Raw genomic sequence first — 130,000 nt, 5'->3', positions numbered from 1 at the left:
TGAATGTCTGACTTGTGACTTACCACATTGAAACATAGATTTTTGTTGTAGCATACATTGCCAGATCATTCCAAGACCATGTGAGAGCATTGTTCTGGCGGCAGAATGTATGAATAGATCGCCGAACACAACGTGCTTCTGAACAAAGTAAACAATTGTTTCACTGAACAACATTTAAGGGAGAAGATAAAGTAACTATCTAGGACATTTTATTATCCTCAAAATGATGCAGAATCCATTCTGTAGTAGCCTACAGTAGCTGTAGCCTCTCTTCGCAACTCCTGCTTTGTCTGCCTACCTACATGGTCGCTGGTGGCGCACGACACGTTACAAAAAATGTGGGGTGCACGACGTCGCGCCACGGCAGCTCGCGCCACGGCGTGTGACGTCATTTTGGGTCACGTGACGGCGCGAGTGAGGTCGCGAGTGAGGTCGCGAGTGAAGTATGAAGGAGGCTAGCGCCAGTCACGCCAAGTATGAATCCGCCTTAACGGCGCCCAGTGTCCAGCGATATCGTGCAATGACTCCCATTGAGGAAGTGGCGAGTCCTTGGCCTCGGGTTACATATACGTATATTACCAATAGAGTAAGTCAGTGCAGATCCAACACTGGCCACCCAAACATGGTGGTCTCTCTACTGGCAAAGACCCTCTTTCAGTCATCACTTCTACAGCAAGAGCGCAAGAAGACTGTCTCCCATCCCCTCCATACTCACAGGGCCGCTGACAGCTTTGGCCGGGGGCGGGACAAAGTCATCTGAAAGGGCCCCCCTGCCCAATAGATGTAATGTAATGAGGAACCAATTCTGGGCCCCATCTCTCCACACACACACACACACACTCACAAACACGTGTGCACAAACACGCACGCTCACACGCTCACACTCACCTAATACACGCACGCACGCACGCACGCACACACACACACACACACACACACACACACACACACACACACACACACACACACACATACACACACACACACACACACACACACACACACACACACACACACACACACACACACACACACACACACACACACACATCTAAACAGACACACACATACAGTACATGCACACGTGCAAAATTTGATGATTTTGTCCTGGGCCCAGTCAAAGCTGTCAGAGCCCCTGGTTGTTGCTCAATTTGCAGTGTACAGTGTTTCAATGGCTAATGAAGGCAATGGCGCTAGTGAAAGAAAGAAAGCCCACTTGAGAAACTCCAACTCCCATTGTCATTGTGACACAGCACTCCACAGCACACAAGTGTTTACTGCACACTGCGAAATTGCATGTATGCCTCACTTGTGCAAGGGGGCAGCCCCCCAATGTCCCCAAGGGAGCTGTGCGGCAGGATGGTACCATTCTCAGGGTACCTCAGTCATGGAGGAGAGCACTGGTTAATTACTCCCCCCACCAACCTGCCGGGTCGGGAGTCGAACCACCAACCTTTGGGCTACAAGTCTGACGCCCTAACCGCTTACCCATGACTGCCCATAAATAGAATAGCACTATCACATGCAGCATGTGTATGGAACTCGGTGTGACCTATACCGGATCTCAGAAATTACAAGTATTACATTAATACGTAGCCTACATAAGTGGTTTCCATGAGAGGGTGGCGTTATTGATTTGATTTATTTAATAATTTATTTACTACATAGTGTATAATGTATAGGCCCTTTTGCAGTGACGTCAGGATTCTTCGAACACTTCATATTTCAATGCATTCAAAGCAGGTTACAGTAATATGCATCTGGTAGCAGAGACATATTACATAGAGATGTCTATTTTTTTGTCCCTAAAACTAGAAGTTGTTTGTTCCGCTTTACTTCTAACCCAATAACTTTAAAGTGCACACATCCAGTACACAGACACATACAGACATACATACAGACAGACAGACGCGCACACACACACACACACACACACACACACACACACACACACACACACACACACACACACACACACACACACACACACACACACACGTATACAGTATGACCTCAAGTACATTTGGTGCACTGCCTGTACTTGCCCTCAGACATCTGTGGCATACATACATTCACACTTGCGTGCACACACGCACAGACACACACACGCGCACACACACACACACACACACACACACACACACACACACACACACACACACACACACACACACACACACACACACACACACACACACACACACACACACACATATATGTGGACTTTGCCCAAGACAGCTGCGTTGGATCTGACCTTTGTAACAGTACAGATGAGCTCAATGCATAGCCCAGAATGGTGCGTGCGTGCGTGCATGTGTGCGTGCGTGTGTGCGTGCATGCGTGCGTGTGTGATGTGTTTCAAGGAATACACAAGTAGGTAGCACCTCTCTGGCTTGTTTGGTACAGAATATAGATATCAGATAAGATAATATGATTGGCCATTACTTGACACATTTGTCACAGCTGATAGGGAGGGGGTTCTTCTCTCTCTCTCTCTCTCTCTCTCTCTCTCTCTCTCTCTCTCTCTCTCTCTCTTTCTGTTTCTTCATCCAGGAATGTATCCACTCGGTGTATTGATTGTTTGTGTCGAGTATTGACGAGAGCGTTTGCTAAGAATCCATAAGTCCATTTCGTCTTCCTTTTACAGCCACTCCGGTGTTTTTCCGTTTGCCGTTTGGATTTCTCCAACAGTTGCTATGCAACCTCCACCCCTCTCTCTTCCCCACTTCCCTATACCCAGCAGCACAGCAGCAGCAGCTAAGGCGGCAGGGCGGGTAACGGCAGCCTGGGCTGGACTGGCCATCTGGCATAGCGGGCATTTCCCGGTGGGCCCCACACCCTCGTGGGCCCCTATTTTCAGAGTTGTAAAAAAATGTTTTTTTGACCCACTGGTGAATCATTTCTGCGTCCATAATTATAAACCTTTGAGCCTAAAGTGCCCGGGCCCTATTTCTCCCCCCGTCCTGCCCTGACGGCAGCAGATATATTTGTCTGTGTCACAGGAGGGTGACGGGGGTCTGAAGATTGGGGTGGGACGGGCAATCACACTTCTCAGTGAGTGATCAATACAACTTGGCACAGCACATCACAGCTAATTAAGACTTCCGTCTCTCCTGTACAGTGTGACTCATCCTCTGAAACATCTCGGGAGGTTTAACCCCTTAGCGCAGCCCATGTTCAGTGGCGGAACATTTGCACATCCCCAGGGCAAGACACAGATGAGGCCCCACATATGGCCTGCCATGGTCACAATAGGGCCCCCAAGATCAATACAGGAGGGCCCTGGGCCTAGGGGCAAATGCCCTGCTTGCCCCCCTATAGCTTCACCCCTGCCTCTGTTATAGCCTTACTGTCACCAAAATTGTAATGGCTATGTCTTGATCTGTTACCCTTTATAGGGCAAGTGACTATATTTGATCACTTCCGATTACTTGCACAACTATAACAAAAGCCCCATGTCATGCCTTTCTACAAGGGTGTACACCCAAGTGGGTTATATGAAATTAATCAGGAGAAATCAGGCTGTCAGACAGATAGTGACATCTTGACATTTGACCAATCAGCAGTGGCCTGGAGCCAGTCAAACGTTTTTTTTTTCACTCGGGAGCTGAAATGTGTGTGCCCTTTAAAGGGTTAAGGCTCTTGGTAATGTCATAGCAATGTTGTTATGATGTAGTTGAGTATTTTCACCAAATGGTGAATAGGCCCGCCAGCGACCGCATCTGCACTAAGAGGCTACAGATCCCCTTTAAAAACTTGTGTTGTGAATTTTTAAGAACATTTGACCACATTTAAATCACATTTCAGTAAAAGTCTATTACGTTTTGGAAATTTATATATTTTTCCTCTGTCTAGCACCTAATAGACACAACTGTTAAGACGTGGCTCCTGTTATAAATTTGCTGTTATCAATAACAGTTGTAATCTGTTACTAAAGGCTCTGTGTCTTAGTAGCAGCGCACTATACATACAGTATGAACAGTTTACATGATGAAGCTACATGTGACACATCTTTGTTCCTTTTACACAACCTTCAAGGTACACAACCTTTGTTCAAAGGTTCATTTTAGTTTACACTGTGATGTGATGTGAATATGCCCAACAGATTATAAATCCACACTGTAGCGACACATTGATTGTCATTGGATTAATGTTAATGTATACATTTTGTTTGGACCAGAAGAAGATGGGACATGATAGCTGCTTCAGGAAACTGCTGCGTGAGATCCTGGGGGGGATGTAATGGAAGAGAGAGGGGAAGATTTGAAAATGTCAGACCAAAATACCACTGCTGACTCGTATTCTGACTCATACCACCTCACATAAAGACATGCTTTTATTGCATGTCATTTGAGATATGCCAATGGGCAGCTCCGAATCTTAAGCAAAGAAAGAAATTTAAATTGTTTTAGGTCACTGTGACCCGTCTCTAAACATTTTGGGACTGTGGGCCACTCAAAGGATGAGAATTTGTGTTGAATTTGTCGTGAGAATTTGTGAATCAAATGGACCAACATCTCTTTCAAACGATAATTGTCTCAACATCACTATGAAATGTTGATTAAGACACTGCCATAGTCATAGTTTTTCTTGTACTTGTGTGCTTTTTGTTCACCAAAATTCGAATATGTTGATATCACATGTTGCAAGATATAAATTTTAATTTGACATTTCAATGTGAAATATATGAATAAATATGTGATCATAATCCGCATTCAATAAATTCACATTCAAGAGTTATGTGCTGTATTACATAGTAGGTCTACATGCTATGTAATACATCACGTCATTTAGGCATCTCAAGCTGAATCCTCAGCAATACAATGCCAGACAGTAAACAGAAAGGGGGATTATGATTGGTTGATTGGCTGTTGGAGCAAGATAATGAGCAAAATGTCTCGATTGCATTGTTAGACAGGCCCGCTAGATAGCGCACTAGCTGGTTTAAAGGGACAGTTTGGTCAATTTCAACATGCAGTTGTAATGCTCACACTACCCTGGACTTGTCAGTACCTGAGATTTTTTTTCTTCTTCTTCAGCCGTTTCCGAGATCCTGGTCATTGTAATGGGGGCAGCTCTTTGTTTACATTTCAAAAAAACATTTTTATTTATTCCCAAAAACATCCAAAAGGTTATAAAACATCAGCAGACAACTAACAAACAGCAGTACCTTTTGGGAAAATATTTGGAGTTGGCCTATGTTTCATTTTTTAAAAATGTAAACAAACGCTGCCCCCATTAGAATTGCTCATATCTCGGAAAGGGCTGAGCCGAAAAATGTGGCATCACCAGGTACTGACAAGTCAAGGGTAGCGTGAGCAATACAACTGCATGTTGAAATTGACCAAACTGTCCCTTTAAGCATCCAAACCACCTAGCTCTGCTGTGCTCACCAAAGGTTGTTTAACACCTCACATTGGGTGAGAAGAGTGCATCTGACTCTGGATGATGTTGCTGGTGACATAAGCAGAGGTAATTCTGGGATCAGTTCAGAGTGGACCCCCAGGGCAAAAAGTCAAAGGACTGAACGTTGAAAATAAATCACCACTACTGTAGTCAAGGGCGGATCTACCCATTTTGGGGCCCTAGGCAAAATATAAACATGGGGCCCACATGTCACCAATTGGCATGGTAGGAGCAAGGGTGGTATTTTAGTGTTTTGTCCTTTGTTTTATATGTCATTGATTACTTTACATTAGTGACAAATTAAGATCAGGCCTCTTGTTTTGTGTGTTTATCGGGGGCCCCTATGGAGGGCAGATTTGGTCGGGGCCCTATGAAATTGCCTAGGTTTGCCTAATGTAAAGTCCGCCTCTGACTGTAGTTTAAAGTGTTAGCTGTTGTTCACCATCTAGTGGATTAGGGGCCCGTCTGGTGACAAGATGTGCCTCTGGCTATAAACCTCACTTGGACCTGTGGCTGACACTTTTTTGTTTGGCTCAAGCCCCAATGTCCACCATTATGCAATTGCATACTATACGTCTCAGCAAGAGGTAGACTTATCAATTTCTTTTACAACTGTTGGTTCTGTAATGACTGCTTTGACCTGGCCAGGGCTGTCAACCATTATACAGTGTGGACAATAAAAGTAGCATACTGAGTTTTTGGGTGGGGTCCAAATATCGCACCTTCCTATGCGCTATGGCTTTTGACTGAACCTGAATCAACCACCCGTGGAGGTTTTTCTTTGTCTGACAGTTGGGGTTGAAAACCTAAATAAATTGCAACATAATGCCATTTGTGTTGGAAGTGTTTGGCATTCTTTGACCCTGGCTTCTGTTTCTGAGTACAGTTCATCTCGCAGAAGCTCTTATCAGTTTCTGTTGGCCAAGAACCCACAATGCAACCATTGTACTGAGAGTACGACTGCCCTTTAAACAACAGTGCAATCTTGATGAGTGAGGTCTCAATGACATGGACAGCTATCTTACAGCATTGCACCAAGTGGTACAACTGGGATTCTCAGGGTTTGTTTTTTATTGTCCTAACCTAAGCATGATGGCGTACATGTGTGCAGGTCCGCTGACTGCTGACCGTGTCATTGATAACAAGTCATTTGAAAGCCCCCACACTTCATACAATGAAATGGGGACCCAATTTTGGGGCCCCTTCCCCATGGGCCTAGAACAACTAGCCCCTTTTCCCTTCACCTTGTGGGCTTCCCTGTACAAGTGTGATGTAAGTGGAGGATATTGGTTGGTCCATAGCATTAAGACTGTTTAATTTTAGCTGTCACTAGTGACTAACCTTGATCTGTTCTCCAGAAGCTTCATGTTTGTTTTTTTAAGGGTTTAAATGCTGACTTTTACTCACAAATAGGAGAATGGACGGTCTTGTAGACTTTCTTGTGTAAGACTTTATCATGATCATGTGACTAGTATGAAAGGTCAACTGACCACAACATGACTTGATTTTATGTGTGCACTGGACAAATATCTCCATTAGAACTCCATGCTGGCTTTTGGCTTCTAGTTCCACAAGCACGTACCTACGCAGATGTATGCACACACAGACACAGACACATACACACATTCCGACACAGATACCAAATTAACCGACCTTGGGTGTTTTGAAAGGCACCATATAAAACGAAAGTATTATTATTATTATGAAACAATTTCATTTTATAAATACAAATTTATATGATAAATAATTTGATAGTATAGGTTTTCTTCAGGTAGGCCTATATGTTGAATATTACTCATGGATAAATCATTGTTTTTTTGTTTTGTTTTTTTTAAACAAGTGCTACATGACTTGGCAAGCCATTCATGTGAGTGAAATCTCAAGGTAAGCATCAAGGAATACTGTATCTGAGGACAAGGATGACCATCCATTGTAGACTTCCAATTTAATTCACTCACTCACAAGTCCTACCATTCAGTGTACACATGGTCCTTAATCTACACACTGTACCTGCACAGTGCCCTGATAACCTCATTGCGAACTGGCTTGGGTGCAGATCCAGGTCAGGATTGTGTCGTCTTATCTCCCCACAGTCTAATGACTTTAAAGGCTAGGATATGCTACACTGTAACAAATAGCTGTTTATTTACGGCAATTCTGCAACAGCATTCTACTGTTTTTCGAAAAAACAGACAACTACTGTGAAAATATTACTTTGAGTCACATATTGAGCATAAACAGTAAGTACTGCACAATAGCAGTATTCGCCGTTGTGGAAAAAACTAGAGATGCACCGGATCCTGATTTTTAGGATCCTGCCGGATACCAGATCCACTGAATAAGATCCTGCCGGATCCGGAACCGGATACCGGATCCTACAAAAGGGTCGAAACATATAGTCTACTCGCACACGTGGGCCCTTTTTATTACGTTGGCGCAAACTATTTTTTAGACTCATTGGCTTATTGCCACACTGCCTGCAATAGCCGCTTCCAAAGGGATTTCACTCCATGCAGTGATTGGGGTTGTGAAAGACTGAAAAGCCTAGGCTAGACATGCACCAGACCCTGATTTTTAGGTAACATGCCGGATACCGGATCCACTGCTTAAGATCCTGCCAGACCCGGACCCTGTGAAAAACTCTATTATCCTGACGGATCCGGAACCGGAACCGGATCCGGTGCATCTCTAGAAAATAACAAGTTATTTTAGGCAGCACCATTGAAACCCATTCATCCTCCACTTGTCCGTGATCACCATCAAACTTCAATACCACCTGAAGAAATGAAGTCATTCTGACTAGTTAAAGATTATCTGATACTATCAAGCATGATGAAACAATTACTAAGGAAACTACAATACTTAAAAAGTGCTTGATGCAGCAAAGTGTGAGTAGCACATGCATTTTGATAGTGATGAAAGTGTGAATGGCTGAAACATTTTAAGAACTTGTAACACTCTTGCAACAAGCAGCCCCATCTAAACCAATCTGCTAATCAGTGCCTGGCCTCACCTGAGTAGGGCTGTTATGCCATTATTCAATTACGGGCGTCACCTGCCAAGGGCCTGATGACTCTGGTCACATGGTACTCTTGCACCTGTATATAAATCTGGACTATCAACACTTCAGTTGCTTGCCTGCCTGCTGGCTGGCCTGCATGGCACAGCATAGCACTTGTTTGCCTACAAGCTTGCCTACAAGCTTGCTTACATGCTTGCACACTTTCCTCTTTGTGAAAGCTTGCTGTATGTGGCATCATTTGTGGCATTGTTGCATATAATGTGCCTGCTGCAAATTAGGCATTGCTTTGAGAGCTAGCTTGTAGTGCTGCTTGTTTGCTGTGCTACTTGGTGTAAAATATATTTTTTAAAGACTGACCAATGCTATATTCATCATTGGCTCATCAAGAGATACAGTAAAAAGCCCACCTTGCACACTATCATTGTAACATAGCACTGCGTACTCTGAAATTTTATTCATGCCCACACTTTCAAAGGACCACCGCAAACCATTTTCTCAATACAGCATAGCTCCATAGTATCATGCTCAAGGCACTCCAGTCATGGTGAACGATGGGAGGGTGGGGTGGTAACGTGGCCAGGGTACCACAGTTATGGAGAATGATGGGTGGGGTGGGAAGTTGCCATGGCCATATTCATGACACACCATGGCCTGTCATCACACAGTACAATTCAACTCTTTAACTGAAATGTACCGTTATTTTTCCGTAGAGTACTGTTATTTAACAGTTCAATTGCTGCTGAAAAAATGTTATATACTGTGATACATTAAACAGCAATGAGCTGTATTTGATTTTTGGTGTGAAATAACAGTAGAATTACAGGTAAATATAATTGCCAGTAACTGCCGTTATTTTGCAGGGAAATTTTTTTAGAGTGTAGGGTCTGATTAGGTAATGTCTCCAGTTGACACTGTCATCACCACCTTGGATGACAATGCAGAGTTGAACTCTGCTACTCTGCTCACAGAGATTGTACCGACGCACCCTCTGAACTCCTGTTGCTGCTATATCGCCCTAAGGTAGTGTTCCTCAACGGCGACTGTACAGCCCCCCCAGGGCGTTAGGGAGCGTTAGGTGGGGGGTGGGGGGTTGGGGTTGATAAGGATACAGCTGAGAGGGGGTGGTGCTTAGTTACCATTGGGGGTCAATAGTACATTTAACTTTTTAATACTGAGGAGGGTGTTGTCAGGCTTGTGATGAGGTCAAGGGGGCATTTGCTCAAAAAAGGTTGAGAGCCTGCCCTGAGGTGTGTCTTAGCTGCACGTACAGTCGGGGAGGATCTGTCTGTGTAGACCTGCCAACAGGGTGGTGTGTGTGTGTGTGTGTGTGTGTGTGTGTGTGTGTGTGTGTGTGTGTGTGTGTGTGTGTGTGTGTGCGTGCGTGCGTGCGCGTGCGTGTGTGTGTGTGGGGGGGGGGGGTTGTATAGGTTTTCCTGAGACAAACGGATAGATTGTCCTGGGCCCAGGGAGGGTGTGGGCCAGGCTTGGCACCCCATTACATTGCATGTATTATTGAGATGGGAGCCCTTTTGGATGATGTGTCCTGGGCCTGGTCAAAGCTGTCAGCAGCCCTGTCTGTGCCCTGTCCTGTGCCCTGTCTGTCTTCTGTCCTGTGCCCTGTCCTGTGCCCTGTCCTGTGCCCTGCCCTGTGCCCTGTCCTGTCTGTGTCTTCTGTCCTGTGCCCTGCCCTGTCCTGTGCCCTGTCTGTGTCTTCTGTCCTGTGCCCTGCCCTGTGCCCTGTCTGTGTCTCCTGCCCTGTCCTGTGCCCTGTCTGTGCCCTATCTGTGTCTTCTGCCCTGTGCCCTGTCTGTCTTCACAGTCATACACCTACATTATGGGAGGAGACTATCACTTTATGTGATTCCGAACCCACATACACGTATATATATATGGCTGATTCAGTTATATATATATGAATATATATATTTAATTTCCCAACATTCTATGACATGGATATATCACATTTTGGAAAAGAGCTCTTCATATATATAACTGAATCAGTCATCTTTTGCACATCGTCACTGGAATCTAGAAGAGCAACACGATTTGTTAAGCTGTTGTTTTCCATGGGAGATGTGAACATGCGAGATACACTGTAGACTTACGCTTATCACTTAAACTGATATTAAGCTAATCACCTCATTTCAGAGTTCCCACACCTCTCGCTCCATATCCCTGTCCCTTCATTTACCAGAGATCATTATTTAGTGGAAGACTGTAAACCTGCATGCGATTTGTTGTTAGAATTTGGGCCTATTCTTTTTTCCCCTCATGGACAAGGGTAGGGGAGAGCGAAACTCCAATAAAGGGATGGTGTTATCAACCATGTACAGTGGTCCCCAGGGGGTCATGCTGTGTGCAGAACATGGTGATAGGCTACGTACTGTATGCGTCAGGTCCAAGTTGAAGTGGTAGTCCAATGTAGCTGGATGTTGTTACCCAATGTTTGCAGAGGTGATAGAAGTGCCAGAAAACGCAAAAAAATACTTTCCTGCTGAGCACAAAGACTGGAGAGGTGGAGGAGAAATAGGAGGAGGAGGAGGAGGAGGAGGAGGGGTAGTCCAATGTAGCTGGATGTTGTTACCCAATGTTTGCAGAGGTGATAGAAGTGCCAGAAGTGCCAGAAAACGCAAAAAAATACTTTCCTGCTGAGCACAAAGACTGGAGAGGTGGAGGAGAAATAGGAGGAGGAGGAGGAGGAGGAGGAGGGGTAGTCCAATGTAGCTGGATGTTGTTACCCAATGTTTGCAGAGGTGATAGAAGTGCCAGAAAACGCAAAAAAATACTTTCCTGCTGAGCACAAAGACTGGAGAGGTGGAGGAGAAATAGGAGGAGGAGGAGGAGCCGAAGGAGGACTGCAGTTACATGCATAGAGTATTTGCTTTAAAACAAGTTCTGGAATATTCTGTTTGTATTTGTGAAACAGCGTTCTGCAAGTGGAATATTCCTCGCATGTAACTGTGCTCATTTACAGACATGTAGTTACATTGCAGGAATTCAGTACACTATCTATACACACATAATGCGACATACGTATATAGAATATATTGTATATACGTAATGTCTGCTCCAAACGGAGAACCTATCAAACTCAATGAACGCACTTACTTGTGAGGAATTTGAAACAAAATGGTGGCAGTATCTGGTTTGCTCACAGTCATGTTAACTCTTTTTTTCATTCTTAATATGGTGTGTGTTTGTTTTGCGAATATAGTTGCATAACTCTGTAAACTGAATATTTCTCAACTTGTCTGAAAATAGATGCTGACAACATACAGCAACAGCAGTGTTCACACTGGCCAAGCTTTGCAACATTCAAACCCACCACAACAGCACTAGCAGTCCCAGCCAAAGACTATTCCATCGACCTTGTCCCTTGGCTGAATGGGTGGACAGCAGTATTGCCAGATGTGTCTGATGAAATCCCACTCACAAAAGGTTCTCAAAAACAGCCAAACTGCCCTAAATTCCGCCCAATTTCAACAAATTGCATTGATTTATAGGGGCACAAAACGGCAGGAAAAAAACGCCAAATGGACCATTTTTCCCGTTTTTACCCGCAGACCCATCCCAAGTAGCCCAATTGGACGGGTAACCACCCAATCTGGCAACACTGGTGGACAGTTTTGCTTTGTTGTGTGTAAACCATGACTCACGTGGGGCACGTGAGGCACCAAGTTCAGCGAGAATAATAATAAAAAAAAACACTTTTTTCTTTCACCTGATTCATGGAATTCAGTTTTAAAATGCCACTGGTACTTGTCTCATGTATAAATGCTTGAAAGAAGAATGCTTGATAATGGTCGCAAAGGGATTTAAATCTGTGATTATATTGCAGTTTCTTTTATGTTCTAAACTCTTTACACAAATAGTGTGAGATGAAAAATTATCAAGTTGAAAAATCATTTAGATAAAAAAATATAGTGTTGTCCAAAAGGTTCTCAAAAATCGCCCAAAATGCGTTAAAATCCGCCCAATTTCAGCAAATTGCATTGACTTCTGTGGACACAAAACGGCCAATTTTTCCCGCTTTTACCCACAGATGGCCATCCTAAGTAGCCCATCTGGCAACACTGATTAAGAGGCATGTCATTAAATAAAGTCTAGTCCGTCTCTTATCAGCACACGAGAGCACTTTGATCATATCACTTGATTGCATAACACTAATCACAATTGTAAACCTGATTTTACATGAATGCTATCAGGACTACCAAGAAAGTAGGCCATCAGCCAACTTACAGTCTAAACACATTCAAGGCTCTAAATTAACACCAGCCAACCGGCCAAATGCTGTTGAAAAGTCAGTTTGGATGGTAGAAAAGACCAACTGGCTAGCCATTTTAAGGTTACAGGGTGCATTACATTACATTGCATTGCACTTTAAAAAAAAATCCCAAGCGACTTACAGTTATTTGCAGGGGATTGGTTTCAGTCCCTGGAGGAATGTGGGGAAAGGTACCTTGCTCACGGACACTTCAGTCATGGAGGAAGGTGTAGGGAGAGAAAAGGGTTAGAACCTGAAACCCTTTGATCTTAGGATCACTTCCCTAGCCTATAGGCCACGGTTGCCTAAGAATGTGTGCAAACAGGTACAAAATAAGGGCCAAAACATACCAAGGCGGAACGGAACGGTCCCGGGACGAATGCGGTCTTTCTGCTTAGTTTTGGCTGGCATGTTTTTCTCTGCTTTTCACACTGACAGCGTCGGCGTGCGCGGCCAGTCCTGTTCAAAACCCTCCCCACAGCCAAAGCTAGCATGCTACTTTGCCATTCATTTGAATGAGACACCGCCGGTCGCCGGCGTGAAAATTACGCTCGAGTTCTGTTTTCTAAACGCGGCTCCCGCGCTGCTGACGCTCGACTGCCGCCGGTTGGTGTGTAAGGACAGATATGTTCCAATGTATTTAGACCGACGCCGGTAAAAAACGCGGCCATTCCGCAACGCTTTACCGCCCTGGTGTGTAAGACCCATAATGTGTACAAGTACTTCACTATGGGCAATGCAGACAGGCCAGATTGACAACCTGGTGCATGTCACACGATACTGTACAGCTCCAGTCCTGCATGTATTCTTGTTCCATATCAGGGATCAATGAATTATTACTGCAGGAAATGGAACTTGATGAATGCAAAGACATTCTTTTTTGAACACGATGTAGGTCTACTTAAAACGGCTTCTACCTTGCTGCAATGAAATGCGGGTTTCATCTGAAATGTAGGTAACATGCACGGCAATTTCGGTAACACTTTACTTGAGGTCAGCCTCATACGTATGACGTGACAGCGCCATAACAGTGTCGAAACACAATCACACACGTCATAAATATTACGTCACTGTCATAAACATTTTCTGAATGCTGTCATTAAGAGACATTTGGCAATGGTAAAGACAGCCCAAACAATGTCAACCTTTCATGACCATAAAGCGTTTATGACAGTGGCTACATCTACATGAGACATTTAATTCAGAATTAACTCACTTTAATTCCAAATGAAGCTTAATTCAGCTTTGAAAACATCATGTAAGCTTAAGCGCTTCATTATTCAGAATTAAATGAAATATCAAAGTGAACTCGATGGAATTATTTAATTCAGAATTATTAATTCGGAATTCAAAAAGGCATGTAAACGTAGTCATTGACATGCTGTTTATGACTCGTCCATGACTGTGTCATGACACTGTTTTGTCACTATTATGACACTGTTATGTCAAGCGTAAGGGTGAAGTTAAGTGTCACCGCAATTTCATTTCAAAATTCAGTTCACATGTGTACATGTCACTAATATGATATTAGATTTCCATGACCTTAAAGTAATTGTTTTTTCTGTATCCCTGTTCTGAAATATGGGGGGGCAGAGGGGGTTGGGGTGGGGTGGGTGATGATGTTCTAACAATAAGGGGTCTTACACACTAGGGCGGTAAAGCGTCGCGGAATGGTCGCGTCGGTGAAAACACATTGAAACATATCTGTCCTTACACACCAACCAGCGGTAGTCGGGCGTCAGCGGCGCGGGCGTCAGCGCCACGCTGCATTTGGAAAATAGAACTCGAGCATATTTTTCACGCCGGCGACCGGCGGTGTCTCATTCAAATGAATGGCAAAGTAGCACGCTTACTTTGGCTGTGGGGGGGTTTTGAACAGGACTGGCCGCACACGCCGACGCTGTCAGTGTGAAAGGCAGAGAAAAACACACCGGCCGAAATTAAGCAGAAAGAACGTGTTCGTCCCGCGGCCGTTCCGTTTGGCTTTGGTATGTTTGACCCTTAATGGCTCTCCGTGGGGGCAGGGATGGGCTATCTTCTAGCTCGTCAGCGCTAACGAGCGCCGACTGACACTAGGCTTCAGATGTGACATGTTGACCATTACATTTCAGCTTGCCTCTGAGGACAGTGATGACACTGACACTGATTATCCTTCCTATCAGAATGGCTGATAAAACCGAACCTGAAAAGGGAGAGAGAGAAAGGGAGAGAGGGAGAGAGAGATTGGAGGAATGAAACCGAAAAGAGGCTGCCAAGTAAATAGGGGAGACTGGATTAGAGCATAGGCAAGAGCGACAAGGAGATTTGTAACCACACCCAGACCTCACCCAAATTGGTCAGTTAACGTCACGCAGTAAAACAAATCACCATTAACCCTAGCCTAGCGAGCCAGACCCGTACAGCAAAAAGCTGTACCAGGGTCTAGGAGGGCTGGGCAGCAGTGTGGGCGGGATAAACGGTTGCTTCAGCACTCAACGCCACGCAATTGGATGGCAAACAACCAATCCCCACACACTTCTGTGTAACGTCACAGCTGTCTTGTGAAGCGGCAACTCTTCCTGCCGTCGTAGAAGTGAATGCGTGTGATCACCACAGCCACAAACAAGTTTCCTAATAAATCGTGTTTTCAAAAATGCCTCGTTTTCAACCACACGGCCCTTCTTGATCATCCAGCGAAATGTTGAGCAATTTGGGGCTTGTTAAATGGTTATATTTATGATTGTTGTCAACATGGCATGTTCGGTGTTAGCTAGCTAGCTGTATACCCATAACTAATACACGGCTGGATATTAGCTCTGTGTAATTGACGACAGATTGGCTAGCCGCTAGCTCGGTAGACTCTAGGTGTCATTCCCATCTATTTAGTAAGCGACTTACAGACTTTCAAAGCTCCCAAATGTCTCGTTTTTAATGACATGGATCTTATTACAATTTGGGGCAGGCATATAATACAAGGCTGGATACCTAGCTCTGTGTTATTGGCGACAGGTTAGCTAGCCAGCGAGGGCCCCTTTGTAGGTGGAGCGGCAAATTCGAGCCGTCGTAGCAGTGAATGCATGTGATGACCACAGCCACAAACAAGTGTCCTAATAAATCGTGTTTTCACTTATACAGTTCAAAAATGCCTCGTTTTCAACCACATGGCCCTCCTTGATCAACCAGCGAAATGTTGAGCCATTTGGGGCTTGTTAAATGGTTATATTAAGACTGGATACCTAGCTCTGTGTTATTGACAACAGGTTAGCTAGCCACTAGCTTGGTAGACTATGCCATTCCCATCTATTTAGTAAGCTACTCAAAGACTTTCAAAGCTCCCAAATGTCTCGTTTTTAATGGCATGTGTCTTATTAGAAATTGGGGCAGCAATTTCATTCTACACCTACAGTAGTGGTCTGATAATAGCGTGTGACTATCTGGTCCTGTAAAATGCTCAAGTTAGCTTACCGAGCTAGTTTAAAATATCGAATGATCAAATGGTATTGTGTTGTGATCTATTTGTGTCCGATAAGTTCATGGTGTATTATTACATCAATCCATGTCAGACACGAAATGTATTATCATCCAGGCTTTTTAAATTAAGTGCACTTTCGTGCTGTACGTAGCACGGACGGACACCATGCTTCTTCTTAGAAAGTTTCCTGTTTACTAAGTAGCCCGGCCCCCCTCGCGATTTGATTGGCCCTGTCATCGGATAACTTTCAGCCTCGCAAAACGACCGGGGTCCGCTAGACTGCCCCCGGGAGCAAATTCAATTTGCGGTCGCTAGGGGCGTCTAGATTTCTAGGCTACATTAACCCTACAACCATTCCCAATCCACTCCAACAGACACTAACCCCAACACAACCCACCCCCACACACACACACACCCACTAAAAGAGGCCAGGCTGGTGCACAAACATGTCTGCTCTCTGAAAGCGACTCAGAAGAGATGACCTTCTACTGTATGGCTTGCAATGTCTTGCACCGTCTTGCTGCTTTCCGCCATAACACATGATATGAATGATGAGTGAATGATATGAATGACACAAATGATGAATTCATGAATATAAGGCATTGCATAGCCTATGTGTATATCCTACTGATTTTACGGAAATGCTTTAGAAATGGCTTTAGAACCTGTAATGGTATCTACTTAAAACACTCACCTGAATCTAACACTGCAGAACATTTAATTGCTAAGTTGCACTTGAACAAGGCATGTAACTGCACATTGCAGCACATGATTGACCATTCGTCTGAAGGCTATGTATTTCCCACCTGGCTCCTCTACCAACAGGGTTGCCAGATGAGGCTGATGATTTCCAGCCCAAAAAATGCTCAAAACCCGCCTAGAAGCACAAAATTCTGCCCAATTTTACTGATGTCAATGGCAAAAGTTGGGCGGGTTTTTCTGCTAAATGTCATTTCTACCCGCACACGGTCATCCTAAGCAGCCCAATTGGGCGGGAAACAGCCCAATCTGGCAACACTGTCTACCAAGCTGCCTGCAATGATGCAGGCTGCAGCTGCAGGCAGGGGTCATTGAGGTGGCGCGTGCTGCTTGCCAGAGACCTTTAGCATCTGGCTCATTGCTCGCTGGGCTCTCTTGGCCATGGCACATGGGGTTGGGGGTGAGCGGCCGCACATGCTGTGTATATATACACACACAACTCGTTTACACCCAATGACCAGTGTTGCCAGAATGGGCAGGTGCCCGCCCAATTGGGCTACTTGGGATGAGCGTTTGCGGGTGAAAACGGGAAAAATTGGCCATTTGGCGGTTCTTTCAGACGTTTTGGGCCCATAGAAGTCAATGTAATTTGTTGAATTTGGGCAGAATTTAGCGCATTTTGGCGGTTTTTGAGAACCTATTGGGCGGGATTTGATCAGACACATCTGGCAACACTGCCAGTGACTTTTGTGTCATCACTCTGTCTGTCAGTGTACCATTAAAACACATAACCGCTTCACCATTAAGGAGGTGAGACGAGAGTGGGGGAAAGGGAGAGGTGCAAAGATGTAGAGTAGCTTAAAGTGATACTGTCCCATTTTTGGAAATAAGATGATTTTACACCTCTCCTTGAATTAAATGATTGAGTTTTACTTTTCTCCTGTACTTTCAACTGCTCTCTGAGTATTGCAGTGCAATTTTTTACCCCTAAGCTAGCAGTTAACATTGAGTCCTATGAGACCAGTTAGCTGCAAGCTGGTCTCATATGACTCAATGTTGATTGCTAGCTTGGAGGTAAAAATTGCACTGCCATACTCAGAGAACGGCAGGAAGTACAGAAGAAAGGTAGAACTCAATCATTTAACTGAAGGGGAGGTGTAAAATCATCATATTTCCAAAAATGGGACAGTGTCATTTTAACTCTTTATAGGGCACACAAATCTTTTTTTTCTTTTTTTTTTTGAATAATGTTTATTGAAGGAAATAGACATTTTACAAGATTTCAATATACCACATATTCCTTCGTATTTTGTTTAAGTTTTATACATAAGGAACAACAAAACAATCCCAGCCAACCCCCCACCCCACACAACATGCAACTGGAAGAACACAAAGGAGAGAGAGAGTGAGAGAGAGAGAGAGAGAGAGAGAGAGAGAGAGAGAGAGAGAGAGAGAGAGAGAGAGAGAGAAAAGAGCTAACTAAAATAAGGTATAGAGGTAGGACAGTGAAAAGACTGTGACAATGAGAAAAAGAGGATAAGGAGAGCTCAGGAGCTAGGAGTCAGTGGCCTGCGTTTCTGACCATTTATCAAGTAGTGGCTGCCAGGTTTTAGAGAATGCTCATTCCCTGCCTGTGTTGCTGTAGTGCAACCGTTCTAAATGCAACGCAGGCCACTGACTTAGGCTGGATCTCAAATGGCGCACTTGTGCACTTCAGGCACTATGTTTCGTGCGTAACTAATACGGGATACACACTGAAACATGAACACTAAAGTGCACAAGTGCACCATTTGAGATTAAGCCTTAGCTTCCAAGTTTGACAGGCTCCATGCCACTGCTGATTGGTCAAATTTCATGATGTCACTATCTGTGTGAGAGTCTCATTTCTCCTGATTATTTTGATTTAACCCACTTGGTTGTACACCCTTGTAGAAAGGCCTGCAAGTAATCACCAGCCCTCTAAGGGGTTTTAAGTGACAGACAGGTGCCAGGCAGAGGAAGCAAAGAACGCCCTCTTTAAAACCTGTATGCTGCAACCTATACAGTGTATGTTTCAGAGTAGAATCTGCACATTTTTTCCAAAGGCTATTGACATGTTCGGTTGGAAATAATGGAAAAAGGGGATAAGAGCGCTCCACTTCAGAGATACAACGTCATTTTGGTTGCGAATAAAATATAATGCTATAAGCATTGAGAGAGCAGTTTTTCCTACCAGTTGCAAATAGGAAGCGTGCATACATAACTCTGATCTTGCATACTATTTCTGCAACTTGTACCTTTGCATCTAGTATCTTGTAACTTGCATCTGTATACATGTGTTTACAGTGTGCACTTATTTATCTGTGTGAGCACAATAAACAATTTAGTCTTAATTCAACACTTTGAGGGTATTCTGGGACAAAATACACTCTAGAAAATGCTAGACAAACTCTCAAAGTACAACTAACACTGTTTTTTTCAGTATCTTTATACCTATTGGCCATATGTCTTTGTGTTTCTTAGTGTCTTCACGCAGGCCTCCTCTGTCAGGTAATCTAGCTATCTCTGTGCTGTGCTCAGTGGTCCTTGGCTACAGTGCAACTTTGATTCAGAGATCAGTGACCGGGACTTGCAATCACGCATTGATCCACCAGCTGTACCTTGGTCTGCACACACAGTGCGAATCCACACACACACACACACACACACACACACACACACACACACACACACACACACACACACACACACACACACACACACACACACACACACACACACAAATAGAGAGAGAGAGAGAGAGCTTTAATTACATCAGAGTTCAGTCCTGATTGCCAGAGATATCACCTTGCTTAACATCTTAGAATAAACTAGACTAGTATACTGCTGGGAAATCTGCAGGAATAATGACAGCAAGAAGTTTAGCTCATTTCCAACACTATATTACCCAGAGATAACTACACATGTGAATGTCCTGATGTGTACACGGCCTCATTGTTTTGCCTGTCTTTTTGCATGGTTGAGCCACTGTATTGGTTATGTCATGCAAGTCTAAGGTGCTGTAGAAGCACGCGCCCGTACAGGCAGGTCCGCCGACGATGGGGTCAAAGGGATCAGGGGCCCCATTACATTGTATGTATTGAGAAGGGCGGCTTTTCAGATGATTCTGTCCAGGGCCCGGTCAAAGCAGTGGTGTAGTCTACGTAGAACGCAGGTATATGCAGTATACCCACTTAAAATTGATTGATCCATTATTTAGAATATCACAAATAAATACAGTATACCCACCTTAAAAATGCTTGAATATACAGTATACCCACTACAAGAAAGAAGACTACACCACTGGGTCAAAACTCTCAGCTGCCACGCCACGGGTACAGAACAACTACGTATATGACCCATTTCTGGATTGGTAAATTGGCACAGATGTTTTGGCAATGCCACATAAACTTTGTCCTGGCATTGGCACATATTACTTGGTCTTGGCTTTGATGCAAACCAATTAGCCAAGTTGTTGCCAAACAATGACTAGAAGAAACATTAATGTCACCAATTTTTAGTGGTATTTGTTCTCACATGCAATTCACACATGTACAAATACATATACACACTGCACATGCAGGCATACTATAGATACAATAATAAAAAGCCATACAAGCTGTTGTGATAGCTGCATGCCTACGCAATATTTCTCTCACGGAACAGCAGCAAACATTTATGAAAGCTGGTCTGCACCACTGGTCTTCATATTTTTCTAAATGTCATAAATAATGCGAGCCTAATGTCACCAACCATTGTTTGGGGATCCTCCATTGTTGTGTTATAAATTTACTACAGTCTGTAAGCATCACAATCATTTTAAAAATTCAATTGAAAAACTACTTAAAATTTGCATTATCCATAAGCATCGAAATCATTGAAAAATGACTTTAAAAATGTGCATTATGTTATAGAGTTTTATTCAATACAAATGGGTCCCCTTTGTCCTGCCATCAAGGCAGGCGGTGTGGACTTTGGAGTCAAGGCGGCCTCTACTCTTCCCCAACCCGCAGCAGGGGCCTCCCCTCCCCTCTGTCTTGGTGTTACCACAGTGGGGTGGTATAAAAGTGCCTCTGTGGTGGAGGCCAAGCAGTCTCGGCTGAGTACTCACCCACAGGAAGAGAGAGAGCTTCATCCAACCCATCATGGGGGACGCAAAGCTCTGCCTCGTGCTGCTCCTCAGCGCTGCTGCATTGGCACGTAAGTAGGCCTACCTCATCTTCCACAGCTAAAGCACTCAAGTCCTCTCTACTTTTTATTTAACACAAAACTGCATTGTTAAATATCCTTCAGTGGTGTGCATTGTGATCCACTGACACTACAAATTCAAAAAAATAATCCTCTGCTCTTTTTTTTGCTTTGGAGTTTCCCCTCAAATTTCGAGAATGTATTCAGACTTGGGAGAATATTTATGACAGACAATTAAACTTAGGGCCAATGTAACATTCATAGTATTGTCTTCATCAACTTCAGACAAGTAGGATTGTAAAGTGGAAAAGTAAAACAGTGCTGCCTTTTTTATGTTCATGTTTTAAGTTCTTGGAAACCCTTTTTAGTTTAGTGACTCTGCCATCTATTGTAGTAATCGTTGTTTGGATGTTAGTCTGGTGTGGTGGGCTGATACCTTTGTAGCCTTAGGTGCTGTTTACACGTAGCTGGATATTTTTATATGTGGATATTTTTTTCTCCTGCTTGTATTGGTTTTGCATTGGTTTTGGCCTTCCGTTTCCACGTAGCAGATATTTAAAATCCAGGTATAAAAGCAGGAGAAAAAAATATCCTGTTTAGGGGGCTGAAACGCATTTGTTACAATGGAGGATTTCTTTTTATCCACATGTTGCGTTTACACCTGAACAGGAGAAACAAATACCCTGCTAAAAAAATATCCTGCTATGTGGAAACAGCACCTTAAAGCGCAGATGGGGCCTATTCACTATTTGCTGAAAACACTCAACTACATCATATTAACATTGCATGACATTGCAGAGGGCCTTAAGTAACAGATTGAGACATAGCCATTACAGTTTTGGTGACAATAAGGTTATACCATAGGCTCTGCGCTAAGGGGTTAATTGTATTTCTGTTTCTTTTCCTCATTCTTCAGATGCTGATGATGAAGAAGGAGCATCATGCCTGAGTAAGTCTGCTCAAATAATTAGTAAAGCATGTTGATAGTGCACTCACGGCCACCGACAGGGGGGGACAAACGGGTATGTTGTCCCGGGCCCAGAGAGATAGGGGGCCCAGAATTGGGTCCCCATTATGTTGTCTGTATTGGGTTGGGGGCCCTGTCAGATGACTTTGTCCTGGGTCCAGCTCCAAAAGCTGGAGTGCACTACCAAATACTGTCATTCACCCATGGTTCACATCCTATTGCATGCATCCATTTACATTACGTTGGGACCTTTGTTTCATAGTTGTAATTCCATCCTCGGTCTTACTGACACTTAATTCTGGATATCTGATCTCGTTATCTGTATACTTTTAGTACGATACGATAAGGCCCGTTGTTTGCAGGCTGTGACATAGAAGCACTCAAGATCTGATTGAACCATGATGATTTCTGTAAATAGATAGTTTCAGAGATGTTTACACCCCCCCCCACACACACACACCCATACACAGACCTTTACTTCAATAACAACAGGCATTTTGCTGAGATTAAAAGAGTGGATTCTGAACCCTTGTATTGTGGAGCACATCTGACTGCTCTCCTCTCCCTCTAGTGGCCCAGAGGTACAAGCCCTTCCACAAGTATGAATACCTGTATGAAGCCGAGTCCCTGAACTTCCTCAATGGAGCCGTCAATGGACCCAAGGGCAGCTGCAAGGTATGCAATGTCAATTGCAGTGCAGATGTAGCATCAGTATTACTGGATTATTGTTGTGCTTTTTGCCACTGCTGTTTCCCCATGTCTCCATTATGGATATGGATGGGCTAAAGAATGTGTAATTGTAATGATACTGTGGTAAAAAGTTTAAAAAGTTAAAAGCAGCTCGAGCTTATGTGCCAGTGACCGACTTGACACACCTAACCCCCATTACATTCTGAATTTTACATTTATATGTGCAATATTATAGCTCACCGGTAACATTTGGGTAGTAAAATGTGTCTTATGTTAGCCAACATAATGTTTCAAGCAAAGTTAATAAAAAAAAATCTGAGCATGAGGGCAAGGTCAACTTTTGATCCTAATGCACTGCTTTTCCACGCAGGTGGAGATTGAGGTCCCAGGCCCCTGCCACTACATCGTCCGTACCACTGAGTGCACGCTCAGTGAAGTCGCGGACTTTGATGATGCAGGCAACCCAACCTTTGTCCCAGCAGCTACTGCTGATGCATTCAAGGCTGCTATGGAGAAGTAAGCATTCATCTGCAATAATAATCTACGATGACTGATGAATGATGCGTGATGAATGTACAAATAATTTACAAATGAACTGAGTTAACACTTTGAGAGAGGAGGGATTGACTATGTGTGTGTGTGTGTGCATGCGTGTGTATGTGCGCATGTGGGGGGTGGTGGGGGTTTAATTTGGACTGGCCCTTTGGCTTTGTGAACTTTGGCCTCCTGGGCCCTGTTCTGTTATGCCTGTTCATCAATCGACTCTTGGATTGCATGCATGTGTGTATGTGTCTTATCAGACAGTTGTTAAAAATCCATTGCAATGCTTCCTAAACAGAAACCCCCTGAAAGTTGTTGTTGAAGGAGACAACATCATCAAGCTGTTCCCCGAGGATGATGAGCCCGTCAACATCCTGAACATCAAGAGGGGAATGATCTCCGGCTTTGCTGTGCCTGTCCTGGAGGAGGAGAGGAACAAGAGAATGGTACAGAAGTCACGTTGGTTTATCACATGACAAGCAGCCATTTAGGTGGAATTGGAGGCAGTCACCATTTCCCAATGTCAAGTGTTTGAGCCTTGGTATGGTGTCAGCCTTATTAGTCACGCCCAGTGATTGGATACTCCGCAGAGTTCACCAAAGAGTATCCAATCACTGAGCGTGATTACGAAGGCTGACACACTTCGAAGGACACACACTAGACTTTGGAAAATGGGGGTACACCTGAGGGTTTACCAGATTGAATGTAATTACAAGTAACTAGAGCCTGCCTTACTAAACATGACAACACTGGTCTTGCTACAATATGTGATACATATGACTTTATAGAAATGAAATAAAGTAATAGAATAATAGTTTGATGGATGAGAGGGCCCAGAAGGCAGATATGCCTATCATGCATGGCATTTCAAACATTGACTCTTTTTTTGTCCTCCAGCCCACCATCTTTGGGTTGTGTAAGACCGACTACACTGTGAATGCCAGGGAGGACATCGCCACAGATGTCACCCTCACACGTGACCTGACCAGGTGCGATCACTTCAGGCCAGTGAGTGACTACACAAGCCCTCTGGCCCTCATCACTGGATTGGTGAGTTTATAAAACTACAAACACAAAAAAGTCATATTTCAACAAAAAAAGAAAAATCTCACAAAATTTGAAATCAATTGAACTGAATATCAGACTTAATTCCTTTTTTTCCTCTCCTTCATGCAGCACTACCCTCTTGCCCAGCTGATCAGAAGCACCCAGACTTGCAACTACCAGTTTGACAATGCTGAGCATCACCCAACTGGAGGTGAATGTATTGAGAACCACATCCTGCTGCCTTTCTCCCACAAGTAAGTCAGAGAGACTTTATACCAGGCTTGTATGAAATTCCAAATGGAAAGAATTTCAATTAAAAATAATGCCATAATACGAACACTAGGTGGTGCCATTACCTTGAATTTCTTTGAATTTAATCTACACCACCCATTGAAAAGACATAGAATACCACCACCTAGTGTTTGTATTATGACATTACTTTGAATTGAAATTCTTTCCATTCGGAATTTCGTACAAGCCTGCTTTATACAGACGTTTAAATCTTGAAGGAGAGTTCAGGGGATTCAGACTGTAACCTAACCTGACTGCATTCCTTCACACAGGGGGAAATCTGGAGTCACCAACGTGAGCAAGCAGAAGGCCACTCTTTTGGCAGTGACTGAGTACAACGATAGAGTCTTTGACCCTAGTAAGATATTTACTTTCATGTTGCCTTTCAACTCATGTTACTTGTCATGGATGATACATCTTTTGAATGTTGAATTTCTGAGTAATTTCATGTCTGACTAAAATTGGTTTTACAAGACAGAACTATTTGATATAAAATGCCACTATTATACACAACAGGACTGTTGAGATTGGACCAGGAATTATTGAGACTGTTCCAGGACTATGTACAATACAAGAAAAGGTAATCATGCAACTTTATTCATGTGTGTATTTTCAGAACTTGAGAATGAACAGACCCTGCACCCACATGCCAGCATTGACAAGAGCCCCATTCAGGACAAAGACGCTGCTCTTGCCCTTCTGAGGGAACTGGCTGGTCTGTCCAAGACTGATGATGGTCACAAGAGAGCCCACCTGGCCAACAGAATCGTCAGCATGATCCGCACATTTTCTGCAGAGACCCTCCACGCTGGCGTGCCCGAGGCTCTGGAAATCTCCCGCTCTTTGACCTACCAGGCTCTGTTCCAGTGCGGCACCCCAGAATGCCACAGTGCCATCATGCAGATCATCAGGACCTTCGACAGCGGTGCTATTGAGATCGATGCCACCGTCTACGCCATGGGTCTGATGCCAAACCCTACTCGCCAGCTCGTCAGTGACATGCTGGAGATGGCCAAGTTCAAGCAGAGCAAGCCCATCTTCTATGGTGCCAGCAATGCTGTCAAGAAGTAAGTTGCTGTCAATTTCCTTTTTGGCCATTTCTGGCTTCAAGATTGAGATATGAGATTAATATGTTTTGTACTCATCTACAGACTATACCAGGCTGAAGGCAAAGTTACTCCCGAGATTGAAGCTGTTGCTAACTTTGCATTGGAGCAGATTGGAGACTGTACTGGTGACCAGGACCACATTTTCATGTCCCTCAAGGTGTGTTGAAGTGTTACAACATTACTATATGAAATCGGCCACCATTTGTACAGCAAATACAGTACATGCGTGAGTGTGAGTGTGACTCACTTTGCATCTAAGATAAGATAAGATAAACTTTTTAATTGTCTGTTTGCACAGAAATTGGTCTTGCATGACACTTCTCCACAATCCACATGTAAATGCACATTAAAGAAACACAAAACACAACATGGCGTATAGAGTCAAGTCATCTAGGTCCATAAGCTATTAGGGCAGCAGAGTACAATACAATTTTGTTAAGTTACTAAGTTTAGTTAATATAAATAGGTTTCTTAAATTCACTAAAAAGATTTAATTTGTTACTAATTAAGTTACTAAAATTAACTTACTAAAAATTGTCTACTGTTCTCCCCTTTACAGGTGATTGGCAACATGGCTGCTGCTATGGGAGCTGCCAGCCCTGCCCTGAAATCTGCTGTGATCCAGTGTGTGAACCAGCCTGCCGCTACTCCAGAGGTTCAGCTCGCTGCCATCCAGGCCTACAGACAGACCACTCTGCCTGAGGAGGTAAGTAAGCATCCCGTTGAACCTCCCAACTCAGGGAAAGTAGCGTCATAATGATAATATCAAATGCTAATTGTTAACCCGTTCATTTGTAATGTTCATTACAGGGAAGAGAAGTGCTCATGCAGGTCCTTTTGGACGGTGCTGCCCCACTGCAGAAGAGAGTTGCTGCCTACCTGATCCTCATGAAGGACCCTCAGCCCTCTGAACTGGCTCAGCTGGCTGCTGCTCTGCCAATTGAAGAGAACCAGCAGGCCAAGAGCTTTGTCATCTCTCATGTGTCCAACATCCTGAGCTCCACTGCACCCGAGACCCAGGAGTAAGTTGAATTTAATTTTATGAAATTATAATCTAGAAATGGTGAATAATCTTTTTTTTTTTAAAAAATCCTGGGTCCCCCAAAATGTATTCACTTGTTCCTTTTGTCATTTCTAAGAAATCCACAGAATTTCAGCCAAATTCGTTCATAACTTTTTTTGTTTTCCTGCTGACAGACAAGCTTACAGACAGACAGACACACAGACACACAAACCAAAGCTACTGGAAACATAACCTCTTTGGCGGAGGTAAAAAAGAGATGCCCCATTTGCTGAGCAAATATTTTTCCCTTCTCTGCACAGGCTGCGACAGAAGATCCTTGATGCCCTAGAGGGCAATGAGATTGGAACCGTCATGGACCCTGTGAAGTTCTCCCGAAACTACAAGGTGGGATCCCTGGAAGGAAACATGATCTTTGAGGGCTCCAGCTATCTTCCTAAGGAGGTCATGCTTGAAATGACACTGAACGCCTTTGGCTACAACGTGGACATGTTTGAGGTATGAAAATGATATGTTATGAAAAAGAACTTATTACTCAAATACTAATAACTTATAACTTAAATTACAAATATTTCACTTATTTCACAAAATAACAAATTGACAAAGTCCACATATCTGTCTCATGTGTGTTTCAGGTTGGTTTGGATGGCAAGGGTTTTGAGCCAAGTGTGGATGCCCTGTTTGGTCCCAGTGGATTCTTCCCTGACACTGTGCTGAAGACCATGTATTATGCTGCTGACAGGATGCCAGAGGAGGTTAGAAAAGTGATGATGAACCTGCTCCCTGCACTGAGAAATGACAGGAAGAAGAGACAGGTACAGACCCACTTCACCCATACTGTATTTTAATAGTAGCCGGAAATTGAAGGGTTTCCATGGGATTCACATTTTTATTTTAACATTTCTAGGTTTCCCAGAGCATCATTCAAGAACTGAGCCGCAATATCCAAAAACTGTTCAGAACCCTGAAGGGTCTTGATGCCCCTGATGCCATGGTTTACCTGAGACTGCTGGGAATGGAACTTGGCTACCTGAAGACCAAGGATATTGAAAACATGGCCTACTCTGCTCTTCTGATGGCTGACAACCTCGTGGGAATGTTCCCTGCCGAAGTGAGTTTTGTGACAAAACAACAGCACAAACAAAGCAGAGAGATTGTACAGAAACTGGCAAACAATTCTCATTTGCTGATATGTTGACATAACTGTTTTTCAGTTCATCAACGGACTGCTGTCCAGCACTGACAATGAGCTGTTTGCCCACTACATCTTCATGGACAATGAGTTCTACCTGCCAACTGGCCCTGGCGTCCCCCTGAGGGTGGCCCTGTCTGGTACCTTCACCCCTGGAATCAAGGGAGGAGTTCAGCTTTCTGCGGACATGGTAAAGACACTTCATACTTAAGTATAGGTCAACAAAATTCTTCTTCCACATTACACTCACAAATCCATTATGTCCTTTTTCATCCACAGAGTGAGGTGGCTTTCATGCCCTCTGCTGGCATTGAGTTTGTGACTGAGGTTGGAGCCCACTTCCCCGACTTTGTTCAGTCTGGTCTGGAAATGCACACCAGCATCTACCATGAGAGTGGCCTCAAGGCCAAGGTTTCTATTGCTCCTAACAACATCAAGCTTACCATTCCTGCCCCACAGGGCCCAGCCAAGCTCATTAGCCTCACGTAAGTTTGTATCTTTGTTTCACCAGCTTCAGAAGTTGCAGTAGTTGCAGAAATTGCAGACATTAATGCACACAGATAAGGGAAATTAAGTAATTCTCAAACTTTCCTCCCTTGCACAATAGCAATTCTCTGGTGTCTGTGCATGGTGCTGAGACGAAGGTCATCCCAGCTGTAGGAGACCTGGTTGATGTGTCAGAATGCACTCCTTTCTTTGCTGGCATGAAGTACTGCACGGCTCTTCACTATTCCAACGCTATGCAAATGGAGGATGCTCCCTACTTCCCTTTCACTGGTGACAGCAAGTAAGCAGGATCATGGACAAAATTCAGTTTATATATTGTGGATTTTTAAAATTAGTAAGTAGGTATTTTAGATATCATTTCTTTTTGAATGTCTAATATACTCTTTTTATTCCTTCAGGCTTGCAATTGAGCTTCATCCCACTGGTGAAGTCTCTGAGTACGTTGCCAACCTTGACCATTCCTATGAGGATAAGACTGACAAAGTGACTTTGACTCTCAAGGCTGAAGGTAATTATGATGGCCTTACCAACTAATACAAACTGACACCTCTTTGTAGTGAATGGAGGTACAGTACCACACTAAATGTATGCTGCAGCTTTCAAGGTAAATATTGTATTTTTTGTATTGTTTCAGGAACTGCAGCTTCTGAGGCCATTGCAACTGTACAGTTCAACAGGCAGAAGTACACCATTGATGCTGATCTCCAGATCCCCGACTATGACCTGGAGGTTGGCCTGAGGCTTGGCTCTGTTGACCCCGAAACCAAGGGCAAGGCCACACACTCTGTCCAGATTGACTTCATTCACAATGGCCTTCCAGAGGCCTCAGTTATTGCTTTGGGAAAGTAAGAATAATATATCATTATAGTTAACCATGTTTAATAATATTAAGTATTCATTGATTTAGTTTGAATGTCCACAAACAACATGTTGTCTTCTTTTAGAATTGAGGCAATGAAGGACGCAAACCTGGAACTTCAGTTTGTTATGCCAGAAGTTACCCTCAAGACTGCAGCTCATCTTCACAGAGACGAGGAGCTGATGTTGGAGCTAAAGACTGATCTCAAACTGCCTCATGCAAGCTCTGAACAAGCAATTGTATTTAAATATGGTGAGAGTAATTTCCTTCCTATCCTGTTGTCTGATGAGAAAAGGCAGATGAACATTTGTGACACATTGTGACATTTTTTTAAACTTCAACAGATAATGAGAAACTGGAGGCTGAAGTGAAATCTGATGTCAGCGCTGAAACCACTAGTATGCTTTTCATCCCAGATGTTGCTACACTAAACCAAGTACTTACTAAGTTTACTGAGGTAAGTTGAAATTATATTGTCTACTCATTCAGTAATGTACATTCATCATAGTTCATAATTGACTTTGTACAACATTCACACATCTTTCTCTAATATATGAATTATCCTGTCAATCTATGTATAGGGAGCAAACCCCTTGATTGAGAAGTACTTTGCTGGCATTTCACTGCCTGCATTCCCTGAGCTGTCTGTTCCTGAGAAAATCTATTACAAGACGTAAGTACAATAGCAGCAAAATAGCATAAATCCTAATCTTTCACGAATACACTCTCAAAATCCACCCAAACTACTGTAAAATGCTACTGTTAATTCTGGAGTACTGTTTCTTTATTTCTCTAGTGAGGCTGATGCCAAGTACTACTTTGGCCAGCACCACTACACCTTGAGCCTTCCTCTGCCCCTTGGTGGAAAATCCTCTGGAGACTTGAACTTCCCTGCTGCCCTTACTACCCCTTACCTGAACGTGCCCCAGCTTGGCCTGGAGGTGGAATCCATCGACATCCCCCTCCCTGAGATGTTTGTTCCAGAGCATGTGTCTGTGTCTCTGCCCGTCTTTGGAAAGACAGAGGTGTCTGCTAAAGTGGAGACGAACTTTTACAACCTGGGGGCTGATGTTTCTGTTGGAAGAGATGCAGTCGACCACCCCAGCTATTCTGCTAAAGTTGAAATAACTGGAACTAGTCCTGTTGAAATTCTCTCGTTGAAGATTGATGGTAAGTGTACTTTCATGCATTTTTAATTTAATCTATGTAGAAATGCAGAAAATACACAGTACTTACATTAACGGCTTGATGTTGAATGATGATTGTTTAATGTTAGCTTATGATATTGTGATTTCTCTCTGTGGTGTTAGTAACACAACATGTCTGTTATGTGTTAGCGAGGCATATCCTCTACAGACAATGACAAACATGTTAGCATCATCATTTGTTACCATTCTTGGGATTTGTGTTGGTGGCTACTGATAAAAATTAATCGTGCTGTCAACTTCATATTTTAAACAGGATCTGCATTACTTGCTGCAACTCCTGGTGACTCCTTTAAGGCTGAACTGAAGACACATGTGAACAACAAGTTTGTTGATGCTAGCATCTCTGTTGAGGAGGTAGCAACCATTGGTGACAATTTCAATCTGAAGTCCAACAGCAAGATTGAGGCAAGCAGTCCACTTGGCGTGCAGATGTCTCTGGAGTACAATGGTGATGCCGGTGTTAGCACAGAGGGAATTTCTGGAAATGGAAACCTGCAGGCTTCCCTCAAGGCTGGTCCTGCTGATGGCACTGCCACCATTTCCCAGACAGTTGAAGTTTTCCCATTCAAGCCTGAGGCCAAGATCGACTCCTCTCTTAAATTGGATTGCAGCCTTCTGAAAGCCCAGAACACGTTTTCTGCTGCCTTTGCCAATGGTGAGCTCACTGCTACGTCCAATACTGCAGCACTTGGTGACACCTTGGTGCATCTGGCTGAAGTCACCTTCAAGGATTCCAAGCTGAGTATGAAGTCTGATGCCAAGGCAGAAACGAGCAACCTGAAGATTCAGAATGTGGCCGAAGCTTCCGCTGGAGAGGGAGCAGTTGTCCTCAAGATGGAGACCAGTGCTGATCATGCAGAAGACAAAATCCATTCTCTTGTGTCTGCTACCTTAGATGTCAATGGACTGGCTGTGAACAGCGATGCTGACGTCAAGCTAGCCCAGAGCACTGCAACTCACAAAGCATCCTTGATGCTGAACAAGGACGGTCTGGCCACCAATGGAGCCACATCCCTGCAGAGCCCCCTGAAGCTGGAAAACACATTCAGTGCCACCCTGGATGCAACTAAGGCTGCTATTACCATTGACCTCAAGGGAGACATGGCTGACATGAAGACTGCTCATTCTTTGTCTGTGAGTGGAACACCCTCTTCCATTGCTGGCAGCATCAATGGTGAATTGTTCATTGTGGAGGGAACTGCCTACACTCATTCTGTTGTGCTGGATGTGCATGACTTCACTGCATCTTTGAACATCAAGAATGATCTTAAAGTTCTGCATGCCAATCTAGTGAACCAAGCTGAGCTGAAGGTGGTGCCATACAATGCTGATCTGACGGGAAGTTTACAGGCAGTCTATGGTGAAGAGGAGCTGAAACACACTTATGAAATCAAGTATGCTGACCTTGTTGCCAATGCCAAGTGCAGCACAAGTGGTAAACTACTGGGCTCTATTCTTAGCCAGAACACTGAAGTCGAGGTTGCTGGACTCACAGTGAAAATCAACAATGACGCCCGCTTCAACTCACAACCTCTTCGCTTTGACACCACCACCCGTGCAACTGCTGTTCCTTTCACATTCAGCATCGACTCCATTGCCAATGCAGATGGTGACCTGATGCTGTATGGTAAGCATAGTGCTCAACTCTACAGCAAGTTTCTAATGAAGGCTGAGCCACTAGCCTTCGCACACTCTCATGAGTGCAGGCTCTCAACCACCCAAGCCCTTGACAATGGCCTGACGGTTGAAACTGGTCTTGACAGCAAGATTGACACTCTTCTGACACCCTCTGACCAAAAGGCGACTGTTATTGTGAAATCCAAGTTGAATGATCATGCTGTCAATGAGGACATCAGCATCTACAACACAGCAGAGAAGCTTGGACTGGAGATGTCAGGAAGCATCATGACAAATATTCTCAACACAGTTGACAGTGAGATCCAAGAGTTTGGAGTGTCCGGCTATGTGAAATATGACAAAAACAATGACATTCAAATCATTTATTTGCCTTTCTCTGAGAACCTATTGCTTCTTGCCAATGAATTGGAATCTATTGTGATTGGAGCACTTGAAGCACTGCAGGAATTTATTAGAGAAGGAGATCTCATCAGCAAATTGGAAAGCCTTCCTCAGCACATCAGTGACCTCGTGAAGGACCTCAACATTGAAGAGAGAGTAACTGAATTTAAGCAGCAATTACTTTCTGTCACGCTGAGCTCTGAAGAACTGGAGGCTTACTTTGTGAACCTGAGGGCGGTCACTGACAGACTTCTGAATGATGTGCTTGCACTTGTCAACATTAATGAGTATATTGATACAGTCAAATCTCTTGCCACAGAAGTGGACCTTCTTGAAAAGATCCATGCCCTGATGGCCAATGTGAAGGCTGTACTTGTTAAATATGAATTTGACAAGAAAGTAGAAGCAATTCTGGATAAGGTTATTGAGCTCATTCAGAAATTTAAAATCGATGAGACTGTCCAGGTCATTGCCGACAATCTGAAGGCAATCCATGTCCCTGTATCAGAGATGCTTGAAAACATTGCAGGCTACCTGAAGCAAACAGAGATCGAACTGTCAATTGAACATTTGAATGAACACCTTGATGCTTTTGTGCAGAGCCTGAAGACATTTGACTACAATGCCTTTGTAGATGAGGCCAATGATAAGATTGCTACTTACACTGGTGAATTGAATACACTTATTACCGCTCTTGAGATTCCACAGAAGGTTGAGGCAGCCAGAGAATTCATCAACTATGCCCTGTCAACACTGAGTGGTCTGTTGGAAGAGCTTAGGGGCATCAAGGTAGCTGATGCACTGAAAAATCTAAAGGACATCATCGACACTGTGGCCCTTAATGACGTTAAAGCACTGCTGGCTAAACTCCCAGAAGTTGACCTCCAAGGAGGTCTCCAGCATTACCTGGAAGTACTTAGCAATGCATACAACAAAATCATTGACAATATCATCCAAACCTTTGCTGGAATAGTTGATGTAGTCCAGAATATTTTTGCTGATCAAGCAATTGTGGATGAGCTCAAGCAGATCGTTGAAGGAGTTGCCACTGGACTGAAAACAGCCGAGTTGGAATTCCCATCAATCCATGTCCCACTTACAGACCTGAACCTGCCTGCCTTCAAAGTCAGCCTTGCCAGCCTCCAGGACAGTCTCCCAACCCAGATTGATCTACCTGAGTTCACCATTCTGGGCTTCCATACTGTTCCCGCTATGACTATTACCTACGATGACATCAAGCAGAAGGTTTCACAGCTCATTGACTTTATTGTAAACTTTGACTTTACTTCTCTGGATGTGGATGCCTTCTTTGGTGAACTCACAATGAATTACCTTCCCGATCTGTCAGCTATTTCACTGCCCGAGATCACACTTCCAGAAATCTCAGTACCTGCCATCCCCAAGTTCGGTGCAGAAAACCTCATTGACATGCCTCTTCAGCTGCCCGAGTTCAAACTGCCACATATTCATCCCTATGTGATCTTGCCATCATTTGGAAAGCTTTATGGTGAAGTCAAAGTCAACACTCCCATGTACAACATGAGAACCACTGCAGAATTCCAGAACTCCACTGATAGTGAGACCACCCCTCAGTTTACTGCATTCCTGAATTCCAAGGGATCATCCCCTGCCACTGACAGTCTGGATTACAACCTCGATTGCACTGCCCGTGTGGCGTTGCCCAAAAGAAGTCGTGTCATCATTGCAGAGACCTTGAAGTTCACGCAACAAAACAATTTGGTTGTTGAACACCAAGCCTCAGTGACCCTTTATGGGCTTTCTGCACAGGCCTCTGCCAAGACCCTTATGAAAGCTGACACATCCCCATACTCTGCCAACCTTGTCAACAATGCTTTCTTTGCCATGGAGGGTGGCATGACCACTTCTATCGACACATCATACGACCACAAAATCAACTTCCCCATTACCACCTTCAGCAATGACTTGAAATTAACACAGAAGACTGTTGCCCGCCAAGATGGTGCCTCTTTCACAATCTCCCTTAAAAATGAAGGATCAACCAAGGCTGCTATTGCTGACCTTTCTGATGAAGCAACCCACAAAAGTGACATTGATTTCACAATGAACCTTCGCACCGCAAGACTGACCATCAATTCTGATGTGGACAGTTCATCTCTTAAAGTAAAAGAAAGCTTGACTGCTGATGCAGTTGTTTTCAGTCATCTTAACTTTGATTACCGTGGAGAGGCTGAGGGTCCATTCATCAAGAGCTGTCTGGTAACTTTGTCCGGAAAAGCTCACCTGGGAGACTTGAAAGTTGAAATCAAGGGCAACCATGACACCGAGCTTGCTGGTGCTCTCAGTGGGACCCTGTCCAACTCCATCCACGCCATGGTTAAACCAATTGAGATCGTGCTGGACTTCCAGAACAAGGGCAATGCCAAGGTCAGCTTGGAGGATGGAATTGCAGCCAAACTTAACCTCCAGAATGACTACTTGGTCACTGTGAATTCTGATGCACAGCACATCAACACCATGGCTCTTGTCAAGTTAAATCAGTACAAGCTTGGCTACAATGTCACAGTTGACAACAATCAGGCGGAAACAGGCATCTATGCTGCTGCAGATGGTGAAGTCAACCTTGACTTCCTGATGACACCCATTAGCATTCCTGAGTTTGAGGTGCCAATCATCGATTTCAAGACCCCAGCTATCAACGACATCAATTTGTATGAGCACACTGGCCTGCAGCAACTGTTGACCTCAACTGACCAGACACTTGATGTAGACACCAAACTTGTGTACAAGAAGAGCAGATTTGCTCCCCTTCTGGATCTGGGCCTGATTCACATTCCAGCCATTGGCAATCTGGTCTCTGAGGTCTCTATCAAGTCCTCCATTGTCAACCTGAATGCCAATGCTGAAATCTCTGCTGAGGATGATGTGGCAATTCACATTGGTGCCGTTTCTGATTCTGTTTTCGAAAGTCTGAAGGCCAAGATTGAGGGTAACAGCAGGCTTTCCACCAAAAGAGGCCTAAAGCTGGCCACAGTTCTTACTCTGGAGAATGCCCATTTCGAGGGCAATCATGAAAACACTTTAACCTCAGACTCTACTACCTTCGCCTCTGCAACATCGGCAAAGGTGAATCTGCCTATCCTCACGGCTGATGCCACCTATCAAGTAAACGTAGAGCCATTGGCTGTCTTGTTTGTGGACAATAATTTCAAAATGGCATACACCCTGAATCTCCCAGTCATCAATGTGGCTGGTTCCGGAGATGTTGAGATTATTTCCAAATTTAAATCTGAGAATGGTGTGTCTGTAGAGTCATCAGTTAAGGAAAACTTTGATGGCACCATCCTGGGCACTGGCATTGCAAAGTCTTCCCTGAGTGATGAGGCCACCCTTCAACTCTACCCTCTTCTGTCAACTCGAAAGGCCGTTGGCAGTGCACTGGTCAGCTATGGAGATCTTAAGATTGAAATGGACTGTGATGTTAATGGAGACCTAAACATTCAGCCACTTGAAAATGTGCATGTCAGCATGAGCATTGCTGTCAACAATGACGTAAATGTGGCCACTTTGAATTCCAAGGGAAAACACATTGCCAAACTCCTCTGTGATGTTACACCAAAGTCTTTGAATAGTGAAGTAGAAGTTGACCTTGCACAACCAAGTACCCTGGGTGATCTCAGCTACTTTGAAAAATACTCTATTGATATGAATGATGAGAAACAGAAGGGATTATATAATCTGAAGATGGTCACACCTGTGTACAGCACAACAGTTGACACCGAGATGGAGGTTTCTTTCCCAGCATTCCAAGGATCTTTTAAAGCCTCTGCCGAGTCTCCAGCTGTCATCCTGGCCTACGATCTGACTGGTGAGAATCGTTTACTTACATCACAAGTGTTTCATACATTATACAGTATAGCATTTGTCTAATATTACTTGCTATCTGTTTTGTTTTTGTCTTTCGTAGGCTCCTTTTCACTGTCCACTGAAGATGACGCCATTAGTCACACTGTCAAGGCTGTTCTGACCCATGCCGACCTTACCATGGATGCTACACATTCTGTTCAACTCCTGACTGAAGGGTAAATATCCCATTTTTTCACAATAAGCACATCAGTTTACAGCTGTAATACCAAATTCAATTTTACTTGCCAATGGTAAAAAAAAGTCTCAAAGTGCAACACCTTTTTTCTGTTTAAGTCCTTCCCATACTCTTACTGTGGACATCACAAGCCCCACCTTCACTGATGCGAACATCCGTTACGCTGCTAAACTGGGCAGTGCCTCTGCATCCATTTCCAACCCATCCACTGGCTTCCTGGGACTTCAGCTTGAGGGGAAAGACTCAATGAGTGCAAGGCTGTTCTGCCGCTTTGCTGTGAGTATATTCTCCTACCCTGAAAATCAGTTATCTTAGAATAAACCTTAGATGCAAACCTTAGGGGTCTTCCTCTAGTCTTACACATTTGGCTTTCTTAACTCCTGTGCTTTCTCTTTCTAAACAGTCAGAACCTGAGACTGATGTGGACATCCTGGTCTTCAAAGCAGCCCTGACCGACAATGAGATGTTGCATTTGCAAGCTTCTGCCAATGTGGACGCACCTGCTGTAATCCTTTCTGGCCTGGAGGAAAGAGTTCCCGCTATCAGCTCCTCACTGCAAAGCTTTGCTGAGAAGTACACTGGCATCAGCACTTTGAAGGACACACTGGTGAACATGGTCAATGAGGCTTACACCGCTGCCATGAGCCATGCCCCCGACATGAGCCAGCTGTCCATCCTCTTTAGGAACGTTGTTGTTCAATACCAGAAGACTGTGCAGGCTGTCCTTGAAGCAGCGGTCAAGTTACTGAGGGAAACACAGATTGAGCTTCCAGGAATGGAGAAGGCTACTGTGCCCGAAATCATGCAAAAGATCACAACCAACATTGGTTCAGTCCTGGAGCAGCTTCTGCAGGCTATTACTGAAAACCTGTCTGCCTACCTCACACCAGTACTTGACACAGTGAGCTCCATTCAGGTGACAATGCCCTCCGGTGAGGTCCTGACTGGAAGCCAGATCATTGACCAGCTGAAGGGTCTCCTGACCAGTGTGGTGGACATGGTGAAGAACATGGAGAGCATTGATGTAATTTTCGAAAAGCTTGCGGAGGCTCTGCAAGAGGCAGTGAACACAGCTCAAGGATTCGTTGACAGTCTGAGCTCTGAAATTCTGGATAGTTTACTAGTGTTCGTTAATGGTCTCTATAATAACCTTGTTACATTGGCCAAGAATGTGGCAGAGCAAATTGACAATGTGCTGAATGCACAGGACATTGACAATACAATCAAGTTTGCTCTGGAGTCTGTAAAATCTTATGTGACTGAAATTATCAATTTTGTTGCTCAATTTTTGCCAGAGACTGGACTTGTAAAATTAAGTAATGGAAGACTGGATGTGGAACTAGACATTCCCACCCACCAGTAATATATTTGCAAGATATGCATGTTTTGCCTGTTAAACACTACCTTATGTTTTAGAGAAACATTTTGAAAAAGCAATGGATGTGTAAGTCATCTGGCATTTATTTAAATAGTCCAAACAAATTTGTAAAAATGCATTGTTTTTTTGTGAAAGACGACTAATATACCAACTCAGCAATTTAGCTTTGGAAATGCATTGTTGAATTTATCTGCCTTAATACATTACATGTATTCAGTGCATTGAGTGAGAGTAAATAAAGATCCTTTGTACTGCAATGACTGCAATACTATTGATTTTCAGAATGCCTCCTATATCCAGTTGTCTAGGTATACTATAGTCATATAATCTCAAGGAATTACTAATATTGATCAAGCTATCCTTTTATATATAAATATATATATATATATATATATATATATATATATATATATATATATATTTGTGGTCTTTTAGACTTTATTATTGATAGGACAGTGTGAGGGAAGGACAGGAAATGTCTGGGAGATAGAGGCGGGGAAGGGTCAGCAAAGGACCCAGGCTGGAATCGAACATGGGTCGGCTGCATAGTAGACAAGTGAAGAGTTCAGATGCAAAACTCCCTAAATGCCTTTTCAGAAAATAATCTTAATTCATTTTTATTCACTACAAAGCTATCAAAATTGCATATTTTTATATTTTATTCATGGAATATACCTATTTATATGTATTATCAAGTACATGAATGTAAACCAAACCAACAACTGAGTTCTCTAAAAATATAGAAGTGCAGGTCTTCAGAAATGGATTTAGGGGGTTTTGCATCTGAACTCTTCAAGTGCTCTACCATTAAGCCACAGTAGGGCCGATTAAGCTATTCTAATGAGTGTTACTTTAAAACATGTCAGTGCTCAGACAGGACATTGTTTATTGGGGCCAGTACATACAGGATGTAGCAATCTCTGTAATCATTAAACCACAGACAGAATTCCTAATGTGGTTTCTTTTCAGGATTCTTAAGATATACCGTACATTGACTTGTGTCTTGTGTTCAAACCATTTTCACTGAATGCATTTCATTTAACCTAGCCTAATGAATCACTGTGGTAGATATTGCTATTTGTAATTTTCTCTGTATTGCGTATTCAAAATGGAGGTAAATATTATTATAAATGACTTGTTCAGTGAAATGGTATTAATGTACAATTCATACATTATGCCTTTAAAATAATTATTAATATTAATATTAATTAATAATTAATTATATTATAATACCATTTCAAAAAGGATCCACAAGTCTATTAGGACAGCTTCTGTCAACACATGAAAAGAAATGATAAGATCTAGACTGATAAATCCTCTCAGCATTAACAATTCGGACTCTTAGTACTTCATCACAGTGCAATATAGCAGTGGTTCTTAACCTTTTTTTCTGGAAGCACCCCCTTACCTGTGTCCAAGACAAGCCGCGCACCCCCATCCCAATCTTCTACATGTGTATACGCACTAAAAATGTTTGAAGTGATTAATTACAATGATTCTTCCTTTAGACATTAATCAATACTTTAATGACTTTACATGGGGACCAAAACATGTTTTAATTTTGTCTTGATTTGGCCTAATTAGAATTTTTGGAAGCAGAATTTTGGTCGCAACCTCAACACAAACGAAATTCCACGCACCCCCTGAAATCTCTAGCGCACCCCAGGTTAAGAACCAGTGCAATATAGAACAGGTGTAAGGGTGGGCTAAACAGAGACAGTAGATAAGGTGGAGAAGAGCCCATGCAAGATCCATGTGACCTCAGGTGAACGCCCCTTTAGGACAGTGTTTCCCAACCAGGGGTACGTGTACCACTAGGGGTACGCAAGCACACTGCAGGGGGTACTTGGAAATGTTTAGTTTTAACAAATGTATGGGGCTTAGTCACATTGGGACAGAGAAAGCGATATAGAACTTGACCTGAGGGGTACTCATGGCACAACGAAAATGCTTAGGGGGTACACAAGACAAAAAAGGTTGGGAAACACTGCTTTAGGAGACCAGTGGAGAATGAGAATAAATGGAGTTCCTTTAACCCTATGGAGGTAGCGCACATCTTATATGTGGGGGATACAGAGCTGGCACCAGGGGGCACATTCACAACCAAACAGCAATCTTTACATCAGCACGAAGTCGTAAAAAATCCTTTCATCAAATGGGCATGGGGACATTTATATTACATGGCATTGCATAGAATTTTCAGTATAACCGCTGTTCTTGAGAATTTACTACGGGTAAAGACTGTGTCAATTAATTTAAAATATAGTGTCAGCCCAGTGTTGAGTCCATAAACTGTAAACCAGGTGCTACCCCCTGTATGCAGCTCCAATCCTGCATTAATCAGTGATACTGTATTATCAAGTACACTGTAACAAAAATCAGATAGGCCTAGTGTTAATTCAAGTGCTGTGTTCTGGGATCAAATACACCCTAGAAGATGTTAACTCCCGAACTGCATTTTAAGGAACTTGAATTCATTTTTTGTGCTAATGTGTTAGCCAACTTTTAGTTTAGTTCAACCAACATGAAAACGTATAAAAAAATGTGATGTGAGAGACACGTTAGTTCAGTCAACTTCTCAGGTCTCTACACAGAAGAGATTTTCAAGTTGACTCAAATTGATTATGATTAGCTTTACAAAATGGAATTATTGATACTACATGTTACAAATTAGTAAACAGTCAGAGATCAAAAGATCTCTTTAATGTACATTACAACGTTAAGCTAAACTCTCAAAATGCAAATCATAAAGCAGTTGAAGAGTCTGACTCACAGAAACGAGTTAGGTATGTGACCTAATAGGCAGCAGGGAGTTAAAGTTGTGGGTTCAAATTCCATTTGTTTTGTAAATACAGTCAGGTCCTCTGACTGCTTTTCCTGAGCCCAGGAAAAGTCATCTGAAAGCTCCCCTCTCATTACATACAACGTAATGAGGACATAACATTCCCCTCCCCCCTCATCTCCCTGGGCCCAGGGACAACGGGCTCCTTTCACCATTGCCTACAAAGCTTCCTCGAGGTTTGTTTTATTTGTCGTATCTGAAGGTTATACCGAGACCTTATTGTAGGCGCCAGATGCCTATTTCATGCTTAATTTTGAATTTGCCCCATATTTTGTGTATTTGGTTTTTGATATTTCATATTATAATTTTATATTGTTAAGATATTTGATATTTTATTGAAATTCATGATTGATAGTAATAATTTAGATTAAAAACATATTTACATGGTTAAAATGTTGATTTAAATATTTACTGGAGGTTACGTGCGCGCGCCTTTAATGACTTGGGAATTGTGCGCGAGGTGCCCAGCACAGTAGCCATTCTTGGATCGACACGGCTGGAGGAAGGTTGGTGCCTCACGGTTTTCTGACCGTGTCATGTCGTGGCATGCCCGTGCCGTCGTGCTTGTGCCGTGTGGAGCCTCATAAGTTTGTAATTTAAGACTTGGGAAAGTTTAGGAAGTCTATTTTCATTTGTACTCGTTTATGTCGTCTTTTTTGTTTTAAAATAAATATAGGCCTACTAAACGTGATTCAAGGTGGAAGACTTCATTTTTCTTTGGATCCTGGAACACGCGTCAGCCACAAATCTCCAACCTTTGAAGATTTTAGTTTAGAATTACGAAAATACCCTACACTTATGTTCCTTCAAAGATGTAAAAACTTGGATTTTTTTCACACACCTCTGCTGGCAGGTGCATCGGAGATGGCCCATGGGTCACTCAGCAGGCAATTTGAAAAAAAAAAAACCTCCTGCACACTGACCATATTGCTGCTGAATTGTCGTGTATTAAAGAAAAACAGCGAAATGGTCAGTGTGCCGGAGTTTTTTCAAATTGCCTTTTATTCAAGGATTTTGCATTCTTCCAGCATCAAATGTCTCTGCTCAAGACGATCACAGTCCAAACACTTCCTTATCATTGGCCACCAAAGACAGCAGAAGTTCTCAGATGCAACAAGAGTAGGATCATCCCTCTCTAAACTTTCAAGAAGCTTGTGAGAGCTTCCCTGCATGACGAAATTAACCCTATTCATAATCCTGTACAGTAGCCTATATATCCTGTGGACTAACTTGCTGTTTTTCATGACTTGCTGTACTTTTTAAAAATGCATAAAATATCTGCTATATGCACTATAATGTGCTGAAGTAGTGTAATATACTTGGATGTCATTGGTACTTGTGTGTCATTGGTATACAATTTGTCATGTCAATAAGGCTAAAAACAGGCTAAAATCATGACAAATGCAGGGTTGGGATTATTGTCCAATTATTCATTTGTGTAGCCCTGCAATGCACGCCGTTCCGCCAGTGGAACGCTGTAATAGTCAATGAGAAGTTAACTACCATAGTGCTACACTACGACATAATACAGCTTTTAGTAAAGCCCTACGGCTTGTTCATTGGCATTCTGGTAACACCAACTTTATAACAGTGTCTTCACGGTTAAAAAAGTGGGTTTAAAATCATTCAGTAGGAGCCAGTCCTAATGGGAACACAAACAGAAACAGAGTCCAATGGGCCATACAATTATTGGCAAGACAGATCTAAGGTCAATTACAAAGCAAACATGCACTGCTTTACAGGGAATCCTTCCCACTCCCCTATTCATCCCAGTATACAGAATTTGTCTGCAGTTCAGCAAAGTTCCTGTAGGGGTGCTCTGGGGGAGTGCAGAGTGAATTGGGCCATATAGGAGCTAGGTGGCTAAACTTTATCATTCTCTGTGATTATTGTGTACAAAATCCAAATATTACCATGGTTTCCAAAAGATCGATAGGGATTGTACATCAAAAGTGCAATAATCCAGGAGTTTTATCCTTTTGTTATTAAAGGTTGGGCAGTTGTGAGCAGTCTGTGCTTGTTCACCCAGGTGCACCATACTGGAAAAGTTTGTAGGTGGATATTCAACACTCTCATCACAAATGATCTGCTTTCCCCATGAATTCAGTTTGCAATTGAATTCAATTATCCCATTGACGCCCAAGGCACCTGCAAAAAAGGGTGCTCAATGCCTGAGCCCTTTTTAGGAAAAGCAGCCCTCAGCCTATAAAAACCTAAATATCTCAGCTTCTGAAGCACATAAAATATGCACTAAGTTGCATTTAAACGGTAAGACCCTCATCTTTCATTAGAATGTGTTCATTCATCTGAAACAAACAGAGATTTTTTAATAAAGTTGTGTCAAATCTCATGAACCTGAATGTTGCGTAATGCAGCTCCAGGCGCCAGGGGCAATGTTGCGGAACGTAACATCAGGCATCAATGGGTTAAGATGTACTTACACGTTACATTACATTACACTTAGCCGACGGACAATATATCATATACGATATATCACATTGTGCATCCCTCCTTTTATAGGCTATATTATTATACTGTTAATATAGGCTTATCTTTAATTTTGTGGACATCTGTGGGTTGCTTCAAAACATAATCTCACAGTATTTTTATAGTGATAATAAAAGCACTCTACTCTACTACTACTCTATATAGTTATATATATACCTTATTATAGTCATTAGGGTTAGGGTATGGGTTACAGTCCATCGAGCAATGTGGAGTTAGGTGCCTTCCTCACGGGCATATAGGCATATAGCCACAAGGATCAGGGCACTCAGATGTGGCTCTGGACACGGATCAGGACACAGTGTGTGAAGGGTATATAGTATGTTTGGGAAGGTGGTCGTCGTGGGGCCTGAGCAGCTAAGAATAGGCAAGGGTAAAGAGGTGGGTTCTCAACTGCTTTTTGAAAGAGTTGATGGAGGTAGCATATCTGATGTGAAGAGGGAGGGCGTTCATCTCTTGGATGCATACATTTCGAAGGCCGGTTCACCAATGTTCTTTGGGGGGGGGGAATCCTTTGTAGCTTAGCATCAGTGGATCTGAGCGCTCGGGCAGGGGCATAAAAAGAGAGCATGTCAGAGATGTAACAGGGAGCAAGACCATTTTATGCTTTGAGCACTGTCAGCAGAATTGTCAAGTCAATTCTATAGGNGACAGTGATTCTTAACCTTTTTGTCTTAACGCACCCCCTTCCCTATGCCGAAGACAAGCCGCGCACCCCCAATCCAAACTTCTACACATGTATACACACTAAAGAATTATTTAAGTTATTATTTACAATGATTCTTGTTTGAGACATTAATCAACACTATAATGACTTTAAATGGGGACCAATATGTGTTTTAATTTGCTCTTAATTTGGACGATTATGATGTTTGCCAGCAGAATTTTGGTCACAACCTCAACAGAAACAAATTTCCGCACACCCCCTGAAATTTCTGGCGCACCCCCAGGGGGTGCCCGCACTCCAGGTTAAGAACCACTGCTATAGGAGACAGGCAGCCAATACAATGTAGGCCTGCCAGAACAGGAGTGCTGCTGGTCTTTGTTAACATTCTTACCGCGGAATTCTAAATGAGTTGTAGTTTGTCAATAGACTTTTTAGCAGCCCAGAGAAGAGAACATTACAGTCGTCTAGTGTACTCTAGTGTAACAAAAGCCTGAAAAAGATTTCTGTGTCTTGTTGCGATACAAAGGTGCATACTTTAGTAATGTTTCTAACATGGAAGTAAGCAGATTTTGTTATTTTATTGATGAGGGGCCCAAAGGTCAAATCGGACTCTGGGACCACTCCTTGGATGGTAACTTCATCTTTTGTGTGCTTGTTTAGGTCTCCCTGGCTTGAGTGCAGAGCTTTTTTTATTTTTTATTTTACCTTTATTTAACCAGGGAATAAAATCAGATTGAGGATAAAATTCTCTTTTTCAAGTGAGCCCTGGCCAAGGCGGCAGCACACATTACAATTTTACAGACAGGACACAGACAAAACAGAAAAAATTAAAATGGATGTAGAGATGAAATTACACAATAAAACCATAAAAAATATAAACATAAAACAAGATTAGAAGGATATTACAAGATTAAAAGCAAGACAGATTTAAAAAGTATCATTCAGATATGATTTAAACTCAACTACAGACATAAAAACAGCAAGCTTGAGTGATATCTGAATCTCATTCCAAGCAGTTGAGGCACAATGAATAAAAGCAGTTTTACCAAATTCTGTTTTCATCATGGGGACATTTAAAACAATGTAGCTACTTGAGCGTAAGTTATACCCTTGATTACTAAAAGATAAAAGGTTCTGTATATACAAGGGGAGCTGGCCAACTATGTCCTTGTATACAAATAGAAGCCAGTGTTAGTGCTGTCTAATATCTAGTGATGGCCAGCCTACCAGGTCATACAGCATACAATGGTGTGTAGAATGCTTTCTTCAAGTTATGAATCTTAATGCAGAGTGATAAGTAGAATCAAGCGATTGTAGAAGTGCCTTGGTGGTATTTCTATAAAAAATGTCCCCATAATCTAAAACAGGCAAATATGTAGCTTCTACCAACTTTCTTCTTGCAGACTGAGAGAAGCAAACACTATTTCGGGATTTGTACAGGAAGGTGTTACATCCTGCTGGGCATTGCTGCCTGTCGCACCTCCTCTGATGCCCATGGGTCAGCTGCAGGGTCATCAGTCGGGAACCACCGTTTCATCAAGGTTTCGCCCCTTTAATCCCGAAACGTCTCCGGTGGCGGGGCAGTGACAGGGACGTCTCCCTGTCACCCCCTGCAGCTGATAGATGTTATCCCTGCGGCTGTTTTCTGGGGGTTAGTTGTTATTCCCCCAGCTCCTGTCCTTCCTCCGCAGCCAGAGCCAAAAGCTACCTTTTTCTGCCTCCTCTGCCAGCTCCTTTGTTGCCTTCTTTAGCCTTCCTCCAGTGACTCCCACATCCTTCAGAAGGCGTATGGTCGACAGCCCCATAAAGCCTCGGCATCCAACTTCGACTGGATATGTAGAAGTCTTCCAGCCCGCCTCCCGGCACTCCGCAGCCAGTTCGGTGTACTTGGCCTTTTTCCGTTCAAAGGCAGCCTCAATCCCTTCCTCCGATGGTACAGTGAGCTCTATGAGAGCTACCGCTCTTGCCTTTGCAGACCAGTTGTTTCTTTTTGCCTGATGCTTCCAATTCCTCCTTCCGCAATAAAGATGGTGGAGTCCTCTGCAGGCGATGGTATTCTGCTACCCTGTCTGCACTCCTCCAGCACCTCGGCTAGTTTTCTCAGGACCTGGTCATGGCGCCATCTGTAGCGGCCCTGAGAGAGCGCAATTTTGCAGCCTGACAGGATGTGCTGGAGGCTTGCGCTGGGAGCACTGCAGAGTGCACAACATTCCTCCTTTCCGAACCACCGGCTGAGGTTCCGAGCTCAGGGAAGCGTGTCATACGTTGAGCGGATAAGGAAGCTGAGTCTTGCCTGTGGGATCAACTGATGTTTCTGTTTGAGATTCCCTCCCAGGTTGTCCAGCTTCCTTGCCGACCCTGAGACACGGCCTTGATCTTGTAGCGGTCTTTCTCCATCCTTGTCACCTCCACCACCACCATCTCCTTCCTTTCCTTGGGGTGGGCCTTGGACCAGAAGCGTGGTGCATCTCCCCATCCTAGGCCTGCTATTCCTACCTGGACTATTCCCACGATTTCCTTGTGTTGCAGCCGACTGACAGCTTGGTCGACCTCTGTCTGGGCATTCCACTTGCGGCCAGTTAGGACCCTGGCATTGGCCTTCCTCACTGACTCGTCTGTGGACTCCCGAAGCTCGAGCACCAACCTGGTCTTTTCTTGCCTGTAGCCCAGCTGTAGAGATTTCAATGGTAGCTGGAGCATGTTTCTCCCGAACTGGCCAGTGTCAGAGAGGCACCGTGGCAGCCCCAACCACTTTCGGATGAATGAGTTGGCTTTCCCATCCATCGGTAATAAAACCCTAACTTTAGTTTTAGCTTAGACACCAATTGCTTTACATGAAGCTTAAACGACAAGTCCTCCTCTAACACAAAGCCTAAACACTTATAGGAGGAAACCAGGTCAATGGAGCTGCCCTGCAAAGAGAAAAGATGTGGAATAGGAGGGATATTCCTTCGGCTCCTTGCAAAGATCATACTGTATATTAAGCTTTCTTATCATCTAATACTAATTTTAAAGATAAAAAGCTGCGCTGGACTCTTTCAAATGCTTCTTGCAACTTTGAAATGCATCTGTCCATAGAAGGTGCAGAACAATATATTACAGTATCATCTGCATTCAAGTGAATATCTGCATCTGATAGGTTGATAGCTACGCGTTTGTCTTTTGGGTCAATGACTAGAACTTCAGTTTTATGGCAGACAGGCAGGTGGTTAAGGCATGAATGGCGGTAGTTTGATTAGGCTCAAAAGAGATGTAGTTGTGTATCATCAGCATTGTATGAAAGTCAATGTTGTGCTCTCTAATGACGGTGCCCAGAGGCAGCATATATAGAGAAAAGAGGAGATGATAAAGATTGTGATGATCAGCAGGGTTGCCAGATGATGCAGATGATTTCCAGCTCAAAAAATGCTCAAAACCAGCCTAGAAGCACAAAATCCCGCCCAATTCTATTGATTTCTATGGCAAAAATTGGGCGGGTTTATCTGCTAAATGCCATTTTTACCCGCACACGGCCATCCTAAGCAGCCCAATTGGGCGGGAAACAGCCCAATCTGGCAACACTGATGATCAGACCGAGGCTAGACAAGTCAAGTCAGGTCAAGTCAGCTTTTATTGTCAGTTTCTTATGCACACGTCATACAAGGAAATTGAAATTACGTTTCTATCTCTATACCATGAAAGGACATAGACATACACAGGACTGACATTTACAGACTGACATCAAAGTGCCAGACAGGACAAGTAACAGTGATGGACCAACTCACCAATCAAAAACTTTTTTTTTGTCCGGTAGGTTTGTCTAGTTTACTAGGCTTGTATTAGTAAGAACAAGTATTAGCTGTAGTAAGCTACAAGTTCAATTAATCAGTTGAAAATCTCTCAGAGTCAACACAAGCTGCCAGTTCTGATAAGAATACAAACAGAAACAGAGTCCAGTGGGCCCCGATTTTACCGTAAGACAGAGGTCACTAACCAAGCAAACACTGAAACTAGGATGAGGGTATAATTTTACAAATCATGCAAGACCATGGGTTGTACAGGAAAATTGGGGGTATAAAGGCATCTTTGAAATACGCAACACCCACCACCCAAAAGGACAGAGAGAGAGAGAGAGAGTGCTTCATTGAGCCCAGCATGGGAGACAAAAAGCTTTGCCTCATGCTCATCCTCAGTGCTGCTGCACTGGCACGTAAGTCTTGACCAAAGCTTGACAGGATATTGGGACAGGTCTTATTTTTCTGCTATTGCAATTAACCTCATTCTTAAACATTTGCATTAATTGTAGCCTAAGTAAAATATGGTATGGTATTGTAGTTAGGTAACGACACATTACACAAACAAATAAGCAAAATAAACAGCTATAGCCTTACTGTATGTGCATTGTGCTATCTACCCTGCAATATATACTGTATATATATATATATATATATATAATTCAGTAGAAATGCTACGTATGATGCTTTGGATTGGAACAAGTATCAATGTGTTTTGAAATGGTCAGAATACCTCATATAGGCTACCGTACAATTATTCATCTGACAAGCTGGTGGTTTTCTACATTTAATAGATTGTCTGTACCAAATGTCATGGTTGCATCAATAAGTTAACTCTTCTTGAGTATTTTGACATTCAGCTGCAGCACTGTATTGTACCTGGGCATTCATTTACTACATTCCATATATGGCTGACCAGCTTTTTCACCATGCACAACAGGATTCCATAAACGTTGGAACGCTTTGAAGTTAATATTTGAAAATGTTATCATTCAATTCATGCATACAGTAACATGGGGAGTTGTGCACTTATATCATATAATCTGTTAAAACCAAGCAAAATTATGTTTTGCCTATTATGTGTTCATTTGAAATTTGATACATGCAACAAAGCTCAAAAAAGTTGACAGGTGAATTAAATGTTGCAATAGTTGGGGAATGAAAAAAGTCAGGCTTTGTCAGGCAAAGTCAGGCTTTGTCAGTCAGAAGTAGATATGTAGAGATTAATGGCTCATTTTCATCAAAATGTTTGTCTTCTGCATCCTCTGTTACTGTAAGACTGTAGACATGGGCACTGTCATAAATGTACTCTTACCAGAACGGCAATGGGCAAGTCTTAATATATTACTAAAGCTGCAGTGTAACGTCATAGTAATGTCTAACTGTGGTAGTAAAATCTTTTCAGCCACTATCACTGAGCTTTACTGGTGGAGCGGTGCACATTATCGTTGATGTGAATGGTTATAGTAATGTATAACTGTGGTCGTAAAAATTTTTCAGCGACTATCACTGAACTTTACTGGTGGAGCGGTGCACATTATCGTTGATGTGAATGGTTATAGTAATGTATAACTGTGGTCGTAAAATCTTTTCAGCGACTATCACTGAGCTTCACTGGTGGAGCGGTGCACATTTATCAGGCGACGTTGATGTGAATGAGTAATGTGGTACTGGATTTGTGCAATAGAGTGATGTATTATTGATCTCTGTATTATTTTGACACAATTCAGATGCTGATGAAGAACTACCTTGTTCCTGTAAGTAATATTTACAAACACCATTGCCGTACAAATAAGTGCCATACAAATATTTGAAAATTATTTTATAATTTATTACAGATATGGATAGGATGGTGCTAAAGCACCTGCCCCTTTGCCCTCTAGGGCAATAAGTGCCCTTTTTGAAAGTTCTTTTTTGTTGTTGTTTTTTTCTCACAATGTAATTATGTTCTTTGTTGACATATCATCTAATGGTTGACGATTAAAAGCATGTGATTATAATGCCTAGTAAGGCAGCCAGATGACCCCCCCTCCCCATCCCAGCACCTGCCCCCAAAAACGTCTGTGCATGCCAGTGTATAGTATAATACAAGTTGCTTATTCAACAATTCCAGACATGTGTTGTTTTCACTCATTTAAATAGCTAAAGGGTTGCACAAAGCTTTTGGCTTCTCACAGCTCCATGAATTAATTTATGCATAAACACTTAAAGGATAACTTCAGTCAATTTCAACATGCAGCTGTAATGCTCACACTACCCTGGACTTGTCAGTACCTGAGGTTTTTTTTTTCCTTCTTCTTCAGCGTTTTCCGAGATCCTGGTCATTATTGGGAGCAGCGCTTTGTTTACATTAAAAAAGCATGTTTATTTATTCCCAAAAACATCCAAAAGGTACAACATCATCAGACAACTAGCAAACAACGGTACATTTTGGGAAAATATTTGGAGTAGGCCTATGTTCATTTTTTTTTAATGTAAACAAACGCTGCCCCCATTAGGATAGCTCATATCTCGGAAAGGGCTGAGCCAAAAAATGTGGCATCACCGGGTACTGACAAGTCAAGGGTAGCATGAGCAATACAACAGCATATTGAAATTGACTGAAGTGGTCCTTTAAGATGCATGAGCCCTTAATATACACCACTCTCTGACTGCTCTCCTCTTCCCCTAGTGGCCCAGAGGTATAAGCCCTTCCACAAGTATGAATACATGTATGAAGCCGAGTCCCTGAACTTCCTCAATGGAGCCGTCAATGGACCCAAGGGCAGCTGCAAGGTATATCACTAATACTAGCGTTTCATTTTGTATTCATTGTCTGGAGGTTGTTTGATCTGACGCGATTGCAGGTAGCAGGCAGTTTGCACTCAGTTCTGGTTTGAAATGATTGGACAGCTCTCACCCAATTGCAGACAGTTACTCAGCAACAACATAGTGCAGGCTTTTACGTCACCGTCATCGAGTGCCATCCCCTTTCGCCCCCACCAATCTGTCTCTTCACTTATTGGCTGTTTTCTGGGGATGGTTGACCGGCCAAATCCTACCACTCAACATCGCTCCACAGAAAACAGGGGCCAGTGGAGCCAATCCTTTGGCAGAAGTATGTAGGATGGCTCGCGGGGCTAGTGTTTCAGGTCCAGGAGATGTCATCATTGATGCAAACACCCAGGAAGTTTATGCAGCTCACTCTTGCACACAACAGCACTGTCACTGGTCAGTGGTGGCAGTAGTGGTGCGGCCTCTCTGAAAGTTGACAACAACCTCCTTGGTCTTGTTAGCATTCACAGCAGGAGGTTGTTGTCTTCTCACCATTTGGCCAGCAGGTCCACTTCATCTCTGTAGTGAGTCTCGTCGCCCTTAGTGACAAGACCCACCAGTGTTGTATCATCTGCAAACTTGGTGGTTGGTGCATTGGAGTCGTTGTACAATCATGTGTAGAAACTTTTGCTAATGGACTGCATGGCTACATAGGTGGAGATCGAGGTTCCTGGCGCCTGCCAGTACATCCTCCGTACCACTGAGTGCACGCTCAGCGAAGTTGCGGACTTTGATGCTGAGGGCAACCCAACCTTCGTCCCAGCTGCCACTGCTGATGCATTCAAGGCAGCCATGGAGAAGTAAGCGTTGTTCTCAAAATGCACTTCTTTCATCCTCTTCGGACTTAACAGGGCCATATTACATTCACTTTGCTGAAAGTACATTGTCATGCCATTATTTGGTAGAGGTGCAAGGTAAACTTTAACACCCATGATCTTCAAACAGAAATCCCCTGAAAGTCACAGTTGAAGGAGACAACATCATCAAGCTGTTCCCTGAAGACGATGAGCCCGTCAACATCCTGAACATCAAGAGGGGAATGATCTCTGGCTTCGCTGTCCCTGTCCTGGAGGAGGAGAAGAACAAGAAAATGGTACAGAATAATCACATAATCGTACAGCTCACATGACAAGTATCTGTTTTGCTTGAACTGGACTTGAAATGAATACATACTTGGTAGTACCAATTAGGTTGTACCATGATTTATTCAGTTTCTTTATTACAGCTTCTTAAAAAAACACAAATTAATTGAAGGTTAAACTTTCAACAAAGGTAAGAGAGGATGATAACAATGATGGACAGACGTTTTTCATCTTGTGTATTCTATGTTTTTCACCTAAATGTGATGTAACAATATGCAAATGACTGAAGTAGGTCATTAACATAATTATCATAAGAGTAACAAATTGAGCTATGTGAGTGTATGAGCGAAACAATTGCACAATATTTCTCAAATCTTCTGTCCAATACAGCCCACCATCTTTGGGTTGTGCAAGACCGACTACACTGTGAATGCCAGACAGGACATTGCCACTGATGTCACCCTCACACGTGACCTTTCCAGGTGCGATCACTTCAGCCCAGTGAGTGACTACACCAGCCCCCTTGCCCTCATCACTGGATTGGTAAGTTTCTGAACAAGACACGGAAAAGAAATTACGGTAACACTTTACTTAAAGTATATGTCTATAGCGCATTATAAGTGCGTTTATAACAAATTATAATGCGCATTATATAATTACTTGCAACGTATTATGACTACACTCCTAATGCTTCATGATGCTTTATATTGACAGTTATGAATAACCACAAATCTAGATTATAATGCTTTATAAATCCAAGGGTGTCATGAGTGCTCGTGACTGGCTATAAACTACAGGCTGTCTGATGGGGCTTATAGCACATTAAGAGTACCTATTGAGTTCCTGCGCCCGTCGTCATAGTTGCTGGTCGCGTGTCGAAAAATGATGGGCGTAGCCATTTTGGCAGTAATCGCGTCAGTAGATTGGCAGACACTGACTGGCTGTCACGGTGAAGGAGGACGGACTTGACAGTGACACTTGACAGGATGGTAGACAACTGTTGTGCTCCAGGTTGTCGAAACAGACGGGGCAAGAAGAAAGGAGGATTAGCTCTATCATTTTATCGCATCCCAAAAGATGCTGCGAGGAGGGAAAAGTGGATAAGTGCTATCAAAAGAGCCAGGAGCCATCAGAAGAAGACTGAAAGGTGGGACCCGCCTGCCGTAGGATTTCGTTTGTGCAGCGAACACTTCATATCAGGTGGGTGACCAATGTTACAAAACATTTCTGGAAGTTTAATTTTAATATTTATATTTACATATATGTATACCTGAATCACAGCACCCAATTATTATAATTAGTGGACACCGTGGCGTCCCTTTTTTACACAACAAGGTTCAGGTGCAGCCTAGCCAGTTAGCAGTAGCTTGTAGTAAGCTAGTGGTAAACAACCCCGTGTTGACATTCCTTTTTATTTTGTAGGGAGAAAGAGTGATAACCCTTTAAGTCCAGACTTTGTGCCATCGATTTTTGGCTATCTTCCGTCTCCAGAGAAGAGGAGACGGACAGCTAGACTGGAGGTGTTCAACAGGAGGCAAAAGGCAAAAATATCGAAAATAGAGCAGGCAAAGCTAACTGCAGAAGCCATCCGTGTAAGGTGGGTAAAACTAGTTGTTAAATCAAGCCCCCGTCTGATTGATTATTTACATGTTGCTGCCATGATGTGGTTATAAAGGAAAGCGCCACACCAGTAATTTAATGAAGGAATAACATGATTTGCTTCCATGAAACATGTCAAACAGTAAACGTGTAAACATGTCATTGTCATTAGTATTTTATGCATGATTTGCTGGTTCTGTGTTTCATCAGGGCATCAATTGATTGTCCCCAAAACAATGCAGCAACAGAAGACCAAACCACAGAGCCCTCCATCACAGAAAACCAAGTCATAGAGCCCCCCATCACAGATCCTTTGGAAGACTCGGGTGATGAAGATCCTGTCCAGCCTGATCCAGCAACACCACCTTGCATCTCTGAAACCTGTAGTAAGCACATCCAGTCTCTTGAGCTAGAATGCCAAGCTCTAAGGACTGAAAATATGTTGTTAAGGGACAAAATAAATAGAAAGACCCTGACAGAGCTTAGTTTGCAAAATGATGATAAAAAGGTGAATACCCTCACTGGGTTAGCAACCTATACATGTCTTATGACCATCTTTCAATGTTTGACTCCATTTCTCAAACTTAGAGCATCAATAACATGTTTTCAACAATATATGTTGACTTTGATGAAGCTGCGGATGAACTTGACTTTTGACTTTTTAGGTTTTTATTTTGCCATCGATCCAACTACTGCCTCTAGACACTTCAAACACTGTGTTAATTTGATTTATTGTAGACTGGTGCCAAGTCTAGTGGTGTGGCCTGATAGAGAATCTTTAAGAACATCTCTTCCATATGTATTTAGAAATGGTGGCTACGAGAAGACTGTTTGTATCATAGATTGTTTTGAAATATTTTTAGAGGAACCAAGTAGATTGCGACCCAGTGCACAGTGTTACTCAAAATACAAATCACATCACACCATGAAATATTTAATTGCCATTTGCCCTCAAGGTTCAATTTCTTTCATCTCTAATGGATGGGGAGGTCGCACCAGTGATAAATTCATTACAGAACACAGTAATTTTTTACCTAATATTCTCCCAGGGGATATTGTTTTGGCAGACAGGGGCTTTCTGGTGAAAGAGGCTATTGAAAGATGTCTGGCTGAATTAAAAATCCCAGCATTTACTCGTGGGAAAGCACAGTTAGATCCTGTTGACATAGAGAATACAAGATCCCTAGCCTCCTTAAGAATTCACATTGAAAGAGTCATAGGAGTACTTCGTCAGAAATATACTTACAAAGCACTGTGCCAATAACTTTCACAGACATAGAGACAGAAAATTATGTCACTTATCTTGATAAAATTGTAAGTGTATGTTGTGCACTAACAAATGTACCAGATTCTGTGGTGCCCTTTGAGTGAATTTGTGTGCCAACAGAAAATAAACCTTTTATGATGGCTTCTCACTTGTTTGTTGTGACTACTTTTCTCACACACTAGATTTGAGTGATCTATCCATGTTTTATGCTCGTCACAGATACTACTACAGACAGAAGAGAACAACATTGTGGCTTTGCGTTTACCAAGATTTCAACCTTTTACTCAATCAGGTTTTCAAAGGTGACTATGCTAGTCTCATTAAAGGGTGAGACAACCCAGATGTTAAAACACAATTTTCCCCGACAGGTTCTGGATGATAAAGGAGGACACAGCTATTACACATACAATTCTTTTTATTATCTTCTTACTGTGCAACCATGAGTACATCGGAACAAGTTAGTAAGACTAAGTAATTAAGGTTTTTTTTTGCGCATTGAGTAGTTTCCTACAGCTTGGACACAGCCACTGTTTTGGTACCCTTTTCAGCTGGAGGCAGGTTTGGTGGAACCTCTTCACGGCACAGAACCCTGAGGCACAAACGAGCATGTTCCCTGCCGCAGGTGCACGGCAGTAGCACCACTGTTGCTGGGGATCGGAGTCAGCAGTTGGTTGTTTAGGTGCAGAAAACCATTTTCCTAACAACTCTGGGATAATACATTTTGTGAAGAAGGCACGAGCGAGTTCAAGTTGTACTTGAAAGAATTCTGAGTCGAATGCAATGCGTTCTACAAAGAGTTCCTTTTCCGTCCACAGAATAAAATCACAGTAATCACATTTTGTGACAAATAGCTGCATCTGGACTTGGTAGAAGTATGGATGGTCTCGCTTGACTTCAATTTTTCCTTCAACATTTTTTTCTAGGCAAAAGTGTCCAACAGAATTTACAGCTTCACTCACAGACAGGTCCTTTGCTGAAAATGGGCATTTGATTTCTATTACCCCTGTGCCACAGCAGCTACAGGACACATACCCATCAGGTGAGGCCCCGATAAATGGGTGCTGAGTAGAAATTCTGAATCCGGCTGGTCGCACCAGGACATCTGTGTGTGATAGTCGATGCTGCATTTCGTAATAACTTCTGTCCAGTTCTTCATTCTTGCATCCCCATCTGAAGAAACAATGTAAATATTAATTTTGAACAATAGTAATGCCACCCCACATTGCTACCTCCCTGGACTTAACAAATGTTTACTGCTGTACTTCTGCTCTTCTTCTTTTTTTTTTTGAAAGAATAGCCTATTACCTACTGCATTTACCCTCTCTGTCTCCATTTACCTCACACTCATTTTCTTGTACACCATATGGACTGTTAAAGAAATAGAAGAGACTACATACTGCACACCCTATTTTACTTCACAGGGAAATTCCAGCTGATTTCAACATGCAGTTGCAATGGTCATACACACACTACCCTGGACTTTTCCATGCTTTCCTGGAGATGTGGCATTTACATCATCGCACATGATACAGCTGTATTTTAAAGTGTCAGCTGACGCACACTGACACACAATAATATATCAAATGCATACGCCCATCACTTTTTGGGATGATGAGCATCAGCCTTGCATCAACAAAGGCAGAAACGTATGGGATGCTATTTGGAGTGTGTTATAATATTCAGCTGCATGCTGACATTGGCTGGAATTATCTATGCTCATGAATACCTGGTAGCCTCACTGGTGAAAACATGGGACTTTGGGTAACAAATCTGTCTCATGAGAGACACTGCTGGCTTTCTGATGTCTGTTCTGGTTGCTGCTCTGAAGGTAGATCCTGTCACCCTACCACTCCTCTGATCGTACCAAATTCTGGATTTGGACTGAGCTTGGGTCTCCTCCTCTACAATATCACTCTGAAGAAAACATGGCAATCCAAATAGTTACTAATTTACATTGCAAATTAGCGCACACAGTACACGTGCACATAACATAGTAGATATTACATTTCAATCATTAGTTCAAAAAAAGAAAAGAATATGTTCTGTACCTGTTCTTCAGTGACAGCCAAGTCATCAAATATTCCTTCTGCCTGTTCTTGTAGCTCAGCCAGGCTCAGGTCTCTTGCCTTCTTGTCGTACAAACTGGTGAGGGGTTCGGGTAAATCCAGCCTGACAGCCTTGGGTACATAAGATGTGGCATACCCGGGAACAACTGACAGGACGGCAGGTCTGCAGGATTTCCCATCTTGAGTGTGGCACTGAGAAAGGTTCTTGTAGAGTTGAGCTTGCTCGGCAGCAGTCAGGGGTGGGAAAGATGGTGGCGCAGAGGTACCCTTGGTGGAATTACCCTTCTTATTTTTTTGACTGCTGTTGAATATGATGTCCTTGCCCTGCTGGTACTCCACATTCTTCGCAGCATCCTCACTGGGAGAGGCCCACTTGCATTTTTTAGACGTGCAGCTGATCTCTTCGTGCCTTGCGTTGTTTTTCTCCCACAGTCTGAAGAGCACAGCTGACACATGAGAGCAGCTCTCCCCGAGTCCCACTGTACAGTTGCAGTGTGCGCCTAACACAACACCGTCGTTCCCCACCACCACCCATGGCTTTAGCTGACTGTCATTCAGCCGTTGGGAGTGATTAACCTATGAAATTAATATATATATATATATATATAACTACAGGTTGAAAACCCCATCCTCTTTGGTTGAGTACGTTAGAAAATACAAACTTAGCAAGTTACATATGCATTGCAGTAGCTACCCAAGATAAACAAACATGGTAGGCTACTGTGACACTGCTGCAGCTAGCCAAGCTAATAAACAAACAATGCTAACTGACACTGACTAATTGACACTGACTGATAATTTAATACTTACCCTTGCAGTGATGATGACGCAGTTTCTGGATGCAAGACTCCACAGCTGAATGTGCGTGACGAAGCCGGACTGACACCATTTATACGCCTCCAAGCTTTTATACGCTCTGAGTGAGTCCCCAGAGTAAACGGATGGGAAGTTTACCAGATAGCTGTGGATGTCAGCATAGCGCAAGTCGGGTAAATCATCTTCATGGCAGGATGAGAAGCTCTTGAAAAGCACACCGGGTGCATTATAAGGGTCGCTAATGTTTAATCTTTGTAATTTTGTTGTATAAAGCCGAATTTCACTGGAATTAAAATGAGATGTGTACTCGCTCTGTTTAAAATTGCTGGCGCCGCCACTGGTCGTCATGTTTACTGCCAAGATGGCGTCTGGCAACCAGAATTTTGCCGAAAGTCACGTGACGCAGGAACTCAATACCCTTCCATGCACAGACCTGGATGATAAACATAAGGGCTCATAAGATGCTATAATGTTCCATGTGAGATCATAAGTCGTCAATGTGTAAAGCGAAGTTCATATGGATGCATCTATAATACACTGTATAATGCACATCTATAATGCATCATAATGTACTGTAAGCCCCGTCTGGCAGCCTGTAGTTTATACCCAGTCACGAGCACTCATAACACCCTTGGATTGATAGAGCATTATTAGCTAGATTCATGGTTATTCATTACCAGGGCTCTAAATTAACTTTTTCCACCACCAGCCAATTTGGCTGGTAGACATTTTTTCTTACCAGCCAAACAGAAGTTCAACTAGCCATTTTTTAATCTTGCCAAAATAGGCTATGCGTTAGGCTAGTTGTGTTTTTTTTATTTTTATTATTATTATTATTATTATTATGGTTATTTTATTCAAATTTCCACAACACATAAACACTACTGTATAGGCCTACATACTAGGTCTATAATAAGCACATTATATATACTTTTTTAACTTCTGCTTTACTTTGACCTTATTTTTACCTCTGAAAACAATGAATCACCAGCCACACACACAACAGACCTTTAAACCAAACACACAGTCAAACACTACAAAACCTCACACTCCAAGGAGAGAGAAGAGATGAGAGGAAAAGAAGAGGAGGAGAGGAGAGGTCAACACACACACACACACACACGTTGTGCAATAATGGATATGATGTCGTGTGTGCCTATGTGTGTTTATGTGGCCTACAGTATGATGCTATAGGCACCATTATTTCCTCCAGGAGCTCTTCTCTACCATGCGCAACAAAATAACAAGAAGCCTACGATGTTTAACTAAAAGCAAATAATATCACGGAAATGTTCGCTTCCTTTGTTACTTCCATAGCGTACATAGCGCACGTAGCCTACTCGCACGGGCATAAGGTCTGCCCTTCTTTCCGATGGCGTGGGCTTTCCAACTTAGATGCGCCAGGACTTAAAACATTTCAGAAGACAACTGACAGCTACGCTCACACAGCCCGTTCTCCTCCTCTGCCCTTGTCGCTATTTCGTTCCACAACACTCCTGTTATTGAAACTCTTCGGTCAGGTCCTCGCAGCTTAAAAATGCAGGCTGTTAGAGCAAGGTGTGTCGGTGTCGGTGAATGCTAATAGTAACAGTAGGCCTAATAGTGACGTTAAAAGTGGTGGAGCGAAAGCGACAGGAGCAGGGGAGAGTTGCCTGTCAAAATAGTGTGAGCGCACAAGAGCTCTGAAATGCTGTCTGTCCTGGCGCGCGCAACAGCAGCACGGAGTGGCTGCTGCTTCGGAACGCTCACGGTGGGGTGGGGTCATGACGGGAGTGTTTATGGGTAATGTAGGAAATCTCGCCGTTTCGTTGTCACACAAGCAGCCGTTTACCGTTCACAATTTACTGTAGGCTACTCGGGCGCTACTAGCCAAATGGGCGGGTAGGTATTTTTTTCCACCGGCCAAAATTAATTTTCACCCGTGTTTGGCGGGTTGGCGCCTGTTAATTTAGAGCCCTGTTCATTACTGTCAACATAAAACATCATGAAACATCATAGGTGTAGTCGTAATGTATTGTAAGTATTTTAAATGTGCATTATAATTTGTTATAAATGTGCTCATAAAGCGCTATAGACATGGGCTTCATAGAAAGTGCTACCGAAATGACTATAAGTGAAAGGGTATTATTAGGCTGGTTTGAAACTTCTCATGTTTTTTTTATGTTATGTCTTTTATTGTTATGTTTGAATAAAAAAACACAGTAAAGACCTCCTGATGAAGAGTCCAATGTATAGAAAAGACACTGTAGGGAACCTATAAATATTGTGCACGTTAATGATTTTTTTGTGTGTGTGTGTAATGAAAATTTCAAAATAATTATTTTCTCTTCACAATGCAGCACTACCCCCTTGCTCAGATGATCAGGAGCACCCAGACTTGCAACTACCAGTTTGATAATGCGCAGCATCACCCAACTGGAGGTGAATGCATTGAGAACCACATCCTGGTGCCTTTCTCCCACAAGTAAGTCAAACCTTCAGATATAGTCATATAGTCAGATGTGTAAAGCACTCATGATACTGAGGAAGTACAAACTATGACCTTACTGTTTTCCTTTCCACAGGGGGAAATTTGGAGTCACCAATGTTAGCAAGCAAAAAGCTACACTTCTGGCAGTGACTGAGTACAGCAATAGAGCCTTCGAACCTAGTAAGACTTTATTATTATTAATTTTTTTTTGTCATTAAAGTTTTTTTTATTTTGATTTAATAACAACAACACAAATACATACAAATGACATTCAAAAACAGAAAGAAAAAAAAAACCACAAACAAACAGACAAACATCGGCAGCAACAGAACATGACAGCACTCATCAACTACTCATTCACAGACACATCCATATACACACCCACACTCAAAATACATATCACATATCACACCACAAATCCCCTACGAATTTCCACCAACACTGTAATCAAAATACACCCATGCCTGACTAGCCTTACTTGGCTCCTTCTGCACCCTTGCAATCATGACCTCATAGGCAGCTGTCTCTGACATAAGTTGAAGCCACTCTTTAATTTCTGGTCTATGTGGGCTCTTCCATTTACGAAGAATAATTCTGGCCGCTACCAGAAAACCTGTCATTATTAGTCTACCTTCAGCTTTTGGAATTCCCTCTGGCATCAATGATTTGTCTCCTAGAAGGCAAAATTGTGCAGACTCTGGTAGAGGTTGACTGAGCCAGTCCTCAATTTTTTTCAAAACCGCCTTCCAAAAGGGCATTATCAAGGGGCAATCCCATAATGCATGGAGAAGTGTACCCACCTCTTTGTTACACTTCCAACATTTATCATCCTTTGTTAAACCCATTCGACATAACTTACTTGGTGTAAAATAATACCTATGTACAATTTTGTAGTGAATAAATTTATTCCTGGCATCCCTTGTAGCCCTTCCCACATTTGAAATAATACTTTCCCACACCTCTTCATCAATGTCTGTATCAAGATCTTTCTGCCAGATAATTCTTAAATTTTCGCACATTTTTGTTTGAATTTTTGACATTTTGTTGTAGAAAACAGAGGCAGAGTGTAAGTGTATAATAGGCGGAGCATTAAAAAACTCCTGCATCACATTTTCTTCTTTGTTCTCTCTTCTTAAGCCAAAAACAGCTCCTACTGAACTTCTCAACTGTAGATACCTCCAGAAATCCCCTTTGTCAGTTAAGTTATATTGTTGTTTAAGTTCCTCAAAAGACATGAATGTTTGATCTCTATATAGATCTTGGACAGTACGTATACCCTTCTCTAACCAAGTTGGCCATAGAAATACCTTTTTACCAATACAGATGGAGGGGTTACTCCATAAAGAAGAGTAGCTTTGTTTATATTGTGAAATCCCCAACATTTTATGCACCCTTGCCCATGCCCATCGTGAATGATCCAGGATTAAATTAGCCTCCTTTGCCTGTGTTTTCTGTGACATGTATTCCACCATACCAGATGGGCACACAAGTCCTTCTTCAATTTTGACCCACCCTGGCTGGGAACCACCAGTACCCCAATGCCTTGCCATTTTATTCATCTCAAAGGCAATATTATATAATTCCACATTTGGGAGGGCCATTCCACCAACATATCGTGAGGCAAATAGTTTTTGAAGCTTAATTCTTGGTCTTTTCCCATTCCACAAAAATTCTGTAATTAACTTGTTATATTGCTTGAAAATAGTATTGGGAATCTGTATTGGTATCATCATTGAGATATAATTAAATTGAGTGGAGACTATCATTTTAATCACATTGATCTTCCCCCATAATGTTAGGTTAATCATCCTCCACTTTTCCAAATTCAGCTTAATCTTCTTAAGCAGAGGGGACATATTCATCTCAATTATATTAGCCAAATCTGGGTTAAGTCTAATACCTAGATACTTCATTCCAGTTTGAACCCACTTAAACGGGAATAATGTCATTATGGTTTGACTGCATCCTTTCGATATCGGCATACACTCAGACTTTTCCCAATTTATCTTATAACCTGATATTTCTGAAAAAGACTCTATTGTGGACAAAACAATAGGAACTGACAACAGAGGGTCATCCAGAAGTAACAAAATATCATCTGCATAAAGAAACATTTTATGCTCGTCTCCATTATGCAAAATCCCTTTAATTCTACTCTCACTCCTTATTGCACAGGCCAAAGGTTCTAAGAATAGTGTAAAGAGCAATGGACTGAGGGGATCTCCTTGCTTTGTTCCTCGCGACAACTTAAAGAAAGATGATATTATTCCATTTGTTATCACTGCAGCTCTTGGGTCTGAATAGATAATCTTTACCCAATTGATAAAACCTTCTCCACATCCAAATTTTCTAAGAGTGTGATGTAGAAAGCCCCATTCCACCATATCAAAGGCCTTACGCGCATCCAATGACATGGCCGCCATTGCATTGCTATTGTTATGATTGAGATGCATTAGGTGCAATAGACGCCTAACATTATCAGAGGATGCTCTCCCTTTAATAAAGCCTACCTGATCAGAATGTATTAGTTGTGGCAAAAGATTCTCTAATCTGGTTGCCAGTACTTTTGTCAAAATTTTACAATCCACATCAATAAGACTGATTGGTCTATAGCTAGCTGGATCTTCAGGCTCTTTATCTTTTTTAAGAATCAAGGAGATTAACGCTTCATTAAATGTATTTGGCAATTTGCCCACTGAAAAAGACTCTTCATAAACTTCTGTCAATATAGGAGCAAGAATGCCACTAAATCTCTTATAATACTCTGAGGGAAAGCCATCCAAGCCAGGTGATTTTCCCGCCCTCATTGATTTAATTGCATTTTTAACTTCCTCAATTGATATAGGAGAGTCAAGTAATTATTTTTCATCACTCGACATTTGTGGTAGATTAATCTTAGAAAAAAGGCATCATATTCTTTCAATTCAGGGTCAATCTCTGATGTGTACAGTTGACTATAGAAATTCGCAAAAACTGTATTAATATCGCTTGTATTAGTTTTCAATTCCCCTTTCTTGTTTTTAACAGCCGAAATAGTATAACTTGCCTCTTTTTGACGTAGTTGCCTGGCTAACAACTTTCCTGCTTTTTCCCCACTTTCGTAATAAGTAGTTTTAAGCTTGAATAAAGCATATTCTGCCCTTCTATTGAAAATATCATTTATTTGAAATTTAAGGTCACAGATGTCTTTTAGCAGTATGTCAGTATGTGTCTCTGCCAGTTTGTTCTCTAATTCTTTAAGTTGGGTTTCTAAGTCTTTCAGTTTCCTAATTTGTTCCTTTTTCTTTGCAGAACACTGAGCTATAAGCCTCCCCCTGATAAAAGCTTTGGAAGCTTCCCACACTGTACCTATTCTATCCGTTGAACCTATATTTTCCAAGAAAAAATTATTAATATCCTTTTCAAGCTGGCTACAAAAAACTGGATCCTGTAACATAGAAACGTTCATTCTCCACCGTCCTCCTCTATTGCCTTCTGCTCCAATCAATATTCCTAAATGCACAGCTGCATGATCAGTAAGCGCTATCGGTCCTATTGAACAGTCTGCGACATTATTAACAAGTTCTTTACTAATTAAAAAATAATCTATCCTAGATTGTGATTTATGTTTATGGGAATAAAACGTGTATTCTTTATCCCTGGGGTTAACGAGCCTCCATATATCTGTAAGACCCATATCTTCCATCAGAAGACCAATAGCCATTCTGTCTTTTGGAACAATATTAGAGAAGGTAGTTTTGTCCAAGGCCCCATCCAAAACTTGGTTGTAGTCCCCGCCTATGATCATCGGGTATGCCCCATCATTGCCCACTAGTTTATTAATTTTATGAAAGAAGTCTGGATTATTTTCATTTGGGGCATATATATTACATAAAGTAATTTGTACTCCATTGATTTTAGCTTGTAAGTATATAATCCTCCCCTCATCATCCTTTTGCTGCTTAATAACACTGAAATTTAGACTTTTATGTATTAAGATGGCAACTCCGTGTTTTTTACTACTATATGAGCTATGGTATATTTGGCCCACCCAGTCTCTCTTCAATTTAGCTGCCTCTGACTCAATCAAATGTGTCTCTTGAATAAATGCTATTTGAGCTTGTTGTGACTTCAAGTATGATAAACATTTTTTCCTTTTTATGGGGTTATGTAAACCATTAACATTCCAAGATATTATCCTAACACAGTTACTCATTAATAAATCTGTTCAGAAAATAAGCTTGCTACAGTAGACTGTGTTGGGGTGTATGTGAGCTGCATATGCGATATTAAGTAATATAAACCAGAACATGAAGGAAAAAAAGAGGTGCTGTCAAGCTGCCGATCCACACAAATTAACCAAACATTCTTCAAAAAAACCCCAAAACAAAAAACACAAAATGTAAACCCCAAACCCCCCACTCTCCCTCTATCTACCTTTAGATACCCCCCACAAAACAGGCCCATGAGGCACGTTAAGATGGTCACCAATAATCCCCTCCCCACCCATTACCCTCCAAAACCATCATTAATAACATCGTTTATACTACAATTATCCTTCTGACCCTGACCTGATCACCAATCATTTGTGTAAAGAAAACACATTTTCAAACCAATGGGCTACAATGGCATTAGGACTACGCAGTTCAATTGTCCATTCTACTCACGCTTGTGACTGTCCATATGCCTTGGAACGCTCAGTGGCAAGAGCGTGAAATATAGAACACTCCTTACTGTGTTGTGAATTCCGAAGTTAGGCTACTCGTCAGCTGACTCATGAACAGGAGACCCCTCCTCTGTACTCTGCCGTTGCGTGTGCCTGTCAAGAAAGTTCATTGCCTTTTTGTCGTCCGTGAACTTCAGTTTCTTCCCTTGCCAAGTGAAACGCAGCTCTGCTGGGAAAGCCACCGTGAATCGCACGTTCAGTGTGTGTAGCCGATCTTTAACATCCTTAAACTTTTTCCTCTTCGCAGCCGTTTCTCTCGTCATGTCAGGGAAAAATGACAACTGACAGCCTTTCCAGTTTACACCTTCCTTGTTTTTGTATTTCCGTTTTGTGGCGTTCAGCACTCTCTCCTTCTCCAAGAAACTTAAGAAACGGATGACAATTGGTCTTGGTGGGAGATCATCTTCGGCGTCATCTGGTATTACAGTCGGTACGCGGTGCACTCGTTGCAGCTCGGACCTGTCCAGTTCAATCCCCAAAGCCTCGGAGATAATGGTTCGCACGCATTCGGACGGCTTGTTCCCTTCCAGTCCTTCTTTCAGCCCAATAAGCCGCAGGTTTTGGCGTCTATCTCGATTCGCCGCATCCTCCACAGCACAACGCAACTGTTCACAGTCTTTAGTGCTCTTACTTGCTTCTTGTCGTAGCTGGACATTCTCATCCTCCAGTTGAGATATGCGACTCTCTGCTTCATCCAGTCGCTGCATGACGCTGTCCATATCTGTACGAAGCCCGGTGCTGGTTTCCTTTATGTCAGAAATTTCAGCTTGAAGGGTCGCCAGAAGGTTCCCAACTCTTCCCATCTCTTGCATAGCTTTGTCGAATGACTGCTGCATGGAAGCTAGCACACTTTCACTGTCTCCCTTGCTAGTTCCAGCTAGCTTAGCCGCTGGTGTATTGGAACTTTGCTTAGCTGTTCTCGTCGCCATTATACACAAATTCCGAATGTAAACAGTCTATAAGTGGTCAGAGTTACTTTAGTAAAAACTGCACGATGAAACGCATATAAGTAGCGAATTTAAGGGTAAATGTGGTGGGTCTGTGGGAGCGCTCCACCTATGCGACCATCTTGCTCTGTGATCCCACGAGACTCCTCAAGACTTTAATTTTTTAATTATTTTTTTTAGGGGGAGCTTTTGGCCTTTATTATTACAGGACAGTATGAGAGTAGACAGGAAATGATTGGGAGAGAGATGGTGCAGGGCCGGGAAATGACCCCGGCCGGACTGGAACCGGGGTCCCCGTGGGCATGCAAGCCCAAATGTGGAGAGGCTTAGCGTGGTGCCTGAGCATTTTTTCACCCAACTGATTGTAATGGTCCACTATCTATGTTGAGAACACTTAAGTATGTTGCAACAACAACATTGCATGTGATGTCATTTACAGTGCATAGTTAGCTTCATGCCGTTTTGTCTCGCTGGCTTTGGAAAACAAAACCTGTATCCTCCTCACAAAGGGTAGAGTTAGAGTATGTTGTTGCTTGAGTTTCTGAGTCTATGTATGGTGATAATATATATATATTAAAAAAGTCTCTGAATATCCCTCATGATGTGGGAGTGCTCCTGGCACACTTGATCCTTTCAGTGTATGCTTGTGTCACTTCAAAATGAGATTTTAAATACAATGAAAACTGAATAATATAAAGCAAAACATCTAATAACCACTAATACGAATAACACACCATTATCTGTATACAATGTACACATAGATCTGGAGAATGAGCAGACCCTGCACCCACATGCCAGCATTGACAAGAGCCCCATCCAGGACAAAGACGCTGCTCTGGCTCTTCTGAGGGAACTGGCTGGTCTGTCCAAGACTGATGATGGTCACAAGAGAGCCCACCTGGCCCACAGAATCGTCAGCATGATCCGCAAATTCTCTGCAGAAACCCTCCACGCTGGCGTGCCCGAGGCTCTGGAAATCTCCCGCTCTCTGACCTACCAGGCTCTGTTCCAGTGTGGCACCCCAGAGTGCAATAAGGTCATTGTACAAATGCTTAAAACCTTTGACAGCTCTTCTGTGGAGATTGATGCCACCATCTATGCCATGGGCCTGTTGCCAAAACCCTCTCATCAGCTTGTCAGTGACATGCTGGAGATGGCCAAGTTCAAGAAGAGCAAGCCCATTTTCTATGGTGCCAGCAATGCGGTCAAGAGGTAAGGCAGTTACCTTCATTTTTTTTATCACCAAGCTGGTTACGTTTTTGGTCATGGTTCGGTTGGCTTGTCTGCCTGTTTGTCCGTCTGTCTTTATGTTTGTATGCAGGATAACACAAAAACGTATAAATGGATTTGGATGAGACTTTGTGGAGTTGGTAATGACCAAAGGAACAAGTGATTAAATTTTGGTGGTGATCCAGATCACAAACCGGAAGCAGGAATTTTAAAAAGATTCTTCACTATTGCGGGATAGGGAATAATTTTGACATTCCCATGGCTAATTCCACAAAAGGAATGCAAACATTACAAAACAAAGGTGTAACATAATCAAATGTTCTATCAAACAGCTTCCTAGGTGGAGGTCTGCACTCTCTGAGTGCATTTCTAGCTATTTCATCATTTGAACATGGAGAGATGATATGAATATGAGTATGTTGCATTCATCTACAGGCTTTATCAGGCCACGGGCAAAGTCACTCCGGAGATAAAAGCTGTTGCTAAATTTGCATTGGAGCAGATTGGAGACTGTACTGGTGATCAGGACCACATTTTCATGTCCCTCAAGGTGTGTTGAACTGATACGAAACCCCATGACACCAGTCACATGAAACATCTATTCAGTCACTCTAAAAGCAGTTCATAATTTTGGACGGTTAGTGTGACTGTGTCTCACTTTGCTTTTCAGGTGATTGGCAACATGGCTGCTGCTATGGCAGCTTCAAGCCCTGCCCTGAAATCTGCTGTGATCCAGTGTGTTAACCAGCCTCGTGCTCGTCCAGAGGTTCAGCTCGCTGCCATCCAGGTCTACAGACAGACCGCTCTGCCAGAGGAGGTAAGTAAGCGTCCTGTAGCGCTTTCCAAATAACATAGGGCCATCAGAATTGCTGACTGCTTAAAGGGGTATGCCACTATTTTGGGGCTTAATACAGTTTAAATCGTTGGCTGGGGTTTATAAAGGTGGTAAAGTGTCTTATTTTTCATGTTTAGCGTTGTTTTGCTTTAAGAGAAGTTAAAAGAGGGAATATGTCGCTAAGCTAGTGAAAGTCAATGGATCCGTGTAGCATTTATTTAGCCCCAAAATAGTGGCATACCCCTTTAATTTGTAATGTTCATTACAGGGAAGAAAAGTGCTTATGCAGGTCCTGTTGGATGGTGCTGCCCCACTGCAGAAGAGAGTTGCTGCCTACCTGATCCTCATGAAGGACCCCCAGCCCTCTGAACTTGCTCAGCTGGCTGCTGCTCTGCCAAACGAAAAGAACCATCAAGTCACAAATTTTGTCTGCTCTCATATTACTAACATCTTGAAATCCACAGCACCAGAGACCAGGGGGTAAATTATGCTAACTTGATAACTTGTGATATATTTTAAGGAATAACTGTATGAGAAGGATGGGAATAGTAATGATAGAAGCCTATAGTTCAATAACTTTGTTGTGTCTGCAGTGTTGATTCTACAGTGATTTGTACTCTGGGCAACACCCCCCTCAGACACCCTGCTGCCCGGGGCCTTGCCCCTATATCTATGATATATATTTTTGGGCTGCTTAAACGAAAACAAATCCTTTGTCATTATACAGGTACTGTATGTGTAGGGTTGTGCCGATAGATTATTTCATTGTCCATCGGCGATGGACAGCTGGCATCGCCAAGGCATCCACAACTCGTTTACTTTTAAAGCCACAACAATGCAGTGAGACAATTTGTTTAAAATCTACACCAATATTAAAGCCTATTGTTCATTAGTATAATGTGACATTTATTGACACAGGTTTCACAGTCCAAAATAGCCGTGCAACGCTACTGGTTGAATAAGTAGGCTTGTTGATAGCACTTTGGTAGAGAATGAGGGATGAGAGTACCACACAGTAGGATTCTTGATAACACTTTGGTTCACACACACACACACACACACACACACACACACACACACACACACACACAGACACGTCATGGTCTTTCACAATGTTTCACTGAAAATATCGTTATCTGCCAATTATCACCCAAGCCTATGTTGTCTCATTGAGTCAACGTAACTACTCTGATGTTATGTAATTCAATACAAAATAACATTCTGTGATTGAAAAATGTCTTATTGTCTTTATAGGCTGAAACAAAGGATCCTTGAAGCCCTGCAGGGCAATGATGTGGGAAATTACATGGAAGAAAAAGCGTTCTCTCGCAACTACAAAGCCGGCTCCCTCGAAGGAAACATGATCTTTGATGGGGCCAGCTACCTACCCAAGGAGGTCGTGTTGGATATGTCATTAAATGCGTTTGGATTTGATGTGAACATGTTTGAGGTATGAAAACCTATTACATTTACTCACTGTTGATGGAAATTTGTTGTGGCACACCCCTGACATCAAATACATACAGTATAATGGACAACGACACACAACAGCAGAGAACATGAATATGGGCAGCAGTGGCGTGCACAGACATTTTGGGGGGCAAGTGCTTGAGGTGGTGCGGGGCTCATGTGGAACTTCCAGCTGCCTTATTAGGCTATATAAATGATATGTTATACGGGGACATTATTGTCACATACTTTTGATCGTCAACCATTTTGTCGATGTCAATGTCATGTCAATATGGACCACAGTACATTGTGACCAAACAAAATCCAAAAAAGGAATTCTCAAAAAGGGCATTTTGTTGTCCTGTAGGGTAAAGGGGCAGATGCTTTAGCTCCACCTTGTCCCTATCTGTGCACGCCTATGATGGGCAGACAGCTCTGGGCAGAGAGACAAAATGGGTTTGATGATTGATTATTTTTACTACTGCAGTGGTTCTTAATCTTTTGTTTTCATTTTTAACCTTTTTTAAGCTCCCCTTGCCTTTATCCAATACAAGCCTCTGCCCCAACCCAAAATTCTACCTGTACACATTCTAAAATAAGTATTTCTTCTTTAGAGAGTGCTGACCAAAATATTGTAAAAATGAAAAATTATAAAAGTTCGCACCTATGCATGGTGCAACCTTTTCTCATTTTTCATTTCAAGATAGAATAATGTAATAGCATAAGACAACAGGATGCCAAAGGTGTATTGTCAGACTTCGGCCTTTTGCTGAGGCTTGACAAATCATACATAGTGAAAATCAATGACAGAACATCCCATCGGCGGTCCTCATCAATATCATCTGGAAAAACCTATGTCCGAATAACGCTACAATACGATACGATTATACTATATTGTCAGTTTACACTGAAATTCATTTTGCATCTCTGAGCAAGACTCGCTTAGGACAGGACATACACATAACATCACATCACAAGAGTATTGCAGAGCTGACAAAAACAGAGGGCACTGGCCTATATACAGACATAGAGTACATGCATACATACATTGCATACAAACCACATGGCGAAATGTTCATATCCTATCTTCCCTTGCTTACACGCTAATTAATGTTTGAATTTCAAGGTTGGTATTGAGACTAATGGTATTGAAGAAACCTCCGACGCGCTGTTTGGTCCCGATGGGTTTTTCCCAGACATCACAATGAAGAGTATGTTCTTTGCAAATTCAATGATTCCTACTGAGGCAGTGATGGAATTGGCAGACTTCATTTCTAGGAAGAAAAGACAGGTACATAGCTATTTATTGTGCTTTTGTAATTATCATAAAAGTGCCTGCCAGTTGTTGTCACACTATCAATCTTGCACTGCCATCTGTGTAGGTGCCCCAGGAGTTCATTCAACAGCTTAGTCGAAGCATTCAGGAACTGATGAGGAAGCTGGAGTCTCAAGGGCCGCCTGATGCCATGGTCTACCTAAAACTACTGGGACTAGATCTGGGCTACCTCAAGACCAGAGACATGAAGAGGATGGCCAAACATAGTATGATTATGCTTGACAACCTCAGGTCATATTTCATGAGGGGCCTTCTGTCCAGCACTGACAACGACCTGTTTGCCCACTACATCTTCATGGACAATGAGTTCTACCTGCCAACTGGCCCTGGCGTCCCCCTGAGGGTGGCCCTGTCTGGTACCTTCACCGCTGGAATCAAGGGTGGAGTGCAGCTGGATGCCAGCATGGTAAGGATTTTGACTCAGTATTGTGGAATGAGTGAACACAAAATATTCCCCCACAAGACAACCTAGGGCCTAGACATCATCCACTTTCATCTTTTCACAGAGTGAGGTGGCTTTCATGCCCTCTGCTGGCATTGAGTTTGTGACTGAGGTTGGAGCCCACTTCCCCGACTTTGTTCAGTCTGGTCTGGAAATGCACACCAGCATCTACCATGAGAGTGGCCTGAAGGCCAAGGTGTCTATTGCTCCTAACAACTTCAAGCTAACCATCCCTGCCCCACACAGCCCTACCAGGCTCATCAGGCTCAGGTACATTTGAACATTTTCTGTAACAACTTCAGAATTTGTAAAATACTTTGTAAATGTCAAGGCAAAATAGTCATACACTATGCAGAACAAAAATGAAACCAATGAATTTCAAACTACATGTGTTCCTTATTGTAGCAATTCCCTGGTGTCTCTGCATGGTGCTCAAATCAAGGCCATCCCAACCACAGGAGAGAGAGTCGATGCGACTGAGTGCACTTCAGTCTTTGCTGGCCTTAAGTACTGCACAGCTCTTCAGTATTCTGATGCTCTGCACACTAACGAGTCGCCATATTTCCCCTTCACGGGAGACAGCAAGTATGTACAGTATCATGTCACTGATTCTTGAGAAAGTGGCTAAAACAGGTTGTAATCCTGAAAGAAAAAAACGAAGTGAATTACAAAATAATATGGTATATCCTCGTAGACAAAGGTCTTGGCTTATCAGAAATGCACAAGGCCAATCTCCCTATTTTCCATTTTTTTTCAGAAATCAGGTTTTTCTCCGATCATACCTTGTTTTTTGTCAACACCGTCAGACACAATTAAAAGCAATAAAAAGTGTATTGATTTTTTTTGCATATGTATCTGGAGTTTTTAAGTGATTGTGTGTGTTTTTTGGTTCACACATACGCCTTTAAATGTTGAAAATTCACTTTCATTCTATTTTAATACTGCTTCATGTGTTCTAATTTAAAAATATGTGCTGTCAGACAATGCTTACTTAATGGCTAAATAGATCAAACATTTTTTTTGTAATTTCACAAATATTCGTGTAGGCTTAAATTTGCTATTACTTTGATAATTCAACAACTACAAAGGAAAATTTTGTAAGCACATTCATTTCAAATGTCCAAAACTCCTTACGGTGGTGACTTAAGAACTGACGGTGGTGACAGTAATCTGAAGGTGGTGAAAGTGACCTAATTATTACCTACATTTAGCAAAATAAATAGCCCTCTCAAGTCAATGACATCTAGCATAAACACTTTATTTTTGTGTGTGCACAGTATGTTTGTGCATGTGTTTTTTCTTCATTTGTAAGATACTCTAGGAAGTAGGCCTAGATTATTGAAAATGTGGCATAAACAGGTTTTAAGTTGTTCAAATCCAAAATATAGAGGTGTATTATCATAGATGAACGTCTTGGCTGTGCAGTGAATGTATTGGCCAAGCTCCCCATGTTTTACATTTGTCATAAAATGGGCTCTTTCTTGGTTTTGTCACCAGCGTCAGACAGAATTAGAAGTAAAAAAATAAGTTTACTGTATTTAAGTGAATTACTTTTACAATTCAACATAATTTTAGTTACTTATTGGAAGCATATTCTTAAAACTTGTCAAAAACATGTAAAACACATGCTTTTTTGTGAACTACATCAGATGTCACCACCGTCAGGTTTTGTGACAAAAAAACCTCCAAATGCACCTCAGTGGAGGCTGGAGTATAAGTTTGGGTCACAATTATTACTAACATGTCTGATAATGTTTCATTAACCAGCACAATTTAGTAAAATATGGAACAAGATGATGAGCGGAACAAAATCTGACGGTGGTGACATCTGACGGTGTGAGACAAAAAAACACTCTTTTACATATTGTGCATTTTTTGCTCACATTAGCCACTTCGTTTCCGCTCTGTTTCTTAGGGGCTTCATGACGCTTCTGAAAAAGTATATATAATTAACATTAATGTAACAATAATACTATTAAAACCCCTGACGGTGTTGACAGTTTATGGTTGGGACAGTACCAGTGTCCAAACAAATTATGAAATTGAGGAGAAATTAGTAAACTTACAGGAGCTTCAGTGATGGTGAAGTACTCAGTAGATCTAAAGGTTTGAAAAGGGGTCCTAAGTAATGACAATGACCTTGCGCATACCTGATTTTATTGTCTTTTAAAAAAAATCTGACGGTGGTGACTAATACGCTGGACACACTTTGAGCAATCAGAAAATAGTAGTAAATATTGCTTTACACGCACTATGTGCATATCTGCAGAACCACTTCAATATGGACTTTCACATCATGGTGATATTATTCAATAATATCAGTGATTTTTACATTTTAAGTCAATTGAAATTATGATGTCTGTCCTTGGGACAGCTGTTTTTACAGGGTGTGGGCAGGTTTATAGCCATGAAAAGTAATAAAATTACACTTAAATATTTCAAACGACTGTACATTTATGTAACAGACCCCTGTGTCTTTACCTGGATTCATTTCGTTCATGAAAATGTAGTTTATTTTCAGCAGAATTGGCAGTTTATTGCAGAGACATGTTTTAGCCGCTTTCTCAAGAATCAGTGATGTATCATGTCATTGAACTGTCCTTACAGTAATACATTGAATGCAGTGTATGTAATATTTTAGTAGTTTAGTTATGCTATACATTATCTTTATTATGAATATGTAAAACCACAAGATTTCATCATGACTTGGAAATGTACACTTTTCATACATGAAGAGGTGGATCCTGGCTATGTCTGTCATTTTGAATGGCCAGTTGTATACAGTGTACATCTTTGGCTACAAAACTTAATGTACTCTGGTCAGACCAGTAAATATTCGTTTTTGAATAGAATAAATGTTGAAAATAAATGTCTAAAATCACATACTGAACCGTTTAAGTATTTGTGGAATTTCAGATATACAGTTTTCTTTGTACCAAATGGCAAAATGATATGGATATACTAGAAGAGCTATTTTATGCTTCCCTCAGGCTTACCATTGACTTGCTTCCCACTGGTGAAGTCTCAGAATATGTTCTCAACCTTGACCATTCATTTGAGGATAGTGCTAAGATGACACACATTGTAACTTCGACCCTCACGGCTAAAGGTATGTTCTTTAATGAGAACAAATCTAAAATGTATGGTTGATCTCTGATGTTCATTAAACAATTAATGATGATTTCACAAACATTACAGGATCAGCGGCCTCAAAGGCCACTATAACTGTGAAGTTCAACATGCAGACACACAGGGCTGATGTCGATCTCCAGATCCCCGACTATGACCTGGAGGTAGGCCTGAGGCTCGGCTCTGTCAACCCCGAAACCAAGGGCAAGGCCACACACTCTGTCCAGGTTGACCTGATCAACAAGAACATTCCTCAGGTCTCCATCATCGCTTTGGCAAAGTAAAAACAAAATCATTTTTGTCATTTAGCAGTCAAAGATTCCTTCAATTACATTTGTGCAAACCCGTCAATATGGCCCTCTGAGCATTTCACAAAACCAATTGACCAAACACCTTGGCCGCAATCTTAACCCAACAGTTATCACTTAACCAACAGCCAGAAAGATTGCATTTCATAATATGCTGTTATTTTGCCGTTTAGTACCCCTTTTGGACAATATCTGCCAAAAGCGTTCAGCAAATACAACCAGAAATGGCAACCTAACATCCAACGCAGTCTCACCCCAAGTAGTCAATTTCTGACTACCTTGGACCAGACGGCAATTTTTGACGTCTTGGGTATTCCTTCCACGTCACATTTTGACTATGTGGCCTAACCCTAAACCTATTCCTAAACCTAACCTCAATGACGTTATGCTGCCACAAGGGGGCGCCTTTGAGGACATAGTCAAAATGTGACGTGGAAGGAATACCCAAGACGTCAAAAATTGCAGTCTTGGGGTGTCAAAAATTGAGTAGTCAAAAATTGACTACTTGGGGTGAGACTGTGTAGTAACATCTAACCTCTAACCTCTAACCCCGCTTTTTATGTCCTGTGATGCAGAGAGGCATGCATATGACTCAGCGCGTATTTGGTTCTCCCTGTAAAACAAATAGACAAAAAGACAGACTGACAGACAAGCAAACAGTCTGGGCTATTGCAATAGTTGGCCAAACATCCTTTGGGAGGCCAGATGACAAGACCAGAGAGTACAAAATAGGTGCTACCCATGAATGCTTATACAGTATACAGTGTATGTGTATCACATAAACTTCAGCACTCACCGGCCCTTATGGCTAGTGATTTATCATTTGACTATCTGTAGCTGGTAGCATGAACAGCCATACGAAGGCACTGAGAAGAGAGCTAGTTTGAGGCGACACCAAGATTAGCCATTCAACAACTCTAGATACATAATATGTCCTTACCTCTGTTGTCTCTCTCAGCAATCGGAACAGCATTGTTTTCTTTCTGACGCTGTCACTTCTGTCCTGCTATTTTGTTTTGCTGGTAGAAAGACCTTTGGCGCAAAAAACGCACACACGTAGCCTTGTATCCAGGAAAGTGTGGCGCCTTCCTTTTCCATCTCAACGCAAAATGCCACGGTTTCATAAAGCTTGTGATTTTGTTTCAGCATCCAGTATATGCGCACATTCAACCCATAGCAAAGTTCTAGCCGAAGAACTATTAAAAAACGAGAGCTTCGACGTGTGCTTCTTGTTACAGTATCATGTTGCCGACTGCCGTAGTAGAGCTGGCTGGCTGTCAGAAAGAGCGTCGCAGAAAGATGACGTAGCACACCTCAGTCAATACAGATTTTTAATTTGTTCACGGAACGCGGGAGATTTAAAGATTGAAATGAGGCGGCAACGTAGTTGTATCATCCTAAACAAAATAAGAAAATACTGTTTATGCGTGTACGACGGATTTAAAGTCTGTGCCCCACTGACTCCCGTTGTATGGTGGTTTGTGGATATCGCGCAAACCCAAAATCTCACGGAAGGCTTCAAATCAAACAAAAGTGACACAGGTGGGTAACTCAGTGTATGATACACCATAAGTATCCTCTTACTGCAGCTGGGGTTGCCGGCGACTCTACTCACTTGCTGAAAATGCTTAACTACATCATAACAACATTGCTATGACATTACAGAGAGCCATAGTGCTGCGCTAAGGGGTTGCCGCAAATGCAAAATACCGACCTATTCCTTTAAGAATTTTCAGCAAGTGAATAGGGTTGCCGGCGACCCCAGATGCAGTAAGAGACTATATATATTCTTTATTTCACACAGACTTGAAGAAATGAAAGACTTCAGCGTGGCAGTTCAGGCTCTTGTTCCACCAGTTGCTGACTTCCAGATTGCTACAAACTTTCATTATGACAAAGACCTTGCACTTGAGCTGAAGACTGACTTCCAACTGCTAGCAATACATTCTAAGCAAAACATTGCTCTGAAGTATGGTGAGTGTGACAATATTCACTGTCTTTTGTGCTTTGAAGAAGGATACTTTAGTTTAAACCCATACAAAAAGTCTATACTTCATAAAAGGTTTTCTTGCCTGTCACATACAATTTGGCAAAATATGCCCCAGCTATACAAGTGCTAATTCTATTGAAAATCAATTACATTTTGATGAATAAAATCAATCCAGGCAGTGATCAAGGTGTCAGGCAGTGATCAAGGTTACACAAATGTACAGTTGTTTTAAACATTTTATGATTTTTGCATTGCTGCAAACCTGCCCCGTAAAACCTGCTGACCTAAGGACAGACACCATCATTTCAATTGACTTAAAATAAAAATAAAAATCACTGATGGAATGGAATAGCAGCGTTTCTCAACTGGTGGGTTGCGACCCAGAAGTGGGTCGCGGAGGGTCATGAATGGGTCACGGAGCCTTGGCGTAAAAAAACGATCTGTCATCTGTCATCATAGATACAATCTGAATGTTTATGCGAGATAGATGGCGTGCAACCAGTCATTCGAGTCTTGGTTACATTTTGAAAATTGCATTGAATTGACTTGAACGCAAAAAAAATTGGGTCGCGACCAAATGAGAGTGGAAAATGGTGGGTCCCAAGACTGTTCCAGTTGAGAACCACTGGAATAATATCACCATGACATGGAAGAACATATTGGGAGTTATTGAAGTAGTTCTACAGAACCGCTAATTGTAAGTTTAAAATAATATTACCTTCTGACTGCTCAATTTTTTTTCCTACATACACGTATTCGTCACCACCATCAGATGTTTTGTAAAAGACAAAGACAGGCCTGTACACGTTTTAAGATGCTTGCAAAATGTATCTACAATTATGTTATAAAAATAATTCTTCACTTTAATACAGTAAACATTTTTTTAAACTTCTAATTGTGTTGACAAAACTAAGTAGTAGCCTATTTTACGGAAAAAAGTAAAGTATGGGAGGCTTGATTGATACAGCCAAGACCTCCGGCTATCGTAATACACAGGGGTGTAGTGGGCATGGTACGCGGGGATCCGCAGTCCACCCACTTCTCCTGAGGTAAAATTGAAGAAAAAAAATCTGTCCGTGATTTGCAATACAAAAAGAGGTGACATGATAAGTTGCCTAATTAATTGATGACGACACAAATCGTGTATCCCCACTTTTAAAATCCCCACTACTCCACTGGTAATACATCTCTATATTTTGGATTTGAACAACTTTTGTTGTTCAAAATTAAAACCGGTTTTATATTCTTGGGAATCAGTGCTATACAAGGTTTATAAAATTTAATATAAGAAGTCGTCCATGTTTTATAGTATGGACATAAGTAAGCATTCCTGTACATTCCATGTAGCCTGCAAATTGGATTCCTAAAAAGTTGGGACACTTAGTATTTTGTGAATAAAAACGCCTTACTCTAACACACTGTTGGAATAGAAAATGCAATTTTCATGATTGTACCAGGGCTCTCAAGTCTCACTCTTTGAGAGTGTAACACACTCATCTGAGCAAGTTCACACTCTCACACGCCACACATGGTATTTCACACTCTGAAGTTTTGATAACTTATCTAATCGGCGCACATTAATTCATCCAACCTATCCACAGATGCGTCAGCAATTGGTAACAGCGCTAGTTACCACGCTATTCAGCCAATCAGAAAATAGATTGGTCGGTTGTCAGCCAGATCAGAGCAGTGGATCAGCGTTTCATCCAATAGCGCGCGGAGCAGAGTTAAAAGATAACTGTAAAATTCACGAATCGCAAGTAGGTGAACTGGAGACGAAGGAGCCAGGACCATCAGGTGATAACTTTATACAGGTGAAAATATGAGTCTTGTATTAGTTAGGCTACTGTTTTTACCCCATATAGCAATATTTCCAGCCCATGTAGCCTTAACAGGGACGTTAAAAGAGAGCAAAATGGTAAACGACGCTAGCTAGCTATAACCAGAGCTGTAATATACGGCTCTGGCTATAACCCCAGCCGATTGTTTGATGATCATCCCTCCCAAACATGATTGAAACTGAGTGCTTTTCTTATTATAAAATTCGTTATTCGTAGTGGTGTTTACAGGCCAGCTTCTCAGAATGTGGCATACAGCCTAATAATAGTAGTAATTTCATTTGTCAATGAGAAACAGTGAAATTATTGACAACTCGTAGCAATTAAGATATGGAGAAATGACGTGCCACCAACCAGTCGAGTTGTGCTGAGAACGATCAGAGTTCGTTAAGTGTATCCAATGGAAAGGCGATCTAGTTCTAGTTTATGTTCGCTTAGGAGCCGCCATGTCACGTTTAGGATATGTTTCTCTTATTGCATTTGATTTAGAATGTCATAGGGGAATAAACCGTGGACGTGGAGACATAGTGGGAGGTGCGCAAATAGACAGACTGGACAGATTCAATGGAGGAATGCAGAGGTAGTGGTAGAAGAGAGTAAGTCAGGGGCAACCAATAGTGCTGGGGATATCATGGTATTGAATGAAAAAGGGTATTATTTGGGTCTGGCGCCTTAAAAAGTGATTGGACTTTCATTTATTTTGAGCTGCTAATGTCAATGCACAATAAAGACTACAGGTTGCCTATTTTAGGCTAGGCCTATCCCCCCACAATAAACATTGTCAGAAATCACCCCCCTCATTTAAAATGGTCAAAAATCACCTCCCTCTAAAACTTGCATCCCTTCTTCAGATATTGTGTTAAAATTGTGCTTTTAACAACTACATTTTCAAAATTTTGTTGGGGGAGAAACCCCCGAACCATCAATAATTAGAATCAATCTCTGAGTGACCATCCCCAGCTGCTTTTATTTTACAACTCGAGCACTGGTTAGGGCTAAGCATATTGAATAAATAGGCCTAGTGTATGGTCTAATCAAACTTTTTAACTAGCTGGGTTGACGGGATACCTAGTGTCAATGGGTGACGAGTCGATGTCTGCCCCCCTAACACACACACATACTTAAAAAAAAAAAAAAAAATCTCACTCCAAACAATCTTCAAAACTTGAGAGCCCTGATTGTACGGCAATATCTAAAGATCATCCATCAAAATACAATGCCTTGATTACTACATATGCTGTTTGAAACTTGTATTTTATCTTTCTAGTAGGGTCATAAATTGAGGTTCAGTGACCATCCTCTGGCAACAATGTTTTGATGATTGATTTGACCTCTGTGCACCCTTTAGAAAAGATTTAGCCCCCATGTCCCTCTCAAAAATCCCGGCATTTTTTGCTAAAGAGCCAAATTCAAAATGGCGTCCGGCGCCATGTCTAAAAAATGACTTTTGATCTGGATGACCTAGAATCATGTATGAAGGCACTTTTTCATACAAATCAACCATGAGGATTCCAAATCTGACATCATTTTGGTAATAAAAATTTGTTTTGACAGCGAAATTCAAGATGGCCGCCATCTAGAACAGTTATTTTCGACCTTTTTAGGCCATCATCCCCCAAAATGATCATATTTGGACTGGGAGCCTCCCAATTTTTGTGACTCCATTCCTCATATATAGATATTGAGAGAAAAGCTGATCTACAGCCCACAATTCCTCACATTTGGAGGCATAGTGCGCTTGTAGCTGGACTATTTTACTATTATTCTAGATCTTTTGTTGTATTATTTGACTATTTTTCGGATGTTTTAGCATTGTTTGATGATTACTTTGGATGCAGTGATGGTCTTTTACTTGGAGAGTCCTTACATTATGGCCCCACCCCCCAAATCAGGGGGTCTTGACCCACAGGTTGAGAACCACTTACAGTGAGGAGAATAAGTATTTGATACCTTGCTGATTTTGTTGGTTTGCCCACTAATAAACACATGATCTGTCTTTAATGTTAATAATAATATGTATTCTAATATGGAGAGACATAATATCAAAAAGAAAATCCAGAAATTAACTCTAAAGAATGTATATTAATTGATTTATATTTCATTGAGGGAAATAAGTATTTGATCCCCTGCCAACCATCAAGAGTTCTGATCCCGCAGATCAAATGGCAGTTACAATCAACTTGTTATCTGAATTGAGCATACCTGTTCATAGCAACCTGCACAAAAGACACATTAAGCCGGCAGAATCAGTCCATAGAATCAGTCAATCAATCAAACTAAACTCGCCAACATGGGACAGACCAAAAAGCTGTCAAAGGATGTCAGGGACAAGATTTTAGAACTCAACAAGGTTGAAATGGGCTCCTGGAAATTAAGGAGCAAACTGTTGGTGCATTTCTTCCCAATTTTAGGACATACAAAATGATCATCAATCATCAATCTTAGGTCTGTCTGTGGTTCCATACCAGATTTGACCTTGTGGGAATTTAATAACCAGAAAAAAAGAGATAAACACCTTAAAACTGTATGGGAGGAGCTAGGAAATGATCTCAAGGCAGCTGGGACCTCAATCACTAAGAAAACTATTGGAAACACTTAATACCACAGCGGATTAAAATCCTGCAGTGCATGTATGGTACCCCTGCTTCAGAAGGAACCTGTTCAGGCTCACCTGAGGTTTGCCAATGAACATCGAACTGGATTAGGATATGATTGGGAGGTGCTGGAATCAGATGACACCAAAATCAAACTGTTTGGCATTAACACAACTCGATGTGTTTGGAGGAAGAGAAATGCTGCCTATGATCCCAAGAACAACACCTTCTCCAACATCATACATGAAAGTGGTAACATTATGTTTTGAGGTTGTTTGTCTGGCCAAAACACAGGACAACTTCACATCATCAAGAAATGGATGGAGGGAGACATGTAAACGTACAATGCTGCGTGCCAACCTCTTTCCCACCACCACTACACTGTAAAAAATGTCTGTTGAAATTACGGCAAAAAACTGTGAAATTGCAACAGTCAGTGACCGTAAAATGTAAAACAGTTTATCTCTGTACTAAATATGGCAAGCCACTATTTAGTCAAAAAGCGCTACATAACTTTATTTTTGACAGGTGTCATATGTAGAAAATACTGGACTGTTCTCTGTAAACGAAGATATTGGAAAATACCGTTAAGTGAGATGAAGTAGTCAAGAAACGGTACATAAATTTATTTTTCACTGGTGTCAATATGTAGAAAATACTGAACTGTTCACTGAAAAGAAAATATTGGAAAATACCGTTAAGTGAAGATGAAGTAGTCAAGAAACGGTATATGACTTTATTTTTCACTGGTGTACACATATGTACACAGCAAATTTGCCAGAGTTCGATTGATCAGAGTTAGACTGGTGTTCAGCCAAAATCTAAACATCAAGAGTTGCAGCAACACTACAGAGTGTTATTTAACTCCTCTGGATCCGAGTTGTTGAGCTAAGAGAGCTAGAGAGTTAATGTTTAACTCCCTTGAGAGTTATGAAAAACATGCCTCCCCAATTTTCAAATGTTTTGGCAACATGAGCAGCCATTTTTGTTGAGTCCCCTATAAGTGAACCAAACTCAATCCTCTGTTAGTGAACCAAATTGTGAACCAACAGACAAAGAACTCTGTTCTGCTTTTCTTCACATTGTGTATACTACAAAAAGTAGGTGCTCTTTCTGGTCGTGTTAGGCTTTTTGTCCTCTTTTAGTCCAATAGATCTCTTGTGATTGCACTTGTTCCAGGTGTAACTTGTCAAGCCACTGATAGGCTGGTTGTAACAGGCAGAGTTTGATGTCAACACGCTATTTGATTAGTAGCCATCAATGAGTATTAACTTAGAGTACAACCCTGTGCATGTGTTGTAGTTCATCCTGCGAAAAATTCTCCCACCGCAATAATTTTGTCCCTTATTGGACTTTGAGGCTTTGCCATCAGAGTTTTCGATTGAGAGGCAAATTGACACGGTAAAACCTCTTCAAAATTCAGAATATCTTTTTTTGCATTCCTCCTACCCAACAGAAAGCAATGGAGGTTTATAATGAATTGAATATTAATTACTCCACAGAAAGCATATTGCCTGTCTGCTTGGCTCCAGGTGCCTCCACGTTGTAGATTTGACAACAATGAAGCTGGCAACTGAATAAACTGTGCAACAGTTAAGGACTGCAAATGGCAACAGTTTGCACATTTTGCAGTAATTCACTGTAACTTATTATTTCTCCGGTAACAGCCTACAGTTTAGCCTCATTTAATGTGTAAAATATACCTATAGGCTAGTATAATCTGAAAAAGTCTACCTGGGACAGTAATCCCTTGAGCTCTTAGAAGTAGCCCAGTCTATTTGAAACTGTCATTCTACCCCATCCAAATCAATCTATCAATCAATTCCTGACCTCACCTGAGTGCTAAGGGCTGTCATACAATGATTAACTTACTGCCTGCACCTGCCAAATGCTTCATCACTCGGGTCACATGGTTCACTTGAACATGCATTTAAACAGGGACTGTTGCATTGTACTGCTTACTGGTTGCTAGCTAGCTAGCTGGCTGGCTGGCTGTAAGGCCGGCTGGCCGGCTGCTGGCCTCCCCTCACCTGGCCGGCCCGGCTAGCAAGTCACGTTGCATGGTGGCTTGCTAACTAGCTTGTTTGTTAGCTTGCTTGCCCCGCTAGCTTTGGCCTTCATTTTCCTTAAGGTTATTTTCAGGCCTTTTTTAAATAAAGAATGGATTTGCATACCCTTCATTGATGATACTAGACTGGTCCACCTGCTTGCACTAGACAATCTGGCAATTGGGCATTTATTTAGGTATCTAATTAAGTTGATGTTTATTGGACTCCAATGAGTAGAATCAGTCTAATCAGTTGTCTGTGATTGCAACTCTATAATTGGACTCACCTGAGTATAATCAGTCCAATCAGTTGTCTGATTGTAACTCTATAATTGAACTCACCTGAGTATAATCAGTCCAATCAGTTGTCTGATTGTAACTCTATAATTGAACTCACCTGAATATAATCTGTCCAATCTGTTTTGGCAACCACTGCTGCCATAATTTTACAGTAAAATGTAAAAAAAAATAATAATACCGTTATTTATTTAACGGTAGGCTTTGGCAACCACTGCTGCCATAATTTTACTGTAAAATGTAAAAAAAAAATAATACCATTATTTATTTAACTGTAGGCTTTGGCAACCACTGCTGCCATAATCTTACCGTAAAATGTAAAAAGGAAATATACCGTTATTTGTTTAAAGGTAGACTTTGGCAACCACTGCTGCCAGCAATTTTCCGTAAAAACAACAGTTCTTTTTTTACCGTGTAGACTGAAGGTAAGTCATGGATTGGCCTCTCAATATGAGAATAATCCATAACATACAGCCCAAGCAACGAAGGAGTAGCTCAAGCAGAAGCACATTAAGGTCATGTAGTGGCCTAGACAGTTTCCAAAAATTAACCCTATAATAATCCTGTAAAGGGAACAGAAGCCCCCATTTGCCAAGCTACAGTCATACAACTTAAATGATTTAGAGATGATCTGCAAAGAAAAGTGGAAAAAAATCCTTTCTAATATATCCACTAACATTGTCATTAACTGAAAGAAACATCTGACCTCTGTATGAGAAAACAAGGGCTTTGCCACCAAGTATTTTGTCTTCTTTGACTAGAGGGGTCAAATACTTATTTTCCTCAATGGAATACAAATCAATTAAAATATATTCTTCAAAGTTATTTTCTGGATTTTCTTTTTGATATTCTGTCTCTGCATATTAGAATACATTTTATCATTACTATTATAGAATGATTGTGTCTTTATTAGTGGGCAAACCAACAAAATCAGCAAGGGATCAAATACTTATTCTCCTCACTGTATCTAGTAAAAACTTCACGTTTGACATTTTCCAAGCATTCTTGCATAGAGAAGCCCGTTGAGGAACTCAAGGCAAGAGCTGCTGAAATGGAAGAAGTGTGCTCACAGCAGTGATCAACTTGGTTGAAGACAGTCATAGTAGGCCTATATCTTTTCTGTATGGGAAGCCCTGCACTAAACATTTTTGTTCTTTCACTTCAGATGAAGGCGAGTTGACAGCTGAGATCAAAGCTGAATTGAGCACTGACACGGAGAAAATATTGTCGGAATTGGAATACATTCAAAGCCTTTTATATCAGACTATTAGCCAAAATCAGATGATACCTGACACATTTATCAGAAAGTCTGCTGAGGTAAGCTGACCAATATCTGCTCTCTGCGTTTATAAAATCTTGTTGTATATATTACATATTATATATGTTACACGTTTTTGTAAATATACAAGATGTCTGGATTATCCCTAGACAGTCCATGAATTCATCAAAAAATATGGTGCTGAGGTCAGACGTTTGCCTGTGTTCTCTGACCAGTCATTTCCTGATAAACTGTACTGGAAAGCGTAAGTATAACTCACAGTCAATGCCATTTTAAACTGCAGTGGGAAGAAGCAATGTTGGCTATCTAATGTAATAAAAATGTAATCCTGTTTTCCTTAAACAGGGACTTTGTTTATTTCCCAGCTGCATTTTATCAAAATTTTCATGCACAGTAAAATGTCATACAATATGTTTTGTCATTTTACAGTGAGGCTGATGCCAAGTCCAGCTTTGGGAGGCACTATTACACCTTTGCCATTCCTCTGACTTTTGATGGAATATCCTCTGGAGATTTCAGCGTCTCTGCAGACATTCCTGTCCCCCACTTTGAGGTTTTCCCCCCAGACAAAGTGTTTGTGTCTGTGCCGGTCCTTGGAAAAGCTGAGGCGTCTGCCAAAGTAGAGACTAACTTTTACAAACTAGAGGCTGATGTTTCTACCGTTAGAGATCAAGTACAACACCCAAGCTATTCTGCCAAATGGGGCGTGATTGGAATTTGTCCTTCTGACATTCTCTCCCTGAAAACTCATGGTATGTGTTTTTGGTTGTGGAAGTAATGTGTTTTATACCTAATTCAGACTACTGTGGGTATGTGTGAAAAGGGAATGATTGTGTTGTCACAAAAATGGTTATGTAGGTTATGTTGTATTTAAACAGGATCTGCACTACTTGTGGCTACAAGCACCAATTCTCTCAAGGCTGAATTGAAGACACATGTGGATCACAAGCTTATTGATGCCACGGTCACTGTTGAAGAGGAAGTGACTATTGCTGACACGTTCAGCTTAACATCAAACTGTAAATTGGAGGCAACAAATCCTCTAGGTGTACAGGTGTCTCTGGAGCATAGTGGTGATGCAAGTTTCAACGGAGGGAAAATTTATGGAAATGGCAACCTACGGACATCTCTTCAGGCTGGCCCTCTTTACGCTGCCTCCACCATCTCTCAGACAGTCAACATATCCCCAATCAATCCAGGGACCAAGAGTGACTTGTCACTTAAGATTGAGTCGGCCTTTATTGCTTCTACTGACAATAATTTGCCTCATAAAAGTGATCTTGATCGCATGATCCTTCACACACCCAGACCTACATACAGTCCTGATACTGGAAGTTATGACTTCAAACTCAAGGACAGTATGAATGCCGACGTTGCCATAATGAGCCACCTAGACTTTAAAAGCAGCATAGAGACAAAGTCTGCATTGTTGCGGATCATTCTACTAGAAGCCTCTGAGGAGACCATGTTTAGTAATATAGAAGTTGATATCAAGGCTGACCACAACATAGATGTTGTTCCTGCTGTCAATGGAAGCCTATCCCACACTATTCATGTCCTAGTTACACCTACAGATGTCAAGCTTGAGTTGCGTAATAATGCCAATGCACTGATTGATCTGGCTGACACCCTTTCAGCAAACCTCTGTCACCAGAATGACTATTCTGTCACTTGGAATTCTGGTGGTCGGCGCTTGAACAATGTGGGTTTGATCAGGCTTAACCAAGACAGGTTTGTCTATAATATCACACTTGAAAACAACCAGGCAGATATTGGCATCTATGCCTCTGCAAATGGTAAAATCAACCTCGACTTCCTGACAGTGCCCATAAGCATTCCAGAGCTGAAAGTGCCAATCATCAATTTCAAGACCCCAGCAGTCAGTGGCATCAATCTGTATGAGTACACTGGTCTGCAGAAACTGTTGACGTCAACTGACCTGGCTGTAGAGGCAAATGGAGTGATATTATGGAACAATTTGCAGTATTATCTTTTTAGTGGATTTTTCGTTGACAGCCTGGACCTTAAAGTGTCCATCAAGTCCTCGGTTGTCAACCTTCATCTGGATGGCCAGTTGTCTGATGGAAGTGTGCACTTTGTTGGCACCTCTACGTCTGTGTTTGAAAGTCTAAAGGCTAAACTGGAACTCACTGGCACTTCAGAGGGCGCGTCAATGTATTTGGACAACCCACACATTCAGGTTACTCAAAACTACACTAGGGGCGATAGATTCGGCTTTGGACATATTGACCTAGCTGCAAAAGTTGACCTGCCCATCTTCACTGCTGAGGTCAATGAGGAAACAAAATGGGATGCATCTGAAGACAAATTTTACAATTATACCTATAAAATGGTGTACACTGTGAATGTTCCGGTGGTTAATGTTGTTGGCTCTGGTGGTTTGGAGAGTAGCGTACAGTATGAAACTGATTGGAGCGCCTTTTTGTCTAGGGTATCATCAAGTAAAGAACATTTTGATGGCACCATTCTTGGCACTGGTGTGGTGAAAAGATCCTTTAATAGTTTAGCAAACCTGAGATTTGAGGGAACTGGCTTACACTCCACGTGGAATGTCACAGATGTTCTACATATCAACCATGGAGATCTTAAAATTGAAGCCAGTGTCAATAGTGCACTACCCATTGATATCAACGTTTATAGGGATTCTCCATCTGAGGGAAGTATACTTACTAGTTGGAACATCAATGCAAACAACGAAATCAACGTGGATAATCTGAATACCAAGGGAAAGCATTCTTTCAAGATCAGCTTTGAAACAAACATCACTCATGAAGGATACCCAGATCCTTGGGCTGTTAATGCAGAGGTTGATCTGGCTCAAATTGGATTTCCCGGGGATCTCACTAACTTTCAAAGGTTAACTGTGACTAAGAATAAAGGGGAGGAGAGAGAGATCTACATGTATATTTCCAAGATTGGCACTCCTATTTACAAAGCCACTGCAGTCATAGAAATGGATGGCCCCTATCCAACATATAATGGAACATTCCGTTCCAATGGTATATCTCCACTTTGGTACCTGGATTACAATTGTGATGGTAAGATTATTTTTTGTTTGCATCTGTGTTAGCATGGCTATGTTTTAGTGTAGTGTATGCACAATATGTATCAATATATTTTATATTCACTTCAATGTACATAATATACCTAACCCTAACCCTAAGACACAGTACAAGAACATAATCCCACGTGCGGTTAAGTGCTTTGTTGTACAGTACCTAATAATGTAACAGGGACTGTAAAGGGGAATGCAATTGAAAATTATGTCATGTTCCTATTTGCTGTTGTCCTTGCTAGGAACCTTCACACTCTCCATTGGAGATGAGGTTGTGAATCACACTGTCAAAGCTTTCCTGGGTCTTGCAGATAGTGACCTAATTATTTTGGGTATTCAAACTGCAGTTCAACATCTGGATGAAGGGTAAATGTCACCTACTGTACAATTTAAGCCCTTAGCGCAGAGCCTGTGCTATAACCTTATTGTCACCATAATGGTTAAGATATTTCGTACTTAAGACTCTCTGCATTGTCATAGCAATGCTGTCATGATGTACTTGAGTGTTTTCAGCAAAGAGTGAATAGGCCCATCTGCAGTAAAAGGTTACTAATTGACCCTTTCATACCTCTGTCATAAGTTTGTAGCTACTAAATTGGCAATGCCCAAGTCATACAGTATGTTACACACTACTTAAAGGAGAATTCCTGCCAATTTTCTCATGCAGTTTAAGTCACACTGCCCTTGACTTGTCAGAACCCCACAATGGCCCAGTTTTTTTTCCCAGCCCCTGGACATTTTATTTTCTTTACTGTAAAGGTGCACAGTGTATGATGGTGGCAAGGGTAGGTATTGCCAAATTTGATCTTTTCAAGAATATTTACTAAATAATGAACTAATATTTATTAGTATGGCCAAAGTACAGTAAGCCTTGAAGCTAAAAATGTCTGTTTCATTCAAAATGGTGGACATGGAGACAATTCACCTTTTCATAATTGACAAGTGCAAATTTCCCAGTCATAAAGTATGAATACTTAGTGGACAGCATGAATTCTGGAAAGAAGCTGCCAACACTGTCACACAGATATTACAGTTCTTGGATCATATTAGTAAATATTTATTTATTATTTAGTAAATATCCATGAAAAGATTAAATTTGGCAATTGGCACCACCGTTTCAATGAGAAATATAGTTGCAATACCTACTCTGGCCACCATCCTACACAGTGCACCTTTACAGTAACACAAAATGTTGCATCGGCCAGTACTGACAAATCAAGGGAAGTGTGAGCAATACAACTGCATGTTGAAATCTCCTTTAAAACCCATGTATTTTCACAGAAATGTTGCAGGAATGCAGTAGATTTTAACAGTTAGTTGGATCACCAAAATCCAATTTGCACTAAAGAGCTACCATCAACCCCAACACACAATAACAATACAATGACTAACATCAAAAACTAGAGAAGCACTGAGCAAGTGCAAACCTCCACCAAGACAGATGAATATATTCCATGTTATAATGTACTAGCAAATATAATTTATCCTATTATTTTAGCTGGTTGCTGGCCAAAAGTCACAATGACATCACAAGCTTTAATTGTGAGAATATTGTGTCCAGTTGTTGGCGAGTTATGGCTTGCATGCATTAACAAATAAATCCTTGGCAGAGGTAATTATCTGGATTCTTGTTTTCTCCCCTTTTTAAGTCCTTCTCATATAGTAAATGTGGACATCACAAGCCAAACCTTCACCGATGTGCACATCCATTATGCTGCCTGTCAGGATGGTTCTAACACTTCCATCGCCACCCCATCTACTGGCTTACTTGGATTTCAGCATCAACACCAAAGCCAACAGAGAAGCACAAGACTGTACTGTCGCTATGCTGTGAGTATACAGTAGGCCTACATACAGTACTACTCCATTCAGCAGCAAATCAGCTATCTTTAAATGTCATCCTCAACTCCTACGTGTATATGCTTTCCTCTGTTTAAACAGTCAATGCCTGATACGGATGTGGACATCCTGGTCTTCAAAGCAGCTCGAACGGACAATGAGATGTTGCTTTTGCAAGCTTCTGCCAACATGGAGGCACCTGCTGTAATCTTGTCTGGTCTTTATGACAGAGTCCCTGCTATTACCTCCTCCCTACACAGCTTTGCAGAAAAGTACGACAAGGTCGGCAGCACTCTTAGCAGTTTGAAAAGCATGATCTTGAGTGTAGCTGAGGAAATCTCTGAGAGTGTTAGTCGTTATTCCCCAGAGTTGAGCCAGCTGTCAATATTCTTCAGATATGTTGTTGTACAGGCTTACAAGGCCTTGCAGGCTGCACTTGATGGAGCCATCAAGTTCCTGAGGGAAACCCAGCTGTTTCCAGGTATGCACGAAATTACTCTGCACAAGATCACAACCAATGTTGGTTCAGTCCTGGAGCAGCTTCTGCAGACTATTGCTGAAAACCTGTCTGCCTACCTCACACCAGTTCTTGACACGGTGAGCTCCATTCAGGTAACAATGCCCTCCGGTGAGGTGCTGTCAGGAAGCCAGATCATTGACCAGCTGAAGGGTCTCCTGAACAGTGTGATGGACATGGTGAAGAATATGGAGAGCGTTGACGTCATGTTGGAGAAGCTCGGGAAGGCTCTGCAAGAGGCAGTGAACACAGCCCAAGGATTCGTTGACAGTGTGAACTCGGACATTCTTGACAGTTTCTGTGTATACATCAATGCTTTCTATTCTAACCTTGTTTTACTTTGTAAATGGGCGACAGAGCAGATAAGTAATCAGCTAAACACACAGGGCATTGACAATACAATACGGTTTGCATTGGAGTCCGCCAAAGATTGTGTGATTGAAATTATCAATTTGATTGCTCACTTTCTACCAGGGACTGGGGCCATCGCCTTGAATGACGGGACACTGGATGTGGAGCTACACATTCCCATCCAGCAGTAGCTGTGAATGTTTTATCTGTTAATGTTGGTGCCACTGTTTTTCAGATTGTGCTGAGTAACACAGAGTAGGGTTGCTCATTTAATCAAAATTAATCAAAAATGTGATTTTGGTCACATTGATTAAAAGTCATGGCCGTGGAGAGTTAATCGTGATCACACAGGGGGCAATAAAGTGACCTGCCGTCAGGCGTCCTTGAAGCCAGAACATGTTAACAGGCTGGTATTTCTGAACAAAAATTTGTATTCCCACAAAGGCTTCATGCTACAGCCTTTTTTTTTAATTGCATTTGTATTGCTATTTCCCTTTGTGTTTTGAAATAACATTTTGCACAAAATTCAGTAGTTTAATAATACATGTTTTCCTATAATTGTGCAGCCCTAACACAGAGTTATAAATGTCCCTTTGCTTTGGCCATTATTAAATATTGTTGAAAATAATATTGGGAAACTGGGATTTTACTTATTTCTGATGCCTCTGCATTATAATTACCGTAGGAGTGTTAGTAGTAGGAGCATTCTGAATGTTTCACATTTCCTGCTTTGTTACCACTGATATAGATGTACAAAATGTAGTTAACATTTAAAATGTAATGAACAATTAAAATACAATCACTGTTGTTAAGCGTCTTAATCAAATCACTAATAAAGGTCACATAAAGAAGAGTTCTCCTATGGATGTTATGTTGATCTTTTGACTTAATCCTTCGCTAACATCAAGGGTTAGAGTTTAAAGGTGCTCTGTGTAGAATGTGACCAGAATGGGTGCTGCAATGTACTGCTCATTGAATCCGTGCTGCCTTCTGCCAAACTTGATCTTTTCATGAATATTTGCTGAATATTAAACAAATATTTACACGTATGACCAAAGTACAGTAAGTTTTGCAGCTGAAAATGTCTATTTCTGGAAATTCAAAATGGTGGACAATGGAGAAGATCCCGTTTTTATGTATGATTTTTTTTTTTCTCTACAGACATACAGGTAATGAATACTTAGGATTCGATGGTGGTGGTGCTTCTTTGTGAAAAAGGTAGCCTAACATTTTTGAATGGGCAGCCTGAATTCTTGAAAGCACCTACTAAAAATATCTCACAGTGCACCTTTAAAGTGTACGTTGTTATCCTCAGGGGGGAAATTTGTCATGGGTTTCAGTCACTGAAACAGATACAGTACTAACATACTCACATCACTCATACATAGAAAGGAGTACACACATAACATAAAAAAATGGGCAATGAATGTATGTATACGTACATACAGTATGAAAGTATACATGCATGTATATTTGTCATTCAGAATTATTATGACAGCTATAGCAAATGAGTTCTTATATTTGTGTAAGGGCTAAATTATGGACGTTTTATTCAAATGTTTTTTTCACATATTATGGGAATATTGACTGATACCTCCTTAGTCTCTGGCAAACAGATACGTATCCATTGTTCTGAAAATAGCTGTTTGTGTACTTGGGTTTTCAGTACAAAACCTCACCTCATGCACCATGTCTTGTCGACTTTTGGGGTTAGCCAATTTATGCCTAAGATTTACACACACTTTAGCCCCATGGGGCAAACATAGAACCAAACTTAACCTTAAAAGAGGACAATCAACACCTTATAAAACTTATAGAAGTGGGATTTCAATATCCACGAGATATTGGGGCCAGTCTGCTACAAGAAGGATGATCAGAACCACATGAGGTTCTTGAATTCTATGATATGATCACGTACGGGATGTAGTAATGGAGGAAATCTTAAAATCCTGCTGATATCCTTAATCCTGCAAGCAGGGGTGCCGCAAGGGGGGGAAAAGTGTTACATATTATAAGGGCCCAACAGCACTAAGAGGGCCCCTAGAAGGATGTTGATAACATAATTTGCCATTTTGGGGGCCCAAAATTTGAATCTTTCATAGGGCCCAACATTTTTGGTAGCGCCCCTGCCTGCAAGCACATCAGTCACAGCCTTTATGTGTAAATATACAGGTACTTGAGGCTCCTTAGTAAAGATGAGACACATTATTACATTACATTACATTACACGTGTGATGCTTTTATCCAAAACGACTTAGTTATTTACAGGGCATTGGTTACGGTCCCTGGAGCAATGTAGGGTAAGGTGTCTTGCTCAAGGGCAGCCATGTATGGAGGTGTAATTTAGTTTAGTTTATTTTGTTTAGTTCAAATAGGGACCATGCACAAGATACTATACAAAAATAAAAAAGATGGCTTGTGCCAGATTATAGCTAATACAGCTAATTTCCATCTGAAGTCACTGGGCAGGTAAGGCAAAATTAAAATATAGTACATGTATATACATACAGATAAGAACAATAATAATAATAATAATAATAATAATAATAATAATAATACATTTTATTTTTGAGCGCCTTTCAAAATACCCAAGGACACTTTACAATCAAAACAAATACATAACAGTAGGGAAAGTACAACAGAGCTTCAGTGAATTAACAATAGGAGAGTAATTAAAATGCAAAAATAAAATAGAAATAAAAGTACAATAAAAATAAATGTTTTCAAATAAGAAAAAGAAGTAGAATGCATTTGAAAATAAAACAAAATGAGGGGAAAAATAATAATATGTAAAATAAAAATAAACTGATAATTAAAATAAAGTGGAAGTGCCTGTCAATGAAGTGGAAAAGCAGAGGTGAAAAGGTGTGTCTTCAGCTTGGATTTAAAAGTAGACAGTGTAGAACACTGACGAAGTGACAGTGGGAGTGAGTTCCAAAGTTTGGGGCCAACAACACTAAATGCCCTGTCGCCCATGGTGCGCAGGTGTGTGGAGGGAACTGTAAGGAGGAGTGAGTCAGTGGAGCGTAGTGTGCGGGTGGGATTTTATGGGGTGAGGAGACTTGTGATGTAGGATCATAGCCCCAACCCTCTCAGACTCACTCACTCACACACACATGCGTACGGACACGCACACGCACACGCACACGCACGCACAAACACATACACACAATTAAAAATGGTATAAAAATGATACGATGTTTTGGTTGCCCTGAATGAGTAGGCTGATCCGGTGGATCTTGTGGTTCTGCACATCTGTTCAGAGCAGGGTTGAACAAATGTTTGTGTAGAGGAATATGCTAATTTGCAAAGGATTTTATGTATTAGCCGCAGATCATTCGTAAGGGTTGGTTTCGGAGTTCGGACCTGCGACCACCTCATTAACCACTCTTCCACGGCCGCCTGTGTTAACCACATGGGGGCGCCTGCTGCAAGTGAGTGAACAGCTGATGTCATCTTTCCCAGGGTGTGCCATAGGCTACTGTGTTACTGTAACTTGAACACATGGTCTCCAGAGCTTCAAAGCATTAGGTTAATGCTGTTGATTCTGGTACATTATAATGCCATTAAATTTATTTAATAAATGTGATTATGTGATATCATATAATGCAAAATTTATTGACTGACTGCAACCATAAATTCACCAATTAAAAATAATCTCTCTGATTGAATTCACAGATTCACAATATAATTCACAAATTCACAATATAATGCCTTATTTCATCAAATGCTTTTACAATGTTTTTACATACTGTAATGGTTACACTGGTCTGAGTCTAGTGCTGAGTATATTTTGTAGGTGACATGTCTGTAGGTGACAAGTACATATCAAAATGATCAAATATATTCCTGTTAAACTACTACTGTACTATAATTTTATGGATATGAAAAGGCCAAAATAACAGTCAGTGCATGTGTGTGTAAATCTGCACTGTATGTCTACAGCCCTGAATTGTCCAAAAACTCTTAAGTAGTACTTAGGCCTATAAGTGTGGTGCCCCTTTGGCAATATATCGGAAAAATGTCTCTCATCACTGAAAGTTTATGCATGCACTATTGTACCTCACAGATACACTTTGCACAAGCATTTTATTGACATGTAGGATGACAATATTGTATGTAGTCTTATGCAATCATTGTACATGTACAGTGGTGCTCATATGTTTACATACCCCAGCAGAATATACGCTTTCTTGGCAATTTCTCACAAAATATTTCGACACAGAAAGCCAAATCAACCCGTCATTAGCTTCAGATAGAATAAAATGAAGGTTTTTGAGCGACCATCTCACTCTCCTGATCTCAACATCATTGAGCCACTCAGGCGAAACCTCAAATGTGAGGTTCCAGCAAGACACCCAACGATATTATAGGAAATAACCATTCTGCCAGGAAGAATGTGCTGTTTTGTCATCTGAGAACATTAAGAGCCTTATCCACAACTACCACAAACAATTTAGAGCGGTCCCTGATGTTAAACAGGGCCATATTCAGCATCAGAAACTAGGGTATGTAAACTTTTGAACAGGGTCATTTGGGTAGTTTGGGTTGTGATCATGCTTTTGAAAAAGTAAACACAAAACATTGCTAATAAATATCTTAAGCCAGTCACTAGCAACGAGTCAAAAAAGGTTTTGTGTAATCCTTCATATTTGGTGAGAAATCGCAGAGAAAGCGTATATTCTGCTGGGGTATGTAAACATATGAGCACCACTGTATATGTATAAACTTTTAATGATGTGTTATGTTGCCTAGGGAGCACCTTAGGCTTAAGTACATAAATTACTTTGGAAAACGCTAGCCAGGCTACGCCCTAATAGTGACGCAACACCTTCGGCGTTGCTTCTAGTCAGGCCAGGAGCAATATAAGTATCGGTTCTGAGCTCCTGAAAAATCTGGAACTCCACCCACTTTGTCAGGAAGCAATCAACTTTGAGCAGTTCCAACAGCCCTGGGTAGAGGCGTGTTCAAGGCAGTGACGTGATTTAAGCAGAGATGTTCTATTGGGACTAAGAAAGTGACTTGTGACGACGTCATCACAAGGCCACAAGCACAAGCAGAAGATTGGAAGTTAGATAATAAAATAGACCCAAGCGATTGGTTAAGGCTTTGCTCTACTCTTTATTCTGATGCTTACCCTATGTCACTGGACATGTTCAACTACTGAAAGATTTTGCTACATTTTTTTCTGATTGAATGATCATATTATGTTTCCCATCACACTCAGAGAGTGCTAACCTCAGGCTATGTTACACCATGTGGTAATGTACTGGCAAAATATGTAAAAAGGGTAAATGTGTAAAAAGTGTAGGAATTGAAGTTAAATGTATTCTATCACATTGGTCAGTTAGCTTTCAAAATAAGCGTTCAGGTAGATCTGATTATTCTTTATTGTAAAATCAAGAATTATTTTTTTTATTCATCATGAATGCTCAGGCCATCCCCAAAAAAGAATCAGTGCACGCAATGGTTTATCAAGCAGGGCTGGGGTGCATTTCTCAAAACCAAAGTTGCTTACTTCATTAGCTACTTTGTTGTTTTCAATGGATTTTCCCATTGGCAACTACCGAAGTTGCTAACAGGCTAACAACTTCTCTTTTGAGAAATGCACCCCTGGTCTGGGATGAAAATGCAGGCGGGGCATTTTCAGCCAAAGTTGGTCAGCCAAGCATTGAGAGAGACAATGAAGCCTGTGACCACAGTTTTAGTAATCTCTTACGAGCTATTTTGACCACAGAATCAATTTTTAAATCTGACTCGGAGAGGTCAGCTGTAGCGGCATGAGGACTAACTTAACTGATACCATTGAGGGGGGGAACAGGCCAAAATCCTCAACAGTTCTTTACTATACTGCCGTGCAATACTAGAACGCAGTAACTCAAAATGGGCGAAAAAAAAATTATATCGGAAATCGGTTCTAAACTACCTCATTTGTCTTGTGTCCAAAAATGGTGGTCCAACACCGTCCCGTTTTGGAGAAAACTCATTTTGAAAGTGCAAAAATGACCCAAAAAAGGTTAAACAAAAACGCAGTAAATCGGCGAGTTACTGCTGCACGTTCCAATGGGACTGGTTTGGGAGTAGACAGTAATACAAGCTAAGAACGCAGTAACTCCTGCAGTAACTCCATTTTGTGGCAGTAATACCAGCCAAGAACGCAGTAAGTCTGTTTTTTGTGGCAAAAAGACACATAAATGTTGTTTTTTTGGGTTTTTTTTTGTGTGCATTAAATTTCTATCCTAAACAAGCATTAACAGGAAGTGTCACCACCAATTTACCGACAACACCGTTGTCGCGCCATATGGAAAACTTTGAAGCCTTTTTTCTCAGTTTGCCGTTTTCAGAGTTACTGCGTTCTAAGTTTGTAGGGCAGTATAGTCAGACACTATATGGATGCTTCACATCAAAGATTAATTGTTGTTTACAATTGTTTACTATTGTTCACATGGCATTATCAAAATTAAATTAATTAACTGCAGAATAGGGCTGTGTGTAGGTACAGTAGGCCTATACGTCCATGTGCTATGGCCGCCCACAACACAGATGATCACTGTCTTCCCACAACATTCTCTCTCTCTCTCTCTCTCTCTCTCTCTCTCTCTCTCTCTGCGTGTGTCTGTGTCTGTGTGTGTTGCACGGTTGAAAGAATGAGTGTGCCTAAACGCACATGGTGACCAAGATACAGACTAGGGCCTACTTCCATCTTTAGTACTGGTTGAATGCGGTGCAGAGCAAACAAGATGAAGATGAGGGAATCACTGTATGGTTTAACCCTTTGGAGACGGCGCATTGAAATATTGTGCACTGGGGAACGATGGCATTGTGGTTGTTATGGCAATAAAATATACATCTGCCGATAAAAAAATGTACTGACTTTACTACAGCCTAACCAATCAAAAGAGAAAGACTTGGAAATGCTTAGATATGATTGGTGCACCATTGAACAGAGTGTGCACTACACATTGTCAAGTCAAGTCAAGTCAAGTCAAGTCAAGTCAAGTCAAGTTTATTGTCAATTTCTTTACATGCACTGGTCATACAAAGAATTTGAAATTGCGTTTCTTGCTCTCCCATGCAGACATAGACTAATCTAGGTAAGGACATAGACAGTATAGACATAGACAGTACTCATACATGGACATAGACAGTATGGACGTAGACATTGCTCATACAGACATTTAAAGTGCAAGACTGGACAACAGAAGACTTGTAGAGAACATACATTAAGAGGAGGTATTTTGTTGTTCTTTTTTCTAAAAGTCCTTTATAGCGTTCTGACATAGTAATAGTAGCATTTGAAGAAATAAATAATTAAAAAAAGGTTTTTATTAAATACACCAGCAGCAGTATGTGTGTGTGTGTGTGTTTGTATGTGTTTTGTGTGCGTGTGTGCGTGCGTGTGTGTGTGTGTGTGTGTGTGTGTGTGTGTGTGTGTGTGTGTGTGTGTGTGTGTGTGTGTGTGTGTGTGTGTGTGTGTGTGTGTTTAGTGCAGGTAGAAAGTGCGGTGTGCGTCTGTGTGTGTGTACCTGTGTATGTGTGTGTGTGTGTGTGTGTGTGTGTGTGTGTGTATGTGTGTGAGTATGAGTTGTGTGTCAGTGTGTGTATGTTTGGGTTTAGTGCAGAAAGTGCAGTGTGCTTGTGTGTGTGTGTGTGTGTGTGTGTGTGTGTGTGTGTGTGTGTGTGTGTGTGTGTGTGTGTGTGTGTGTGTGTGTGTGTGTGTGTGTGTGTGTGTGTGTGTGTGTGTGTGCATGTGTATGTTTTGAGTTAGTGCAGGTTGAAAGTTCAGTCACAGATGTAGTAGTGCAGGTGGAATGTTCAGTCGCAGATATGGTGGTGGGGATGAGGGGGGGGAGCGTTGTCAGTGGCCTGGCTTAGTACAATGTAAAGCATGTTTTCCACACAGAATGTGTACTACATGTCATGCATCTTTCACTGTATGTTGTATTTCTAAATCTATGCATGTCACAAATACAACTCCCTGTATCCTTGTATGAATACCATTCTACCATAAATGTGCGTTATGCAACGTCCATACCACAATACATTATCAATAGCCTACAGTTTGCAAAACAAGCAACCTGTGCAAACCATGCGACATGTTTAGCCTGTACAACACGTTCTATATAACAAACATACCACACATACTGTTTGCATTGTGTTCCCCCCATCTTTTTCCAAGAAATACAATGGACATGGTACTATGACACTCCTGGACACTTTGTTGGTCACTTTGTCTTGGCTTCTGCCACTCAGAGAGAGAGAGAGAGAGAGAGAGAGAGAGAGAGAGAGAGAGAGAGAGAGAGAGAGAGAGAGATAATGTGTGTGTGTGTGTGAGAGAGAGAGAGTGAGCTGCCTTGGCTAAATGTATGTAGGAGTGAGCTATAGTGTATATGTTAATTTATGTGTAAGTATGTGTGCAATGTCTCGTGGGTAATGTGTTTTTGTATTGATGTATGTGTGTATGCTACTTGACACCTTCATTTTCCCCTGGGATCAATAAATGCTAATCTACTGTACTGTACTCTACTCATTGTGCAGTACACCATATAAATAGCAACACTAGGCCTAAACCCTATGAACTTGCATGTATGTCTATAGGCTATATCAGCATAGGTAGGCACAGTACAAAGGCTGTAAAGAGAGATTTCCAGAAGATAAAGTAGCCTATCCCTATGCACACACATAAGAGAGACTGACATGTGTCACAGGCAGACAGATGCTTTAGAGCTGTATTTACAAATGTAGACAACAAATCTAACCCATATTCAGGCCGTCTTTTGAACTTGAACTGAGCCCTATGTTCCTGTGGATTCATTCCTGAGACCAAAACTGAGCTATTATTTTTCAACAGAATGACCGTTGCAAACATATTTTTTGTAGTCAAACATGGACAGCAGTTTTTGCTGTACAAAGAACAAACAGTAGTTTTCGTGTACATTGTGTTTCTGTAAGTTTCTAGAATCGCCATCGCTGTTTCCTGGTGCACAAGTAGTAGACAGACTGAGATGAGTGCAGCTATGCAGGGCCCAGGTTATAGGGACTCCAGTGCATGGTGGTTCTACCCATCTGAGGCCCCTAGACAAATTATAAACATACCGTAGGGCCCTCTTGAGCTGCTTTTGCGGTCACTTAGCATGGAGTAACTGACTATTGGGGGCCCGATTAGTTTTCTTGGGGCCCTAACACTTTCTATGAAGCCCATATCTATAACGCATTATCAGCGCATTAATAACAAATTATAATGCACATTATAATTGCTTACAATGCATTACTACTGCACCCATGATGCTTTATGTTAACAGTAGAATCACCATGAATCTAGCTTAAAATGCTTTTATAAATCCAAGGGTGTTATGAGTGCTCGTGACTGGATATAAACTACAAGCTGCCTGATGGGGCTTGCATTACGATGCATCATAGATGTGCATTATACAGTGCATTACAGATGCATCCATATGAACTTCACTTTACTTAGAGCACACATTGACGACTTATGATTGCACATGGAACATTATAGCATCTTATGAGTCCTTATGACCCTTATCATCCAGGCCTGTGCTGTGCATAGAGGGGTATAAGTACTCATAATGTACTATAAGTCCCATCAGGCAGCCTGTAGTTTATAGCAAGTCATAAGCACTCATAACACCCTTGGATTCATAAAGCATTATCAGCTAGATTCATGGCTATTCATGGGTGTTAATATAAAGCATCATGAAGCATTGTGAGTGTAGTCATAATACATTGTAATTATAAAGCATATCACAATTTGTTATAAATGCTCTTATAATGCGCTTTAGATATGGGCTTCATAGAAAGTGTTACCCAATTGCCTAGTCTGGCCATGGGTAAACCTGTCTCTGAGGGACTCTCTCCCCCGTCAGACAGACTTAGTGCAGTACGTGTGGAGCACAGCTATCTAGAGAGGCCATAGGTAGGGACTCTCTCCCCCATATCGGATGAACCTGACACATCAGCAAGGGCGGTCGTCTTTGCCAGCACGCGTCTGACACCGCAGTCATACCGCGCAGGCAGACAGGGCAAACATGCGAGCAGTGTTTGAGTTGGGCTTGCACAACCCCACATGTACATCAGACAAGCAACCTATGTCACCATAGTTATGGAAAACTCGATGACATGCGACTAGCCATAGTTTTTGTGTTCAAAGGGACACTGTGCCAATGTGCAGACCTGAATAAAAAACTCTATTTCTTCAGTTTTGGAATGTGTTGTCACCTTCTCTGAGGTCTTTAATGACAGAGGTCCAGAAAAACAATGTTTGTTTTTTTAAGGCAGTCTCTTGATTCCACTTGAGTAACAGAAGACAATGGCCCACTGGCCCACAATTATGAGCGGTCGGTGCAAAAATCCCCAGACCCCCCCGACCAGTCCTGCTCCACATAATTTGGAAAAAGCCTCAGTTGGCCACCTCTCAGGATTAAAGTCATATCCATAGGATTAATGAGTGCAAGGAAAATTATAGTAGTGAACTACCACTCACATCAATGGAATAATATGGTTACAAAGTTCAGAATCAATACTTAGCATTGAACACATGTCAAAATCTACCCCAGCACTCCTGGCACACCTGGCAACTTGTATATCCCCCTACTCCAGCAGGCCTATCACTATTCCTACTAACTCTACAGTACTCCTACTCCAGGTCTGTTCAACTAGTTCACGATTTCCTGATGCCCAGTGACAAGGGTTGCCAACTGTCAATGAAAAAAACACGGGACACTTCATCGTGACGGGGGGTCTGGGGGTCCTCCCCCAGAACATATAGCATTTCTTAGATGTAATTTCCGGCATTTTAACGCATTTTAACGTCTCGTGTCCCGTTTCAGTTCAATACGGAACCCGTACTTTAATCTCTAAATACGGGACGATTCCGTATTTCAAGGGACGGTTGGCAATCCTACCAGTGACCCAATCAAAACTGGGTGTAGTAAAATGGATGTTAGTTGTGTTCTCTTCTTTCACATGCCCGTAAAAGGCCCAATGAGATTTTTCCCCATTAGGCCCTGTTGGTACTGAAGTTAAGTAGTGTTGCCTCCAATTCAGCATAGATTACAGATGCAGAGAAGTAAATGCACCCGCTTTCCCCAACTTCATCACGATGCAGTGGAATGACATACAGTATTTCACGAAAGTGAATACACCCCTCACAGTTTTTCAGATTTGTGAGTATATCTTTTCATAGGAAAGCATTACAGAAATTTCACTTTGACACAATGATTAGTGACCTTCTAACAACATATTTAACCGCTTAAATTTCTTGTTCACTCAGAAAAAAACTAAATAAAGCCATTAATGTTTGAACATGCACTCACAAAAGTGAGTACAGCCCAGATGTAAATCCGGTAGAGAAGGGGCTGTGTTTGCTAGAATCGTCTCGAAATGAAACGAAATCCTATGGAGAATATCATGATCTGCTTCAGTAGTCACAGTGCATGTTGACATGCTTGTTTCTTTTAGGTGTATTTCAGATTACCAATGTTGACAGCATCCATGCATCCCCAAACCATGTCAGTCCCACTACCATGCTTGGCTTTTGATAGGATACACTTTTTTTGTAAAACTCACTTGTTTACCACCACACATGCTTGACACCATCTAAAGTATATTTGTTTATCTTGGTCTCTTCAGATCACACAACATGGTTCCAGTGATCCATATCCTTGGTCTGTTCATCTCTCTTGAGACCAAGATAAACAAATTTGCTTTAGATGGTGTCAAGCACGTGTGGTGGTAAACATCATTGTGTCAAAGTGAAATTTCTGTAATGCTTTCGTATGAAAATATATACTCACAAATCTGCAAAAACTGTGAGGGGTGTATTCACTTTTGTGATATACTGTAATGTGTCATGTAGAGTTGAGGTGGGCAAACTCAGGTTCGGGAGACACATGCGGTCCCCAGAACTATTTTATCTGGCCTGCAGAGCCTTCACAAGACAGCTTTCAAATCCAAAGTACCATACTCACACCTAACATTCTTAATTAAAAAAGCTAAGGGTCTTGCAGGTGTGTGAGACTAATAAAGTCACATCTAAATATTGCAATGTGCAGGGGTGAAATAGCCAACAAGTTATGCATTTGTACACTACAATATTTCTTATTATTGGCACAGGCATGTTCCCAATTGCCCACCCCTGATGTAGAGCAGTGATTCCCAACCTTTTGTGTCTCATGTACCCCCCAAACCATTTCATTATACCATGAGTACCCCCTAACTCATATTTTACATTGCTTTTTCTATTCCAGTGTGACTTTGCTCCATGCATTTGGTCAAATTAAATTTTCCCAAGTATCCCCTGCAGTATGCTCGCGTACCCCTAGTGGTACACGTACCCCTGGTTGGGAAACACTGATGTAGAGCATACTGCCAATACTAGATCAGTGGTTCTCAACTGGAACAGTCTTGGGACCCACCATTTTCCAATCTCATTCAGTCGCGAACCAATTTTTTTTTAGCAATACTCGAATGACTGGTTGTACGCTACTATCGCGCATAAACATTCTGAATTAATCTATGACGACAGATGACACAAGTTCAATCGCCTATCAAAATAAAAGTTGTAAATTGTTGCAGGAAAAGTTGGATGGTTTTTTTGTTTTTTTAGCTAATCAATGAATTATGATTTTTTTTTTACACCATGGCTCTGCGACCCACCCATGACCCCTCCGCGAACCACTTTTGGGTCGCGACCCACCAGTTGAGAAACACTGCTGTAGATACAGTAGTTCAATGTGTCAATCTGTCGATTGTTGAAAAGCATTGTTACAAAAAAAAAACACATACTTACCAATTTGATTAAACATATTACTTTGATTAAATTACTTTGGTTATTAATTTGATTAAAAAATAATGGAAATGAATGTCCTGCTTCAATGATCTGAGAAGAATATTGCTGCTACCTGAAATTAATGGCTGGTTAGAAGCCAAATATTCTTGAAGAAGTTGGTTTTCATGTCTTTTTGTGCAAACTCGAAGCTTAAATTTGACACCAATCATTTTTTTGAAAACCAGGACTACTGGTTTTAATAAAAACAATGAGATTTTAAGTTAATATGAATTCAAGGGAAAAGGTGGGCAAACTGATCGAACCCTTGAAAGTGATCATAGCGGGTCAGTTCAGTTCGTACTTCATTTGCCTTCAACAAGCCATGTGGTAGGGCAGCACGCGCCATGGACAGATAAAGACAGACACACACACACACACACACACACACACACACACACACACACACACACACACACACACACACACACTGGACCCACATACACATGATTAAACACACACAAGGAAAAGTACACACACACACACACACACACTCAACCCCCTCCGCCCCCCCGAAACATACACACACTCCCACATGCAACATGTGTGTGTACGTGCTGAAATCAGATCAAGGGAGACTGCGCAAGCGCCTCTCGCTCCCTAGAGTGTGAGGCCCCTAATGCCAATCTTAGGTTTTGTTTTCTAAGAAGCAATCTACCTACATGCAGCACGTGTATAGATAACATGATGTGCCCGAACATGATGTGACTTTGGACCAGAGCCAATGCAAAACGCCTTAGCACACACCAGATGTGCTCATTGATATGCGTTGATACAGCGTAGACTATATTGATCATACCATCAATTGCAACACATGTGCACACATGTGCGCACGCACAGACATACACACACGCACACGCACACACACACACACACACACACACACACACACACACACACACACACACACACACACAATTAGTTTACTAGGAAATATCAAGATCAAGATCAAATAGGCCTATCAAGATCAAGATCAAGATCAGATGCTGTATTTGCTTCTTATTTGCTGTGTAAGTGTTTCATGTGTAAATGTTACTCTACTCTTGTCTATTTCTTGTCTTATTCATACTTCAAAGCACCTATTGATTGCTATTCCCACACAAAACCTTAACATGTCACTGAGGATTGCAGGCCCACCAGGAAATTGCCCTGTATGAGAGATGAAGAAACAGTGTATTCCAAGTAAATGAGAGTTTGCTGTTTGCAGGTTGCTGTTTTGCAAGGTGTGACTCATACCCCTCTGAACATAACTGGCAAAAGTCTGCAATGCATGCACATTAAAAAGGTGGCCTTCAACTAACCAAAGGAAACGACTCGGGACTTAATTAAGGCTCTTTTCCACTGCCGGTTTTCTACCCAGTACAGCTTGACACAGCACGACTCGGATGCCACTTTTTGTTTTTTTCGATTGGGCACACCACAGCTTGACTCAGCTCAAAAACCAGCCGGCCGGCTGAAGTGAGCTGAGCGGGTCTTTCGCTGCTTACCTGCAGAATCTGTGTCAATCAAAAGAAAAAATCATAAAATCAAAAAGTAATCAGCCAACTCTCTTGGAATGCTCTTTAGTTGGAGACGCATTACTTTGATATGAAGGCAGAAATCAAAATTGTAGTATCCAAATATGATGTTGCTGAAAGTATTTATAGCCTACTTTGATAAGAGAGTCTGCCTTACCTCATGTCAACTAGCCTACGTAAAGTAATGCTAAGTGACAAGGCCAAAAACACAACTCCAACCATACTCCGGGTAACACAGTTTGTAATGGAAACACAAACGGGCTGGTTTGACAATGTAGGCCTACCACTCAGCTCAACACGATACGCACGGCACAGCCGGGTTGTATGTAGAAAAACGCTTTTAATGGCTTGCAATTGAAAGCATAATTCACTTGCTAGAAAGGTAATTCCCCATTTCATTATTAGCATTTTGAAAACCATTATGTAGTCTCCCTCTTGTCTTGATTGGTCAATATCTGTACTGTATGTCTGAATAAATATGATGTGAATAGAGACACAGATGAAAGGGTCTGTGATAGAATAAATATATCAGGGGGAGAGCACTTCACCAGCTGTATCAACAGTGAGACTGCTACAGTACAAGAAAAGGATGCCAACTAGAAGTACGAGACGCCAAGCTGGATCACAGGTGAAACGTCTGTAGCTGAATATTTTCATCTGCTATGTTCTTTTTTTCGACAGGACCGTGTGAGAGGTGGACAGGAAGCGAATGGGGAGAGAGACGGAGAGGGATTGGCAAAAGATTCCGAATCGAACCCGGGTCAGCCGCATGGTAGACAAGTACCCTACCGGTTGGCCACCGTAGGGCCCATCTGCTATGTTCTAATGCACGTTTGATGCTTGTACATATAATGCATATATTTTACCAAGGCTACATGAATAACCTCATACAAATTTCCATTCATAGTACACTATTATTTACTATCTTAATCCCTTATGTTTTACTTATTATGAGTTTTTAAAATGTACTGTGGAAGTGTGTGTGTGTGTGTGTGTGTGTGTGTGTGTGTGTGTGTGTGTGTGTGTGTGTGTGTGTGTGTGTGTGTGTGTGTGTGTGTGTGTGTATCTGTGTGCTACAACTTCTGCAAAACAATTGCCCAAACTGGGACAAATAAAAGCTCCTTGACTTGACTTGACCAAGCACCAGAATGCACTGCATAATGAAATAAACAAACAGGTTAATTGATTTCATTGGTTTGTTGATTGGTTTAACTCTAACCGTTTTTGCAAACCTGACGGTTCACAGATACTGAATGCTGTTCTCCTTAATGCACATGGGGTACCTGATGACGCCGTCATGGTGCTAAAACCATAACCATGACCATAATCATAAAAAGCCGCCATCATAAATGAATGAAAATTGCAGCAAATTGCAGGGACTTTTTGATAATAGAGATTTTGTTACACGATGTTCAAATTAGTGAAGTCAGGTCTGGGTGTTCGTTCGTGCAAAGTTCTGTGTGTGCAGTAATCAGAAGATTGTGCTGAGTACCGCCTTCCCTATCTGTACGTACATACTGCTCCGGGCCTAACCTTTCAGCTCTGACAGATTGCTGTATCTATATGCCCTACTGTGTGTGTGTGTGTGTGTGTGTGTGTGTGTGTGTGTGTGTGTGTGTGTGTGTGTGTGCGTGTGCGTGTGCGTGTGCGTGTATGTGTGTGCACATGTGTGTGTGTGTGTGTGTGAGTGAGAGAGAGAGAGAGAGATAGAGAGAGAGAGAGAGAGAGAGAGAGAGAGAGAGAGAGAGCGTGGTGGTGGTGGTGGTGATGGTGGTGGTGGAAGGTAAATACACATAGGCCTACTGTATGCTGTATAAACAGTAAGTAACACCCACAGCCACAGGTCAAATCAGAAATAAACTACCATTGCCAATACACACATCGTCCTCCTCCTTTAACTTTATATTTGAGAATGTAGGCATACTTAGGTCAATTAAAATGTGTTTTTTCCATATGGTTTTTCCCATTGTTTCCCCCATTTCTGTCCCTCATCCTAAAACAATCACACAGTGTGTTCAATGGACCGCCTAATGATTTCATTCAAAGTTATCACAAGGTGCTAACAGGCTTTAAAGGGGGTTGTTTATTGTGATCTACACTTTGTACGTTTTGCCATTTCACATAAAAAATCAATCCCCCTCACTGGGTAAAGAAAAGGTTGACACATGGACAGTGTCAACACCAGCCTGTGGTCACACGCGTGCAGCAACTAAACATTTACTGTACCATTTGTGTTATACAAGTCAGTGGAAGAATTCCCTGGGACATAGCATGGCATTTAAAAAAAACAAAACAAAACAAGATTGCATATGCTGAAAGGAAATAAGGTTTAAGTTTTGTTCCAGCCAAGACAGTGACACTGATATTTGGTAGTGTGACAAGAAGGCCCCAAGGTCTGTATTGTGGTGCATTTTACTGCTGCCCAGCTTACGCATTTTTTAATGAATTTGATGCATATTATTTACGTAGGTTGGTACTATTTACCAAGTATCACAGTCATGAAGAGAAAATACACAACTTCCACATTTTACAGTGTAGTTTGTAACACACATGTGGATGCCGCACACATTACACATGCACTTTTAGTTTTGTGCATTTAACATGTTTTAAATCCAGGACATTGTGCATCATTTTGCATCGCTTTGCTGTTGTCAGTTTATTCTAACTTCATTCTTACTAACTAACAGTTGCAGGAATTCTGTTACTGCATTTAGGTTTCAGATTTTGCAGATTCATTTCCCACCCTGCTGTCACCACATAGTGATTTTGCAACAAAACAACAAAAATAGGGGGGGGGGAGGTGATGATGGTCTAAGCACTATAATAGGTTGAAAATCAAGGCAAAAGGCTAAGATTGAGATTAGAGTATCAAAAAAGAAGAGGAGAGTGCTGCATTGGGTCAATTGTTTGAAGAAACGCGTAGGCGTTATCCCTTAAAATAAAGGATTTTGACTTTTTTCACCAAAATCAGAGTGCCTTGGATCCTTAAGACTACCATCTTCAACAGAGAGCCTATTGTTTGGGCCTTCACATCTTGGGAATAGTCCAACACTATGGACTGGAGATCAGAGTATGTCTGAGTAATCTTCTAGAAGACTGAGAAGGAAAAATCACTAAATACACTAAGTACAGTGTCTGCTATCTGGTTATCAGTGGGGAGGGAAAACTCTGAACCCTTATGAAATGTACCAACTTGCCTTTGTCCTGCCACACGAACAGATCATATGGACTTTGGAGCAGGAGCAGTATAGCTCCACTGTCCCACCTACCCCTCTTCCCTCGGTAGACCCAGGGGAGTATAAAAGGCCTGCTGTGGCGGAGGCAAATCAGTCTCGTTTGAGTCTCGCCCCAACCACAAGGAAGGAGCTTCATCGAACCCATCATGGGTGACACTAAGCTCTACCTCGTGCTGCTCCTCAGCGCCGTCGCCTTGGCACGTAAGTACCTCATCTCCTCTCTCCTCACTGGCCTGGGGACCATGTTTGGGCTGCCAAGTGGCCCTTGGGCAACTAATTGAGTTGGCCTCCCACATACGCTAAGGTCACATGCACAAGTCAGTCTCCTGGTCCTAAAATGTGGAAGACATGAAGTGAAAAATGAAGCTATTTTAGTCAATGCCATAGAATCTCAGGAAGTTTCTTGATTTCATCCTTCAGAAAATTGGGATTACATATAATCTATGGAAGTCTCTTGTTTTCAGTTCTTAGAAAGTATAGTAAGATAAGAAGATATTTTTCAGTTACGATGTACATCTTAAACATGTTCCTTCTCTTTGGGGACAATTATTTTTATAGGAAAAAAGTGAATAGTTGTAGTACAATGGCTTCTATTATTTTTCTGATTGTAGAACTCAGAAACAGACCAGGTATATCAGAGACCACTGCAAATGCAGCTTTAATGCATAAAAAAGAAGAAGCTTTAATTGAGCTTAATTGAAAGACTTGTCAAGTGAAATATAAGAAATAGTCTCAACTTTTACAGTTTTAAGATTAGTTCTCATTTGTTCTCACATTTGTTTTATTTAATAAATACAATAAATGAGTCAGTGAAGTAATACTTAAAGGGACACTGTGTGAGGTTTTTAGTTGTTTATTTCAAGAATTCATGCTGCCCATTCACTAATGTTACCTTTTCCATGAATACTTACCACCACCATCAAATTCTAAGTATTCATTATCACTGGGAAAATTGCACGTTTCATACATGAAAAGGGGGATCTTCTCCATGGTTTGCCATTTTGAATTTCCAAAATAGCCATTTTTTGCTGCACAAATGACTCTACTTGGAACATACTAAAAAATATGTGTTTATTACTTAGAAAACGTTCATGTAAAGATCAAATTTGGCACTTGGCAGCCCAGCTTCAATGAGCAGCATAGTCGCAGTGCCCTTTTTGACAATTTCCTGCACAGTGTCCCTTTAAATAGATCAAGTCAAGTCAAGTCGGCTTAATTGTCAATTTCTTTACATGTGCTGGTCATACAAAGAATTAAGAAACGTAACTTCAATTCTTTGTATGACCAGCGCATGTAAAGAAATTGACAATAAAGCCGACCTGACTTGACTTGATCAATTGAAGTATTCACTGTCTCATTTATTGCAGTTTCATAATGCAATTTCATTTTATTTGATCATAACGATTTATTCGTAAAACTATTTTTTTAAATACACTGTATTTGTTTCATGCTTGTCATTGATGTAAATTAATTTAAATATATATATAATTCATATTTTTTTGTCACATTTCAGGTGCTGATGATGATGCACCATGCCACAGTAAGTTTTTAATAGTGCAAAATATATGTACAATTGCTTATAGTTTTTTAATGGTTTAATAATTAGTTTAATAGTAATAGTTAACATATTGACCTGTCATGCACAATGTGTTAAATCCTTCTAGTGGCCCAGAGGTACAAGCCCTTCCACAAGTATGAATACCTGTATGAAGCCGAGTCCCTGAACTTCCTCAATGGAGCCGTCAATGGCCCCAAGGGCAGCTGCAAGGTATGACAAATAAGCTGCTGTGGATGTGCAGTATGTATGTATGTACAATACAGTGCACATATGTGTATTGGCATAAATATACTTTACATACATTTAGAACATCTATAATACAAGTATGCACTGTAGATATACAGATAATAGATTGTAGAACAGGAACGTCCACGATTTTTAATTTCAAGAAATAGACTTTTTTTCTGCATAATTTACTGTAATTTGGTCGTAGTAGTTGATCATTTGTTTATTACTTAGTAAATATTCATGAAAAGATCAAATTTGAGATCAAAGATCAAATTAGGCAGCATAGTTTCAATGAGTAACATAATTGCATAGTTCAATCCTACCGTAAATAGTGCACCTTTAAAAACAAAAATGACTACATTGGAAACCTTCAAATATTTCACACACAGGTGGAGATCGAGGTTCCTGGCCCCTGCCAGTACATCGTCCGTACCACTGAGTGCACGCTCAGCGAAGTTGCGGACTTTGATGCTGAGGGCAACCCAACCTTCGTCCCAGCTGCCACTGCTGATGCATTCAAGGCAGCCATGGAGAAGTACGATTTTTCTCTCAAAGATAATTACCTTTAACTCTTATTTTTTTAAACAAAAATGGAAATACCTGCATGCAGGTTTGACAAATACAAAACAGCACAGGTACTGCATGTTACTCATTTTGTAAAAAAGCATCATTAATGATGTGCCTACAAAATCACCTCACCTAGGAATGCCCTGAAGGTCACTGTTGAAGGGGACAACATCATCAAGCTCTTCCCTGAAGACGATGAGCCCGTCAACATCCTGAACATCAAGAGGGGAATGATCTCCGGCTTCGCTGTGCCTGTCCTGGAGGAGGAGAGGAACAACAGAATGGTACACAGACAATACATAAATTGAAGTTGAAACTCACAGAGTGAGAATGTTACTGCCAGTTGTTTTTTTTAAACAAATTTGCACTTAACTGTGACATGAGTGTCTATACATGAAGTAATTGCTGAACTAACACAGACTGTATGTTGATGGCACTGTAGGTCAAAAGGGTGATTGCCTTACAATAACATTTCCTATGGTGTTTTATTGCGTTCTCTCCAGCCCACCATCTTCGGATTGTGCAAGACTGACTACACTGTGAATGCCAGAGAGGACATCGCCACTGACGTCACCCTCACGCGTGACCTGACCAGGTGCGATCACTTCAGCCCAGTCAGCGACTACACCAGCCCCCTGGCCCTCATCACTGGATTGGTAAGTTGCTATAACAAATAAACAAATACCATTTTGATCTCACACACATCCACTTTTCCAGCAGCAGGGTCAAAATGTAAACTCCACGTTGTGCAGGTCTTCCTTGCCTTATATCACAAACAAGCAACCATAGTATTAACAATGATTATCAAATCTGCAATATGAAACAAAATGCAGACTCACAGTATGAAATATGTTATAGCACACACCACTGTAGACTTTGCACCATTCTCAAAATGGCATTGTGGCAAAAATTCATTGATGCTTTTAGAACTGGCCTACATTAAATAAATAAATAAATAAATGGGTAGCTATAATTCAATTCCCCTTCCTTATGCAGAACTACCCTGTGGCTAAGATGATCAAGAGCACCCAGACTTGCAACTACCAGTTTGACAATGCTGAGCACCACCCAACCGGAGGTGAATGTATTGAGAACCACATCCTGATGCCTTTCTCTCACAAGTAAGTCAGAGATTAATCTGTGTCCAGATGGGTCAAAAATGCACAAGAGTCCAAGAAGGTTCAGGTGGTAATCAATTTGTATTCCTGTCCAAAGGGGCAAGTATGGAGTTACCAATGTCAGCAAGCAGAAGGCCCAACTTCTGGCTGTCTCTGAGTACAACGATAGAGTCTTTGAACCAAGTAAGATTTCTGTCATGGTTATATACTGAAAATTCAATTATGTTATTTTTACTTATTCTGAGAAAATGTAGATTTTTATACAAAGTAATTGGTCTGTGTGATTTGCAGAAATGGAGAATGAGCAGACCTTGACCCCACATGCCAGCATTGACAAGAGCCCCATTCAGGACAAAGACACCACTCTTGCCCTTCTGAGGGAACTGGCTGGTCTGTCCAAGACTGATGATGGTCACAAGAGAGCCTTCCTGGCCCACAGAATCGTCAGCATGATCCGCAAATTCTCTGCAGAGACCCTCCACGCTGGCGTGCCTGAGGCTCTGGAAATTTCCCGCTCTCTGACCTACCAGGCTCTGTTCCAGTGCGGCACCCCAGAATGCAACAGCGCCATCATGCAGATCCTCAGGACCTTCGACAAGGATTCTATGGAGATTGATGCCACCATCTATGCCATGGGTCTGATGCCAAACCCTACTCGCCAGCTTGTCAGTGACATGCTGGAGATGGCCAAGTTCAAGCAGAGCAAGCCCATCTTCTACGGTGCTAGCAATGCCATCAAGAAGTACGTCAGTTTAAAGTAATTGCTTGTAAATTTAAGACAATACTTTGAATGAGAAATAATTAAAAATGCATTGTATTTATTCACAGGCTGTACGCAGCTGAGGGCAAAGTGACTCCTGAGCTCGAAGCTGTTGCTGAATTTGCCTTGGAGCAGATTGGAGACTGTACTGGTGACCAGGAATACGTTTACATGTCCCTGAAGGTATGTTGCTGTGATTTTGAATTTGTTAACATCCAGCCATGACAGATAATTCAAGTTGTCCATCATTTTGGTTAGTGTTGTGACCGTGTCTCACTATGTCTTTCAGGTGATTGGCAACATGGCTGCTGCTATGGCAGCTACCAGCCCTGCCCTGAAAACTGCTGTGATCCAGTGCTTTAACCAGCCTGGTGCTAGTCCAGAGGTTCAGCTCGCTGCCATCCAGGCCTACAGACAGGCCACTCTGCCTGAGGAGGTAAGCTGGCATCTTTCTGCATTTTCCCGTTTAGTGAAAATCACACCGGAGCATTTGGAACATAACTGACTGGTATATTTCTTATGTTCATTACAGGGAAGAGAAGTGCTTATGCAGGTCCTTTTGGACGGTGCTGCCCCACTGCAGAAGAGAGCTGCTGCCTACCTGATCCTCATGAAGGACCCCCAGCCCTCTGAACTGGCTCAGCTGGCTGCTGCTCTGCCAATTGAAGAGAACCAGCAGGCCAAGAGCTTTGTCATCTCTCACGTGACCAACATCCTGAGCTCCACTGCACCCGAGACCCAGGAGTAAGTGAAACCACAAACTGTGTTGTTCACTCCATTGCACTTGATGTGTAGACCGCGTTGAAACCATTGTTGAAAATGCTAACCATTTGTTGTATTAAAACAGGCTGAGGCAGAAGATCCTTGATGCCCTGCAGGGCAATGAGGTTGGAACTGTCATGGACCCAACCAAGTTCTCCCGCAACTACAAGATTGGATCCATTGAAGGAAACATGCTTTTCGATGGCTCTAGCTATCTGCCCAAGGAGGTTGTGCTGGATATTGCCCTGAATGCTTTTGGCTTTGATGTGGACATGATTGAGGTATACATTCACAGTTATACTTCAGTGTGAAATGTGTGCATATTTGAGAAGTCTTTAATTTGCACATGTATCTGCCTCACCTAATTGTCTGCTTTGCTTTTAGATTGGTGTGGATGGCAAGGGTCTTGAACCAACTGTTGAAGCCCTGTTCGGTGCTAATGGTTTCTTCCCCGACACTGTGATGAAGACCATTGCATACACCGCTGACACACTGCCAACCCAGTGGAGTCAGACTCTGAAGAACATGATCCCCGCCCTGGGCAATGACAGGAGAAAGAGAGAGGTATAGTCATGAATCTATCTAACGCTATCACATCAAGAGATTAAGCTTTTAGTGTTAAAGAATAGAAACTGATATTTTCTCTCCTTGCAGTCTTCCCAGAACCTGCTCAGAGAGCTTGCTCGTAATGTCAACAAACTGTTCAGAGACCTGAAGGGTCTTGATGCCCCTGACGCCATGGTTTACCTGAGACTGCTGGGAATGGAACTTGGCTACCTGAAGACCAAGGATATTGAAAACATGGCCTACTCTGCTCTTGTTATGGTTGACAACATGTTGAAGATGTTCCCTACTGATGTGAGTTTTTTGCAAAAACATCCAAACCAACAAAGCAAAGCGAGATCATAAACCAACGGCTGGCAAACCAAACAATTGTTTTACATATTGTCATACCTGTTTTCCAGTTCCTCAAGGGACTTCTGACCAGCACTGACAATGAGCTGTTTGCCCACTACGTCTTCATGGACAATGAATTCTACCTGCCAACTGGTGCTGGTGTCCCTCTGAGGGCTGCCTTCAATGGTGTCATTGCCCCTGGAATCAAGGGAGGAGTGCATCTTGCTGCTGACATGGTATGGCATTAACTATAGACAGTGTGTATTAATATAATTTCACACACATCTCATCCTAGAAGATGCTTACAATTCCATGTTTCCCTTTCACAGAGTGAGGTGGCTTTCGAGCCATCTGCTGCCATTGAGGTTGTGACTGAGGTTGGAGCTCACTTCCCCGACTTTGTTCAGTCTGGTCTGGAAATGCGCACCAATCTTTACCACGACAGTGGTCTGAAGGCCAAGGTGGCTATTGCCCCCAACAACATCCAGCTGACCATCCCTGCCCCTACCCACCCAGCAAGACTCATCAGCTTCTCGTAAGTTTCTTTTTTCATTCATCTGTTTGGGCAGATGCATACCGATCAGTCAATGAAAACCAAGTGATTGATTACATTTCTTCCTTTATAACAGCAACCGCCTGCTGTCTCTGCATGGTGCTGAGGTCAAGTCCATCCCAGCCACAGGAGAGAGAGTCGATGTGGCTGAGTGCACTCCATTCTTTGCTGGTGTGAAGTACTGCACAGCTCTTCAGTATTCTGAGGCTCTGTACACTGATGCATCTCCCTATTTCCCCTTCACTGGAGACAGCAAGTAAGCAACCATAGATCAAATTTGGTGATAATATAATTTAAAGCAGGATGTTTTATTGCATGTACTCGAGGCTCAGGAGTGTTGAAAGCAACTTTTCCCTTTTCCCATAGGCTGGCTATTGAGCTGCACCCCACTGGTGAAGTCTCCGAATATGTTGCCAACCTTGCCCACTCCTATGAGGACAAGGTTGACACACTGACTCTGACCCTGAAGGCTGCAGGTAGTTATAGAACACATCACTGACAAATGCAGTTGGTATTACTGTGGCACACATCCAGGTCATTTGAACACATTCTCCTTTTTCTGTCTGCCCTAGACTCTGAGGCCACAGCAGTTGCTAAGTTCAACAGGCAGAAGTACACCATTGAAGCTGATCTCCAGATCCCCGACTATGACCTGGAGGTTGGCCTGAGGGTTGGCTCTGTCAACCCCGAAACCAAGGGACAGGCCACACACTCTGTCCAGGTTGACCTGTGGAACAAGCATGTTCCTCAGGCATCTCTCGTTGCACTGGCCAAGTAAGAAACAAAGAAAAAACAATTTCCAAATGAAGGCATTGCACATACTGCATTTTATGATCTGGTTATGTGCAGCCATAACTGTTTTTGTTTCTAATAGAATTGCAGGAATGAAGGATGCTACTGTGGATCTTCGTCTCCTGGTGCCTGTTCTGCATGCTGATGCTAAGATTGCTGCACATCTTCACCGTGGTGATGAGCTGTCTGTGGAGCTTATGACCGATGTTAAGTTGCCAGAGACTTCCTCTGTCCAGAAGATCACTCTGAAATACGGTGGGTGGTCAACTGTTGCTGGGAATTCCTTTTTTATAATTGCTTTGTACATGTACCCTTTTGCTTCAGTAAACCCTTTAGTTATACGTGCATGGTGTATTATGTGATTGTGTTGCAGATAATGACAAACTGGAGGCTGAGATTAAGTCTGATGTGGACTCTGCGATCCAGAACATCATCCCCAACTTCGATGGTCTTAAGGCTAAGGTCGAGGAGGCCCTTGACTCTCCGATTGGTGAGACTGGCATGAACTTCCGTGATGTCCTTGCTAAGTCAGTCGAGGTATGTATATAATGATGGTTACATAACTGTGCCTATATTCTCAAAATCAATCTACTAGCCAGATCTTGAAAATATCATGCTCATTTGTATCGTCCAATTTGTTTTATTAGACTACCAATGCCTACCTGGAAAAGCTGGAGGCTGAACTTCCCTACGTGCAGAATGTGAGGCTTCCTTCTCTCCCTGAGCTGTCTCTGCCTGAGAAAATCTACCTGAATGCGTAAGTGATCTACTTTGTGGTTATGTTTTGCTATATGAATAATGTGTCAATACTGAGCATTGTCTGTGGAGAAATACTAATTGTTGCGGGAATAGGGAGTTTTGTACTCAATCTCATCAAGAGGCTGTAGTATATGACATAATAATAACAATAATAATAATAACAATAACGACAATAATAATAACAATGATAATAATAATACTTTATTTTAAGAGAAATTGAGAGGCACTTCAGTTGTTCAACCACATTGATTTACATGTATTTGACGTTTGACTGTACATTTTTCATCATTTACAGTGAGGCTGATGCCAAGTACCACTTTGGCAAGCACTACTACACCTTGACCCTTCCTCTGCCCCTTGGTGGAAAATCCTCTGGAGACCTGAACTTCCCTGATGTTCTCTCCACCCCTCACCTGGCCGTGCCCCAACTTGGCCTGGAGGTGGCCTCCATCGACATCCCTGTTCCTGAGGTCTTCGTTCCAGAGCATGTGTCTGTGTCTGTGCCTGTCCTTGGAAGGGCTGAAGTGTCTGCCAAGATCCACAGCAACATTTACAACCTGGAAGCTGGTGTTTCTGCAGGAAGAGATGAAGTTGACCACCCTAGCTACTCTGCTAAAGTAGATGTCACTGGAAGCTGCCCTGTGGATCTCCTCTGTTTCAAGGCTGAAGGTAAAGGAAGAACGTGAATATACTGTTAACCTAAATTTTCCATGTTTAGAAAAAATTAGCCCATCTTAAAATGAACATTAATGTATAAACAACAAACATTTTCAACCATAACATCAGTGTATTCAAACTGTGATGGCTTACAAATGTTTTTGTTTACCTAGCTGTGGCGCAGGTTGCTGGAACCCCTGGCTCCCTGAAGGCTGAGGTGACAACTCATGTGAACAACAAGCTTATTGATGTCACTGCCAGCATTGTGGAGGAAGCTACCATTGATGACAAGTTCCACTTGAAGTCCAACAGCAAGATCGATGCAAACAGCCCTCTTGGCGCACAGGTAGCTGTGGCGTACACCACTGATGCTGGTCTCAACGCAGAGGGAATCTCTGGAAATCACAATCTGAATGCAGCCATCAAGGCTGGTCCGATCTATGCCAATGCTGAGGTGTCCCAGACGCTGGAGCTTTTCCCACTCAGGCCAGAGGCAAAGATCGACCATTCTATCAAGATTGATTCCACCCTGATCAAGGCCCAGAACACATTTGCCGCAACCTTCGCTAACGGTGAGCTGACTGCCACCGCCGACACCACAGCTCTTGATGACGCACTGACCAACCATGCCGAAGTCACCCTCAAGGAATCCGTCCTGACTGTGAAGTCCGACACCAAGGCTGATGCTCTTGGCCTGAAGGTTCAGCATGTGGCCGAAGGTTCCGCTGGAGCAGGAGCAGTTAACATCAAGATGGAGACCAGTGCTGATCATGAAGAAGACAAAATCCATTCTCTTGTGACTGCCACCCTGGATGTCAATGGACTGGCTGTGAACAGTGATGCTGATGTCAAGCTTGGTGAGAACACTGCAACCCACAAAGCTACTCTGACACTGAACAAGGAGGGTCTGGCCACCAATGGAGCCACATCTCTGCAGAGCCCACTGAAGTTGGAAAACACATTCAGCGCTTCCCTGGATGCATCCAAGGTCGCTGTTAATGTTGACCTCAAGGGAGAAATCTCTGAGATGAAAACAGCCCATTCTGTGTCTCTGAGTGGAACACCCGCTTCCATTGCTGCCAACATCAATGGTGAATTGTTCATCATGGAGGGAACTGCCTACACTCATTCCGCTGCCTTGGATGTGCACGACTTTACTGCATCTTTGACGATCAACAACGACCTGAAGGTCCTGCATGCTCACGTGGAGAATCACGCTGAACTGAAGCTGGTGCCATACAATGCTGACCTGACAGGAACCGTGAAGGCAACCGTTGGTGAAGAGGAGCTGAAACACACCTATGAAGTGAAGTATGCTGACCTTGTTGCCAATGCCAAGTGCAGCACAACTGGTAAGCTTCTGGGAACTCACCTCAGCCAGAACACTGAAGTTGAGATTGCTGGCCTTACTGTGAGAGCAAACAATGATGCCCGCTTCAACTCCCAGATTCTCCGCTTCGACACCACCACCCGTGCTACAGCTGTTCCCTTCAGCTTCAACCTTGACTCCATCGCCAATGCAGATGCTGACCTCAGCCTATCTGGAAAGCACACTGCTCAGATTTACAGCAAACTCCTGGTGAAGGCAGAGCCACTTGCATTCGCACACGCTCATGAGTGCAGAGTTTCAACCTCTCAGGCCCTTGACAGTGGTCTGGCCGTTGACACTGGAGTTGAAGCCAAGATTGAATCTATGCTGACTCCCTCTGACCAGAAGGCCCATGCTGTTGTGAAGGCCAAGGTCAACAACAATGCCATCAACCAGGAGGTCAGTATCTACAACAACCCTGCGGGTCTTGGAGTGGAAGTTGCCGGAACCGCCCTGACCAGTCTGCTTGAAGAGAATCAAGAGTTTGCCATTTCTGGTTTCCTGAAGTACGACAAGAGCACATCCAGCCATGTCATTCACCTGCCATTCATTGAGGCTCTACCTGCTCTTCTTGAAAATGTAAAGATCACCATTGTGAGTATTGCAGAGTCCCTGCAGGCTTTCATCGCCAAGGAGGACCTTGTTAACAAATTGCAGGGCATTCCCCAGCACATCAGCGACTTTGTTAAGGCACTGGAATTGGAAGCAAAAGTAGCCAAGCTCAAGGATGACCTGCTGTCTCTGACCCGTGACTATACCATCAGCCTGGAAGACCTGGAGGCCACTCTGGTCACCCTGAGGGCTGCCGCTGAGAAGCTCATTGCTGATCTTGCTGCACGAGTGAATGAATATGTCCAACTGGTCAAGGAGCTTATTGCCAACGGAACTCTGTCTCAGGCTGTTGTGCAGAGGCTTAGTGATCAACTCCATGCTCTGAGTGAAGAATTTGACATCAATGCCTTGCTTGTTAACATCATTGAGGTAGTCGAAGAGCTGATCAAACAGCTTGATCTCTCAAAACTGCAGGACAGCAGTTTGGCTCTCTTGCATGAGCTGGATGCTCAGTATGGCATCAAGGCCTTCCTTGAAGGCAAAGTGGCTCAGCTGAAGGACATCATTGCAAACTTCAGCCTGGCTCAGTTTGTTGAGGATCTGAAGGCCCTGCTTGTCTCCATTGACATTGAAGGATTCGTCAACACACTGGTGGAAAAAATTCCAACGGCACAGATTCAGCACCTTTTGGATGCAGTAAAATCTTTGATCACTGACTTGGATGTTGTTGGCAAGATCAATGCAGTGTATGGCAATGTAAAGGCTGTTCTTGTTAAATATGAACTTGACAAGAGAGTTGAGGCAATCCTGGAAAAGGTTGTTGAGCTTGTCCAGAAATTCAAAATTGATGAGACTATCCAGGTTGTTGCTGACACTCTGAAGAGCATCCACATCCCTGTCACAGAGACCCTGGAAGCTGCTATCGACTTCCTGAAGGCTGCTGACATTAACCATGCTATTGAGCAGTTGAATGCATACATTGATGCCCTTGTACATGCTGTGAAAACATTCGACTACAATGCCTTTGTAGACCAGGCCAATGAGAAGATTGCTGCTTACACTGCTTGGCTGAACACAGTCATTGCTTCTCTTGAAATTCCACAGAAGGTTGAAGCAGCCAGAGAATTCGTCAACTTTGCCCTGTCCACTCTGAGCGGTCTCCTGGAGGAGCTCAGGGCAGTCAAGGTAGCTGATGCACTGAAGAATCTGAAGGACATCATCGACACTGTGGCCCTGAATGACATTAAGGCACTGCTGGAAAAACTCCCTGAATTTGACCTCAAAGGTGAGCTTGCCCATTACCTGGAAGCAATTAGCAACCTGTACAACCATGTTGTGGACACCATCCTCGTAACTCTCGCAGGACTTGTTGATGCAGTCCAGAAGGTTCTTGCTGATCAGGCAATTTTTGCTCAACTCAAGCAGCTCGTTGAAGGACTTGCAGCTGGCCTTAAAGCAGCTGAGTTGGATGTCCCAGCCATCGCTGTCCCTCTTACTGACCTGACCCTGCCTGCCTTCAAGGTTAGCCTGGGCAACCTTCAGGATAGCCTCCCAACCCAGATTGACCTCCCAGAGTTCAGCATTGCAGGTGTTTATACTGTCCCAGCCATGACCGTTACTTATGATGACCTCAAGGCAAAGGTTCAGCAGCTGATTGAGCTGATTCTTAACTTTGAAATCACCGCTCTGGATGTCGATGCCTTCTTTGGAGAGCTCGCCGTGAACTACCTGCCTGACCTTTCTGCCGTGGCACTGCCCGAAATTGTCCTTCCAGAGATCTCTCTGCCTGCAATCCCTAAGGTTAATGCTGAGCATCTTTTTGACATGCCTCTGGTAATTCCTGAGATCAAGCTTCCTCATCTTCCCACTGAGCTGATTGTGCCAGCTTTTGGAAAACTCTATGGAGAAATCAAGCTGAACACTCCCATCTACAACTTCAGATCTGCAGCTGAATTCCAAAGCCCTGAAGTGACTCAGTACACAGCATCTCTTACTGCCCAGGGAGCATCCACTGTCCTTGTGGGATTGGACTGCAGCTTGGACTCCACCGCTAGTGTGACGTTCCCAGAGATGACTCACGTTGTTGTTGCAGAAACCCTGAAGCTCACATCTTCCATCCTTGAGGTGGACCATGAGGCAACAGTGAACCTCCAGCCCCTCCCAACAGAAATCACTGCTAAGACCACCCTGAAGGCAAACGCAGGTCTTCTCACAGCTGAGGTTGTACACAGTGCACAGGCAGCTGCTGGTCTGGCTGACCATGCTCTGACTTTCACCCTTGGACAAGAAGGAACTGCCAAGATTGGTCTCCCAGACTACACTGATGAGGGTACCATCAAGAGTGATTTGACATACACCATGGATATCAACACAGCCAAGCTGACATACACTGGTGACATCAACACTAATGCTCTTAAGCAGAAGCAGGTCTTGAATGCTGATGCTGTTGTCCTCAGTTACATCAAATTTGATGCCCGCATCGAGTCTGAGTCCCCACTCATCAAGAGCAGTCTGGTGACTGCATCTGGAAACGCTAACTTCGCAGACTTGAAGGTTGAAATCAAGGCCAACCACGACACCGAGCTCGATGGAGCTCTCAGTGGAACCCTGTCCAACTCCATCCATGCTATGGTTAAACCCATTGAGATTGTGCTGGACTTCAACAACAAGGGTAGTGCCAAGGCTGAAGTGGCTGACCTTGCCGCCAATCTTGATGTCCAGAATGACTACTCCGTCACCCTGGCCCTTGATCATCAGCACATCAACACCATGGCTCACGTTGAACTGAACCAGCAAAAGCTCGGCTACAACCTCACTGTTGACCACAACCAGGCAGAACTTGGCATCTATGCTGCTGTTGATGGTGATGTTCACCTCGACTTCCTGACCGTGCCCCTTCGCATCCCCTCCTTCACTGTGCCATTTACTGGCCTCAGGACCCCAGGCCTCAGTAACATTATCCCATTTGAGCACTCTGGTCTGAGCCACCTGCTGACCTCCACTCACCAGACACTTGATGTGGATACCAAGCTTGTGTACAAGAAGAGCAGGTTTGCTCCCATTCTGGATCTGGGCCTGATTAAACTTCCAGCCATTGGCAAACTGGTCTCTGAGGTCTCTATCAAGTCCGTCATTGTCAACCTGAATGTCAATGCTGAAATCTCTGCTGAGGATGATGTGGCAATTCACATTGGTGCCATTTCTGATTCTGTTTTCGAGAGTCTGAAGGCCAAGATTGAGGGTACCAGCAGGCTTACTAGCAAGAGCGGTCTGAAACTGGCCACATCTTTGGCAGTCGAGAATGCACATGTGGAAGCTACCCATGACAGCACTCTGAACCTAGCCGATGCCAGCGTCGCTTCTGCTTCCACCCATCTCAAAGTGAACCTGCCAATCCTCACTGCTGATGCCGAACACAAGTTTACTCTGAGCCTGGAGGGACATCCTACAGCAAACTCCAAACTCAACCTGAAGTACACTTTGAACATTCCATTCATCAAGGCTGTTGGTGGTGGAGATGCTGAGAATGAGGTGAAACTTGAGCTTGGTCTTCTCTCCATTTCCCTGGAAACAGCAACAAAGGGAAACATTGATGGAACCATCCTGGACACAGGCCTTGTCAAGGGAGCCTTGGATAACACAGCCAACGCCTACCTGAACGAGAATGGCCTGCGTGCAGCTGTGAAGAGTGTTGGCAACGCACATGTCAGCCATGGTGACCTGAAGGTGGAGCTTGATCTTGATGAAGACATTGCTCTTGAAGCAAGCCTGGTCCGCGTCTACGCAACTGCAAACATTGCCTCAAACAATGACCTCGCTGTAGGAGCTGTGACTTCTCAGGGCAAGCATGCTGCCAAGGCCACCATTGACCTGACTGTGGGCTCTCTGGCCGCTGATGTGGAAGTTGACCTTGCCCAGCCAAGCACCTTGGGTGACCTCAGCATCTATGACAAGACTGTGATTGATCTGACTCTCGCGAAACAGAAGGTAGCCGCCAATGCCAAGATTGTTACACCCGTGTACACCACCACTGCTGCAGCTGAACTCGAGGGTTCAATTCCCAATGCCAAGGGTGCATTCAAGATCTCTGCAACATCCCCCATCGAGGTCCTGGTTTACGATCTGGATAGTGAGTATCAAACTCATTCTAATACTTCTGTTGTGATATTCCTCACACTATAATTTAAATATAGACATTTGATGAGATGATGGCTTAATGATATTTGTTTCACAAATATAGGCTCCATCGCATCTGCTGTGGAGGAGTCTGCCCTGAGCCTGACCGCCAAGGCTGTGCTTACTCATGCTGAGCTGACCGTTGATATTCAGAATGTTCTCACCGCAGCTATGTCTGATGATGGGTAAGTTTGAAACAGCCTCTCTACTTGTAAAAAAAGATTTTATTTTGAGAGGAACTTTCCATGGAAATTATACTAATTTCTACTGTATCCATTTTATTTTTAGTGCCTTCCGCCACTCCCTGAATGTGGATATCAGCAGCCCCACCCTCACTGATGTGAACTTCCGTTATGCTGCACGCAAGGATGGTGCCAGCGCATCCATCTCCACTCCATCCACTGGATTCCTTGGTCTCCAGCTCCAGGGCAAGGTGCCATCTCAGCTGTACGCCAGACTGTACAGTCGATTTGCTGTGAGTATCATGGTTAATTTATTTTTTCCCTGCATATAGTGGATTTAACTATTGCCCTTCATCAATATATTTTCATTATTAGAACATGTCTCTAATTGGTGTATTTGCTCCTTTCTGCTCCCAGTCTGCCCCCGAGGACGACGTTGAGATTCTGATCCTCAGGGCTACCCCCAAGGACGGAGATAAGCTCCACCTGCAGGGTGCCTTCAACCTGGATGCCCCCAAGATCATCATTGACGGTCTGGTGGAAAGAATCCCTGCCATCACCTCCACTCTTGTGAGCTTCCTGGACAAGTATGGCATCGTCAGCGCTCTTGAGGGCGTGAAGAACACCCTAGTCAGCACCATCAATGAGGCTTACACCGCTGCCATCAGCCATGCCCCCGACATGAGCCAGCTGTCCATCCTCTTCAGAGATGTTTTCGTGCAGCTCCAGAAGACCGTTCAGGTTGTTCTTGATGCAGCCATCAAGTTCCTGAGGGAAACCCAGATTGACCTCCCAGGAATGGGCATGGTTACCCTGCCTGAGATTCTGCACAAGATCACAAGCAATGTTGGCGCCGTCCTCGACCAGCTTGTGGAGGTTGTCAGTGCTAACCTGTATGACGCCATCACACCAATCCTGGAAAACTTCGCCACTGTTGAGGTGACCATGCCTCTTGGTGGTGCTCTGACCGGTGCCCAGATTGTCGACCAAGTGAAGGCCATCCTTCACACCGTTGCTGAGCTGGTGAAGAACCTTGAGAGCCTGGACAAGATCCTGGAGAAGCTGGGTGAGACCCTCCATGCCGTTGTTGAGAAGACCCAGGAATTCATTGACAGCCTGCACTCTGACATGCTTGACAGCGTCTCCCTCTTCATCAACTCCCTGTACCACAATGTCCTTACTGTGGTGAAGACCGTTGTGGAGCATGTGGATTCCCTTCTGAATGTGGAGGAGCTTAACACCACCCTCACACAGGCTCTTGAGTTTGTCAAGGTCCTTCTGAATGAGGTGCTCACCAACGTCGCTGCTATTCTGCCCCATGGCGATGCTGGCTACCTGAGAGTGAGCAACGGTAGGCTGGAGGTTGAGCTTCCATTCGCTCTCCACCCTTAAGATGCAGTGCAAGTACACGCCAAGGTTGCAATCGTTCTCCGTATAGGAGAAAAGTGGACATTTTAACACTCTAATGGGGTGATATCATCCCTGTATTTATGCCAGCTAAGCAACACCTTTTACATTATTTAAAGTTACCACTATGTTCTCTGATGACCACTGTTGTTTCCTTTTGAAACACCATGTAATGTGCTGAGTGTATATCAATAAAGATCATCATTGCTGAAACACTACATCTGTATTTTTTTTTTCTTCACTACAAACTAAAGGGTTTTAACAACGTTGTAAAAACAGACAACCGACAGAACACAAGCGAATTCAAAATTGATAATATATTATTTCAACACATCAATACAACAATACTGAGAGAAAAGAACAACAATGTTATTATACAACAATACCAATAAATACCAATTAATAATGATAGAACACAAAACAGAAAGCAAAAAAATAAATAAAAAATTGGGATGAACACCCCGTTTAAAACCTGCATGCAGAGTTCTCTAAAATCTATAAAATCAAAACCCTTCCAAGTCCATCAAAATTCAAAAACTAAAACATCTGACCCTTACACAGACATAGGGAAATGTTTATGTTTTTGTTTCATAGAAGGTGCTCGGGTCATTTTGATTTCAACATGTGATCACTGTTGGGGAGCACTTAACTTGTCATGTCCCTGCATAACACATTCATAACAGATTTTATACACTTTGCATGGAGCATTCATGACGTTGTCATTAGACATTCATGCCAAAATTTTCATGAACATGGAAGATGAAAGGAGAGCCGCTTGTCAAAATAAAAGATAAGCAAAGCAGCATTGCGGGTTAGATGAAGCTTTTATTTTGTCAAGTTACTGTCCTTTTGTCTTCTATGTTTGTGAAAGGTTTGCTATGAATGTCTTCCGAAACAGTCATGAATCCTTCATGCAAAGCGTATAACAGCTGCTATGAATGTGTTATGCAGCGACATGCCAATTAAAGTGTAACCGAATGAAATTAGTACAAATATATTGTAAGACCAGGAAAAGGTTGGTTTGTTATCCCTGGGAATCATAAAAGCCACTTGATTGTGGTGGATTGGGGTTCAATCGATTGGCTCTAGATTTGTGTGCATTGTAACCAACACTGCCATCTGCTGGTATTTTGTAGAGTAGAGTACTTTTAATGAAGGAAATTGATGTATCTGTCAGTTTTACATAAATACACAAATACAAAAAATACACAAATACCTAATTCAACACATTATTGTACGGTAGGCTACATTGCAGTAAGACATAGGCAGCTATAGGCATCTAGGCCTATAGTACACACACAGCAATCAGCCTTACAGCTCTACACACACAAACACACACACACACACACACACACACACACACACACACACACACACACACACACACACACACACACACACACACACACACACACAGTTAAAGAGATACTCAGTGCAATACAGAATGATTTTCAAGTGTTAAAGAGTCCCTTGGTGCAGTAAAAAAGAACAAGTGTTTGATTGTTCGGTGTTAGTTGACCCTCAGTGCAAGTGTCCAAGGTTGGGCAAAGTGGTTGTCCCAGGGGGTGGGGGCAGGATGTAGTGGAGTTGCTTCCACAGTACAAGAGATTTGCAGTGGGGTGGGGGGGGTGCAGATGAGTGTCCAGATGTGGGGGTTGGCATGCAGTCCAGTGACCAATGGCAATCTCTTAGCCAGAACCAGGCGCAGAGGATGTTGATTATATATATTGCATTACATTACATTACATTACATTGCACTTAATTTATTCAAAGCGACTAACAGTTATTATTTTTCAGGGTATTGGTTACTGTCCCTGGAACAATGTGGGGTTACAGTAGTGGCCCTGCTCAAGGGCACTTCAGCCATTGATGGAGATGTAGGGAGAGGTCTGGGGGGATTCAAACCTGCAACCCACCTGCAACCCCTAGATTGAAAGACCAACTCTCTAACCACTAGGCCACGGCTGCCCATATATATCTGGTGAATTCCTCTGTTCTCTGGCCTTGTGATATTAGGTGCAACGCCATCAAAGACATGTAGGATCATCACTATCTTGAAAGAAAAACACAACTCAGATGTTACACTCTCATTTGCAGTTTATTAGGATAATTGAATGTGGGAAATCGACCTAAGCTAACCAAATCCATCTCCCTGCTCTATAGTATGTAGGATCACATGTTTTTGTTAACTGGATGGTGTAATATAAAACCAAGCACAACTTCTGCTGTCTGTCTGGGTATAAAGGCCTCCATTTAAACTGACAAACATCCAAGTAAGTGACAAAAAAAGGGGAATAAGAAAATAAGTTTTCTAATCTAGCCCTGGATTATTAATTAAGCCAGCCAACCATACAGCAGACATGCATGAGCATTAGCAAGATATTTATTTTTCCATACATGGTTTCTAATTATTTTTACCCCTCTGACTGCGCGAAACTAGCTGCGCACAACTCGACCTCTGATTGTTGGAAACCGCTGTAGGTCAAAAAATTAGCTCACGTGGTTGGCTGGCAGTGTCTTGTCCCTCCTCACAACATTGTGTTTATAAACACGGCGAACCCATGTATACGGTATTGAGAAAAATCAGAGGACCTCTGCCTAGCGGGGGACCCTCAGCTGCAGCCATATCTAGCCTGTGCGCCTAACCTGCCCTGACTAAACACCTTTGAACACCAGTGGGCCTTGATTTACTCATGTCACGTCAGGTCAAATGATGGATCAATGTGTCATCAGGTTTACATTGTTGTCATTGATTGATATGTTAAACTTCTGCTTTTTTTTGCATACCTCAGCTGGCAGGTGCGTCGGAGATGGCACCATGGGTCACTCAGCAATAGTTTAAAGAAACTCCGGCACACTGACCATTTCGCTGTTCTTTCTTTAATAAACGACGTTTCATCAGGCAACCTCATGAAGGTCTAGTACCTGATGAAGGTCTAGTACCGAAACGTCGTTTATTAAAGAAAGAACAGCGAAATGGTCAGTGTGCCGGAGTTTCTTTAAACTATTGATTGATATGTAACATGCCCAATAGCTTGGGGAGAGTTGCCTAGGCTAGATTATACCCCCAGACACAGTATGTAATACCATCCAACTATTCATACTGCATGCTGCATGTCAGTTTAGCCTCACATTGTTCAACATGTCCATTGGTTTGTATTTGTAAATGGATTTTTAAGGCAACCGTTAAACATTACTTTTCCAAAATTAAAATGATTAGGCCTATATCGTACCTAAAAGGCTAAAATGACTCAGCAGCCCTATATATCAGGCCCATCTATGCTCCTTGGGCATTCGGCTCCTTTAAACCTTTTCAACTTTATATATACTGTAATTAGTGCTGGATAATCTGGCTCCATAAGTGTACAATTCTGGACCCACTATTTGTTCTATTAATTTCCTGTACCTCTTAATAAGTGAAACCACCTGTATCTACCCCTGAGGTGTGCACTTAAAACCTTCACCAACTAATGGATGTTCATGCACTAACATCACAACCACCGAAATGAATTATCAAGCCCTTATCTCTGTATAGCCTGAGCAACTGTGATTTCAGTCAGTGCACTTCCCTACTGGACATCACGCTCTTTATACGCAGGTGTCAAAATTAAGACTTCATATCATGTCACCACTCTACCACAAGAGGGCAGTGCATGCATACCTCATTTCTATCACAGCGTGAATTTAAGTCTCACATACTGTCCTAGACTGGATGGAAGATCTGGGGTTTTTTTCGTTCTGTAAATGGAGTGTGTCATGCATTTTTTTTAAAATTGACAGTAGTATTCTAATGGCATTCATGTCTGAACTGCCAATTGTTTTATTAGTGTCGTCAGGATGCATGCAAAGCTTTTGAACTACTTCTAATAGGGGTTAAATGGAATAAATGGCATTCAAGAGAGGCTTCTTGCTGGCCTCAGTGTGTGAGTGTTTGCTCTTAGATCTCTGCTAGTCAGCCTATTTTTTTTTTTTAAACATATTTTTTTAACAATATTATACAATACTCTGATACACTTCCTTTAATAAACCATTAACTATTTTCCACATCTATTTCATAAACTATATACTATGTGATGATCTTGTAATGTTCCTACTTGCAAATATCTGTAATCACCGCAGCGCTGAAACCATTCTGTAGGCATACAGTACAAATGGCCTTGTCAAGAGAGAAAGCATATAAAACAGAAGGCCCTAGCCATAAATTATTAAATCACTGAGCCTAGCAAAAATTAGGAAAGTCGATTTGAAAAAGTTTGCTAAACACTAGAATAGACAAATTCTTTTCACGTTTATTAAATCGGGCCTTAATGTTTTTGGGAAGAGAGTTGTTTCTTCAGATAGAGACGACCAGAGAACACCCCCACTCCAACTTGACAATAAACACATGTGAAGAGGCATGAATAGTATTAAAATGAACCATTCTCTTTGCAGGAGACCTGGACTGTGCTTTAAATGTGGAGTAGGCACTTAGTTGTAACACTGCATTTAAGGTACACTGTGCAAGATTTTTAGTTGTGTATTTCCAGAATTCATGCTACCCATTCACTAATGTTACCTTTTTCATGACTACTTACCACCACCATCAAATTCTAAGTATTCATTATGACTGGGAAAATTGCACTTTTCCTACATTAAAAGGGGTATCTTTTCCATGGTCCGCCATTTTGAATTCCCAGAAATAGACATTTTTAGCTGGAAAAAAAAGACTGTACTTTGGCCATACTGGAAAATATTAATTTATTACTTAGTAAACGTTCATGAAAAGATCAAATTTGGCCATAGGCAACCCAGTTTCAATGAGCAGCATAGTTGCAGTACCTTTTTTGACCATGTCCTGCACAGTGTACCTTTAACAATTATTATGCAAATCCCATTTTTCACTGATTTCCCTAAATAATGCGTTTGATATTTCTTTTTATTGTTATTATTTCTTAAATACCCTAATCATTCACTACGTTCATATACAATGTTTTTAATTCTAAATTAATAATTCAGAATTAAATAGTTCCATTGAGTTTACTTTGATCTTTCCTTGAATTCCGTTTTCAAAGCAGAATTAAGCTTTATTCACAATTAAAGTCATTTAATTCCAAATTAAATGTCTCATGTAAAAGTAGCAATTGGAAGTTTTGTTCAATTTTTTTTTTATTTGTACGCTAACGGCTGATGACATAAACATTATGATGACTGTCATTTATATTGATTATTTGGGGAAATCAGTGAACTTGATGTAGATAGCCTAATAATTTGGAATGCTGTGTGGTTTACTTTATATTTCCTGAAATTATGCTGCCCAATCACAAATATCTTTTTCCCCCCGAATCTTCTTACCACCACACAATTCATTTGGACAGTATTTCTAAGAGTTCTTTTTTCCCTGGACATTTGTTGTTTTCATGGCTTTTCTCCATGTCCTCCTTGGCCTATTGCACTGTTTGCGATCAAACCAAAAAGGACGGCAAACCTGTTCTCCAATCACAACGCATGCTGTTACCAAATAAGAATACATTTTTTCTTATCCGTGGTCTCCAAAGCCTGCCCCAAATATTCAAACAGAGGGAGAACTTGTATTGTGGTTGCTGGGCTATGGCTGAGGACTGTTGTGATGATCCTTGTGGTGGTCCAATAAACGACACAAGACAAACTCGCCGGGTAAAAATATTTTGGCTGCCAGGTGTTATTGTCTAGTTTGCTAAGCTACCGTTGGAGCAAAGCTTCTTTTTTTATATATAATTCTAGCGGGTTAGCCACTGTCTGAATTAAGACATCACAGTAATCCTGGTAGGAGGGGTGAAATCAGCTGAAGTTTGAAATGGGCATCTGTTTTTACCCAGTCAGTCACTAACGTTTGGTCATGACATGTAATCTGCTCGGATGTTCAGTAATCCTTCACTCCCCACCAACCCCATTGACAACAACAATTATCTCCTACAAAATACCCGGCCAAGACATAACGTGGAGGTTAATGTAAATGGACTGGAGCTTACGTATGGCAAGGC

The 130,000-nt window shown here is 42.1% G+C and overlaps 5 protein-coding genes and 1 long non-coding RNA gene across 6 annotated transcripts in view; 4 read left to right on the top strand and 2 right to left on the bottom strand.

Moving 5' to 3' along the window:
* The window catches only part of LOC134468543 (uncharacterized), a 17,471-nt gene extending 6,606 nt beyond the window's left edge, over positions 1-10,865 (bottom strand). Inside the window, exon 1 of the long non-coding RNA XR_010038837.1 lies at positions 10,813-10,865. This is a non-coding gene — a long non-coding RNA (uncharacterized LOC134468543). The remainder of the gene's footprint in view (positions 1-10,812) is intronic.
* A 10,086-nt stretch (positions 10,866-20,951) lies between these two features.
* LOC134469221 (apolipoprotein B-100-like) lies at positions 20,952-38,214 on the top strand. Its single transcript, XM_063223362.1, has 28 exons — positions 20,952-21,060; positions 21,965-21,997; positions 22,587-22,690; positions 23,076-23,221; positions 23,544-23,691; positions 24,143-24,295; positions 24,422-24,546; positions 24,856-24,941; positions 25,200-25,650; positions 25,735-25,849; positions 26,252-26,398; positions 26,503-26,714; positions 27,016-27,211; positions 27,349-27,528; positions 27,621-27,824; positions 27,928-28,095; positions 28,185-28,390; positions 28,513-28,692; positions 28,811-28,920; positions 29,047-29,257; positions 29,357-29,523; positions 29,616-29,728; positions 29,853-29,944; positions 30,068-30,441; positions 30,733-36,345; positions 36,445-36,559; positions 36,678-36,855; positions 36,983-38,214. The coding sequence occupies exons 1-28, from the start codon at positions 21,006-21,008 to the stop codon at positions 37,940-37,942; spliced, it is 10,842 nt and encodes a 3,613-aa protein (XP_063079432.1). The 5' UTR covers positions 20,952-21,005; the 3' UTR covers positions 37,943-38,214.
* Positions 38,215-48,028: 9,814 nt separating this feature from the next.
* LOC134469219 (apolipoprotein B-100-like) lies at positions 48,029-90,918 on the top strand. The gene is made up of 27 exons (XM_063223360.1): positions 48,029-48,160; positions 49,475-49,501; positions 50,416-50,519; positions 51,213-51,358; positions 51,504-51,651; positions 52,031-52,183; positions 59,728-59,852; positions 59,953-60,038; positions 66,272-66,722; positions 67,176-67,290; positions 67,411-67,557; positions 67,844-68,055; positions 68,830-69,025; positions 70,151-70,315; positions 70,407-70,766; positions 70,867-71,072; positions 71,208-71,387; positions 73,793-73,911; positions 74,001-74,211; positions 76,044-76,213; positions 84,171-84,322; positions 84,434-84,528; positions 84,714-85,036; positions 85,163-87,343; positions 87,603-87,726; positions 89,010-89,190; positions 89,302-90,918. The coding sequence occupies exons 1-27, from the start codon at positions 48,106-48,108 to the stop codon at positions 90,256-90,258; spliced, it is 7,389 nt and encodes a 2,462-aa protein (XP_063079430.1). The 5' UTR covers positions 48,029-48,105; the 3' UTR covers positions 90,259-90,918.
* On the top strand, positions 52,523-54,719 carry LOC134469220 (uncharacterized). The gene is made up of 3 exons (XM_063223361.1): positions 52,523-52,840; positions 53,063-53,237; positions 53,450-54,719. The coding sequence occupies exons 1-3, from the start codon at positions 52,627-52,629 to the stop codon at positions 54,501-54,503; spliced, it is 1,443 nt and encodes a 480-aa protein (XP_063079431.1). The 5' UTR covers positions 52,523-52,626; the 3' UTR covers positions 54,504-54,719.
* LOC134468728 (uncharacterized) lies at positions 55,081-57,736 on the bottom strand. Its single transcript, XM_063222602.1, has 4 exons — positions 57,696-57,736; positions 56,555-57,119; positions 56,233-56,420; positions 55,081-55,153 (listed from the first exon to the last, which is right to left on the bottom strand). Exons 1-4 carry the CDS (start codon positions 57,734-57,736, stop codon positions 55,081-55,083), a joined length of 867 nt encoding a protein of 288 aa, XP_063078672.1.
* Positions 90,919-107,810: 16,892 nt separating the features above from the next.
* LOC134469218 (apolipoprotein B-100-like) lies at positions 107,811-124,207 on the top strand. Its single transcript, XM_063223359.1, has 28 exons — positions 107,811-107,865; positions 109,329-109,432; positions 109,840-109,985; positions 110,154-110,301; positions 110,521-110,673; positions 111,014-111,138; positions 111,233-111,318; positions 111,427-111,877; positions 111,964-112,078; positions 112,185-112,331; positions 112,428-112,639; positions 112,743-112,938; positions 113,042-113,221; positions 113,312-113,515; positions 113,623-113,790; positions 113,884-114,089; positions 114,184-114,363; positions 114,474-114,586; positions 114,680-114,881; positions 114,982-115,154; positions 115,273-115,436; positions 115,547-115,656; positions 115,954-116,327; positions 116,489-117,519; positions 117,601-122,365; positions 122,477-122,597; positions 122,701-122,887; positions 123,012-124,207. The coding sequence occupies exons 1-28, from the start codon at positions 107,811-107,813 to the stop codon at positions 123,984-123,986; spliced, it is 11,091 nt and encodes a 3,696-aa protein (XP_063079429.1). The 3' UTR covers positions 123,987-124,207.
* The last annotated feature ends 5,793 nt before the right edge of the window (positions 124,208-130,000 follow it).

The sequence above is a fragment of the Engraulis encrasicolus genome, chromosome 18 (assembly GCF_034702125.1).
Source record: "Engraulis encrasicolus isolate BLACKSEA-1 chromosome 18, IST_EnEncr_1.0, whole genome shotgun sequence".
NCBI lineage: Eukaryota > Metazoa > Chordata > Actinopteri > Clupeiformes > Engraulidae > Engraulis > Engraulis encrasicolus.
This window is presented reverse-complemented; position numbering and strand designations above follow the sequence as displayed.

Coding starts and splice junctions, on each gene's coding strand:
- LOC134469218 (XM_063223359.1), top strand. CDS start 107,811: ATGGGTGACACTAAGCTCTACCTCGTGCTGCTCCTCAGCGCCGTCGCC. Junction 110,674..111,013: donor TGGCCCTCATCACTGGATTG/GTAAGTTGCTAT, acceptor TTCCTTATGCAG/AACTACCCTGTGGCTAAGAT. Junction 114,090..114,183: donor GCAAGACTCATCAGCTTCTC/GTAAGTTTCTTT, acceptor CCTTTATAACAG/CAACCGCCTGCTGTCTCTGC.
- LOC134468728 (XM_063222602.1), bottom strand. CDS start 57,736: ATGACGACCAGTGGCGGCGCCAGCAATTTTAAACAGAGCGA. Junction 56,421..56,554: donor TGGCTGTCACTGAAGAACAG/GTACAGAACATA, acceptor TGTTTTCTTCAG/AGTGATATTGTAGAGGAGGA. Junction 55,154..56,232: donor TTCACCAGTGAGGCTACCAG/GTATTCATGAGC, acceptor TCCGATCCCCAG/CAACAGTGGTGCTACTGCCG.
- LOC134469221 (XM_063223362.1), top strand. CDS start 21,006: ATGGGGGACGCAAAGCTCTGCCTCGTGCTGCTCCTCAGCGCTGCTGCA. Junction 23,692..24,142: donor AGGAGAGGAACAAGAGAATG/GTACAGAAGTCA, acceptor TTTGTCCTCCAG/CCCACCATCTTTGGGTTGTG. Junction 27,529..27,620: donor ATGACAGGAAGAAGAGACAG/GTACAGACCCAC, acceptor TAACATTTCTAG/GTTTCCCAGAGCATCATTCA.
- LOC134469219 (XM_063223360.1), top strand. CDS start 48,106: ATGGGAGACAAAAAGCTTTGCCTCATGCTCATCCTCAGTGCTGCTGCA. Junction 67,291..67,410: donor ACATTTTCATGTCCCTCAAG/GTGTGTTGAACT, acceptor TTTGCTTTTCAG/GTGATTGGCAACATGGCTGC. Junction 68,056..68,829: donor ACAGCACCAGAGACCAGGGG/GTAAATTATGCT, acceptor TTGTCTTTATAG/GCTGAAACAAAGGATCCTTG.
- LOC134469220 (XM_063223361.1), top strand. CDS start 52,627: ATGGTAGACAACTGTTGTGCTCCAGGTTGTCGAAACAGACGGGGCAAG. Junction 52,841..53,062: donor CAGCGAACACTTCATATCAG/GTGGGTGACCAA, acceptor TTTATTTTGTAG/GGAGAAAGAGTGATAACCCT. Junction 53,238..53,449: donor GCAGAAGCCATCCGTGTAAG/GTGGGTAAAACT, acceptor GTGTTTCATCAG/GGCATCAATTGATTGTCCCC.